General features: G+C 41.3%; 1 protein-coding gene and 2 long non-coding RNA genes across 4 annotated transcripts; 1 reads left to right on the top strand and 2 right to left on the bottom strand.

The window, feature by feature from the left end:
* Positions 1 to 58787: 58787 nt before the first annotated feature.
* LOC132397831 (uncharacterized) lies at positions 58788 to 69419 on the top strand. The gene is made up of 3 exons (XR_009513463.1): positions 58788 to 58883; positions 62701 to 62809; positions 69072 to 69419. It is a non-coding gene; the product is annotated as an uncharacterized LOC132397831 (long non-coding RNA).
* Positions 69420 to 79344: 9925 nt separating this feature from the next.
* On the bottom strand, positions 79345 to 96637 carry LOC132398639 (interferon gamma-like). Of its 2 annotated transcripts, XM_059978345.1 has the most exons (5): positions 95331 to 96637; positions 90824 to 90925; positions 81251 to 81322; positions 80967 to 81158; positions 79345 to 79923 (listed from the first exon to the last, which is right to left on the bottom strand). In XM_059978345.1, exons 2-5 carry the CDS (start codon positions 90866 to 90868, stop codon positions 79804 to 79806), a joined length of 429 nt encoding a protein of 142 aa, XP_059834328.1. In that variant the 5' UTR covers positions 90869 to 90925; positions 95331 to 96637; the 3' UTR covers positions 79345 to 79803. The 2 variants fall into 2 exon arrangements, with proteins under 2 accessions (XP_059834328.1, XP_059834326.1); XM_059978343.1 differs by lacking the exons at positions 90824 to 90925; positions 95331 to 96637 and adding an exon at positions 81462 to 85055.
* Positions 96638 to 97568: 931 nt separating this feature from the next.
* LOC132398640 (uncharacterized) lies at positions 97569 to 116905 on the bottom strand. Its single transcript, XR_009513731.1, has 4 exons — positions 116734 to 116905; positions 112202 to 112299; positions 104330 to 104460; positions 97569 to 97812 (listed from the first exon to the last, which is right to left on the bottom strand). It is a non-coding gene; the product is annotated as an uncharacterized LOC132398640 (long non-coding RNA).
* Positions 116906 to 144179: the final 27274 nt, after the last annotated feature.

The following is a 144179-nucleotide window of genomic DNA, read 5'->3' as shown; positions in this document are numbered from 1 at the left end:
CCTGTGCTTTTTTTAAAATCATTCCCTTTCCAGTTTGTTGTGCGAGGGCAGAGTTTTTGGGGGTTGATGTTCTGTTGTGCTCTGTTAGCTTTTTGTGCAGGGGAGGTATTGTTTTTGGGGGGGGGGTGGTCAATGTTCCTGTTCTATTTTGGGTTAGGGAGGGGTTTGATGATCGGGATGCTTTGCTCTTTGTGCAGGGTGAGGTTCTTCTCTGAACAACTTTCATCTTCCTTTCTTTAATGGCTATCTGGAGAAGACAAATTTCAGAGTCGCATACGGATACATGCTCTGATAATAAATGAACCTTTCAACTTTGACATTTGAAAACATTCTTTCTTCTGGCATCTCCTAAGTAGATGGTGGTCGAAAATGAAGCGTATTCTGTATGAAGGTCAGTGACTGGTGGTAAGTTTGCAGATGACATGAAGGTTGGTGGTGTTGCTGCTAGTGCAGAAGGACATTGCATGTTACAATGGGATATTATTAGGGTGCAGAGCTGGGTCAAGAGGCAGCTGATGAAGTTCTATACACTTTGGAAGGTAAACTTGAAGGCAGAATACAGGGTTAATGGTAAGATTCTTAGATGTATAGAGGAATAGAGAGAAGTTTACGGCGATAGATTCCTGACTGTGCAAGGTCATAGGCTGGTAAAGAAGACAGATTGTGTGTTGGCCTTCATTAGCTGTGGGATTGAGTTCAAGAGCTGTCAAGTAATGTTGCAGATCTATTAAGCTCTGGTTAGACCTTACTTGGAGTATAGCGTTCAGTCCTGGTTGTCTCATTATAGGAGAGATATGGAAGTTTTTAAAGAAAGGCAGAAAAGATTTACCAGGATGCAGCCTGGATTAGAAATCATGTCTTACGAGGACAGGTTGAGTGACCTTCATATCATATTTCATCACTTTGGAGCAAAAGATAGAGGCAGGAAATATGTTCCAGATGCTGGGAGAGTCCAGTACCAGAGGGCATGGTTTGAGAATAAGGGGTAGGTCATTTAGGACAGAGTTAAGGAAAAACTTCTTCTCCCAGAGAGTTGTGGGGGTGTGGAATGCACTGCCTCAGAAGGCAGTGGAGGCCAATTCTCTGGATGCTTTCAAGAAGGAGCTAGATAGGTATCTTATGGATAGGGGAATCAAGGGATATGGGAACAAGGCAGGAACCGGGTATTGATAGTAGATGATCAGCCATGATCTCAGAATGGCGGTGCAGGCTTGAAGGGCCGAATGGTCTACTTTTGCACCTATTGTCTATTGTCTATAAGAGGATGAGAGGTGACTTGATAGAGGTATATAAAATGATGAGGATTAGCTAGAGTGGATAGCCAATAACTCTTTCCAAGGGCTAAAATGGCTTATTCAAGAGGGCAGAATTTTAAGTTGATTGAAGGAAAATATAGGAGAGATATGTCTGAGGTAGGTTTCCTACACAGAGAGTGTTGAACAGTCTGCCGCGGTGGTGTAAAGACAGATATTTTAGGGACATTTAAGAGACGTATGGAGAGCTATGCAGGGGGAAAAGGTTAAACTGATCTTGGAGTAGATTAAGAGGTAAGCACAACATTGTGGGCTAAAGGGCTTGTACTATGCTGTACTGTTTTATGTTCTACATTCTATGTTTTTTAAAATACAATTTGGCATCAGTTAGACAGCCTCATTATGGTCTACTATCTCTGCAGAACAAAGTCCTTGAGTGATCATTTGTGCCAAGTTTAGAGAGGTGGAAAATATGCCCAAATGGTGCCACTACAACAATGTTACCAAGACAAAGGAACTGATTATTGACAGAAGGAATCCAGAGGTCCATGAGCCGGTTCTTATCAGAGGATCAGAGGTGGAAAGTGTCAGCAACTTTAAATTCCTCAGCGTTAACATTTCAGAAAACCTGTCCTGGGCCCAACATGTAAGTGGAATTATGAAGAAAGCTTGGCAGCACCTCTTCTTCCTCAGAGGTTTGCAAAGATTCGGCATGACATTTAAAACTTGAACAAACTTTTATAGATGTGTAGTGGACCGTATATTGACTAGCTGCATCACAGCCTGGTATGAAAACACCAATGCCCTTGAATAGAAAATTCTACAAGAAGTAGTGAATTCTGGCCAGCCCATCACAGGTAAAGCCCTCCCCACCATTGAGCATATCTACATGGAGCGCTCTTGCAGGAAAGCAGCATCCATCATCAGGGACCCCCAACACACTGATGCTCTCTTCTCACTGATGCCATCAGGAAAAAGGTACAGCAGCCTCAGGACTCACACCACCAGGTTCAGGAACAGTTACAAACCCTCAACCATCAGGCTCTTGAACCAGAAGGGATAACTTCACTTGCCCCATCATTGAAATGTTCCCACAACAAATGGACGACTTTCAATGACTCTTCATCTGATGTTTCAACAGGTACTTTTAATGTCAGAGAAATGTATACAATATACATCCTGAAATTTTCTTTCTTCACATTTTCTCAATATTTATTTATTTTGTATTTGCACAGCTTGACATCTTTTGCTCAATTGAATACCCAGGTTTGTGTGGTCTTTCATTGATTCTGTCATGGTTATTATTCTATAGATTAATAATGCCCACAAGAAGATGGTGACTTTGATAATAAATTTACTTTGAACTTTAAACATTCATGGAAATGCATGCTCAAAGATGTGGTCACAGATAAGGACCAAGAGAGGGCCAAACAGCCTCTCAAGTCAACTTTAGAGTATATTTAATCGAAACGCAATTTTTCATCAAGTCTCTCCCCCTTTTTTGATTCCAGCTTTGATATGACACAGTAATCATTTGAAATTCTTACTTGTAGCCCCATAAAATAGCACAGCTCATGTCAGAACCGGGCATCAAACCACAATTATTCACCTGCTTCCATTCTGATATCAGAAAGTTTCCGTCAACATCCTCGGAAACAATCACTCACAAATCCCATGGGTCAGTACAAGAGGAGATGTCTAATCTGATTACTAAATCCACCCAAATTTTGACCTTATGGGCAAATTTTCACATCCTATTTATCTTTATCTTTGGTCACTAGTACTAATCGCATGAAGAGCATCACACTCCAGTTAGACTGCACTCCTGATACTTGGATCTTGAGTTCTGGAATTCCCCTTCCCTTCACTTATCTTTCTGTAGGAAGCCTGGAATAAGATAATGTCACTCTTAACATCAACTTCTTTTGGAAATGTGTGAATTGAACTCATTTGTTGCTACACGCTAACTTACAAAATTTATCCTTTTTAAAACTGATAATAAGAATTGGTCTCTACTTCCAGTCCAAGGGGGCATGGGATTGAGGAGACCACCAGCAGAGTTTGCTACCACAAGCAGGGCCAGCATAATCCAGCCCTCAGCCTTTCACAAATCAACAAAAAAAAACTTGTTGTCATGTCAAACTGGAATATATAAACATCAAACATTTGGGTATCTTGCTGGCAGCATCCACTTACTAAACTTATTTGAAAAAATATATCTAAAATTTTTCACCCAGGTTAGCCATTTTATGTTTGGATTATTCATCTAGTCATTCTAAGCTCTACCTCATTTATTTTGCACATAGAACAACACAACACAGTTCATTCCCTTCATGTTCCATGCACCGGCCTCTCTGTGTAAGAACCTACTTCTGACATCCCCCAGCTCTTTCCTCCAAACACTTTAAAGTTATGCCCCCTTGTATTAGCCATCGCGGCCTTTGGAAAATGTATCTGGCTGTCCCGTCTATCTATGACTCTCGTTCAAGCTGACCTCATAAGACATGCTTTCTATCCAGCAGCAGCAGCACAGATTTATCAGATGATAAATCTCATCTGATCCTTCTCTAAAGCTTCCATATCCTTCCTATAATGAGGCAACCAGAACTGAACACAATATTCCAAGTGTGGTCTAGCTGGAGTTTTATAGAGCAGCAACATTACCTCGCAGCTTTCGAACTCAAGTCCCTGATTGATGAAGGCTATACACCTTCTTAACTGACCTATAAACTTGCACTGCAATTTTGATAACATGGAACCCAAGATTTCTCTGTTCATAGCATCTGAAAACTTACCAACTCACCCTTCCATTTCCTCATTCAAGTCATTTATAAACATCACAAAGAGCAGGGGTGCCAGACCCCTGCAGAATACTGCTAGTCACTGATCTCGAGACAAAATACGCTCCATTTACTACTCCCCTCTACCTTCCTGAATCCACACAAGCTAATTCTGAATCCATGCAGCCTGGATCCCTGAGTTTTTGAATAGCCTGCCTCACTAATATCCATATACACAACATTCACTGCTCTGCCTTCATCAATACATTTTGTCACTTCCTCAAAGAGTTATGAGGTATGACCTGACCCTTACAAAGCCATGTTGAATCTCCCTAATCAGATTACGCTACTCCAAATACTTATAAATCCCGTCCCTAAGAAGCTTCTCCAATAGTTTGTCCATCACTGAAGTAAAACTCACTGGTCTATTATTCCCAAGGTTATACCTATTACAAGGAAATGACATTTGCCTCCCTCCAATTTTCTAGTGCTACTCCTGTGGCCAGTGAGAATGCAAAGATTATCACTAAAGTTGCAGCAATCTCCTCCTTCTCTTCCTGTAGAAACCAGGGGTATATCCTGTCAGAACTTGGCAGCTTAACCATCCTAAAGTTTTCCAGAAGTTCCAGCATGTCCTCTTTCTTAATGTCAGCAGGTTCTTGCATAGCGCCTTGTTCTATGCTGTCCTCGCAAATGTCAAGGCCCCTCTCACTTGTGAATACTGAAGCAATGTATTAATTAAGGAGTCCCCCATCTTCACCAACTCAAGGTACATGTTTCCCTCTTTTATTCCTGATTGGTCCTACCTTCATCCTCTTGTTCTTCATGTACATGCAGAATGACTTGGAATTTTCCTTAATCCTACTCACCAAGGTCTTCTCATGGCCCCTTCTAGCTCTCCTAAGTCCATTTTTAAAAGCTTCTTCCTGGCTACTTTGTAACTCTCAAGAGCCCCGTCTAAACCTTGTTTTTAATCTTTAAATAAGCTTCCTCTTGACAAGATGTTGTTGTCAGCCATGGTTCCTTCACCCGACTATCTTTTCCCTGCCTCAGTGGGACAACCCCATGTAAGTGTTCCCTAAACAACCTCCACATTTCCTTTGTGCATCCTCTGAATACATCCATTTCTAATTTATGCCAAATACCATCATGTTTTGCTCTCCCCATTTAAATGAATTCCTATACCGTCTGCTCCTGTTCCTGTCCAAGGTCAGGGAGTTATGGTCATTCTCGCTGAAAAGCTCGTCCACCAAGAGATGTCACCTGATCAAGTTCATTGCTGGTACCAGTTGCAGTGTGACCTCTCCTCTAGTCAGCCTGTCTACTTACTATGTCAGGAATCCCTCCAAGACACATTTAACAAGTTTGCACTGCTTTGCACTTAGGAGATGCTGATCAGTATCAGTGAAGTTAATGTCACCCATGATAGCAGCCCCTGTTACTTTTGCATCTTTTCAAAATCTGCTCTGGATCTGCACCTCCGTGTCTCTGTTATAAATGGGAGAGATCTATAGAATACTCCCAAAAAAGTGATTGTTCCCTTTCTGACTTCCACCCATACTGACGCAGTAAACAATCCCTCTGTGATGTCTTTCCTTTCTGCTGTGATCCTGTCCCTGATTATCAATGCCATTCCTGACTCTTTTTCCTCCCTCCCTGTGCCTTTTGAAACATCCAAACCATTCCTGCCCTTGTGACGGCCAAGTCTCTACAATATTGACAATGTCATAGTTCCATGTACTGATCCATGTTCTAGTATTACTGTCCTTGTTCCTGATTAAGATAATCACATTTTAACCCATCCAACAGATTGGAATTATGTTTTTTTTTCCTCTGCCTATCTTTTGTCACAGTCTCTCTACAGGGTGTATTTACTAAATTAAAATTTATTAAATATTTGCGGTAAAACAACAGTTGTAAACAATTTCCCCTTAAACACATAGGTACACGAGGTTTTGCAGCAGCTTTTCGATATATATTTGTATGTTCTCTCTGAAAAACAGTAAGTCATCATTTCCATGCAAAGCTGACAGCTACAGGCAATAAAATATTCCTTCATAAAACACAGTAACACAGACAATTCTAAGTGTACCTTTGCAAAACTCTCTGTTGAAACTGAATTTGATAATTGGGTGCACTTGTGGAGAACTGGAAATGATCACCAACCCTGCTTTTGTATGCATCATTTTTTTTCTCTAATAAGTTATGGAAAATACATATACAAAACAATGGTAAGTAAAGGCAGTAATCTCAGGATTGCTACCTGTGCCGTGCAACAGTGAGGATAGGAATAGAACAAGATGGCAGATAAATGCTGAAGCAGGGGACGGTGACTCGGATTTCTGAATAATTGGGATTGAATTGAATTGAATTGAATTTCGGTTTATTGTTATTTAGAAACCACAAATGCAATGCAGTTAAAAAATGAGACAATGTTCCTCCAGAATGATATCACAAAAGCACATGACAAAACAGACTACACCAGAAAATCCACATAAAGTTTGGCAATCCCCAATCCAGAGTCCGGACAGGCTGCTGCTTTCTGGGGCAGGTGTGACCTGTACCAAATGGATGGGTTGCACTTTAATCCAAGGGGGAACCATTATTTTTGCGGTCAGGTTGACTAGAGCTGTTGGGAGTGGCTTAAATTAATATGGCAGGAGAATGGGGACCAGTATCATAGAGGTGAGGATGAACCAGCAGGTTTACAAGTAGATGATGGATGTAACATAAATGCAAGAAAGGACGAGGCAACGAGTGGGTACAAGTGCATGACAGAGCAAAGAGTTAAACAGTGCCACAGAAGCAAAGTTCAAAAGGACAAAGAACACAGGACTAAAGGTGCTGTATTTAAATGTGCATAGCGTTCGGAATAAGGTGGGTGAACTCATGGCACAATTACAGATTGGTCGATATGACATTATGGGCATCACTAAGTCGTAGCTGAAAGAAGGTCATAGTTGGGAGCTTAATATCAAAGGATATATTTTGTGCCGAAAGGACAGGCATGACAGTGTAGGTGGTGGTGTAGTTCTGTTGGTAAGAAATTGAATTACATCTTCAGAAAGAGGTGACATAGGATCAGAGAATGTTGAACCTTTGTGAGTGGAGTTAGGAAACTGCAAGGGTATATCAGCCTCCAAATAGTAGCCAAGGTATGGGGTTGAGATTGCAAACGGAGCCAAAAAAGGCATGTAATAAAGGTAGCATGACACAGTTATAAAGGGGGACTTTAATAAGCCAGGGGATTGGGTAAATCAGGTCGATATCAGATCATAAGAGAGGGAGTTTGTTGAATGCCTATGAGGTGGCTTTTTCAAGCAGCTTGTGCTTGAAAGGTCATCTTAGATTAGGTGTTGTGTAATAACCCAGACCTTATCAGGGAGCTTAACGTAAAGCAACCCTAAGAAAGCAGTGATCATAATATGATTGAATTCATACTGCAATTTGAGAGGGAGAAGCACAAGTCACATGTATCAGTGGAATAAAGGTAATTACAGAGGCGTGAGAGAGGAGCTTGCCCAGGTGGATTGGAGGAGGATACTGGCACGGATGACGGCAGAGTAGAAATGGCTGAAGTTTCTGGGAATAGTTCACAAGGTGCAGGGTAGATATGACCCACAGAGGAAGTTGTTCTCAAATGACAGGGGTAGGTAAATGTGGCTGACAAGGACTGCATAAAAGCCAAGGAAAAGGCATATAAGGCAACAAAAGTGAGTGGGAAGTTGGATGATTGGGAAGCCTTTAAAATCCAACAAAAGGTAACAAAAAAGCTATAAAAAGGGAAAAGATGGAATAAAAGGGCAAACTAGCCAATAATATAAAACATAAAACAATGTAATATAATCAGATATAAAGAGTAAAAGGGAGATGAGAGTTGATATTGGACAACTGTAAAAGTGATGCTGGTGAGGTAGTAATGGGGGACAAAGCAATGACAGATGAACTTAATAAGTACTGTGATTCAGTCTTCACTGTGAAAGGCACCAGCTGTGTGCCAGAAGTCCGTGAGTGTCAGGGAGCAGGAGTGAGTGCCATTGCTATTACAAAGGAAAAAGTGTCAGGCAAACTGAAAAGTCTTAAGGTGGATAAGTCACCTGGACCAGATGGACTACATCCCAGAGACCCCAGAGAGATTGCTGAAGAGATAACAGATGCATTGGTCAAGATCTTTCAAGAAACTCTTGATTCTGGCATGGTCCTGGAGGACTAGAAGATTGAAAATGCCACTCCACTCTTTAAGAAAGAAGGAAGGTAAAAGAAAGGAAATTATAGGCCAGTTAGCCTAAACTCAGTGGTTGGGAAAGTGCTTGAGTCGATTATTAAGGTTGAGGTTTCAGGTTACTTGAAGACTGTTGATAAAATAAGTCAAAGTCAGCATGGTTTCTGTAAAGGGAAATATTTCCTGACAAATCTGTTACAGTTCTTTGAGGAAGTAATAAGCAGGGTGGACAGAGGAGAGGCAGTGGATGTCATTTACTTGGATTTTCAGAAGGCGTTTGATAAGGTGCCACACATGAGACTGCTTAACAAGATACAATCATATAACAATTACAGCACAGAAACAGGCCATCTCGGTCCTTCTAGTCTGTGCTGAACGCTTACTCTCACCTAGTCCCACTGATCTGCACAAGGTCCATAACCCTCCATTCCTTTCCTGTCCATATACCTATCCAATTTTGTTTTAAAATGATAATATCGAACCTGCCTCTACCACTTCTACTGGAAGCTCGTTCCATACAGCGACAACTCTCTGAGTGAAGAAGTTCCACCTCGTTTTACCCCTAAATTTTTGCCCCCTAACTCTCAACTCATGTCCTCTTGTTTGAAACTCCCCTACTCTCAATGGAAAAAGCCTATCCACATCAACTCTATGTATCCCCCTCATAATCTTAAATACCTCTATCAAATCCCCCCTCAACCTTCTACGCTCCTATGACATTACAGGAAAGATACTGGAATAAATAGAGGAATAGCTGACAGACAGGACAAAGTGAGTGGGAATAAAGGGGGCCTTTTCTGGTTGGCTGCCAGTGACTAGTGGTGTTCCTCAGGGGTCAGTATAAGGATCGTTGTTTTTCTCATTGTTTGTCAATGATTTGCATAATGGAATTGATGGCTTTGTGGCAAAGTTTGGATGATATGAAGATAGGTGGAAGAGTAGATAGTGCTGAGGAAGCAGTACGATTGCAGCAGGACCTAGACAAATAGGAAGAATGGGCAAAAAAGTGGCAGATGGAATAGTGTTGGGAAATATAAGATAATACATTTTGCTAAAAGGAACCATTGTGTGGACTATTATCTAAATGCGGAGAAAACTCAAACATCAGAGGTGCAGAGGGACTTGGGAGTCCTTGTACAAGACTTCCAGAAGGTTAATTTACAGGTTGAGTCTGTGGTAAAGAAGGCAAATACAATGTTGGCTTTTATTTCAAGAGGAATAGAATATAAAAGCAAGGATATAATGCCGAGGCTTTATAAGACCACACTTGGAGTATTGTCAACAGTTTTGGGCCCCATATCTCAGAAAGGATGTGTTGTCATTGGAGAGAGTCCAGAGGAGGTTCACAAGGACGATTCCAGGAATGAAGGGGTTAACATATGAAGAGCATTTGGTAGCTTTGGGCCTGTACTCACTGGAATTTATAACAATGCGGGAGGATCTCATTGAAACCTACGGGATGTTGAAAGGACTAGATAGGGTGGATGTGGAGAGGGTGTTTCCCATGGTGTGAGTATCCAGAACTAGAGGGCACAGCCTCAAAATTGACGAGTAGTGAATCTGTGGAATGCTCTGCCACAGACTGCAGTGCATATGTTTCAGGCAGAAGTTTCCTGATCGGTCAGAGCATCAAAGGATATGGCGAGAAAGTGGGTGTATGGGGTTGAGTGCAATCTGAGGTCAGCCATGATGGAATGGCGGAGCAGACTAAATGGACTGAATGGCTTAATTCTGTTCCTATGTCTTATGGTCTAATCTTGAATACCTACAGAAAGTGATGAATAATCAACAAAATATGAATGCTAATCTCACACACAAGAAAGTCTGCAGATGTTGAAAGTCCAAAAAAAAACACACACACACACACACACACACACACAGAGCTGCAGGGACTCAGCAGATCAGGCAGCATCTATGGAAAAGAGTATGCAGTCGACCGCCAGAATAAAAAGGTGAATGGGAGGGGAAAGAGGCCAGCTGGAAGGTGAAAGGTGAAGCCAGGCGGCGGGGGAAGGTCAAAGGCTGGAGACGTATCCAATAGGAGAGGAGAGTGTACAGTAGGAGAAAGGGGAGGAGGTAGGGACCTGGGGGGAGTAATAAGGAGATGAGAAGTAATAAAACATCAGATTGGGGATTAGAGGAATGGGGGGGGGTGGAATTTGTTTATCGGAAGGAGAAATTGATATTCATGCCATCAGGTTGGAGCGTACCCAGACGGAATGTAGGGTGTTGCTCCTCCACCCTGAGGAGGCCTTATCTTGACACAAGAAGAGGACGTGAATCAGCATGTCGGAATGGGATTTTGATTTAAAATGCTTGGCCACTGGGAAGTCCTGCTCGTGGTGGATGGTGCGGAAGTGTTCGACATCCACTCTCTACGGCCATAGGCTGGTTGCTGCACCTTTCCAGCATTATCAGTTTTCAGAATCAGTTGTGTCTTAGTTGTCTTTTATGATTCTGCTTCTCATCAGCAGAACACAAACATGGAGAGAAGCATTCATTTTAGCTAAAACTCAAGATTGCTTACTGTCATTCAGCAGTTCCCAAATGCAAAAGAGATCAAAATGATTTTTAATCTAGCTCTGATGCAGCATAAAAAGAACACAATAAGTATAAAGAACACAATTTTAAAAATCACTAAATACATAAGATAAGCTTATATACATAGTCTGATTGCATGTACATAAAGTGACACCAGGCACAGGAGTGTCTGTACATAAGGTGACTCTGACAGGAAATGATAAAGTAGTGGTGGTGAGGGTGTAATAGGGTCGGTTAATGGGTGGAGGTGTTGATCAGCCTGACAGCTTGGTGGGAGGTAACTTTTTCTGAGTTTGGTAGTCCTGGCATGCATGCTGTATAGGCCCTTCCCTGAGGGTGTCTGACCTACAGTCCATAAGCAGGCTAGGTGGGATCTTACATGATATCGCTGGCCTTTTTCCAGCACCTTTCTCTTGATTAGATGATAGACTGGTGCCGGTGACGCATTGGAAAGTTTTGACTACTCTTTGTAGAACCCTCCCCTACGTTGTCATCTTCCACATGTTCATCTTTCTGCTGAGAAAACTGCGGAGAAATTAAGTGGTAGAAATACAATGCACGTCCCTTTTAGAAATCGCAGTGTGCTGCCTTGAGGCTCTGGGGTGTTACTGCATTTCAATTGATTTCATTTTCTAGTAAATGTTTTCTCAGTCTTTTACTGGAACCCTAGCAGATTCACCAGCAATGGAATGGCTAAGCGGACCTTTCAGAGATGAGGTAGCTGAAAACATAACCAAATGATGAATAAAGACAAAAGTGATAGATTTTCAGTTCTGTCAATTTAATTCATCTGCAAAACATGTTTCCATCTAATAAGTTGCATTAAATCTAACATTTTCCCTTGTGGCTGGATTTATAGCATATTCAAGGAGTTGCTTATTTTTCCAGGCCCTATTTTTATAATGCATTCCTCATTTTTTTTTACTTTATTCAAAATTGTACTTATGTTTACTTTACTTGACTTACATGTGGTATGGGTGGGGAAGGTACTTTCAGCGTTGCTTATCATTCTAATTATGGAAGGTAATGTGATACTTCGCATAGGAGCTAGAAACATTTGTCACTCCACAAATTTATACACAAGGAGGTGGAAACTGAAAGATGTGCAGCTATATATGGCGATAAAAGGTCTTATGACATTAAGACTGCTAATATGGCAAATTTATATTTTAGTGGCTGCAGAACATGTTCGGGTTGTTCATCGGCCCACCCTACTGCAGAAACAGTGAGGAGGTAGGAAAGTTATGTGTTAGTTTTCTTGGGGACCGGCCCACTCATCTGTTGTAACATCAGCAAATAAAATTGTGTAAGATTCCGAATGACAGTATAGCATTTCTCCAGCTTCTTCCTCCAGTATTACCTTTGTCAGTCAGAAAAATTCCGGCGGAAATGTACAAACTCAAATTGTGACTTAATGCAATTTTCTATCCTCAACAGTAGCTGCGGAAACACAAAACACATACTGTAGCCCCACGGATCTCCTATCAACCAGGAAATCAACACTAGTTCAACGGCAAGACTGCATGGTATGCTAGGAGCAGCATCAGACCTATCTAAACATGAGGAACTAATCTGATGAAGCTGCGACTTAAGGACGTATGTACACTGATCTGAGAAAAGAATTGCATCCATTAAAAAGAGCAAAATCATCTCATAGCCAACAGATCAAATGAAAACTCTCCAGTCCTTCCACAATGTGCTGTTAATGCTGGTGAACATTTAAAGAGTTAATCTGAGGGAGAGGCTCCAAGAGCCCCTCATCCTCAATAATGAGGGGGCTCAACTTGAAAGTAATAAGAGCAAGGCTGAAGTATCAGCAGCTATGTTCATCCAGAAATGCTGAATGGATAATTTACCTGATCTTTTTCCTGAGATTCCACCATTATGGAAACCAGTCCTCAGTCAGCTCGATGCAGTCCACTTCATTAGACTTGTCCTGTTCTTTAAAAAGTAGGCAAAATCCAATTAACCAGTTCCTACCCCCAAACAATCTTCCCTCAGTTGTCAGTAAAGTGATGGAAAGTGCATAAATAGTGTTATCAATCAACAATTTACTGTTCAGTAAATTCTACACAAACACCTGGTTTCTGTATTTCCAGGACAACCTGATTCCAAGCACTATAATGTTGCCTATATCGAAGAGTTCAATCTGAAAGGTATGGCAGGGTTGAACCATCGCAAGAGTTCCTCAGGCAGTGCCCTAGGCTCAGCCGCCTTTAGCTGTTCATCAATAGTCTTCCAACCATAAGGTCAGAATTGAAATGATGATTACTGATGATTACACAATGCTCAATTCCATTCACAATTCTTCTAGCAACTGAAGCAGCGCACGCCTGCACGCAGAAAACCATTGACAACTTTCCTGAGTGGTCTACTCAATGGCAAGGAACACCTTTACGAAGAGACAACCTAACCCTCTGCCCCGGCATGGCAGTCGTGACAATTTCTACAATCAACAGCTTGTGGGATATCATTGACACTGGACTTAAGTAGCTTGGCCACATAAATACCATGCCTACACGAACAGATCAGGGATTGTGTGTCTGGGATAAATGTTAATTTTAAATCTCATGTTAATCGATTGCTATGCTCCCAGGGAATTAAGAGACATGAGGCAAAACAAAGTATCTGAAAGTTAGTCCCAGATAATATCATTGAATAAAGCAGGTTTATGACTGTAAATACTTATTCCAGTCCATTAGTGATTAATTTTGTTTGATTTGGTGGACAGATGGTATTGATGAGATCGTTCTGTTGATAATTAATCTTCAATAGTAAACAGAGTTATCTCATCTATACAATCTGTCCACAAAGTTAATCATTTAAATATCATTCCGATGAAACTGTATTGTACCTTGGGACACAAAGTCCTTCTCGAGATGAAAGCTCAAGTCTGGATTCACTACAGCTGACAGTATTCCACTAGCCACAGGAGTGCCCAACCTTTTTTATGTTGAGGACCACTACAATTAACCAATGGGTCCGTGGATCATGCAAGTTGTTTAGAAAGCTAACCATTGGTATTTCAGCCCTGTATCGCAGGAAGTGGAGGACTTTTGTTGAGGCTCTATGCTCCACAAGGAGCGAAAAGGATTAAAGAAGAAGGAAGAAGAAGACGACGAAAAGCAAAAATGTATGAGCTTTTTAAAGCATTTTCTGTATCCGTCCACTGGGTTTTATTTTTATTAGTGATATCAGTAAATAGATTCTTCACTCATACTCAGTTCCTAGTATGTCGTCATTTAGAAAATGCTTCGATCAATATTTCACAAGTCCAAGTATTAACTTCTATTTTTAGCCTACTCACATAACCTGTCCCTGGTCTAATAGGTTGGTTCTATTTCCACAGTATTTCACTTTTGTTAGTGTTCTCTTCAGTGAAACCTTGCTTAATCCTTCCTGGAAATTCATGTAAATAACTTTCTTAGATACTACATATGGAAACACATTAATTTGTTAGATTGGAACATGCACATTATAGTAAGATAGGTGTGCCATAAGTGTACTCAATATACACAGTATTTTCTTATAACATAGAAAGAGGCCAGTTCCATCTACTGAGTTTATGCTGGTTCTCAGAGCAATTCTGTTCACCTGATAATTTTCCCATAACTTTCCCATAACTTTTACTCCTGTCACCACTTCCCAGGTTCTACCTCTCACCTGCAGACGTGAGGCAATTTACAATGACCATGAACTGAAGCACTTGGTGGAAGCCCATGTATAATATATATACTTCATACAGGTACCAAAGGAGATCAGGGTTGAATCCAGTTCGCGGAAGCCGTGCAGGTGCAGCTCTTTGAGTTGTGTTGAGAGAACTGCTTCATGGAGAAGTTAGCTTTATAGGTTGAATGTCATCAGAAAACCATACTTCCAATGTGACATAATGAACCTCACCTAGACCCTTCTGCACATCTTTTCTTCAGTCCGACTAAATCTATTAGGCTGAAGAACACGCAAAAAACAGAAAGAGGGAACAGTTGAAGTACTGATCACTCATCCAAAGCATTGATTATTTTTCTGTCTACAGATGCTGCCTGATTTCTTGAGATATCCCAAGATTTTCTGGTTTGGTTTTAGCAGCTTTTTTTGGATTTTTCTAGGTACCAATGACCCACATTCAGAAGGATTATAAGCTACTGAGATGAAAGACTATTTAATTCTGGAGGTAAGAGATGCAGAGAAAATGATGTTGAGCAGCCTGATCCCAGAATGGCAGCACATTGTTGAGGGTTTCTAGAATTAAATGCTGAAAGCTCAAGTATCAAGAGCCCTTCAGCAGTGAGCAAGGGATAAGATCATTGTAGATAAGAAGCAGAAGCACATGAACATCTCAACGATCTGACATTTGAGGAGTATTATTAGGTCCTATGAATCCCAAAATTTTTAAAAGAGAGTAAAGAATCAGAAGATCCTCGCCAGCCTGGACTGGAAACTCTTTTTTTCTCTAATTTGCATTCTCTGCTGTCCTGAATAAATCGTTTCTAATGCTAATGAGTAACTAGTCCCTGAACTCAGAGGAATGAAATTGACAAAAGTCTGTGTATCCTTATTTGCTTCATGGTTGGAACAGAGGGAGCATATACACTCTGACCATTGTACCAGATACCCCCTGGACCTGATAAAGTGGACATAGTGTATGTTCATGGTCTTCTGCTGCTGTAGCCCAATCACTTCCCCTCTGCAAACCACTGTTGTAACACATGGTTACTTGAGTTGCTGTCGTCTTCCTGTCAGTTTGAACCAGTTTGCCCATTCTCCTTTGACTTCTCTCATTAACATAGCAATTTCACCACAGAATTGCCACACACTGGGTTTTTCTCTTGTTTTGCGACATTTTCGAGAGACAGTTGCTTGTAAATATCCCAGGAGATGAGCAGTTTCTGAGATACTCAAACCACCTCATCTGCCACAACTATTCCACAGTCAAAGTCACTGAGATCACACTTATTCCCCATTTGATTGCTTGGTCTGAACAACTGTATCTCTTGCATATTTTTATGCATTGAGTTGCTACCAGATGATTGGCTGATAAGATATTTGCATTAACGAGGAGGTATACCAGTGTATACCCAATAAATAATATCTAATAATGTGGCCGATGAATGTATATTTTGAACTAACCAATGCAGGGACCATTATGAATTGAATTGAATTGACTTTATTACTTACATCCTTCGCATACATGGAGTAAAAATCTTCATGTTACGTCTTTGTCTAAATGTGCAATGTGCAATTTATAGTAATTTACAATAAATAGAATGCACAACAGGATAGTTGATATAACGTAGAAATACAGTTGTGTCAGCATGATTTAATCGGTCTGGTGGCCTGGTGGAAGAAGCTATCCCAGAGCCTGCTGGTCCTGGCTTTTACACTGCGGTACCACTTCCCAGATGGTAGCAGCTGGAACAGTTTGTGGTTGGGGTGACTCAGGTCCCCAATGATCCTTTGGGCCCTCTTTAAACACCTGTCTTTGTAAATGTCCTGAATGGTGGGAAGTTCACATCTACAGATGCACAGGGCTGTCCACACCACTCTCTGCAGAGACTTACGATTGAGGGAGGTACAGTTCCCATACCAGGCAGTGATGCAGCCAGTCAGGATGCTCTCAATTATGTCCCTGTAGAAAGTTCTTGGGATTTGGGGACCCATACCAAACCTCTTCAACTGTCTGAGGTAAGAGAGGTGCTGTTGTGTCTTTTTCACCACGAAGTTGGTATGTACAGATTACATGAGATCCTCAGTGATGTTTATGCCAAGGAATTTAAAGTTGTTCACCCTGTCAACCCCAGATCCATTGATGTCAATAGGGATTAACCTGTCTCCATTCCTCCTGTAGTCCACAACCAGCTCCTTTGTTTTTGCGACACTGAGGGAGAGGTTGTTTTCTTGACACCACTGTGTCATGGTGATGATTTCTTCTTCGTAAGCTGCCTTATTATTATTTGAGATTAGGCCAATCAGTGTAGATTTGTCAGCCGATTTAATTAGCAGGTAAAAGCTGTGAGTGGTGACACAGTCATGGGTATAGAGAGAGTAAAGGAGGAAGAAATTAAGAAGCACTGGGTGAATTAATTGATTATGCTATATCCCCTTGTCAAAGCTTAAAGCAGTTTAAAAGAATAAAAAGGGAATCACACAATCACCACATAAACTAAATGACAGCACTGAAACTGGAAAAAAACCTAAAGAAATCCGTTTGAACATCAGGGCAAGACTGAGGATTTCAAAAGCTTATTAGTTAATAAATTATTAAGAGTTACGCTATTGTCTGGATCCCAATTCTATCCCATACTCTAATGCAGTTTCTAAGCACAGCAAATGAATTGATGGAGGCATTTCAATAAAAGAGAAAATGGACTAATTAATAACAAACACAAAAAATCTGTTGATGCTGAAACTGAAGCAACACACAGAAAATGCTGAAGGAACTCGGCAGGTCAGGTAGCGTTTATGGAAAAGAGTAAACAGTCAACATTCCAGGCAGAGAGCCTTCATCAGGACTAGGGGTGGGGGGTGGTAAGTCGCCTGAATACAAAGGTGGAGGGAGGGCAATGAGGACTAGCTGAAAGATGATAGGTGAAGCCAGCTGGGTGAGAAAGGTCAAAGGCTGAAGAAGAAAGAATCGGATAGGAGAGGAGAGTGGACCACAGAAGAAAGGGAAGGAGGAGGTGACCCAGGGGAAGTATAAGGCAGGTGAGAAGTAGAAGGTCAGAGTGGGGAATAGAGGAATGGGGGAATTTTATTCACCAGAAGGAGAAATTATTATTTATACCATCAGCTTGGAGGCTATCTGCAATATAAGGTGTTGACAAGAAATGATAGGAATCAAGGAAATGAATATTTGACTTGATCATATTACTGACCGTTCATTCTTTTCATCCCAACATAGAATCATTTGTTTTTTGGTTTTTTTTTAATTTTTTTTTTTAGTTTTTCAAAACATTTTACAAATTAAAAACCCCAAATCCCAATGAGGAACATTAAAACAGTGCAAAATTAAGCATACAATAACAATATGCTACAAAGGAAGAGAATTTAGCAAAAAAAAAAGCACCTAAATTAAAGACAAGTAAGCTTAGTGTCCTCCCCAAGCCCCACAACACAAGAAAAAACAACAGCAACTCCAGACCAACCACAACACAATATAGAGAGTATAAGTCAGGACAGCCAGACTCCCAGACTGTGAATACACTCAGCAACAGAGGGTAATAATGCCTTCTACCAGAAAAAAAAAGGAGCTGAAAGCAAGGGTCCGAAGAGAAAAAAAAACCCTAGTCAAGAGGAAGGTTATGAAAGTACTCGATAAAAGGTCCCCAGACCTTATGGAACTTTAGATCCGAATTGAGAACTGAATAATGAATTTTTTCGAGGTCCAAACAGGCCATGATGTCATTAAGCCATTGAGCATGAGTGGGCAGGGCAGCATCTCTCCATCTGAGGAGGATCAAGCGTCTAGCCAGGAGAGAGGCAAAGGATAATATTCGGCATTTGGTCGGACCCAGACATAAATCTGTTTCGCCCCAAAAACCAAACAGAGCAATTAAGGGGTTTGGTTCTAGGTGCTGATTCAGAATACACGATAACGTAGTGAAGACATCTTTCCAGAATTTCTCCAAGCTAGGACAGAACCAGTACATATGGATGAGAGAGGCCACGCCCCTCTTGCATTTATCACAGAGCAGACTAATGCTAGGGTAGAATCGAGATAGTTTAGATTTAGACATATGGGCTCTATGAACAATCTTAAACTGTAAAAGGCAGTGGCGAGCACAAAGAGAGGTTGAGTTAACCGATTTGAGAACTGAATCCCAGCTCTCCTCAGATAAGGAGATATTTAAATAGAATCATTTCTAAAGATGATAGGTACACTGGCAACCTCATTTATTCAACTTTATTTTTCAGATCCATGCTGAGGTATCTATGATGACAATTGTTGTATCTGACCATATTTATAAATATTCTCAAGTACCAATCCTTTCCATCCAGGGCAAATAATCTTCAATAGACTAAGAGTCGTTGGTGCTCCAGAATAAGGAGAACCTGGGCAAGGATAACCAACATACAATTACAGGTGAGGGTTGGACGTTATTTGAGGGTGGATGCTAAAATCTGATCGGCATGGCTGGGAAGTATGTGGGATAGTTTCGGTTTACATTTGTAGACTCAAGGATAATGTAGATCAAAATGCAAATCCAAGTGTATCCCCGTGGTGGATGGAAATTTATTATTCCATTCTTTGATGTTTATAAGCACAATGACAGTTAAACAGATGAACCTTTGGATTCCACAAAAATGAAAAGTTATATAAATGAGGTGGGAAGTGCTATTAAAACTATAGATCTGATCATCTGAAGTCTTAAGCAACACATACAAAATGCTGGAGGAACTCAGCAGGTCAGTCAGCATCTATGGAAAAGAGTAAGCAATTGACATTTTGGGCCAAGACCCTTTAGCAAGCCCTAAAGTCCTGATGAAGGGTCTTGGGCCGAAATGTTAACATAGAAACATAGAAAACCTACAGCACAGTACAGACTGTTCGACCCACAAAGCTGTGCTGAACATGACCCTACCTTAGAAATTACTAGGCTTACCCATAGCCCTCTATTTTTCTAAGCTCCATGTACCTATCCAAAAGTTATAGGACCCTATCGTATCTGCCTCCGCCACCATTGCCAGCAGCCCATTCCATGCACTCACCACTCTCTGCGTAAAACATTTAACCCTACCATCTCCTCTGTACCTACTTCCAAGCACCTTAAAACTGTGCCCTCTCGTGCTAGCCATTTCAGCCCTGGGAAAAAAGCCTCTGACTATCCACACAATCATCATCATCTTATGCACATCTTAACAGTTTACTCTTTTCCAAAGATGCTGCATGACCTGCTGAGTTCCTCCAGTGTTTTGTGCATGTTGATTTGGATTTCCAGAATCTTCAGGCTTTTTCACGTTTGCAACTGAAGTCTTTATTAATTGTGGAGTAGGACTTCTATGGGCCAAATAGTCTACCGCTGACCAATTTCTTACATTCGTATCTCCCTATAACTTTGCTTCCTTGATAAGTTTGCATTCATTCAAATATCTTATGCATGCATATGTGAATAGAAGCTTTTAGTGTTCTCATTGCAATTTGCAACTTAAATCTGTATTGCATAAAGTGATAAGGTGGACATTCATGCAATAATCTGCTTGTACTGCTTATTTCTGCAAAAAGCATTGGATTAAATGAGCACCCTGCCACCCAGGAAGCACTTGCTAGTTTTTGACATTAATTTCAACTCAAATAGACTTCTAGCAAAGCATTTTATTTCAACTTGAATGATATTTGCAAAGTGTATTCCAGTCTGTTGTTTGTAGCTTGTTAAATCTTGGCACATGGCATTAAAACATAAGTATCAGACTGCAAAATATTGTTTCCTTCCTTTCTTTTACCATGCAAGAAATCATGTATTTTTTGCAAACTGCATTGATACTTAAAATAAATCATTCGTTTGGAGGTGGAAAGCAATGAATTACTTGGCACTTGCTATTTCCTAAGCACAGTTGCAGAAAGCAAGCATCAGCCAAACTGATTGACAAGCTCAGGAATGCATCCTCAGAGAATGGTATTATTGCCTTAATAATTGTTTGGGAAGCTGGAAAGAGACTATCACCCACCATCTCCCACCCCCTCTTTCCCAATAATTCAATTCAATTAACACACTCCAGAGTTTTGCCACAAATAGGGGTATAACCATCAATAGAGGAAATGTTAGTGCAGTACTGGAAGGGGAGGGGGGGGGGGTACAGAATTGGTAGTAAAGGTGGAGGATGGGTTTATTTCATCCCTAGACAGAAAACGTCGACAGCTTATTATGCTGCCTGACATGCCGAGTTCCTCCAGCGTTGCTAAGGTTTTTACTCCGTGTTAGAGAGTGCAACAAATCATCACTAGAGGGCATGTCTCTACATCGCTGGAAGACTTGTAAACTACATCATGGCAGGGTAGGTTGCTTCATTACTTGAGGCCATAAAAAGCATTTAAATACTATTCTAACACTAGATGCATGGTTTATACCATTATTAGAGGGAAACTTACTCATCAAAAGAGGTGACATAACTTCATCTCTTGAGGGATTGTCGTCCATTATTAGAGGCAGAATTACTCCATGACAAGAGGTGATGTTATTCCATTGGTAGATAGGTGCTTATCACAGAAGGATACTTCATCGCTAGAGCTGTTCCTACTGAGGCAGATTTACACTGTCATTGGAGACACGTACTCCATCCTTAGAGATTGCATCACTGCAGACAATGCCACTATTTCACTAGAAGCAGTTTCATTGCCTTAACAGAGAAGATACATTATCCATTGCTGCTTATCATGAGAGACCCTTTTACTGCGTTACTGGAGGCAATGTTTCTCCACCCATTGAGGGAGTTACTCCACCATGAGAGGCAGCGATACTCTACACACTGGGGAAGACATTGGGAGGTAGATTTTGGAATGGTGCAAAAATAACTGGGTTATTTTAAAGCAACACTCACAGTAGTAGTCGAATCACAAAGAAGAGAAAATCTACAGATGTTCGAAATCCAAGAACGTCTGCAGATTATCTCTTCTCAGTGTTGCTTTCATGAGGGACCTCAACATCCCTAAGGATGGCACCTCCTTTGTGCAAAAGTTTTCAATAGGGTGGAATTTGTTAAGGATGTCACAGAAAGATTCCTGGTACAGTACATGGAGAGGTTATATTGGATTTGGTGCTACACAGTGAGCCAGTTCAGGTGTCAGTTCTCAGTGGGAGAGCATTTCAGAAACAGTGACCACAACTCTCTATCATCCTGGAGAAGGATAGGAGCAGACAATATTGGAAAGTATTTAATTGGGGAGGGGCAATTATAATGCTATTGGGCAAGAATTGGAGAGTATAAGTTGGGAATAGATGTACCCAGGGAAATGCACAACAGAAATGTGGCATTTGTTGGGGGTTCTCAAAATTCAAAGGTTCTAAGTAAATTTATTATCAAACTACATATTACAACCCTGAGATTCATTTTCTTGTGGGCATTCACAGTAAATACAAATAAACAAATAAGAACAAGCAAAATAATAATAATAAATAAATAAGCATTAAATAGAGAACATAAGAGGAAGAGATCTTGGAAGTAAGTCCATAGGTTGTGGGAACAGTTCAGTGTTAGGGTGAGTGAAGTTGAATGAAGTTATCCTTGTGGTTCAAGACCCTGATGGTTGAAGAGTAATAACTGTTCCTAAACCTGGTGGTGTGGGTCCTGTATCTCTTCCTGATGGCAGCAGCAAGAAGAGAACGTGGCCTGAATGCTGAATGGTTAGGAGTCTCTCATGATGCTGGACAGATCCTCTGGAATGATAACACTGAGGAATTTGAAGTTGCTAACCTTCTCCTCTGGTTCCCCAATGAGAACTGGCTCATGGACCTCTGGCTTCTTCCTTCTGAAGTCAATAATCAGCTCCTTTGCCTTGCTGACTTCGAGTTAGATGTTGTTGTGGCACCACTCAGCCAAATTTTCAGTCTCCAGTATGCTGATTCATCTCTACCTTTGATTTGGCCGATGACAATTGTGTCACCAGCAAATTCAAATAAGGCATTGCAGATGTATTTAGCCTCACAGTTATAAGTATAAAGTGAGTAGAACAGGGGGCTGAGCACGCAGTTTTGTGGTACATCCGTGCTGATGGAGATTGTGGAGGAGATGTTGAACTAATAGGGTCTGCAGGTGGGGAAATTGAGGATCTATTTGTACAAGGATCAAGTGTATTGTGGCTAAGGTCTTGGATCTTATTGATTAGTTTTGAGAGGATGGTATAATTGAATGCCAAACTGTAGTCAATGAAGAGCATCATGGTGTATGAATCTTTGCTGTCCAGGTGTTTCGGGGGGTGGGGTGAAGAGCCAATGAAATTGCATCTGCTGTTGAACTGTTGCAATGGTAGGCAAATTGGAGTGGATCCAAGTTGCTCCTCAGGCAGAAGTTGATGTGTTTCATCAGCAATGTCTCAAAACACTTCCTCACTGTGGATGTAAATGCTACCAGAGAATAGTCATTGAGGCAAGTTATCATGTTCTTCTTAGGCACCGATATAACTGAAGCTTGCTTATACCAGGTGGGTACCTCAATTTCCCAAAGTGAGAGGTTAAAATTATCAGTGAACACTCTAGCCAGTTGATCAGCACAGTTCTTCAGTACTCAGCCAGGTACTCCAACTGGGCCAGATACTTTCCATGGGTTTACCCTACTGACAGATTAGTTTGTCCTATTGAGACTGGGAAAAGATGTTATGGTGAAGTAGCCATGGTTGAGAAGAGATGTGATACATCTAGTCAAGAGAAAGCTTACTTAAGGACTAGGAAGCAGGAACCAAACAGTAATCTTCTGAGTTACAAGGTAGCCAAGAAGGACCTGAAGAATGGACTTAAGAGAGCTAGAAGGGAACATGAGGAGACCTCAGCAAGTAGGATTAAGGAAAACCCAAAGCCGTTCTACACATATGTGAAGAATAAAAGAATGGCCAGATTGAGGGTTGGACCATTCAGGGATAGAAGACGAAACATGTGCCTAGAGTCAGTATTCACCAGTGAGAGAGTTGTTAATGTTTATGAGTACAGCAGAAAACAGGCTGATATGCATGAACATGCTGATGGTAAGAAAGAGGATGTGTTAGAGCTTTTGAAAAACATTAAGATAAATGTCCCCAAGGCCAGATGAGATTGTATCCCAGGTTACAACAAGAAGTGAGAAAAAAGATTACTGTACCTTTGGTGATGATCTTTATATCCTTCTTGGCCACAGGAGTAGTACTAGATGATTGGAGGATGGCAAATGTTACTCCTTTGTTCAAGAAAGGTAGTAGGGATAACCCTGGGGATTATAGACAAGTGAGTCTTACTACAGTGGTGGGATTTTCAAGTATTTGGAGGAGCAGTCTGTATAAGGATAGTCAACATGGCATGATGAGGGACAGGATGCAGCCTGGACTAAAGGACATACCTTTTGAAGATAGATTGAGTGAGCTAGGACTTCTCTCTTTGGAGCGAAGAATTAGAGGTAACCTGATAGAGGTGTAAAAATATGATAAAGTCCAAAGTACATTTATTATTAAAATATGTATGCAGAACACAACCTTGAGATTTGTCTTCTTGCAGGCAAAGCAAAGAAACACCATAGAACTAACTTTGATCGGGTGGATGACAAGAGAAAATTTCCCTGAATGTAAATGACTAGTACAGGGGAGCATGACATTAAGGTTTTGGAGGAAAGTATAGAGAAGATGTCAGAGGTTTTTTTTTACACAGATTGGTGGGTGTGTGGACGCACTACTAGAGGTAATGATAGAGGCAGGTACATGAGGGGCATTTAACAAACTCTTAGATAAGCTCTTGAATGATAGAAAAGTGGAGGGTTCTGTAGGAGGTAAGGGTTAGGTTAACCGTAGAGCATGTTAAAAGTTCAGCATGCCATCATGGGCTGCTGTAATGTTCTGTGTTCTATGTCGTAGAGATGTTGTTAGTCTACTACTGACAGTGATACCTGACCAATCAATGTAACCTTATTCCGTTACCAAAGGTTTTGTTACCCCTGCACTGGATGAAGTACTAGTTTATCAGTATAGCTTTTATAGCACCATGAAAGCATAGTGGCTTAGCACAACTCTATTACAGCTCGAGGAGTCAAAGTTCAGAGTTCAATTATGGCATCCTCTACAAGAAAGTTTGTACATTCTTCCCTTGTGCCTGTGGGATTCCTCTGGGTGCTCCGGTTTCCTGCCACAGTCTAAAGATGTACTGGTTCGCAGGTTAGTTGGTCATTTTAAGTTGTCCTGTGATGAGGCTAGGGTTAAATAGGTGGGTTGCTGGGCAGGGTGGCTCCATGGACAGAAAGGGCCTGTTCCGTGCTGTATCACTAAATTACATAAATAAATAAATACTCTTCTGGTATTGTTAATCACTGGAGGGAACTATTGTACCATCAATAGAGGAGGTGTTACTCAACTGCTGATGATGTGATTAGTTCACCTCTAGAGACAGTATTACTTCACCCAATGGGTATTATTCCATTTTTAAATGAGTTGTTTACTTTATCACTTGTAGAAATCCTGTTCTACTTCTAGAGGTGTTATAGAGTGTAAAGTAGAGCAGAGAGCAAAATAAATCAGAAAGAATAAATACATACAGATTCTAGATTATTAACACAATCAGGCGTAAAAATAAAACACCCAAAAGTTTCCTACCGGTATATGAGCAGTAAAAGGGCTGGAAGAGGAATGGCCAGGCTGATCAGAGACCAAAAGGAAAATCTTCCCATGGAGCCAACAGGCATGGAACAGAAACAAAATGTTTATGCAAGTCATCACCAAGAAAGACCCAAGCTTCCTCAAAGAAATATATCATTGGGATTCTAGATCACATTAACTTTAATTTTGTTACCTGATCAGATCATTCTTGACCTGCTTCTTAGAATCATAGTGTAATAATCGGTTCCTTAAGGTTGTCATAGTCTGGGGAAATAATGGAGATAAGCTCCCACTTCTTATTAAATGCTCCTAATGGTGTGCTTCTCAAAAAGCCTCTGACAACTAAGTCCAGCTCCTGGCCTTCACATGTAGCTTGGCTACCAAGCCTGATGGAGCCATTTCTACTGACAGGAGAAGCAGCAAAGATGGGTTACTAGTGTATTAAAACCAATCAGTTCGGGCAGATGGGGTTCATCAGCTCTAGAAGAAGGAAAACCTTGATCACAAACCTCCACTGCCTTGTGGATATAAACTCATGGGGGAGGCTTCAGAGATAAACTCTGAGGAAAAGTCTGGAGCTGGAGTTCCTAGGGCAGTCCAACACTGAGTTCAGTGCTGACTGGCAACTCCTGCAATGCCACTGGTCCCAAATTGTATCAGTCTCTGCTGTACCTTTGGATTCATCAGCTGTGTGGAGAGGGGAAGTCTGGTGAAGGAGCAAAAGCTTGCTCTCCATATCATACTTCCCTGGTTTGCATATCATGTAGACAGCTAGGACACAATATTCATGGTCGACCTCAACCAACAGACAGCCTCATAGTGTAAAACTGCATGGAAATATGCCCTTTGCCCCAACTCATCCATGTCAGCCGAGGTGCCCATCTAAGCTGGTCTCATTAACCCGTGTTCGACCTCTATCCCTCTAAACCTTTCCGATCCATATAGACATCCAAATGTCTTTCAAGTGTTATTGTGGTAAACAGTGGAATAAACTTAGCAAGTGTCATCTGTTTGTCCTGTAGGTCTAAGACTGTCAATGTAGTGATATACCTTCTGGCTGAATGGCAGCTGAGAGGCTGGGTTTATTTTGAGAATCAGGCATCTCTGCTGTTTGGATGTTACTGCCAAAAGTAAAAACTTTACACTGAGTTTTATGCAGAGGTTGCTGAAATATAAAAATTATTTCTCATTCTTATTGGTATATATAAAAAATATGATTAAAAAAAACTTAAATTGACCAGTTGGTAACTGTTACTTAGTATGGACCTACGTGCCAGATTCTTGATGTTTGGAGTTGAAGTGCGAGGCTATGGAATACTCTGTTACTCACATCAGACACATCATGTCCAGATGTCATAAAGAAAAAAAATTGTTAAACTTTTCCAAAGCAACTTGATGTGATTAAAATAATTTTATAGCAATAAAAAATAGCACGGACCTCAAGTATTTTGGAAAAAAAATCTCAAAAAGCACTGCAAAATCTCATGAAGCTGGAAAGCAGCTGCACCTTTCCGGATTGAGATGGTACTGCCAAAGGCATCCAGCAGCTTACTGGTAGATTGAAAGGCAAGAGACCTGACTATAAACGTTGCTTGTAGTATCTTTTCTGAAGCAAATTATGATGAATTATTGCCACAGACAGCGGCTCAATGTCTTTGAGCCCCAGGTCGCAGATGGAGTTCAATTGCTGCCGGAGATAGAGAGAGTGATTTGGAGAAGAGTCGATGCGAAAGAGTTGCGATGCCCATCCACCTAACCCGGGTGCAAGGTTAGATTGCTCCAAGCACCGAGCCGATTTGGTGAGATCGAGAACGGCTTCGGGCCGGGTGACCCAAGCATATTGTGGCACTGGGGTCCAGGTCTTAGAACAAGGAACTACCCACACCTTAGACTATTTAAACGCTGGCACAGATAGTCTGGAAGCCGAAGTGTCAGCAAAGGAGACAGAAGTCAGGCTGATCTCGCTCACTCGCCCACAAATGTTGATTCTTTTCTCCATGGCACAGAGGTAGTGGACTGGTGTGGCTGCTTTGTATTTGCATTTTTGCCCTGCTGGTGAGATGAAGTGGAACCAAGGCTTGGGCCTATGCCTGCTGCACCAGGAGTGGATCTGGGACTCAGTTTGCTTCTATTGTTTGCATGATGTTTTTCCTCTCTCTCTGCTCAGTGGTATTTGATCTTTTTTTTAATTTGGACTTTTCGGGTTTCTTTCTTTGTAGCTGCCTGTAAGCAGACAAATCTCAAGGTTGGATAATTTATACTGTACATTCTTTGAAAATAAATGCACTTTGAATTTGTATGGAATCAAAACCATGCTAATGAGCGGCTGAGGTATTCAAGGGATTTGGCATAAATATGCGTATTGCACCATCAGACAGGATGAATGCAAATTCAAAAATAGATTTCAAAGAAGAACCTGAATAATTGTACTGGACAACAAAGATTTTGTTTCCTGAATACTCTTAGGTGTATCTAATGGATTTTGGGCTGCAGATTATGAAAATCCCCATGAAATTTCAATATCGCGCACTTTTTTTTGATTGCCTATATTTGTTATTTCAATTCTTAATTCAAGTCAGAATAACTGATTAAGGAAATAATTTTCATTGGTCCACAAATCAAACAGGTCATCAATGACAGGCAATTTAAAGAGCTTCTCGTGGGACTGAAGAAAATCACATGGAACGCGTTCAAGGCTGTTGTTGAAAATTTTCTTGGCAACTACAGAACACTAAACTACATGCAGCTGGTTGACAGCATGCTTCAAGTATACAAAACCATGAAGTGCAATATGTCAATAAAGATTCATTTTCTGTATTCCAATTTAGACTTTTTCCCTGCAAATCTTGGCACTGTCAGTGACGAGCATGGTGAAAGGTTTCACCAGTACATTGCATTCATGGAGAAACAGTATCATTTGCTGGAATCCATCATTGCTGGCTGATTATTGTTGGACACTTAAGCAAGAAGCCTCAGACACTGAGTACAAACAAAAATCATCAACAAAGTTTTTTTTAGCATAGTTGAACTATTGCAGTGTCAGCACCATTATGCAACTAAATCAATTATATTCAATAAAAGTTAATTCCAAATTCTTATGTGATACAAGTAGTCTGAAAATTGTACTTCAAGTGGTCTAACACACATGCAAAAAAAAAAATTCTGAAGTAGCAACATATTTTTGAAATGGGTTGTATGAAGGAGAAAAATTTGCGGAGGTATGGGAAAAAGCAAGGGATTGCAACTAATCAACTTGCACTTTCAAAGAGTTTTAATAGATGCTACATGTGCATTTTCCTACCATAGTAACTGTGATCTCCTGACCTTTATCAATCTGCATTGCCCATCAAGGCAATTCATGCAAGAAGTTATTTACATATTTCTTTAATTGAACTTTTTCCACTTGTGGGAAATCAATTTTATGCCACAAACATTACCTTTAAGCAGAAAGACCTTATTAATTAAAACTTGTAAAGAATGTAATCACATGATAGGCATGAGCTCATGCAATGTACTGCTTTTACTTCCTTCTTGCTAATTAGATACTTGCTGCCTGTTATGCCACCAGCATTTAGAGCAGCAATGAAGTGCCTCCATCTCTGGTGGGCTTCCTTCATCAGTCGCTTCCTCTCGGTTTTCACTGCCTTCAGTCGTGTAGATCCTGGGTGGAGACTCAGAAATGCCAGTGTATTCAGATGTAGAAGGAATTGTTATTGCTGTTTCCGTAGCAATTTTGTTTTTACCAATCAGGGGTGTTAGCTGTGAGCTGAACCCCTAAACCTAGAGTACTGGTGGACCACTATAAGTCTGGCCTCTACCCTTTGACCTGTTTGGCATGGGTGACTCTACCAAGAGCCAAAGCATAATACCCTGCTTCCATTCAACACAGCTCTCCAGGTCATTGTTGCACGCAAGCCTCCAAACCCCACGACAAGGTTGTGGTCCTCTTGGCAGTTGCTAACTAGATATTCAATGTTAAGTAGAAATTATGGAACATTAGAATTGAAGGGAAATAGTTTAAATACAGTATTTTGGCTGATAGCATGATAGCATTTTGGCTGCATCCAAAAAGCTGAACAAACATAAATAAATAGCTCTGCACACTTTAACATCCCTCTGGGGTATCTCTCTATCGAAATTTTCTTCAGAAAAAAAGTTAAATCATTGCACAAACAATCTACATTTTCTAATACAGATGCTCACTGATGTTAGGAAAATCTGTCTCTTGCTGCAATTGAAGGCTTCTGTGAAGTTGGGCAAATGTGTGGTATTAAGAAACTATACATTTCCTGTGATATACACAAACCCAGGTCATTGTATTGACAGCACTGGCCTGGAGCCTATATGCACAGTGAACTTATCAGTGGTTGTCTAGTACTCACGTCTAATTTTCTTTCAGATCAAACTATATCTAGAGATTATCTAGATATTTGGCGTTGATTCTGAAGAATTTGTACAGAGCAAAAATTCAGTGAATGTAACAGTGAGATGCTGTGGTGCATTTTAGCTTCTGTTTACTTGCTTCCTGTCTGTTTTGTGTCTGCAGCCATAAACTTCTCATCAGAATCTGTGGTCAGCTTGAGCAGTGTTATTGACTTTGTTTACCGTAAGCTTTTTTTGCTTAGCTGCTAGCATTTCCAGTAAGCTACGTGTGGGTATAATGCTTTTCTAGGTAGTCCAACACCTACAGAAGAATACAAGGTAACCCTTACAGAGATACCACTATCTGAAGATTCAAGCTAATTCAAAAATAAAGTTGATATAGTGGCTATATGAGATTGTAGGTTTCGACATCCCTCAATCAGACCTCAAATCAAGTTCTTTGAAGTATTTTTCAGTGGCATTAATTGAAAATGCAGTGCATGGTTAACCAATGAAAATTGTGCATTTCATTATGTTTAGTTAAAAACACCACCATTTGAACAGAAACTGTCCAAATTAGATTTCAATCAAAGTCTGAGCCACAAGTCATTCAGAAAATCAAAAGAACAGTGATAAAATTACGATTGTTAACAATGTTTTTATCTGGTGTCTCAGTGGGTGATAGTTCTCAAAGCAAAGTATTGTTTAAATACGGATTTCCTAAACAGTTAATAATTTAGATCTTTTCAAGTTTACTTCTTTGCATAGAAAACATTTGGATCAGCAGCTCTGACCTGTTGCTCGTTTGGATCATTGTAAACCTTACAAATAATATGTAATCTCTTCCTTGTTCTGCTTCCTCCTCTATATTGACTTCCTGCTTCATTTTCTCTTGCTAGAAGTATTGGGGGGGGGGGGTGTATCTCATTGAAAACTATCAAATATTGAAAGCAACACATACAAAATGCTGGTGGAATGCAGCAGGCCAGGCAGCATCTATAGGCAGAAGCACTGTCAACGCTTCCTATAGTGGAGGAGTCTAGGACTAGAAGGCACCAGTTCACAATACAAGGATAACCCTTTAGAACAGAGATAAAGAATTTCTATAGCCAGAAGGTGATGAACCTGCAGAACAGATGGCTGTGAAGGCTATATCTTTGGGCATATTTAAAGCAGAAGTTGATAACTTCTTGATTAGTAAGGGATAATAAAACAGCCATGATGAAATGGCAGAGTAGACTCTGCTCCTATGTCTTATGGTCTTCATCTATTCAACATGCAAATCATGACAAGGATTGGGGCCTCATAGAAAGACAATCTTTTCCTAATAAAGCCAGGTTCCATGCTAGAAGCAAGAGGTGGAAGTGCCTTGAGCTATAGCTGAAGGTAGGTCTGAACTCAATCTGATCTGGCAAAATATGAACTAAGGAGGGAGTGAATGGGTTTCAAAATGTTCCAACTAGATGATTCCTGTGGAAGGTGGAGAGGGGAAGGAAATGAACATCAGGAGGCTCAACAGATATACTTCCTCAAATTAGTGCCACCAGTAAGTTGCAATGTTCAATGCCAAGTGACATGCTCTATGGACCTGAATGTATCAACATAAAAATTCAAGAATCCCACATGCGTATCCAAGCAAACTGAATGCATCTCCAAATGCCATAATTCCATCACTTGCCTTTGGTGGTTTTAAGAGTAGATTAGAAGGTTAGCTCAACATCACGGGCCGAAGGACATGCACTGTACTGTAGTGTTCTATGTTCTACCTTATTAGCTCTTAACCACACCTTAACTCTTAACCTGCTCTCCATCCCTACTAAGATCAAACAATTAGGAATCACTTCATTCCCAGAATTTGGAGATTCATTTCATCTGTACACATCCAGCATGCCTGAAAACACAGTCCAAACAAAATATGAATAAATATCCAGGGAACATCCAAGAACAAGACAATTTGAACTTCCTCCAAGGTCATGCGATAACTAGCTAATTAAAAGTTATCTGTACATTCTCCATGAGACCATTGTCTGTATGATAATTTTTCAACAACAGTATCTGTCCATCCAAATGAGTTCATGTTCCCCCCCCCCCCCACCCCCACCGGTGCCTCTGGAATGTTCTGGGCCAAATGCTAACAAGACAAATCCTACTGGCTAATTCAAAAAGCCTAACTTATCAGACAACTGAATTACTTGACAGAATAACGTAATTAAAGGAACACATTGCATTTGGAGAAAATCTGCAGAAAATAAAAACCAAACTTAACTGTATTAATAAAATAAAGCCTGGTTTTAAACCATGGTATTGCATTCTCTTCCTACACCCTCTCCCCCACCAAAATAGATATGTTCTCTTGACTTTGTAAGCCTTTGGAATTGCGATAATCTCTTTGGTACTTGGTAATTCCCATTTCTTAGATCCATTACACTGCTTCCACTTAAACAGGCCAAAACATTCTCGATCTGTTGAACTGTATATTGGTCTGGAATCGTATGTATGTTCAGAGTTCTATGATCTACACTCATTAGTATTTTCCCTATTCCTTTCCCTCACAACATGAGAGGTGATACATAGGGACTCTTTGACTCAGTGATAATTCCAGCATCCTTGAGTTTCAGCAGGTGCTGCCTAACATCTTCAACCTCCACTGGTGCTAAGAGGCATGACTTCTTTCAGAAAGGTGTGCCTTCTGTCACTTTGATGGTGTGGTGAGTACACTTGGAGGAACCAACATCAAACTCATCTGCAGAGTATTCCACACAGTTCCTCTTTCATTCTCATCATCCTGCAGAGAAAAAACTTGCACATTATCAAAGGCATCTCAGAATACAAGGTGAACAATCAGGGGTTCTCAGAAATTTTTCTCCCCTTCCCTCTTCACATGCTCCCATGAGCCTTCCTCACAATAGAAGTGTTTGATTGCATAAGAATGGAAGCTTTACCTTTTATGACCAGAGCTGGGCAAACCAAAACTGGTGTATCATTAGTCACAGTCACTCCAAAGTCTGCTTCCAAAAACTCCAGCTTCAATGACAAGTCACCATCATAAGGGTAATCATCAGCACTAAGCCCCCAAATCTCAGGGGCACAGACAAAATTCAATGGTAAATGTGTCAAAAACCAGTTGTTTTATGATTTTCAGAGTAAAGTAACTTGAGAACCTGTGTCAAGTATGGCTCTATCATAAGTGCTTTCAATCTATATGGATATATCAGAACATGGCCATGCTAAGACTTCAAGAAGAGTGTTTTGCTCTTCAGCATTTCCATTGCTATGCTGATTGGAATATATGTACTCCAGGACATTGAGCTGTTCCATTACTGGGGTCCCATCTGCTTGTAGTTCCAGTCTTCTTTTTCCTGATTAACTGCTGGTTTACTTTCCAAAGATTTTCCTGCCCCTCACAATCTTGCTTGTAATGTTCATTTCCACATTTGTAACAGAAAATCACAGGCCTATCCTTAATCAAAATCCTTGGCTGCATTTATATCACAGTACCTTAATTATGACACAGTTTATCACACTGGTGTAGCAGTGGGTTTACCAAAAATAAACAGACTACCTGATCATTATACAGCCATAGTACAGCATTAAACTATATAAGCATCCATCCCAGATGAACCCCCAAAAATGTGTAACCCTCTCACTGTAGGCTGTGAGTCTAACCTAGCAGCAACGTAACTCTATAATGCGTGGGAAATAATAATGAGAAGGCTACTTCCAATAAATAAGCACATCCAGGGTAAACACAAACATAAAAGTTTGAATGTTTCTTTAAGGGAAAGCAGGATTTTTACTGACCTCTCATGCAAACATACTGTTCACCAGAAAGCAGTAATTTAGCTCACACCGGTAAAAACTTAGAATAAAATTGTATTGAATAATTATTTTAAACTATAACAAACAAAATAAAAAGGGCTCATTACACATAAATTAGCCTGAAGTGTGCAGATAATTGTTGGAGCTCATTCTTGCATAGTCAATCAAGGTTTGCTTCACTCCATTTACTCACAGCACCAAACTATTCTGTCTGAAAACACAGTCCAGGGAAAAAAAGATAAATAAATATCCAAGGAACGTCCAAGGACAAGGTGTCTCTAACTTTCATCCAATGAGCTAATTAAAAGTTACCTGTACATTCTCCTTGAGATCATTGTCTACATGAGGATTTTCCAACAACAGTATCTGTCCTTCCAAATGAGTTCATCTTCACATTCCCATTTTCCATCTGCAGCTCTCTCCAGAACATGACTACCTCAGTCCCTCTAGAATGTTCCGGGCCATGTTATTAGCCATTTGTTAACAAGACAAATCCTATTGGCTGATTCAACAAGCCTAACTTCTCAATCAACTTAGTATCAGAATCAGGTTTATTATCACTGCATGTGTCATGGAATTTGTTAACTTAACAGCAGCAGTTCAATGCAATACATCATATAGAAGAAAAATAAATAAAATAATAATAATAAATAAATAAGCAAATCAATTACAGTATACGTATATTGAATAGATTAAAATCGTGCAAAAAGCAGAAATAGTATATATTAAAAAAGTCAGGTAGTGTGCATAGGTTCAATATCCATTTAGGAATTGGATGGGAGAGGGAAAGAAGCTATTCCTGAATCACTGAGTGTGTGCCTTCAGGCTTCTGTACCTCCTACCTAATGAAAACAGTGAGCAAAGGGCATGCCCTGAGTGCTGGAGGTCCTTAATAATGGACGCTGTCTTTCTGAGACATCGCTCCTTGAAAATATCTGGGTACCTTGTAGGCTAGTACCCAAGATGGAGCTGACTAAATTTACAACCCTCTGCAGCTTCTTCCAGTCCTGTGCAGTAACCCCTCCATACCAGACAGTGTTGCAGCCTGTCAGAATACTCTCCACAGTACATCTATTGAAGCTTTTGAGTATATTTCTTGACATACCAAATCTCTTTAAACTCCTAATTAAGTATAGTTGCTGTCTTGCCTTCTTTATTACTACATCAATATGTTGGGACTAGGTTTGATCCTCAGAAGTTTTGACACCCATGATCTTGAAGCTGCTCACTCTCTCCATGAGGATTGGTATGTGTTCCTTCATCTTACCCTTCCTGAAGTCCACAATCCGCTCTTTCGTCTTACTGACGTCGAGTGCCAGGTTGTTGCTCTGATACCACTCCACTCGCTGGCATATCTCACTCCTGTACACCCTCTTGTCGCCACCTGAGATTCTACCAAAATTGGTTGTATCATCAGAAAATTTATAGATGGTATTTGAGCTATGCCTAGCCACACAGTCAAGAGTAACACACACCCTTGAGATGCACCAGTGTTGGTCGTCAGTGAGGAGGAGATGTTATTACCATTCTGCACAGATTGTGTTCTTCCGGTTAGGAAGTGGAGGAGCCAGTTGCAGAGGGAGGTATGGAGGCCCAGGTTTTGTAGCTTATTAATCAGGACTGTAGGAATGATGGTGTTAAATGCTGAGCTATAGTCAGTGAACAACATCCTGACATAGGTGTTTGTGTTGTCCAGGTGGTCTAAGGCTATGTGAAGAGCCACTGAGATTATATCTGCCATTGACCTATTGTGGTAGTAGGCAAATTGCAATGGGTCCAGCTTCTTGCTGAGACAAGAGTTCAGTCTAGTCATGACCAACCTCTCAAAGCATTTCATCTCTGTAGATGTGAGTGCTACCAGGTGATAGTCATTAAGGCAGCTCAAATTATTCTTCTTTGGCAGTGCTGAGATTGTTGCCTTTTTGAAGCAAGTGGGAACTTATGCCCGTAGCAGTGAGAGGTTGAAAATGGCCTTGAATACTCTCACTAGATGGTTGGAACAAGTGTTCAGAGCCTTACCAGGTACTCCATCGGGACCTTCCACCTTGTGAGGGTTCACCTTCTTTAAGGGCAGCCTAATATCGTCCTCTGTGACAGAGATCACGGAGTCATCAGGTGCAGCAGTGATCTTCACAGCTATTGTTATATTCTCCCTTTCAAAGTGGGCATAGAAAGCATTGAGTTCATCTGGTAGTGAAACATTGCTGCCATTCATGCTATTGGGTTTCGCTTTGTAGGAAGTAACGTCTTGCAAACTGTCCCAGAGTTGTCACACATCTGATGACACCTCCAACCTAATTCGAAATTGCCCTTTAAATAGCCCTCTGCAAATCATGCCTGGTTTTCTGGTTTAGGCCTGGGTTGCCAGACTTGAATGCCACAGATCCAGCCTTCAGCAGATGACGTTCCTCCTGGTTCATTCACGGCTTTTGGTTTGGGAATGTACAGTAAAACTACACAGGTTTTAATGAAGTTGATAACAACTGCAGCATACTCATCCAGATTCAAAGATGAATCACTGAATACAGTCCAGTCCACCGATTCAAAGCAGTCCTGTAGGTGCTCCTGTGCTTCCCTTGTCCATACCTTCTTGGTCCTCACTACTGGTGCTGCAGTCTTCAGCCTCTGCCTATACTCAGGGAGTAGAAGTACAGCCAGGTGATCAGACTTCCCAAAGAGAGGGAGTGAAATAGCATGACAGGCATTCTTGATGGTGGTGTAACAATTGTCCAGTGTGTTGTTACTTGATTGTATAATGTAATTAAAGGAGCACATTGCACTTTGAAAAAATCTGTAGAAAATAAAATATCAAACAGCATAACTGTACTAATAAAATAAAACATGGTCTTAAACCGGGGTATGACATAGTTTGGAGTCATAAACTGATGGTCAATATATTTGAAAACTCCAAATGATTTTTCCTTATGTTCTATTGAAAACCAATATCTTCTATTACCACTGAGGTTTTGTTTCCTATAAAAATCTCCAAATTCATAACTGAAATATGTATTTTAAAAAATCAACTAGTTTGCAGTTGAGTGTTGTTCTGATTACATTTCTGAGCTGAAGATAGGGATTTTGATACACTCAGGTGTTGCATGAAGATTATGATTATTCTGAGCAGGGTACACACTGGCATGGTAATAATTGAAAATGAGGAGGCGAAGATAAACAGTTTTTAATCAGAATTTTCCATTGACCCATTTTTATCCTGAGTTTCTACTGCCATTACATCCACTGACCCACATATTTAGACTGCATGTCAACTTTGACATAATTAACTATATTATTTTAACTGGTAGAAGATATTTTCCATTTGAAAGAGGAATTCTGCAAAAGTTTGTTACATATAGGTTTGGCCACTTACAGACACTATTTAATGAAAATAAGTTATCATATACCATATATTTATTTATTTTATTGAGATTCCGTGTGGAAAAGGCCTTACAGGTCTGTTGAGCTGCACCGCCCAGGAATCCACCAATTTAATCCTTGCCTAGTCCAGGGGCAATCTACAATGACCAATTAACCTACCAACCGATACACAGTAACAAGGAAATCTACAACGCATTATAAGCCCCTCGGCCCACAATGTTGTGCCAACCATGAAACCTACTCTAGAAACTGCCTAGAATTCCTCTACCACATAGCCCTCTATTTTTCTAAGCTCCATGCACCTATCTAAGTGGCTCTTAAAAGACCCTATTGTATCCGCATCTACTACCGTCACTGGCAGTGCTTTCCACGCACCCACCACTCTCGGTGTGAAAAACTTACCTCTGACATCCCCTTGTACCTGCTTCCGAGCACCTAAAAACCATGCCCCCTTGTGTCAGCCATTTCAGCCCTGGGAAAAAGCCTCTGGCTATCCACACGATCAATGCCTCTCATCATCTTATACACTTATACATCTTATCTTTGGACTGTGAGAGGAAATTGGAGCACCTGGAGGAAACCCACACGGTCACGGGCAGAAGGTACAAACTCTTCCAGGCAGCAAGAGGAATTGAACCCAGGTCACTGGTACTCTAAAGCGTTGTGCTAACCACAACGCTAGTGTGCTGCCCAGTATATCACCATGTTTGCAGGAGATTGTGACTCCCATCGAAGTGCATCTCTCCCTCTTTCTCCCATCATAAGTCACCGGTAGGAATGCAATGCAATTACAGATCACAAGGTAAATATCTCAATGAGTAGAAAACCTGAAAAGAAAGCCATTTACAAGCAACCAATTAGGGGAAAAACATTAATAAAAATCAAAATCACCAAGAATTAAAAACTGTTTATCTGTGGCATTGAATCTCTTCAGTTTAGTGAGCAGAAATAATCAACCCAAAGGTGTTTTTCATTGCATTGGATACATTCTGCCTCTGAAATTTGTTCCATTGATTCACATGTCTATTATTTGTGGTTACCAAGAGCCATTCAGAAGTGAAGTACTGAATCGCCTCAGAGTGACAGAGGCTATCTACTGAGTAACATTTTCCATAAGTGGGAACATAAGCATCATCTTCATTTGAATAAGGAAGGCTGACAGCCTTAAAGTAACTTGGAGGTAGACAAGAACCAAGACATTTCCGCACAGCTTAAACCCTGGCGCTCTTCAATATAGGTCTTAGAGAGACTCAAAATGTTACATAGGTGATCTTCTTAAACTTATATTGGAAGTAAGTAGAAGGATCTGAATCCTCTTTGCTAAATTTAGCCAAACACACTTAATTCAGAGTACATTCCAGAATATGTTTATTTTATGAGGCCGTTCTATTCATGCAGCAGACAAGAAAAAAGGATGAGAATAGACTCTTGAACAGTTCTTTTTCAGTAATTTTTCAATTATTCACATTTGTCTGAATGGCTGGCAAGCTGAAGCAGAAGCTGCCAAAAATGATCTATTATTAATTTATTAGAAAGCAACAACCGGAATTATAACTTTTGTAACACCTGCAAAAGTAATGTAGATTACATTCATATATACTCTTGAGCATCACAAGGTAAATTTAGTTAATTGGTGTAATATTATCACATGTATAGTGAAAACATTGTCTTGTATATTATACAGATCAATTCATTACAGCAATACATTCAGGTAGTTAGTACAGGTAAAACAATAGCAGACTCTTAGAGTGCGAAGGTGCAGTACACGTAGACGGTATGGTGCAAGATCACGAGTTAGATTGCGAGGTCAAGGGTCCATATTATTGTACCAGACGAAGATTCAATAGTCTTTTACACACAGTGGCCATTTTATTGGGTACACTTGTACCTTGCCCAGGCCAGCGGCCTGGAAACTTTCCAAGGTGCAAATCCATGGTCTATCGAGACTAACGGAGGCCTACACCAGTCTTTGCATTGTAAGTCACTGACACAAGGGCCATGTATTCTGACTGTCATGCTTAATTCGGAGTGGCTACAACTCCCACTGAACCTTTAGCAATAATAAACAGCTCCCTCTATTGAAGTCTCTATTCAATAACAAAGTTTTAATGCACTTCTTCCTCAGAATGATGACTCAGAGTTTTCTGAGAAAAGACAATGAATCAAGGGCAGAGTAAACCCCACCTATCTGCAGTGAAGAAGTGCACTTAAAGGAATTATGGGCTGATTGTAAAACCCCTTCATCAACCACAAGACGCTGAACTGATAACTCATGGATTCACTTTCAAGGACTTTACAACTCATGTTCTCAGTATTATTAATTAATTAATTTGTTTGCTTTTATTTGTCTTCTTTTGCTCATTCGTTTGTTTGTTTATGTATCATTTTCATTAATACTGTTGCATTTCTTTATCTTCTTGTAAATCAACCCAAGTCAAGTTTATTGTCATTTATATCATGTATAACGGAGAAACGAGACAACATTTCTCTGGACCAAGGTGTAAAGCACAGTAATAAACGTAACACATGCAACGCACAATAATTTAGGAAAGTAAGGATAAAACCTACAGATGAATTACACTTAAATAAACAAAGCAAAGTGCATAAATCGAATACTGTAAGGTTCAGAACAGGTTAACCAGTGATATTTTGAATATGATGCAGCAGGGAGTTCAGAAGCCTGATGGCCTGACGGAAGAAACTGTTTCCCATCCTGACCGTTCTTGTCTTTATACATCAGTCTCCTGCCTGATGGTAGAAAGTCAAAGAGAATGCTGGATGGGATGGGTGGGATCCTTGGTAATACTAAGGGCCCTGCGTGTGCAGCGCTCCTGATAAACATCCCTGATGGATGGTAGGGAGACCCCTATGTTCCTCTCAGCCATTCTCACAGTCTTTTGTAGGGACTTCTGGTCCAATGCTCAACTGATCCCATACCAGATGGAAATGCAGCTTGTCAGGATGCTCTCAAAAGTGCTCCTGTAAAGCTCAGTTAAAATGGGGGTGGGGAGCAGCCTCACTTGCCTCAATTCCTTACGAAATGCCTTCTTGTACAGGGAGGTGATGTTGAGGGACCAGGTGAGATCATCTGTGATGTGAACTCCCAGGAATTTGGTGCACAGAAATCTCTCTGTGGAGGAGCCGTGTATTTGCAGATGGGGGTGGTTCATCTGCACGTTCCTGAAGTCCACAATGATTTCCTTGGTCTTCTCCACGTTCACCTCACACCAATCCACCAGCCGCTCCACTTCCTCTCTATACTTCAACTCTTCATTGCTGTGTCATCCACAAGTAATGCCCCGAGACAGGTTCCACTGCTAACGTAATGGTTTTTCTGCACCAGCAGTGTTTGAGTTATGGCTAGAGATAACAGGGTCTTTGGAATGTCCACCATCCAATGAAGGGAGTACCTTTTCTCGTGTTGTGTGCCTGAGAACGAGGTGATCTGGGTCTTCTGTTCGGCAGAAGATGAAGAAAGGAGAGGATGTAGACACCAGAAAGGAGTGGACTTAGAGTGGGGCCAGGAGTCGATGAGGCCCGGGGAAATTGATGGAGGACCAACAGAAGGGAAACCCTGAGCTCCAACGTCCTCATTAGACTGTATCATTAAAATGGGACCTTTTCTTTTCGTTTTACTCTACTAACTCTTTAGTCAAATTAAGAGTTATAAATCTAAATCATCAAATTGCATCTGGTGCACTGTCTGTTATTTCATGGTACTGATTTGTAATAGGGTGACACATCATGCAGCATCCACAAAAACAGGAGGTTTTGCACCTCGATCTCATACGTCTGGTAGGGTCAGAGACTGTCTTCCCTAGACTTATGCAGCTGACAGAACCGGAGGGTTACACACCAACTTGATGACACAAGTTGAGCTGAATCCTGTGGCACAGTCATGCCTCACAGTGTGAACAGCAACAGGCTGAGCACACAGCCCTGGGGAGCACCAGTGCTTGGCGTAATAGGATGGGAGACATTGCTACCCACACGGACTGACTGTGGTCTTTCTGCTAAGAAGTCCAGGATCCTGTTATGGAGGGTGGTCTTGAGGATAGTTTCCCCACCAGTTTCTGGGGCATAATGAATCTCAAGGTAGAAATCTTGGGCACATGTAGAATAAATCTGTAAAGCGAAGATGCTTTCAAATAATGAAAGGAAAAGTTTTAAATACAAAAGCTTTTCTATAAAAAGCAGTAAACAATAAAGAACTGAATCAAGCAACCACACAAAATGCTGGAGGAACTCAGCAGCCCAGGCAGCTTCTATGGAAAAGAGCACAGTCAATATTTTTGGACCAAGACCCTTCATCGGTACTAGAAAAAAAGATGATTCAGAGTAAGAAAGTGGGGGGAGGGGAGGAAGAAAGACAAGGTGACAGAAGAAACTGGGAAGGGGGGAGGGGTGAAGTAAAGAGCTGGGAAGTTAATTGGTGAAAGAGATACAGGGCTGCAGAAGGGGGAATCTGATAGAAGATTGTGTACAATTCTGGTCACCGAATTATAGGAAAGATGTCAACAAAGTAGAGAGAGTACAGAGGAGATTTACTAGAATGTTACCTGGGTTTCAGCACCTAAGTTCCAGAGAAAGGTTGAACAAGTTAGGTCTTTATCCTTTGGAGTTGACGTGGATAAGCTTTTTCCATTGAGAGTAGGGGAGATTCAAGAAAGAGGACACGAGTTAAGAGTTAGGGGGCAGAAGTTTAGGGGTAACATGAGGGGGAACTTCTTTACTCAGAGAGTGGTAGCTGTGTGGAACAAGCTTCCAGTAGAAGTGGTAGAGGCAGGTTCGATATTGTCATTTAAAAAAAAACAATTGGATCGGTATATGGACGGGAAAGGAATGGAGGGTTATGGACTGAGTGCAGGTCGGTGGGACTAGGTAAGATAAAGCTTTCAGCACAGACTAAAAGGGCCAAGATGGCCTGTTTCTGTGCTGTAATTGTTATATGGTTATATGGTTAAGACAGAAAGCCATGGGAGAAAGAACTAAATCAAATCAATATTTGGTGTGACCAATCTTTGCCTTTAAAACTGCATCAATTCTCTTAGCTACACTGTCCTGCAGTTTTATTAGATGCTGGGTTGTTCCAAGCATCTTGGAGAACTTGCCAAAGTTCCTCTCCACATGTTGGCTGGCTCACTTGCTTCTGTCTCCAGGTAATCCCAGACAGACATAATGATGTTGAGATCAATATTCTATGGAGGCCATACCATCCAAAATCTTATAAAAATATAGGGTGCCTAAGAATCTCACGCAGTATTGTACACAGCAACATATATGTACTTTGATAATAAATTTACTTTGAAGTTTGAACTTTTGAACTTTGAACAAGAAAGCTAAAAGAAGGATAGAAGATGCTGGTGTTACGTACCCCATAACTGGGTCACTTACCAGCAAAAATAGAGAGGTCCGTTGAAGTCTGATGGTACTATTTTTATTGATAAAAATACACAAAAATAATATCAATGCAAACATACAGATAATATATGTCATCAATACTAAATCTAAAAGCGCAGGTATAATAATAATCGATAAGGAATAGCTCTATCGTTGTCTAGGGGATAATGTATTGTCCGATGGAAATATAAAAGTCACTTTAGTTCATTCAAGCTGCAGCGTTTTGGTTGGAGAGAAAGATGGGTTAAAACTTGCCCATTCCTTTTATAATGTCAATCCTTTGAGAGTCGTTGGGAGTTTATTTCCCTGTTGTTAGCTAAAGACCATTCTTCCACGGTAAAGGCTCACCGATTCCGGGGCAAATGGAAGCGGACGCACGTGGACTTCCCACCGGCTTTTGCTATTACGGGATCGCTAGCGTTTCTTCTGGTGCGTCTGAGGGGCTGTTCCCACAGACCCTCTTTTATCCTGACTCACAGGGTCTCAGATGTCAATCAGGTTGGGATGATGCATTCCCTCCACCAACCTCCCCCTCGGTTCATTGCCTGGGGGCTTCGATGAATCGTACAGGATTCAATACACAATTCCGTCTCCAAGAGACAATAGTCGGTATCAATGGCTCCACCTTTCGGTGGCCAGGACACATTCCAACTCTTTGTGGATTCTGCATGTCTTTCTCTCATTTCCTGGGTCTCCTGAACTGACTCAATAGTGATCTTGCGATTCTCAAAAAGGAGGGGGCTACCCCGCACCCTTCGGCCCCTCAGAGGTGTGGCACATTCGTAACACTGGCAATAGTCAGCTGGTGGGATAACATTTGTGCAGAGAAAATAAGCTGACCCATTTCATGTCAAGAAGGTGTCATCAGTTTTTATTTCAAATTTTCAGTCTTTTTTTCACTTTTCATACACTAAAAGAGATTATTCTCCTTCACAGGCAAGCAAATGAGAGTCTGGAACAGTACAGTGGCACATCAAGGAAGGTTGCCCCGTCAGTGTTGGTGACCTGTGCTAGACCTGACTATGGAGATTGTATGTTCCCCATGAGTCTCTTTAATTATTCTGGTTTCCTACCATACGCCAAAGACAATTGTTTCATTGGATCAATCAGCCACTGTAAATTGTCCCAGTGTTTATGTGAATCCTCCAAAGGACTATAACCTTGTCATAGGTTTTGGAGGCTCAATGACCTGGAGAGCTATGTTGGCTGGTGTCAGAGCCTTGTGCTTTGACCCTTGGTAGGGTCACCCATGGCAAGCATGTCAAAGGTAGAGGCCAGACTGAGTGGTCCACTGGTCCTCCACATTTGGGGGTTCAGCTCAGGGCTATCAACCCTGACTGGTAAAACAAAATTGTTACAGAAACAGCAATGAAGAATCCCAATGAAGACATCTTCAAGGAACAGTGTCTCAGGAAGGCAGTGTCCATCATTAAGGATTCCCACCACCCAGGATGTGCCCACTTCACAATGTTAGCATTGGGAAGGAAATACAGAAGCCTGAAGGCACAGACTCAATGATTCAGGAACAGCTTCTTCCCTCTGCCATCCGATTCATAAATGGACATTGAACCCATGAACACCACCTCACTACTTTTTTATTTGTGTTTATTGCATTACTTATTTTAGCTTAACTATTTAATAGACAAAATATACTTAAAGTAACTCAGTTTTTCTCTATATTTAATTATTATGTATTGTATTGTACTGCTACCATATTTCACAAAATTAAACCAGATTCTGATTCTGATGTGTTCCATGAGATCTTCTTTCACTCGCCTGTATCCAGTTTATGTAGACGTAACTGACCCAATCTTTTCATATCATCCTATCATCCCAGGAATCAGTCAAGTAAGCTTTCTTTACACTCCCTCTATGACAAGGAATCACTTCTCACATAAAGAGACTAAAACTGGGGGTGAGGAGGGGGAGACTACTCAGTAATCTGCAAGTTGTATATACATATTCAGTCTTTGCCACCTCACAGCCTCTCCCTCTCCCTCTATCTCCCTATCTCTATCTTTCTCAGTTCAACTGCTCTTTTTCCACTCCAATTCAATTCTGTTAGCATTCTTCAATACAATCTCCCATTTAAAAAAAAAATCACTCATTGTTTTCCTGGTCCCAGTATTTAACTTGCTAATTTGCCCCTTCCATCACACCATCCTATCTCATTCCTTCCCCAGCACCACCGATATTATACCTCGCCTAAGTTCATGCTGGCACTTTCCCTTCCCAGTACTTATCAGGAAATCTTCTGATGGTTTAGTAGGTATTTCTTTTTCATTACCCATGTCACAACAGGTCCTGAAACACCTCACACCCAAACTGCATGTCAAAAGTGGGGCAATATTTCATTAGGCAACCCTGACGTTACTCAACCTGACAGCAAGAAGAGATCATAAAATAGAAACATGAAAGCATTTATCCAATTGTCTTTCACGTAACACCCTCACATTGTTTCCATTCTAGGTTATTTGAATCAGTAATAACTAAAGTATGTGACTCACTTCTACATTAATATAATAATTGTTTCTTATCTTCACACCTATTTTTCACAAACATGTGGTTAAGGGCACTAAGGGCCCTCCTAATATAGCAGCTCGTTTTCAAAAAACTGAGCAAGTAGGTGAATGGGTCATTGCATTTTCCTGCATCAGAAGATAACTTTGTGGGAAATGTGATGCTGTTGTGTAACTGCATTAAGAGAAAATGTTCCAGTTCTCAAACAAAGCTCCAGGCTAGGAATTCATGTTTGGCTATAGCTTAAGAGAATGGCTAATGTGATATGAGAAGTTATCTGAAGTATGGTGAAGTCATCATTTGTATAATTGTCATTTGAAGGAATTGGAACTAATCTTTTATTCTGAATAGGTAAATGCCTGGGTGTTCACTTTTACAGTACTAGAGTGGATTCTAGTGGATCTACATTGCCTCAGTCATGGTCAGGGTCCTTAACGATGGAAGCCACCTCTTAAACATGTCCTCGGTGTTGGGGAGGGTTGTGCCTGTGATGGAGCTGGCTGAGTCTACAACCCTTTGCAGTCTCTTGTGATCCTATGTATTGGAGACTGTTCTGCAGTCAATTAAAATGTGCGCCCCACTGTACACTCTTACAAATTTGTAGGATTCTTTGGTGACGTACCAAATCTCCTCAAACTCCTAATGGAGTAGAGTCATTAGAATGCCTTTTTTCATCTCCTCCCACACCTCCATTCAGGACCCCAAAATAGCTCTTCCAGGTGAGGCAACACTTTGCCTGTGAATCTGCTGAGGTTGTCTATTGTACCAGGTGCTCCCAATGCGGCCTTCTCTACGCTGGTGTGACCCGTCGTAAACTGGGTCATGGCTTCATCAAGCACCTTTGCTCAATTTGGCAAAAGCAAAACTTCCCAGTGGCCAAACATTTTAATTCTGATTCCCATTCCCTTTCCGACACATCGGTCCATAGTCTCCTCTTGTGCCAAGATGAGGCCACCCTCAGGGTGGAGGAGCAACCTTATATTCCATCTGGGTAGCCTCCACCACTCTGATGGCATGAATATTGATTTCTCCTTCTGGTAAAAAAAAATTCTTTCCCACTTCCCCTCTTCTTCTATTCCCCACCCTGGCCTCTTACCTCTTCTCACCTGCTGAACACCTCCAAACAGGTGCCCATCTTTCTTCTCTTTCTCCTATAGCCCACTCTCCTCTCCTATCAGATTCCTTCCTCTCCAGACCCTTACCTTTCCTACTCACTTTGCTTCACTTTTCACCTCCCCCACCCACCTTTTTATTTTGGTATCTTCCCCCTTTATTTTCAGTCCCGATGAAGGGTCTTGGGCCCATACATCAACATTTTATTCATTTCCTTAGATGCTGCCCGACCTGCTGAGTTCCTCCAGCATTTTGTGTTTGCTGCCTTCTTCATGATTGCATTGGTGTGTTGGGTCCAGAACAGATCTTCTGTGATGCTGACATCCAGGAACTTGAAGATGTTTACCCTTTCCATCATCAACCCGTCAATGAAGGCTGGCATGTGTTCTCCTGACTTTACCTTCCTGAAGTCGACATTGATCATGCTGATGTTGAGGGTGAGGCTGGTGTTGCAACACCACTCAGCTTTCCCATCTATTTCACTCTTGTAAACCTCCTCATCACCATCTGACAACACTGGTGTCATTGGCAAATTTATAAATAAGATCTGAGCTGTGCTTAGTAACACATTCGTGAGTGTAGAGAGAGTAGGTCAGTGGCGAAGCATGCATCATTGAGGTGTGCCTGTGTTGATAGTCAGTGAGGAGGAGATGTTATTACTAATCTGCACTGACTGTGGTCTCCTAATAAAAAGATACAGATGCAGCAAGGATCCACCAAGGTTTAGAAGCCTGATTATTGGTACTGAGGGAATGATTGTGTTGAACTCTGAGCTGTATTTGATAAACAATGGCCTGTCATGTATCTTGCAGTTGTCTAGATGCTTCAAAGCCAAGTGGAGAGCCAGTGAGATTGTAGTGGTTGTAGAATAGGTGAAATGCAATAGGTCCAGGTCTTTGCTCAGGCAGGAGTTAACTCTAGCCCTAATCAACCTCTCAGACACTTCATTATGGAGATATGAAGTGATAATCCTTAAGGCAGCTCACCTGCTCTTCTTGGGGACTGGAATGATTGCTGCCCTTTTGACTGCAGCAGTGACAGGTTGAACACTCCAGCTCATTGGTTGGCCCAAGTTTCAATGTCTTACCAGGCCCGATGCCTTGCGAGGGTTCATCCCCTTGAACATCGGCCTCTGAGAGAGGCAGAGAGATCACAAGCTGCCTGATGCTGCAGGGGATCACACAGGCTTGGTGTTATTCTTCCCTTCAAAGTATACAAATGTAACGCTCACGCGATCGGCTGGTGTATGTCTAGGGGAAAATCCATCCACCCGCCAAACCATGTCTCCCGTATATATGGATGCTGTGAAATGCACACTGGTACAAACTCGCACACACAAAATCAACCCGCACACCATGTATGTTTACAGAATACACTTTATAAATCTTACTAGAACTAGGTAATTAATAGCGGTGCAATATACATGAAAGAAAAGAAAGAAAAGGTGCCAAAACTTATTAGAGTTCAGTCAATTCGTGCACAACCGTTGGAGCTCAACTATCGAAGTCTTCAGTCCACTATTCGATCTTCTCCGACCTCCTTGACCCGCCGCCTGGGACCAACCTTGGTGGTCAACCAGAGCGCATCCAGCATGTCCTCCTTCCTCGCGATCTCCCCTCCAACTCCCCAAAAGCCTGCACAACACTAGCTTACGGACCCACAAGAAAGAATAACATCTATCCCAATTGGTTAACAAATGAATACAATTCTCGTTACCAGTAATTACAACCCAAACAAGCTGTGAGAGAATGCACTCTCTCACCAGTTACCATAGCAAAGAAGTATTCTTACTTTTAACAGCCATTTTGATTAACATACGCAGTGACATAAAGAAGAAACCCCTTACACATAAAATGTGTAGGGCTGAGGTTGAAGAATCACTGCCATTTTTGCCGTTAGATTTCATCTTAGAGGAATTAATTGCATGCAAACCCAAACATAACAGATTAAGTCTTCAGTATAACCTACAGACTCACATTTAAGAACGTTACAACTCACACTTTCAGTATTACTTGTTTACTTATTTATTTTTTATTTGCACAATTTCTCTTCTTTTGCACATTGGTCATTTGTCAGTTTTTTATATATAGTTCTTCATTATTTCTATTATATTTCTTGATTTTTCTTTAAATGCCTGCAAGTGAATGAATCATAAGACCATAAAACATAGGAGCAGATTAGGCCATCTGGCCCATCGAGTCTGCTCCGCTATTCAATTATGGCTGATACTTTTTTTTATCTCCTCCTCAACCCCATTTTCAGGCCTTCTCTCTGTAACCTCTGATGCCATGTCCAATCAAGAACCTATCAATTTCTGCCTTAAATGCACCCAATGACTGCACAGCTGCACGTGGCAACAAATTCCACAAATTCACCAGCCTATGGCTAAAGAAATTTCTCTGCATCCCTGTTTTGAAAGGGTGCCCCTCTATCCTAAGGCTGTACCCTCTTATCCTAAACTCTCCCACCGTGGGAAACATCCTTTCCACATCTACTCTGTCAACATTCAAAATGTTTCAATGAGATCCCCCCTCATCCTTCTGAATTCCAACAAGTACAGACCTGAAGTCATCAAATGTTCCTTGTATGATAACCCTTTCATTCCTGGATTCTCAGGGTTGTGTATGGTGACATATATGTATTTTGATAATAAATTAACTTTGAACTTGAACTTTAAACAGAGAGTGCAGAACTCCCGGTTCACCCAGGATCTCATTTTTGGGAAGCCTCAGTATGTTCTCAAAGGCACACGGATGTCCACACTATCTTGACGAAGCCTGTGACAGCTGTGGCATATTCATTCAAATCTGATTATGAATCCCTGAATATGGTCTCGCCCATCAAAGAAGGTAGTAGTCCTCCATCTCCCTTGACTATCCGTTCTATGACACCTTGTGATCATATGAGAGTCTTTATCTGCAATATACAAAAGCTCACACCACAGAAATGCATGTTTGAGGACTGCTCGGTCAGATTCACAAATTCTAATGCCTCCCAGTTGATGCTGAACCTGAATGGAAGAGACAATAGTACAGTTTCTTAGAGTTCAACATCTCCTCTGCTCGTCCTTCGTAACTTAGCCACTCTTCTATAATAATGTTAGAAATGCAAATACCAGCACATCCCTTCGCACTTCACAAAAATGAAAAGTGAATGTTAATATTGAATGAAAATTATTGCTCAACAGAAGAGATTCTTCAGAGAGAAGTCAAAACAGATTTGAATGAAGTTGGAGAGAGCAGAGGTGCAAGAGGTCATTACATGCAACTACAGTCCCAATTCTCCATCCACCATATCCTTGCAGATTGGTTCTCTTCTATTACAAAGTCTGCTTGACCACAATGCATACATTAAAGGTCATACAACATCAATATCCTCAACTAGTTCAAGCTCAAATTCAATTTCAAGTTTATTGCCAATCAACCATACATATGTATACTGACAAATTAAACAACATTCATCCAGAACACAGTGCTGCTCCCTACCATGCTAGCTTAAAATGCAAAAGAAACCTGCCTACTCCTAAAACCCTTAGTGGGAGTATTTATTTTACACTTTGTGGTTAGAAGGCGTTTCTCCTACCATTATCAAGGGTTTCAATGTACCAACCAATATATCAGGAAACCCAACTTCTCCAATCTTGAGCCTTTCTACTTTGTTTTCTAGTCTGAATCACTTCCTCTGGCCATAACCTTTAAGAGGTACAAAGCAGCTTGAAGCAGTTTATAGACACGAGGTTGTCTGCAGATGCTGGAAATCTAAATCAACACACATAAAATGCAGGAGGAACTGAGCAGGTCAGGCATCATGGAAATGGACAAACAGTCGATTGCTTATTCTTTTCCATAGAGGCTACCTGCTGAGTTCCTCTAGCATTTTGTGTGTGTTGCTTTGAACAGTGCATCTGGCTTTAGCTGATGTTTCCAGGCTAGTGAGCCACATAATATTCACCAGATTCTTCTAGCTCATTGCACACAAAACTTCTAATAACGTGTAGCCAGCTTTATAATCATCGATTAGAAATTAATTATGCAATGTAATCCCAGTTTATGTTTTCAGAGACTATCCAATGCAGCTCCAAGAATCTAGGCAAACAGGCATGGCTGTAAAGTTTGTTTGAATTTTGGTGGAACATCTAAGAACGAATGCCCTGGGTCCTGACCCAGGAATAATGGTAGTCACCTTTATTTAACAGTAAATCAGATAGGCACATGTGTGATGGAAAATGTTAGGGTATGTAGGAGGGATCCTCCAAGAGGACCATGACCTTGTCATGTAGTGTTTGGAGGCTTGCATGCCTCAAAGACCCAGAGAGCCGTGCTAGCTGGAGTCTAGGCCTTGTGCTTTGACTCTCGGTAGGATCGTCCATGCCAAACAGGTCAAAGGGTAGAGGCCAGACTAAGAGTGGTCCACTGGTCCTCCAGGTTCAGAAGTTCAGCTCAGGGCTAACAACCCTGACTGCTCAAAAAAAATAGTTATGGAAACAGCAATGAAGGATATCTGTGTGCAATGGTATGGACAAAGATGGATGAAAGAACTTCATTACTGCCTTTAACCCTAGCAGCACAACAGGCAGTAAGTAAGTGCGCATGTAGGTGGGATGGCTTCAATTGATCGTAGCATAGGTTAAAAGGTCAACACAACATCGTAACCCAAAGGGTCTGTACTGTTCTGTAATGTTCTATGATAAAGACATCCAAATTCCATACATACACAGGGATCCTAACAAACTGCTTTGGCATATAATTTTACATACAGGCACAGACTTTCTGGGTTATGTTGTTTCTGCCTCATCCATCATTCTAATTGACTGAAGAGTCAGGTTGTTGATTTTCAAGTTTATAAAAAAACCAGATTCCCTTGGATAGTGGTGTGCTATTCTGGACTATCAGGAGTTCCCTTGTAAAGTTTATGGGTAGCCAAAGCTTCACTTACTATAAGTCCAAAAAGTTTTGGCCATGGTGTTGCAATTGGAAGTGGGGGTAGCTGAAATTATTCAATCTCTGCAGAACTTTGAGAGTTCCACGTGAAGATCAGTTATAATCTTGCAGAATCTCAGGGCAGGCAAAAGGAGCTGCACCCGTTTCATTCCTTACATCCTTCTAAATAATGGTCTCAAAATTAACATCCACAAGTAGTGAATGGTACACACAGCTTGGCACATAAACAGCACTCACCACAGCGGATAGCAAATTAAAACTGCTGCACCTTGGAAAGAAGTTCGAAGTTCTAAGTAAATTTATTATCAAAGTACATATATGTCACCATGTACTACTCTGAGATACATTTTCTTGCAGACACTAACAGTAGAACAAAGAAATATCATGGAATCAATAAAAAACATGCAAAGACAAACATATTTTCTAAGCTACAGTAAATATCAGTGGCAAATATTCTAAATAATGAAAGCAGGTATTTGAGCATTATTAATTGAGCATTAAAGGAAGATTAGAGAATTTTTAGTGTTTGCTGGACTGAAGAAAAAGATGACATGTTTGAAATGGAAATGCAACCCAATTTAAAGCCCAGCATACCATAGCATCAAATCTCAACACCACAGCATTTAAACAAATAGCCAAGATTGATGAAGGTTGAGCTGGACTAAGTTTCATATATTATCAGTGATATTCAAAGCAGTTAATAAAATAAGCAATAACCGCCTATTAAATACATAGGAGAGGGAGAGAAATTGTTTATTGTGTGAGAATCATTACTGAAGTCCATCTCTGAATAATTCTTCATATCAAGAAGAAGTTTATTTCTTTTCTATAAAGGTTACACCTATTGATTGAGATACAGCGTGGAATACGCCCTCTGGCCCTTTGAACCATGCTGCCCGGCAACCCTCAATTTAATCCTAGACTAATCACATGACAATTTACACTGACCAATTAACCTACCAACCACAGTCCTTGGACTGTGGGAAGAAACTGGAACACCTGGAGGAAATCCACACGGTCATGGGGAGAACATACAAACTCCTTACAGATAGGAGCGAGAATTGAACCTGAGTCTCTCGTATTGTGTTAACCATTACGCTACTGTGCCGACCCAAAAGGACCATCGTGGATTCAAACCCACGACTTCGTAGAGACTGAAGACTTAACCCATCATCTTAGACTGCTCGACCACAGTATCTGGAAATATAGTGTATAAGAAGATATTCTGGGCTAATTTTTTAAAGAATTTTGCTTCCAGTGCAGAGATTCATGAGTAGGATGTGTTATTCAACTGTTTCTGACAAGATTTATATGATTTTCCTTCTATTATTTTAGAAAATGTGTAACCATAAGGAGCATGAATATGAATCTCCAAAATGCAATATGTGTGTGAAGCTTCTCTTGTAATGCAATTTTAAGAATTATTCATGTCCCTAACACACTTTTTATCACAGGGTTTCACCAAGTATGTTTCGAACATTTGTAAACTAGAGGTGAATCGGTGAGCCCATTCAATTACGCACTGTCCTGACTCTTCAAAAACAAATAGTTCCCATGGCATGGATTTTTAAGAGAAAGCAAGTGTGTTTCAAATTCCTGATACTCTGGTACTGCAGCTTGTTTCCTGCCCTGATCATTCTAACAAATGCAAGTTACAGCCAGTCAGCTGAAGGCTTGGATAGGAAAGTAAAAATCAGTGATTTACTATATTCATTTTAAAGAAGACAACATGTAAATTTGCAACATAGTTCACCATTCACAGAGGTTGCTAAGTGATCACAAATATATTAAATAAATAATATAAAGGAATGCAAAAATAGAAAAATTACAATTTATTATAAATGATCATCATTACATGTGGGAGGGGAGGGGAGCTGCAGGGTGACTTGAGGGTTCTCACATTTAACTGTCATTCATTCTTTGGGGCACTTCTCTGTTTTTGTGGATGTTTGTGAAGAAAAAGCATTTTAGGATGTATATTGTATACATTTCTCTGACATTAACTTGGACCTTCGAACCTTTGATGATGAAGCTAGGTGTCTTGTTCGGTCACATCCTTTATATTAACTGATTCAAGCTAAATAGGAGGTATTATATTTTGTTAATCACAAGTACAGATAGCAATATTAGTGGAAGAATTTGGTTCCAGACACAAACTTTTGAGGACTGATTCATCTTTCCTTTTGTTCTTTAGGTCTATGGTAGATTTAAAGTTGTATGAAAATAAACTGACACATATGAAGATTAACATCCTGTGTAAGGCAACTTGTTGGTTATTTCAAGAAGGAGATTTTGAAGAATGTAGAGCTGAAAGATGATCTCTTTCACCTTGGCATATGATGCGGCCTTCATCTGAAAATTTAAATCCAAGTACAGCAAATTAGTAATTATCACCACTGAAGTAATTCAGATCTACTAACTCTGACTTCCGAGAACAAAAGTAAATAGAAGTCTTCAGATTCTGTACCTCATTTCAGAAATGTGTTGATAATATCTGCATAACTAATAAAGTAATTTCAGTTACCTGGTCCAAATTATTTGTATATAAATCTGTGCCACAAAAATGGTGATTTATTAAGTAGGTCATGAACAAGAAGTGTGGAAAGCTGCTCCCTGACTGAAAGGAATGTAAATTCCTCAGGGCGCAGAGGGAAAGTTGTAAAGGTGAGCCAATTCCCAGTACTTTCCCAGTATCTGTTACAAACAATTTCAGTATATGTTTGATATCAAGCAAATTATTTTAAAAAGTAAGTTAGTTCTGAAAGTATTAACTAAGTTAACAACTGGATCCTTACACAAGATTTTGTTAGAAAAATATTGCTAACATTGCCACTTTTTGGGGTCTGTTCTCACCCCACCTTCCTGTTGCCTTAGCAGCAAAAGATTTCCTCTTCTCCTTATCTACCACCAATATTCCCTCTAAGGTGTGTTCCTGTGCACACGCACACTCCAATTGCTACTGGCACACAAAGGAACTTAAACTGCGCACGAAAGGTAGTCACTCTACCTCATTGGCATGATAAGTATATTTCACGATTGTACGCAATCACATTTCCTTTTCCAGTTTCTGATACGGGCAGTATTGACAATGTAGAGTTTGCAACGATTTGTCTGCAAATTTTAGAACTGGCTTACTTATACTGGTTTTATTGAACAAATTATTGATTCACCATGTCAAATTCCTAAGTGCACACATGTTGTTGTCAGTGGGCAAAATAAATTGCACAGCACAAGATCTTTTCACACACTGGCAATTACAAACTAGAGGGGACATTACCTGCCACCCCATAAGCCTTTGCATCTAACACATTGTCCTTCTCCCATTGTAAATTGGAGTCTGCTTCATCGAGTCCCTTTGCTCCATCTACCAAAAGTGGAACTGGCCAGACATTTTAATTCTGATTCCCATTCCCATTCTAACATGTCAGTTCATGACCTCCTCTGGTGCCAAGATGAGGCCCCCTCAGGGTGGAGGAGCAGTATCTTGCATTCTGTCTGTGTAGCCTCCAACCTGATGGCATGAATATTGATTTCTCCATCTGCTATATAAAAAAATCCCTCCCCCACCCCTCTTCTTCCATTCCTCATTCTGGCCTTTTACCTCTTCTCATCTGCCTGTCACCACCCCCTGGGACCCCCACTCCTCCTCCTGCCCTCTCACCTATGGTCCACTCTACCTTCCTATCAGACTCTTTCCTTCCCTGGCCTTTATGTTTCCTACCCACCTGACTTCACTTATCACCTTCCAGCTAGTCTCCTTCCCCTCCATCCACCTTTATATTCTGGTTTCTTCCCCTGTATTTTCCAGTCCCGAAGAAGGGTCTCAGCCCAAAACATTAAGAGTTTGTTTATCTCCGTAGATACTGTCTGACCTGCTGAGTTTTTTCCAGCATTTTGTCTGTGACACTTTTTAAATGATGTGTAGTTAAATGTTTAACTATAATATTCAGTGACCTCTGAATACGTGTTTGTGGTCTTCTGCTGCTGCAGCCCATCCACTTCAAGTGTGTTGTGACTTCAGAGAAGCTCGTCTGTACACCCTTGTTGTAACGTGTGGCTAGACGGGTTACTGTCGTCTTTGTAGCAGCTTGAACCAGTATGGGCATTCTCCTCTGACCTCTTTTAATAACAAGGCATTTTCACCGATGGAACTGCCGCTCACTGGATTTTTTTTTGTTCTTTGTACCATTCTCTGTAAACTCTAGAGCTTGTTGTGCGTGAAAAGCCCAGGAGCTCAGGAGATTCTGAGATGAGATACTCACACCACCCCAGCTGGCAACAACTGTCATTCCACGTCAAAGTCAATTAAATCACATTTCTTCCCCATTCTGATGTTCAGACTGAGCGACAACTGAATCTCTTGACCATGTCTGCATGTTTTTATGCATTAAGTTGCTGCCACATGTTTGGCTGATTAGATATTTACATTAATAAGCAGGTGTGCAGCTATACCTAATAAACTGGGCACTGAATGTAATTATTGCAGAGTAATAACGCTTGTCCTGAAATTTAATTATTTATGTACCATTCCCTCAGGATAACTACTCGAAAATCCCATAGATTTTGAAACAATAAGATGTGCATTTTAAAAGTTATTTTGGATTACATTTAAATTATGTGAATATCTCTTTGCACACATCAGTATTTTGCTCTCGGCAGAAAGTTTTAATAGTTTCTTCTGATTTCCTGTTTGAGAATTCTGTCTGGTTAACTGCTCCCAGGTTATAGGAGGAAAAATAAAACACAAGAAAGAAGATTGCTGGGGCTCTGACATAGAGTGTGTAACCTCACTAACGACAAGTGAGTTCCCAGAAGAGTGAGGAGGAGCCAGTGCTGTTCTTTTGTTGTTAAGGGAGAGTACCAGGAAATTATATGATGGCAAGCCTCACATCAGTGGTAGGAAAGCTCAGGAGGCTTAGGGATAGAATTCACATTGCACACATTTGGAAAAGTATGGTGTGATTGGAGATAGTAAGAGGGATTTGCGCAGGGCAGGTCATGTCTTCCGGTTTTTTTCTGAGGAGTTCATGAAGGTGTTTGATAAAGGTAGAGCAGTGAATTTTAGTAAGGCATTCAGCCTTATGGTAGGTTCATCCAGAATATTAAGGTGCACGAGGTCCAAGGTGACAGGGTAGATAGGATTCAGAATAGGATTGCCCATAGCAGACATAGGGCAGTGATGGAAGGCAAAGATTGGTGGAGCTGTGGACGGTGAAGAAGGTTGTCAAAGGATACAGCAAGATGCAGATATGGATGTAAAACAGCTAGATGGAGTTTACTGTGGGCAAGTGTAGCACTGCGGGAGATCAAATGTAAGGGGAAAGTATACAGTTAATGGCAGGGCTCCTAAAAACATTGACGTAGAGAGAGATTTAGGGGTCCAAGTTCATAGCTCCCTGAAAGTGGCCACACAAGTAAGATAAAACGGTAAAGGAGGTATATAACATGCTTGCATTCAGTAATTGCAGCAATGAGCACAAGGCTCAGAAAGTGATGTTGAGTCTACATAAAACTTCAGCTGAACTGCACTTGGATTATTGTCTGCACTCTGGTTGCCCCATTACAGCAAAGACGTGGAGGCTTTGGAAAGGGTGCAAAAGGGCATTACCTGGATGCTGCTTGGTTTAAAGGATATGAGCTATAAGAGGAGCTGGGACAAAGTTGGGTTGTTTTTGTCTGGATCATGGGAAACAAAGGAGACACCTGATAGAGGTTTATAAAATTATGGGTTGATGGTCAGAGTTTTTCTGCCAGGGTAGAGGACGTGCATTTGAGGCAAGAGGTACAAAATTTAAGGCAGATATGCAGGATAAGTTTCCTTCATACATGAAGTGGTGGGTGCCTGGATCTGACTGCCACATATAACAGTAGAAGCAAACATGATATGTGCATTTAAGAGGCTTTTGGATAAACACATGAATATGCAGAGAATGGAGGGATATGGATCGTGTACAAGCAAAAGAGATTTAGTTTAATTCGGCATCATGTCTGGCACAGACATGGTGGACCAAAGGACCTGTTCTTCTGCATGGTTTTCCATGTTCCACAACATGAACATGGCCTGAAACGTTGACTGTTCATTCTTCTCCATAGATGCTGCCTGACCTCCTGAGTTCTTCCAGCACTTTGTGTCCTTTGCTTATTGCTAGTTATAAACTTTTGAGCAACACACACACTAAGTGCTGGAAGAACTCAGGAGGTCAGGCAGCATCTATGGAGAAGAATAAACAGTCGGCGTTTCAGGCCAAGGTTCTTCATCAGGACTGGAAGGTAAGGGCGGAGAGAGCTTTAATGTTACCCTGGAGGTCCAGTATCTGCAAAATCTCTTTGTGTTTAAGATTAGATTTTTTTTTTTATTTTATCTAAACTCTCATTTGAAACGTGCTAGTTAATTAGGGGTAGTGAATGGCATAGACCGAGATTCAGCACACTGTTAGAAAATGCAAAACTACCTTACAAATGGAAGGCCTAGGAAGTGAGAGAATCGCAATCCTGAAGGTAGCTACAAGTGTCAAACCAGAATGACAGAGACTACCAATGACTATGTGAGTATGGCACTGCCATCAATCTTTGTATTGGCTACAGGATGATTTTCATATATTGTTCCACTTTGAAAGTGGCATTCTCTGACATTTTGCAGCCATGAGCAATATGAAAATGCAGCAAACTCATTAAAGCAAGCTGCCGAACCTGTGCATGTTTCAAAGTTAATCAGCTGTTTTAGGTTGATATTGAATGTGAGAAATTCAGCTTTTAAAATGGCAGGGTTGGGAGTCAGCATAAAAGTCATACAGCAGGCAAGCAGGCCTTTTGATCCAACTCATCCATGTCGGTCAAATTGTCTACTTCAGCTAGTCCCTATTCATAATCATAAAATAGTACAGCAGAGAAACAGGCCCTTTGGCTCACCTAGTCTGTGCCAAACCATTTAATCTGCCTACTCCCATTGAACTGCACTCGGACCATAGGTCTCCATACCTCTATCATTCATGTAACTGTCCAAACTTCACTTCACTTAAACATTGAAATCAAGCTTGCAAGCACCACTTGTGCTGGCAGCTCATTCCACACTCTCATGACCCTTTGAGTGAAGAAGTTTCCCTCATGGTCCCCTTAAACCTTTTACCTTTCACCCTTAACCCATGACCTCTGGTTGTAATCCCAACCCAAACTCAGTGGAAAAAGCCTGCTTGCATTTATCCTACCTATATCCCTCATAATTTTGTTTACCTCAATCAAATTTCCTCTCAATCTTCTAAGTTAAACAGTTTTGCATTATAGTTGACATTATTCATCAATCCAGGAATTCTGTGGTTGCACATTTGAATGCACTTTGTGCTTCAGCCTTTCAGCAATTGTAAAGGAACTGAGAATAAACAAAACAAATCATTCAGAATTTGATAGGCTGGAGATCAGAATAATTCAAAATTAACTTATGTAGCTGTAAAAGAGAGTTTACCATGTGTAATTCTGTTTTTAGTTTCTCCAAAGCTTTTGTTGCAATGTGATCCCTGGCTGATTTACACTGCCTCTGGAATTGAATAGACAATTCTTTTTAAAACTATGTATTTAATTTTTCATCATCATATCATAAACTTATCATAAATCTCTGTCCAAATTTCCATTATGGTAAACCTACCAACAGAGACATAGATATAAAATATATATTTCAAATATAAATATACAGTATACTCACGTACACACATACTTCATGTTTGAAAGCAAAAGACTGGCCACAAAAGTGCAGAAAGACAAGTAACAGGTTATTTGATAATAACGTTAATAGTTGCATGGAGTTAATTGTTGACAGTTCTCTTCTAACTGTCCAAACATAATATTGGCGATGTATTGTGAAACAACAGTACAGAAATGACTGTTGCTTATATTAGAACTCAATACTAAAAGCTGCATATAACATTTTTTTCTCTAGTGGACTAATACCTGGCTTTGCCTTTGATAAACTCCCTGCAAAAATGTATGGTACATTTGCTCTATTAAAGAGGCTATAAAACAGTAATTGATCCTGTATTAAACAAGGGACATATAAGGTTATCAGTCGGAATCTCTGGGCTGAACAGGTCATGATAAGCAATGGTTAAGAATCAGATATTCTTGATATGGTATAATACCATTTAACCATTTCACCATTATATTTGTCAGACCATTCTAAGCGATTCTCATTCTTATTTTCAAATAATTCCACAGCTCATCTTTGGAATCTTCTCCAGAGCTGCAACCCTCCAGGATAGTTTAAAGATAGCCTTCTGCAAGTGCTCAAGATTATCCATTCCACTGGTGGTGAGTATGTTCTCAACAGTCTAAGCCCCCCTGGCTCTGGAAATCCCTCTTTTAACTTCTCCATTTCACTACTTCATACCCTAAAGCAAGCACTTCGCCATACACAGCACTATCTGAATGCAAACAAACAATTTCTGAGAGTGCGACACTTCCAGGGCCCTTGGTTTGGAATTTATAACTGTGTGCCTAATATACATTTAGCCTAGTATTGCCACCAGTCACTGATCCCAGAGTGCTTTTGTCCAGTTGTGCAGTATGAAATAGCAAGATGCTTAGCTAGAAATGGTTAGACGTTGAAGGAGAAAACAAACTTACGCATTTCATCTTTGAGTTTATATTTTGGATGTAATCTTTGATTTTCTTCAGATCGTTTCTGACATCTTCAGGCACTGCTGGGATTTGCCCATATCTTTTTAGGAAAAGTCCATAGAACCTTAGCGCCTTCTTCAGAACACTGCATTTGCCGATGCTCTGTGAGGTGACAGCATGTTAGTTATAAACGTACATTTGTAACTAAGAAAATCTAATAGTTGCTAATGACTAATTAAACTTACTGTCATATTCACAAATTCACAGAACTGTGGTAGAATCCGTCCATCAGTCCCAGTAATCTGAAACAAAAATGTTGCATTTGGGAGAGGGAGGGTTATGTTCACCACATCATCACCATCAAAAGCTTAAACTACAACTGAGTTTTCTACATGCAGGGGACTTCCTATGTGTAAAGGCAATGCAAGATAAAGATATAACGGCACAATCTCCTAAAGAAAACTTGTACTTGTAAATTTGAACAGAAATTATAGAACTATCCTGGATGTTAAACGGAATCACCTTCTTAGTGACCCTTCTCACGCACGAACAAAAGTCCCTGAGCAGTTCATCGCGTACGTTTGGTTTGCACACCGATCGAAGGTTTCCCACAACGCCAGCGATGGACGCCAACAGGATCCAGGCGACCGGGGAGATCATTGTGGTATTGCCGGGCAACCCGGCTCACTTTCACCGCTGACGGCGGTCTGGAAACCTGACGCATCCTCTATTTATGCAGTGGGCTCGAGAATCCCCTGAATTCATTGGACATTCAGCATCACGTAGATCCTCGACCCGCGGCGAAGGGCGTGGGATAACTGGTTTAAAATTTCCCAAGTCTGAAAACTTTTTATTTTATTCTGGGGACATGGTGGGGAGAACCCCTTTCCTTAACTAGGTCACCTATATCAGCCTGCGTAGTGATACATCCCTGTTGCTCAAAGGGTGGTTTAGAGCAATGATAATACTCCTTGGTGTGGGTATCAGATAGTCATCTTGTTGCAGATAGAGAAGTGAAAGTTTTGTTTTATATTTAATTTTACATGTCGGGGAATTGTCAATAAGATCTTTATTCTGCGAGTGACTTCAGTGATACACTCAATCCCCATTTTTGCCGTGAATTCGCTCCTACTTTAACAGATAACACTTCGATCTCTCCGCAGCCTGTTATTGATGTGATAACTGATTATGCCGCTGTCTGTACTCAGCAAGTAGAGAAGTTCATTAGAAGAGCTCAAAATCATTCGAACTTTCATTGCTGGAGGGGATGTCCTGAGTCAATCGAAGAGAAATGTAATCACAGACTCCCGTTTTGACGCAAGACAACTACAATTATAAGGCCATCGATCAGTAAAGTCAGATAAAGTAAGGGGCGTTGATGATGAAACTGAGTGTGGTAGATTATGAGGCTTACAGTACATGCCATAGCATTTAAACACTGATTTGTAGCAGGTCAAACCAGGGGTATGACTTAGGTGAAGGGCATTGAGGTGCTAGGTGGAATGGAGGGATCTGAAAATACAGATCCACAATTTCTTGAAAGTTGTGTCACAGGTAGATAGGATCATAAAGAAAGCTTTTGGCACACTGGCCTTCATAAATCAGAGCATTGAATACAGGAGTTGGGATGTTATGTTGAAGTTGTATAAGGCATTGGTGAGGATGAATTTGGAGTATTATGATCAGGATTTCAGTTAGCTTGAAAGAATGCAGAGAAAATTTACCAGGATGTTGCTGGGACTTGAGAACCTGAGTTAAAGGGACAGGTTGAATAGGTTAGGACTTTTTTCCCATGATGTGCAGTAGAATGAGGGGAGATCTTATGGATGTAAACAAACTTACAAGGGGTATAGATAGGGCATGTCTATTTTTCCCCTGAAGTTAGGTGAGACTAGAACTGGAGGTCATAGTTTTACACTGAAAAGGTGAAATATTTAAGGGAAACCTCATGGGGAATTTCTTCACTCAGAGGGTGGAACAAACTGTCAGCAGAAGTGGCGGATTAAAATGCAACATTTAAGTGAAGACTGGATAAGTACATGGATGAGTGAGGCATGGTGGGCTATGGGCTGAGTGCAGTTCATTGGGACTAGGTAAAAAAACAGGTTGGCATGGACTGGATGGGATGAAGGGCCTGTTTCTGTGCTGTAGTCCTCTATGACACTATGACACAATAACTGATTGTAATCAAATAAAGAAAATACTGGCAATACCTATGTTGGGCAGCATCTGTGGAGAGAGAAGCAGTAAATGTTTCAGGTCATAAGTGGAAATAGAAACAATGCAGATGCTGGGAATCTAAAACAAAATAAGAAAAGGCTGGAAATACTCAACAGGCCCGGATGGATCTGTGGAAAGAGAAACAGTGTTAACGCTTTAGGTCACCGTTGAAAAGAAGACCAAAAATAAGGGAGAGTGGGATGTTTCATGGGTTACATCTGGGGTGTCCATGGGGGTTTGCTGTCAAGAAAAGGGTAATGAGTGAACGAGTACAGTTAGAAGATGAGAATACAGAAAAGGAGAATGTGGGTGTTGAGAAAATGAGACCAGCAGATCGAACTGTTCTGATCTAGCAACAGTCCAAGGTATCAAGATACATGAAGTTGTAGAACACAGTATTGAGTCCAGGACAGTACAATGTGCCCAGACAGAAAATGGGATGCTGTTGTTCAAGTTTGCATTTGGCCTCCCTGTGATAGTACAGAAGTAACAGACTGATCGGTCAGAGTGGGAGATCGATGAAGCTTCAGATCATCCCTGTGGACTGAATGCAGTTTGTCCATAAAGTGATTGCTCATTCTGTGTTTGGCTTCTCCAATATACAGAGGAGAACACGGTGAATACCAAATGCAGTACACTGGATTGGAAAATTATACAAGTTTATCACTGCTTCACCTGGAAAGACTGGGTGTGTTCTGGGAAAGAAAGAGGTGAAAGGCAGGTGGTGTTTCACCAGACATTGCAAGGTAAAGTGCCATAAGAAAGGAGATGATTGGTGGGACCAGAAGAATAAACCAGGAAGTCATTGTGAATTACCTCTGTGAACTGCTAAAACGGGGATGAGAGGAGAGGATGTGGTGGGATCTCTTTGAAGATGACAGAAATTGGGAGAATAATCAGTTGAATACAGAAGCTTGTGGGGTGAAAAGTGAAGCCCTTCCTCGATGTTCTGACACTTCCCTCTCCCATTGTTGAAAAGCTCTTGGCCACATGACATCCACTTTCAACACACAAGAAAGTCTGCAGATGCTGGAAATCCAAAGCTGGAACTCTAAAGCAATGCACACACAAAATGCTGGAGGAGCTCAGCAGGTCAGGCAGCATCTATGGAAGTGAATAGAGAGTTGACGTTTCGGGCTGAGACCGTGTGCTGAAAATGGGTCTCTGCCCTAAATATCGACTATCTACTCATTTCCGTAGATGCCGCCTGACCTGCTGAGCTCCTCCACCATTTTATGTGTGTTGCTTTCCATTTCCTACTCTTCTACTTTCATCCCCTCTCCCCCAGGATAGAACGAAGATAAAGCTTCCCTGGTTCTCTGCTTCCACCACACCAGCCTCCAAATGCAACAGATCTGTCTCGGCGCACTGAAACCTTCTGGGCTCTGCGACTTCAGGTAACTTGATCTCTCGAATTGTATATGTCATTTCTAATAATAGCTCAGTTTATTTCCCTTGTCTTACTGAACTTGTCCACCTACGTGGCGTTTTGCAACTCCCACAATCTTTTGTCTACATTCTATTCTTCATGTGCTATTCTTGCTAATCAAAGTGCAACTCTGCTTCCTCTCTTACCTCCACCTCTACCCTTCCTATAGCACCATTACCTGAGGTGACAGTCTTGTTCCTCCCTCACCTGTCTGCTTTCTTTATTAGTTTTTTAATACATTTTCTACATCGCTACAGATAAAAAAACCCCAGATCAAAATGAAGAACATTAATACAGTGCAAAAATAAACATACAATAATAATATAATACAAAAAAAGATAATTGAGAAAGCACCCAAATTGAAGACATGTAAAGTTAGTATCCTCCTCAAGCCCCGTAACAAAAAAAAACTCCAGACCAACCACAACACAATATAGAGAATGTAAATCAGGACAATCAAACCCCCAAAACTGTAAATACACTTAGCAACAGAAGATATTAATGCCTACTACCAAAAAAAAGGAGCTGAAAGCAAGGGACCGAAAAAAATCTTAATTAAGAGGAAGGTTATGAAAGTACTCAATAAAAGGTCCCCAGACCTTATGGAACTTTATATACGAATTAAGAACTGAATAATGAATTTTTTCAATGTCTAAGCAGGACATAATATCATTAAGCCATTGAGCATGCGTGGGCAGGGCAACATCTCTCCATCTAAGGAGGATTAAACGTCAAGCCAGGATAGAAGCAAAAGATAATATTCGACATTTAGTCGAACTCAGACGTAAATCTGTCTCACCCAAAAAACCGAACAAAGCAATTGAAGGGTTAGGTTCTAGGTGGTGAATCAGAATATACGGTAACATTATGAAGACATCTTTCCAAAATTTCTCCAAACTAGTACAAAACCAGTACATATGAATGAGAGAGGCCTCGCCCCTTTTGCATTTATCACAAAGAGGGCTAAAATTAGGGTAAAATCGAGATAGTTTAGATTTAGACATATGGGCTCTATGAACAATCTTAAACTGTAAAAGGCAATGGTGAGCACAAAGAGAGGTTGAATTAACCGATTTGAGAATCAAGTCCCAAGTCTCATCAGATAAGGAGATACTTAAATCATGCTCCCAAGCCATTCTAATTTTATCCACAGGGGCATGTCGTAAGGATGCTAATTTATACCTGTCTGCTTTCTGTCACTTCCTGCTATGCTCCTGCCTGTCCCATCTACTGAATCTGCTCTCTTTAACTTCTGCCTCAATCTTCTGATCTGCCTCACTTCTAGTTCAAAGTATATTTATTAACAATGTACTCATGCAGTAAACAACCCTGAGATTCTTTTTCCCACTGACAGCCATAAAACAAAGAAACACAATGGAAACCATTCAAAGAAAACATCTAACACCCAACGCACAAAGAAACACACAAATGGCAAAAAAGGAGTGAGAAACTGACTGTTAAATATCAAACCACAGTCATTCAAACAGTCTAGGAATGTTCAGTTCCGTTCAGTTCAATATAAGGCTGTGTCATTCATTGACTGCAGGCCGCAGAGCCAGTCAGCCCTGATTGAAATCATACAAAATAGCAATTAAAAAAAGGAGCAACCAGAGATCAGAAACACATCATAACATGAACTAGAGAGTCCAAAGCACAAAGTGTGTCAATTAAACCTTTCCCAAGACTCTGGCACCATCCTCCAGTAGCATCAAGCAAGAGGAAGAGAGAGACTTGTCAAAGGCAGGTGTCTTCTTCCAGGTGTAGCGAGCAAGAATGAGAGAGAGACAGGTCAAACACAGGCACTTCCTCCCTTCCCTCCTCAACTTAACGCCTGCCAGACTAATTTAAACCATCCTAAGTGGTTCTAGCAAATATCCTCACAAGGCTAATTCCTCCAATTCAGGAACAAATTTGTACAGGTCTCCACTGCCCTAGAAGAGATCTCAATGTTCCTGCCCCCTGCACCAGCCGTGCATTCATCTGCCGTAACTTCTTATTTTCACTCTCAGTAGTATGTGGCACTGGGATTCAAAGAATTCTACTCGAGGTTCTGCTTTTAAACCTTCTGCAGAACTCCCTATATTCACTCAGCAGTTCCTCTTCTCCCTTTCTACCACATCATCTGTTTTTACTTATAATGAAATATTCTAAAACAGCTTATGAGATCATTATCACGTGCTTCTTGTAGGAATTTCCTCTGCACAAAATGACTCACAATTGACTTTTTTGTTTAATAATGAGGTGGTGGGATGAAACATTAAAAATACATCATTGGCTGCAATACAAACAAGGAAACCTTTGTGTGAAAAGTGCAGAATAAATGTATTTTTAAGGTAAGATCATTTAATCGATTCTGAATTTCACTCTATTCTCATGCTTTGGACACCGTGATGTACCAGGGGAGGACAATTACATAGTTTCCAGAGTCAGCCGCACTACTTGGATTAGATACTACAGAACTGGTCAGCCAAGAAGGACACATATAAATGACTAAAAAGGAGCAGATACGGGGATGCAGAAGTTTGCACCGACACAGCACTGGTTTAAGTCCAAGCACTCATTCAACAGGTTCAACGTTCTTGCATCCTGTGTGGATGAAAGCCAAAGCTGCTGGAAGGATGAGTCACAACACCTTCAAACATCATTGGTTCTGGCCGTATCATATGACATAATCAATCATGGTTTTTCCATGACCATAATTGCTCTTGGCAAATTTTTCTGTAGAAGTGGTTTGCCATTGCCTTCTGTGCAGTGTATTTACAAGACATGTGACCCCAGCCGTTATCAATACTCATCAGAGATTGCCTGCCTGGTGTCAGTGGTCACATAACCAGGACGTGATAAGCACCAGCTGCTCATACTACTTTCCATCATTTGCTCCCTCGGCTTCATGTGACCCTGATCAGGGGTGCTGAGCAGGTTCTACGCCTTGCCCAAGGGCGACCTGTGAGCTGGCAGAGGGAGGGAGTGTCTCACACCTCCTCTGGCAGAGATATATCCCCACCCTGCCACCAACGTTATACATAAGGCTATTTGAAATATTTCAAGATAATTAACTTTTAGAAGAAATAGACAAAATGAAAGAGGTGGCAAGATGGACTTAGTAATAATAAAAATGGGATAAATGTTTGTATTGCAGCCAATGAGGTTTTTTTGTTGTCATAGAAAAGTGAGCAGTCTCATCCCCCCCCCCCACCTCATTGTAAAACAAAAAAAAAATTAGTGGGATTCCACTGAGATAGTAGACTCTAGCCTAAACCTAGAGGGTATATTATTAGCGTAAAGGGGTAAAAAAAAGTTTAAAGGGTATCTGAAGAGGAACTTGTTTCATGTAGATGGTGGTTGGAATCTAGAATGCACTGCCCAAGGATGTAGCAAAGGAGCTGCATCGGGAGATCAAGAGATCATGGTATGATAAACCTTTCTATAAACATTTGAAAGAATTTGATTCAACCTGCAAACAGATTTGTATCTTTAAACAAGACAAATTACCAAGATATGATGGATTGGTATTAGTAATGGTTTATTGTTGTCATCTGTACCACGATACAGTGAAAAGCTTTTCTTGCATATAGTTTATATATATATCAAATCATTACACAGTGCATTGAGTCAGAATAAGGTAAAACAATACCAATTCAGAATAAAGTGTAAGAGCTATTGAAAAGGTGCAGTGCAGGTAAATAATAAAGTGCAAGTTCATAACAAGATAGATTGTGAGGACGTCCATCTTATTAAAAAAAAGGGTCTATTCAGGAGTCTGATAACAATGGAATAGGAGTCATCCTTGGGCTTGGTGACATGTTCTTTCAGGATTTTGTATCTTCTGCCCAGTTGGAGAGGGATGAAGAGAGAATGCCCAGTGTTGATGTTCAATTAGAAAAATACGTTAAAAATATGACAGAAAGGACCTCCAGTGAGGCACGAGGCAAGATAGCAGCACAGCACTGAGCGCTGACCTTTAACCCTCCTTTTTTACATTCTTTAGGGCTCATAGACAGTCTTGATACGTCTGAGTTGGAGAAAGATCTAACTAAAGATGTGACCTCTCACATTCAACCCTTTACTTTGTAACATCTGTGAGTGGCACTTAGCAATGTCAGACACTGAATATTAACCGCCCCCCCCCTCTAGTACCAACAAATTAGAAAGGCAAAGCGGTTCTCATAGACAATCATAGCAAAGAGACAAGAAAAAAACTTGGTCAAACCATTAACCTATATAATTAAAACCATTCCCGTCTCAAATATAGTATAACACATAATCAGGACCCCAATAGCTCTCTTGCTGTTGCCTTAATAGACCGTCACTTTGGGATATTCTTGGACCAGTATAGTTAGAAACATTAAATTATGCTACTGGAAATGGTGCTTTCTATAGAGATCTAAACACAGCCCTGATCACAGTTACACCTAAGCCCAGTAAGGACTCCTTGGATTGTGCCAATTACTGTCCAATCTCCTTGATAAACACCGACTTCAAGATACGTTCCAAAGTCTTAGCCAGTAGACTCAAGACAGTAGTTGGGAAAATAATTAGCCCAGATCAAACGGGCTTTATCAGGGGATGTCTCGCATCTGATAATATTCACCGGCTCTTACACATACCGAGTGCAACACGTAAAATCCCTCCTGCCTGTGGCTTGCTGTTTCTAGATGCTGAAAAGGAATTTGATCGCCCTGAATGATCATATCTTTGGAGAGTTCTAAAGAATTTAAGTTTGGCAATAAATTTATTAATATGACTCAAACATTGTATGCTAATCACTCAGCCCGGGTATGTGTGGGGGAGGTTTCTTAGAGTTATTTGACATAGGATGGGGCATACGACAAGGACACCCTCTATCTCCTTTAATTTTTACTATATCTATTGAACCACTTGTACATTTAATTAGAAACTCTCCTCAGATCTCCCCTATTACAATAGGCACAACATTGCATTCGATATTACTTTAGGCAGATGACATATTCGTTTATATGGCAAATATTCAACAAACTCTCCCCTATGTTTTAAAAACACTGGAGCAATTTGGATTTCTTTCAGGATACAAAGTTAATTTGTCAAAATCAGCACTGATGCTGATTAATACAGATAAAAGTAAGGTGTCTCCCTCCCCAGACTAATGTTACAAATGAGGTCCTCTACTTGGGTATTAAAGTTAATACTTCCCTATTGTCTGTGACTAAAACAAATTACTCTTTACTTTTGAAAAAATGGAAGAAGATATTAATAGATGGAGACACCTGCCAGTGTCAGTCCCAGCCCATATATTAGTCATTAAAATGAACATCTCACCCCACATTCATTTTATCAACTCAATGATCTCACAGGATGTCGGCAAAAACTGGACTCTTTACTACGCTGCTATGTTTGGAACAGTAAACGACCCAATATAAAGTGGTCAGCTCTACAATTCAAAAAGTCGAATGGGAGATTGGCATGTCCAAATTCTAAGCTGTGTCACTCGGCATTTGTATTAAAAAGTCTTATCTATTGGATGGAGGAGGATAAAGTTTCGTCATGGAAAAATATAGAACAAGAGCTAATAGCACCAATAGGGTTGAAGGACTTTCTCCTTGTAGGTATGTCTTACAAAAAATGTGATTTGTATTACGGTCCAATTTTAACCCATATGCTACAAGTGTTTAGAGTAGCAGAAAAATTCCTAAAATTTAAAAGTGTATGGTGCAAATCATCTCCATCATGGAACAATAATCGGTTTCTATCTGGGGGTGGGAACCATTCACTAACAGAACTTGGGAGGATAAAGGTATTACTACTCTTCAAGATATCAATGGGGCAAGTACTATCCTTAGCTTTCAAGAACTGCTATCTCGATATAATATTGATAAACACTCTCTTTTCTTCTACTTTAGAGTAAGATCAGCTTGCAATGCCTACAGGGTTCCTTGGGGGTCAGATTTAAAGAACCATCCCATTTTAAGTTGGATACAGAGTGTTCCAAGACAGATAGTGTCATACATCTATGATAAATTAAATTCGCAGAAATATATGCCCACATCAGGAATGAAAGCCTGGGATAGGGTCATATCTGAATTGGGACAAGACTTAAACTGGGATGCGATTTGGGATCATGCTGCCAATGCTTCGTAAAACCTAAATCATCGGTATATACACTTGAAATCTTGTCATACAGCATATCTAACACCGAGAATTAGACATCAAATGGGACTGGTTCCTGACCCATATTGCTCGTTTTCCCCCCACAGAACCGTTGGCTCTTTTATACATGTTGTATGAGAACGTCCAGGGGGTTTGGTTTGTGGGGGAAGGTTATCAGCACTCTTACAGAACTAATGGGGGTACAATTACCAATGGACCCCGCTGTACATCTTCTAAATGATGACTCCCACCTTTCCCTTATGGAAAAAATGCGCAAAATCTGGCTGGCAGGCCTGACTACAGCTAAGAAGATTGTAGTCCAGCGTTGGAAACCTCCCCATGATATTTCAAGTACTAACTGGCTTCGGAGCTTTTTGGACATTTCTTACCTGGAATTATCATCAGCAAGAGTACATGATGCACGACCAAACACAATCTTAATGTGGACAAATTTGATATCTACCTTAAAAGATCTTCTGTTAAGATAGGAATGCTCTGTCTGTGTATTCTGTACCATTCAGTTGGGGCATGGAGAGTGGGGTGGGGATGAGAATGAGGGATGGAGAGGGATGGTGATAGGGTTGGGAGGTGGCTGGATTAAACAGTCAAAATGTAATCGACAACATTACATTACAGTTGTATTGAATGTAATTTGTTGGTGTTGCAATAAAAATTAGTGATAAAAAAATACGACAGTAAACGTGATGTCTATTATTTAAGAATTAGTGCAGAGATTTAATTAGCATTAATATACAGTATTTGAGTTATTAATGGGACTGAAACCCAATAAATTGTCAAGACTAGATGAGTTTGAGGAGATTTGCAATATCACCAAAGACTCTTGCAAATTTTTTTGGATGTATGGTGGAGATAATTTTGACTGCTTGCTTCACAGCTTGGTATGGAGTCCTCAATGCACTGGATTAAAAAAAAACTGCAAAGGGTTGCAGACCCAGCCAGCTCCATCACGGACACAACTCTCCACACTGCCGAAGACATCTTCAAAAGGCGGTGTCTTAAGAAGTCAGCATCCATCACCAAGTACACTTACCAGCCATGACATTCTTCCTTCTCATTACTACCATCAGGAAGAGGGTACAGGAACCTGGTCACCCTCACACTGAGAATTAGGAACAGTGCCTTTCCCTTGTTTGACCTGCCAAAGCTCTGTGATCTTTTTCTTGCAACTGTCTCTCCCCTCATGCCTCAAAGGCAGATTATCAGATTACCCATGTCCTAAACATGCTGGGATGATAGGCCAGAACATCCTAAACATTCTCCTTCATGTTTGTAACAATTGCTATTGCAGTGACACAGTTAATAACCAGGCAATGAAGATTAATCTTTGCAATTAATCCCAATTCAGTTATAGGATTATTATTTTAATATTTAAGTCCTTGTTTCTTACAAGCAGCTAAAAATTGACTAAATTAACCTTGGCCACTATGCTTACAAATGCAGACTGTCACCTTTAAAATCATTGTTGTGCCAGGAGCATGCTTGATATATAAGTGAAAAGAGCATGGTAGTGCATTGACAGTGGAGGTGAACTTCATTGCCAAATTATCTTTGACCACTTCCTGTATCTTAGAAATGAAGAGTTGGTTTCCTGAGATACAAGAGGTGATCACAGCTTTTCAGAGTTTGACCATGAACTTTTATTGTCAGAGTGCAATGTGGTGAAGGTGGAGTGAGTTGACAGACTTTGTTTCATGGAGGCTGAGTGTAAAGCGCATCCTCTTCTGTGCTTCCGTGGGTCCATCAAGGAGATTGAACACTGAATTATTCTGCCCATGATGATGTGCTGACCCACGTATATCTACTCCATGACAAATCTAACCTTTCCCTCCCTCACAGCTCATAAGCTTCCTTCTTCTTACATCCACATAGAGACTAAGAGAAGAGTCTTTTAAATGTCCCTATTGCTCCAGCCTCTATCACCACCCTGGGCAGTGAATTCCAGACACCCACCACTCTCCAGCTAAAAAAAATACCTCCATCTGACATCCTCCACTCACCTTAAACAGATGTTCTCTGCAACACACACAAAATGCTGGAGGAACTCAGCAGATCAGGCAGCATCTTTGGAAATTTATAGATAGTGGTCATTTTGGGCCAAGACCCTTCTTCAGGACTGAGAAGGAAGGGGGAAGAAACCAGGATAAAAAACTAGGGGGTCGAGGAAGGAGCTTAGTTGAAAGGTGATAGGTGAAGCCAGGTGGGTGGGAAAGGTCAAAGGTTGGAGAAGAAAGAATCGTATAGAAAAGGAGATTGGACCATAGCAGTAAGGGAAGAGGGCGGGGACCCAGGGGGAAGTAATAGGCAGGTGAGAAGAGATAAAAGGTCAGAGTGGGTAATAGAGGAGGGCGGGGGTGGGTGAGTTGGTTATCGGGAGGAGAAACTGATAGTCATGCCATCAGACTGGAGGCTCCCCAGACATAATATAAGAATACCCTCTCCAGACAGGGCAGCCTCACAAAAATTAGAATTAAAATGTTCAGCCACCAGGAAGTCTCGCCTGTGGTGGACAGTGCAGAGGTGTTTGGCAAAGCTGCCCCCCAGTTTATGACGCGTCTCACCAATGTAGAGGAGGTCGGATTGGGAGTACCGGGACAATAGATGACCCTAGCCGATTCATACGTGAAGTGTTGCCTCACCGGGAAGGACTACCTGGGGCCCTGAATGGAGGTGAGGGAGCAGGTGTATGAGCAGGTGCTGCTTGCAGGGATAAGAGCCGGGAGGGTGATTAGTGGAGAGGGACAAATGGACAAGGGAATCACAAAGGGAAGTGGAGAGTGGGGGAATGGGGGGAGGTAAAGTTATGTCAAGTTAAGTGGCCAATACAAAATGTATTCTGGTATTGGCCACTGCAGCCCAGGGAAATAAATGCTGGCTGACATTCTATCTAAGCCTCTGATAATCATATACACATCTATCAAGTTGCCTCTCAGTCTGCATAGAGAAAATCTCTAGCTTGCTCAATCTTTGCTCAGAAAACATTTTCTCTAATCTAGGCAGGATTCTGATAAATCTCCTCAACATCCTATCTAAAACTAGCACATCCTTCCTATAATGGGGTGACTGGAGCTGATACAATACTCTAAGTGTAGTTTCACCAGAGTTTTATATACCTTTCAGCTTTTGAATAATTCCCTGACAAATGAAGGCCAGGGCACCATATGCCATCTTAAACACTTTATCAATTGTGCAGCAACTGAGAGGTCTATGGACATGGACCCCAAGATCCCTCTGTTCCACCACACTGCTAGGAATCCTTGTAACTTTCCAAAGTGTATCTCTTAATAATTTTCCAGACTGAATTACATCTGTCACTTCTTGGCCCAAATCTGCATCCTGTCGATGTCCATTGCAACTTACAACAAACTTCTACAGTATCCACCACACCACCAAACTTCATGTCATCTGTACTTACTAACCCTCCCCTCCACTTTTTCATCCAAATCGTCTATAAATTTCACAAAGAGCAGAGGCTCCAGAACTGAGTCCTGAGGAACATAACTAGTCATGAACCTCCAGGCAAGAATATGTTCATCTGCCACCATCTGTCCGAATACACATAGCCACGTCTCTATAGGTCCCACGCCACATGATCTTCTGAATCGCCTACTAGGAGAAACCTTGTTAGACCTCTTATACGTGCACCACATCCACTGCTCTACCTTCATCAGTTTGTTTTGTCACCTCCTCAAAAAAACGCCATTAGACTTATGAGAGTGGATGGGGGTAGCAAACCAATATCTGAGAGAATGAAGTGCTTTGATAGGGAAGGAAACTCCCAATGTCCTGTCTCATTATCGTCCTCCTGTTGCTCACATGAACTTTCCCAGTAAAAGCCCCTCACAAAGTCATTCGGACCATCCCTAATAAGATTATGTGTCTCTTATACTCTATTATATTATACTATCTAGGAAAGATGTCAACAAAATAGAGAGAGTACAGAGGAGATTTACTAGAATGTTACCTGGGTTTCAGCACCTAAATTGAATAAGTTAGGTCTTTATTCTTTGGAGCATAGAAGGCTGAGATGGGACTTGATAGAGGTATTTAAAATTATGAGGGGGATAGAGTTGACGTGGATAGGCTGTTTCCATTGAGAGTAGGGGAGGTTCAAACAAGAGGACATGAGTTGAGAGTTAGGGGGCAAAAGCTTGGGGTAACACGAGGGGGCACTTCTTTACTCAGAGAGTGGTAGCTGTGTGGAACGAGCTGCTAGTAGAAGGGGTAGAGGCAGGTTCAATACTGTCATTTAAAAAAACTTGGATAGGTATATGAACAGGAAAGGAATGGAGGGTTATGGGCTGAGTGCAGGTCGGTGGGACTAGGTGAGAGTAAGCGTTCGGCACGGACTAGAAGGGCCGAGATGGCCTGTTTCTGTGCTGTAATTGTTATATGGTTATATACTCATAAATCATGTCCTTAAAAATCTTCTCCAATAATTTGCCCCTTACTGAACTTGTGCAGGTGATTACTATAGCATTATGTTCATTACAAGATTCCAAAGGGTCTCTGTTAACAGCAATGTACTACAAAGAATGTGATTATAATTAGTAAAGCAAATGCAACTCCGTTTGATAGAACCTATGCTGCACGTGAAGATTCCTTGGTTATTGAGCAGCTATTTTGCAAATAGATCTAAAAATATTGTGTAGGTTTTAATGCAAAGGTTCACTTGACAATGGTGATGCTTTCATTGTGTTTAAAAATAGGATCAAATTTGTATACTTCAAAAAAATCCACAGGCATATATAAAGCTGACTTTCGGTTTGACTGTGCAGAAGTTAGCAGAATCGCCTTTATCAAGGTGTTAATTAAAATTATATGTCGGTCAGCTGACACATAGTAGGAAATGTGTAGAAGTGTCCAGCTGCAATTCCGATCAAAACTGATGGTGAGACACTAATATTTAATTGAAGCATGCACAAACAGACCTGAAGTACCTGGAACAATAACGCTTTCTCGGTAAAGAAAATCACACAACACACACCCCTGGTCCACATTCTAATACTGTGCAATTATAAGTTAACTGCTTCTGCTATTACTGATGCAAACTGAGCAAAATTTTGCCAACATGTTCACTCAAACTTTTGGTTGCAGTAGTCTTCCCATCCCAATACCTTCCGTTTTAAGTCCATGTCAATTGTGAATTTCCTGGATATAACCTAGTTTCCTCAACACTTAGAGTGAAAAATAATGATACAACTTAAGGTGCTACCTGCCTGATCTGCAGATTTTACCTGTGAGCTTGTGTGCAGGGGCAGACTACAACTTTAGGGGCATGGTTGAGGGTGGCAAGCCAATGTCTGAGAAAGTGAAGTGCTTTGATAAGAGTTGCAGCTCCCATTGTCCTCTCTCACTGCTCACATGCATTTCCTAGTAAAGGTGAGCTTCTAAGGACTATGTTGCAGATCAATGGGACACCGAGTGGCCAGGGCTGAGGTGTCGTGCATTGTACCTAAGATGACATCCCAAGTCTCAATATGTTGGGACAGCCTGCATGAACTTATCCATAGGATTGCCCCTATTGATTTTGCATGCATTTGGCCTCTCTTCCAGTGGATGCTAAAATCATTGCAACAGGTTGCAACACGCAGAAAATGCCAGAGGAACTCAGCAGTTCGGGCAGCATCTATGGGGTAGGGGATAAACAGTCAATGTTTCAGGCTGAGACCTTTCATCAGGACTGGAATAGAAGGGGGAAGATGCCAGAATAAGGTGAGGGGACGGTAAGGAGTACAAGCAGGCAGGTACTAGTGAAACTAAGTGAGGGAGCAGATGGGTTGGTGGGATAGGGGTGATAAATTAAGAAGCTGGGAGGTAATAGGTGGAAGAGATAAAGGGCTGAAGATGAAGGAATCTGATAGAAGAGGACAGTGGACTATGGAAATAAGGAAGGGGGATGCACCAGAGGGCAGTGGTGAACATTTGAGGAGAATAAGAAGGGTAAGAGTGGAACCAGAATGGGGATTGAAATAAGAGAGAAGGAGGAGGCAGGGAAAATTACCAGAAGTTACAGAAATCAATGTTCATGCCATGAGGTTGGAGGCTACCAGACAGAATATGAGGTGTTGCTCCTCCAACATGAGCGTGGCCTCATTGTGGCAGGAGAGGAGGCCTTGGATGATACGTTGGGACAGGAATGGAAAGCTGAATTGGAATGGGTGGTCACCTGAAATTCCTGCCTTTTGTGGCATTTGAGGGTGTTCAATGAAATGGTCCCCAATCTGCACTGGATCTCATCGACGTAGAGGAGGCTGCACTGGGAGCACCAGATATATAGATGGCCCAAAAAGACTTAATGATGGAGCAAAAAAACACTTACTTAGTTGTTCTTGCAGAAATATACTGTTCATCACCAGCCCTTGATATGTAGCATCTGTTTCTAGAAAAGTTTCAGTCGTTCTTTACCTTATAAAGTGACATTTCCACTGATGTCCACAGCTCTTGATCTCTTATGTAAGTCATCAGTCCCACCAAATATAAGTATTAGGTATGAGGCAAGAATCCCTGACATCCATACATCATGTGACAACTCTGCAGAGATTTAAGACATGAATTAAAAGTTGTCAAGTTAAGAAATCTTAAGATTATCATGAAGTAAATTATCACTTACTCACTGCTGGCATTGTCTACATGATTGTCTACATGTCTACTTGTGTTATCTGCAATATGGTTGAGCGTATCCAAGTACCACGTAACCCTTGATCTATCTGCCTCCAATATCCTTGCATTCTGACATCACTGAAGCAACATCTGGATGAGCAATTGGATCACCAAAGATTGGCAGACTAAGGACAAAGTGTTGTTAACAAGATTAGTATTCACAGATACATGATGGTTGCCATAGATATTGCAGACCAGAGTGTGTATCACTGCTGTGTGACTCCGTGCCGAAGAAGGAATCTGACGGGAGAGGGCAGTCAGCCATGGGAGGAAGGGAGGAGGAGCAGCACCAAAGACAGCTGATGAGCATTTGAGGAGAAGAGAAGGAATAAGAGCCAGAAAGGGGAATGGGAAAAGAGACAAGTAGGAGGTGGGGAAAATTACCAGAAGTTAGAGAAGTCAATGTTCACGCTATTAGGTTGGAGGCAGGTGTTATGTGCAAGGTGGACAGAGGGCTGTTTCTGATTCTCTGCCTCTATGTAGGATTGGGTTTTTTTCTTTTTGTGTAAGAAGGGAAAGCAGAAACTTGTGTGTTCAAGCAATGGCATATCTTGACTGGATGTATGGAGAACTTTGTTGGAGGTGACAATGGGAAAGAAACATAGCATTTCTTAAAGATGAGAATAACTATTGTAAAGTGGAGATATAAATGAGCAAGTGTATAGACAAAGAACTAGTGTTTGGAGTGATGCACTGAAATAGACTTTGAAGTGCAGATTAAGGGACCTGGAGCACCATGCACATCAGGATAGAGGTGAATGTGCCAATGTATTCACCTTTCCTAATCTGAGGAAGTCATTAAATAGCTTTCAGCTCTGAATCAAGGAGATCCTCTGCTCACTTCCAATGTAACATTCAGCCATGTTTTCTTTGTTGTCACCAACAGACATTTTCCTTCTGTTAACTGTTCTTAATTCCTCCAGCACAAGTTCAAATGAGGACCCATTTAATCCAGTGCCAAACTGACCTCATTTACACTCTGTCTGAGAAGCCACCAAATATCCTATTTGCAGTTATCCTTAAAACAATAATATAGATTTGTCAACATGCCCACTTACTGACTTTGGTTAAGAAAGCTGAAAAAACGTTAATATGAATGTTAAGATGTCACTGATCAAGCATACTACATAATTTTTTGAGTTTCTAGCAAACAATCCCTCCTTTCCTGGTTTGTCAGAACATTAAAGTTTACTCACAAGATCTAAGCTAGAAATATAAATTTTAAAAAGTATATGTTAAATTCAAAATAATGTAAAAGTGAAATAAAATAAGGAAAGAAAGAGAAATTTAGGAGATAAAGTAAGAGAAAATGTTAAAATATATATAAATCGAACTGATTAATGGAGTAACACTCAAAGAGCAATATTCAATTTTCAGACACAAATGCGAAATTATATTTTTTATGGAAGTCTTTTTTCTCTTGCAGAATGAAGCTAAGTAGTGGCCTAAATAAAGTTTTTAAGATTACAAAAGACTTTGATAGATGTATGTGAAATATGGGTAAGTGAAAAACTATAAGTCAAAAGTATCAAATAATCATCAATAAATTAGAAAAGGAAATAATTGAAAACTTCCCCAACTCGAGAGCACTCAGAACCTGATATCCTTTATTAATGGGGAATGTTCAGGTAAAAACATGAAATTAAATAATAAGATGGGAAAAGTAGATGGTAATAGCGGTTTGCACTAAAGAACAAGGATGAAAGGGGGTTTAAGCAAAGCATAATATTGATTGCCTGGTTGATATTATACAGCAAATTTTTAGCATTTTTCAGTGAAAGGGTTTAATCAGAAAAGCTACTGTTGGGATTCTAATATAACAGGAAATGCTGGAATACACAATCTGTCAGGCAGTATCTGTAGAGAAAAGAACTAAAGTTAGCATTTAGAGCCTATGTACTTTCATCAGAAAGAGGAAAATTGAAAACATGGGAAATGCTTGAAATATATTTTAGTCTCATGGTTATTTTGGACAATTTTACATTATAAAATTGGAAACGGAATAATCAGGAATGTTAAAGGAGTTTGCATTGAAATTTGTCCCCTGTAAGTAGCACCTGAATGCGTTACATCATAGCATCAGAGAAATGCGAGCTGTCTCCACAACTAAGTTCACTGTGTCCAATGGATTGACTTTCAGAGGAGATGTACAATACACTGAGGCTCCTTTGTTCCAGGCAGCACTACACAATAGGGATGAATTTCTAGGCGGATATGCTAAAGGTGTCAGGGAACATGATTTGAAACATGACTCATGCCTCCTATAAGTATGATTATTAAGGCAAGTTGGCATTTTATCCTGATCTTCATATCTAGTACCTGCCCATTTATTACACAGCCACAACTTACTGAGATTTCTGGAAAATTTGAGCACAACTATACCGAAAAATTAATATCAGGAATTGCCATATTCTGAGTCTAAACTTTGTTCAGCACCAAAGAGGAAATTTCAGGTCATTAGTCCTCCATCTGTATTGTGAACACACATCTCAGATGTTGATTGATGATCATCTGGCAGGATTTGGAAATTATTCCGTGAATCGTTTACTTACTGAGAAGATCAAGGTTCATTGTTGAACATTGCTTCAATCTCCAATAGGTTCAACACTTTTGAACAGATGAACTATAGAAAATTAGACTGATTCACCACCTCAGCCATCACATTGGTGAAAAAAGACATCAATTTCCAGCTTCCATTTCCAGTTTGGCTTCAGCAGCATCCGCGATTCCAATAACATTGAGGTAAATGTCCCTGAAGTCATTTGTATTATTCCAGATTGAATGCAGTCCAGTTATTATTGTAGAAGATCACACCTCCCCTTGAATTAGTTTATTCAGTGTCTTTATCCCTCATTCATCTGTTGCTCAAATCTTCTGTTAATTTATCATGCACTCTTTCGTCAAGCACCTCCGCTCCATCCGTCACAAACGTGACTTCCCTGTTGCCAAGCGTTTTAATTCCAATTCCCATTCCAATTCCAATATGTCGGTCCATGGCCTCCTCTTGTGCCAAGATGAGGTCTCCCTCAGGCTGCAGGAGCAACACCTTATATTCCATCTGGGTAGTCTCCAGCCTGATGGCATGAATATCGATTTCTCCTTCCAGTAAACAAATTTCTACCCCCCCCCCTCTAATCCCCACTCTGACCTATTAGCTCTCCTCACATGCCTATTACTTCACCCTGGGTCCCCTCTGCCTTCCCTTTCACCTGTGGTACTTACTCCTTTCCTATCAGATTCCTTCTTCTCAAGCCCACCCATGTGCTCCACTTATCACCTTCCAGCTAACCTCCTTGCTCTCTCACCACCTTTTTATTCTAGCATCTTCCCCATTCTTTCTCAGTCCTGATGAAGAGTGTCAGCCCAAAACACTGACAGTTTATTAATTTCCATAGACGTTGCCTGATCTGCTGAGTCCCTCCAGAATTTTGTGTGTGTTGCTTTTTATTAAAAGCAGTTCCAATTAGCAAGGCCAAGCAATGTTTTGGCTGGCAAACTAGCTTGATGGTCAGATTTACACTTATTTAGAAGAGATTGGTTGAAAGCATTTGCTTCTTGTACAGATACAAACTCAGAAATAAAGTTAATTTATGTATTTTATTCTGTTCATTAATCATACAATTCAGAGACCAATCTGACAAAAGTAGATTTCAAATGTTCTTTTTAAAAAAAAGATTTAATTTTGCTAATTGTGTTTTTTCAAAGATGAAACTTTTATATTTAGGTTTTAGTACAAACTAAAATTAGCAGTCTCTCTTTGATGGAAAAAAATCAATATTTCTTCTGTGTGTCCCTGAAATTTTTCAAGATCATACCAGGTAGTTGTGAATTCTACCTGAACTCTAACTTGCCAAAATTTATATCATGAGAATCATGCAGTTAAGGATGTTTAATCAAAAGTACAAATAGATTTAGATAAGTGACTGCCAAATTGAAGTAGTACTCAAATTAATAAAAGTTTCACCTTCAATAGAAATTATATTTACATAATTAATAAATAGTCAAAGTCCACTAATGCAAAAGAGCAGCGATTATAATAATATTATTGTAAACTTGTCAATACAGTAAATATAAATAATTAAATTAAAAATAAATATAACTAAATTTGAGTTATTACAAACATGCCGGGCATGACACAACAACCGCAGTAAATTATCTTCAAGGCTTTGGTCTCCTGAACATATTCCTCTTGCGCCTTCTTTTTCCCATCTCCTGCATTTTTGATAGAAATATCTCAAGTTCAAGAATTGCTTTACGCTGTATCAACTGATCGTCCCACTGTCAAAGAGAGGGAGAAACATTAACTTGCATCCATGGGCAAAAGGAGAAATCACAAAATCACCAGAAAGTGGGAGCTAGAGTAGGCCACACTGCCCAAGGCTGCCCTTCCGTTCAACGTGATTATGGCTGATGTATACTGGCCTCAATTCGGCTTCTGTACCTGTTCCCCATAATCATCAAAAGCAAATACTTCTCTACTGTCATATTAAATATATCTAATGATCTGGACTGCATCACTCCATGAGGCAGAGAATTTCAGAGATTCACTACTATCTGCAAATTCAACATCCACTCACCACAGTTTTAAAACGACCAGCCCCTTATATTGTAGTTATGTCCCATATTTCATGACTCTCCTGCTACTGAAAACATTTCAACATCTGCCCTGTCAATCCCCTTTAGATTCTTGAAAGTTTGAATAAGGTCACCTCCCATTCTTCTTAACCCAAAGGAATATTGTCCCAATCTGTCTAGGGGCCCTTAATAGGACAACCCTCCCATTCCAGGAATTAGTTGGTGGATCTACAATGTCACAGTATCCTTTTGTAGGTCAGGAAACCAAACAGTGTTGTATTCTGTTTGTGACTTCTCCAACACTCTGTACAAATGAAACACAACCTCCCTATTCTTAAACTCCAAACCTTTCACAATAAAAGCCAAAATGACTTTTGGCTTCTTAACCACGTGTTGGATCTGCCTCCTAACTTTTTGTGATTTGTACACTAGAACACCTAGATAGCTGTGGACTTCACTTATTTGCAGCTAGTATTTGCCTTTTGATTCCTCTTCCCCAGGTGCATGACCTCTCATTTCATTACACTAAGATCCACTGGCAGATTTTCACCCAATCACTCAATCTCTTCAAATTGCATTGCAGCATTACAATGTCCTCACCACAACATCTACTTTCATATCATCTGCAACTTCGGAAACTTTACATTTTATTCCCCCATCAGGTTATTAATGTAAATAGGAAACAATTGCAGCTCCTCACCAATTACATCACAGAGTATTGTGAAATCAATAAAATTGGTACTTACTTTAATATTCTCTAATTCCTTGAGGTCATTGAGAAGAGAAAAGTACTTGTCAGATTGCAGCCACTCTTGCAAGCCATTTGCAACAGTGTTGATGGCTAGCTTGGTGTTATTATTCTGATGAGGCTTCATATTTTCAAAGAAGTTTATATACCATCTCACAATGGCATTCAGCATAATGCCTGATTCAGTAGCCTGAAATACAAATTAAAGCAATTAAAGAATGCAATAATTAAAAATAATTGTATTCAAGTACAAAGAAGAAGCAACTTTGAGTTTAATCTCACCTTCGATTTATGTTTCTGAAATATGTTAAATAACTTCGCTCCTCCATCAGCAACCTCATGATGATTTATGTTCTGGAAATAATTTGAATCAAATCATTAAACTAAACATTGCTCTGCTCAGCATTTACACTCCTGTATCACTGCTGAGTTTGATATGAGTAACTTATTTTAAAACAAATCAAATGTATTAAATATCAAAGTTGATACTTACAAAGGCACCCTTTAGAGTATCTACTGACTCTGTCAACGATTGCAGTGGGGCACCCCATACAGAATCTGAAAGCAGACAGCCTGCCAGCCCAATAATGAAATATCTCAGAAGTATCATGATTCAAAATCAACAAGTCGATAAAGGACCAATAAGTATCTGCGTGTTTTCTCAGATCTGGCTCAAGGAAGACTGATGCCCAGCAATGTTCTGCTTACATTTATACCTGCCACTTGTATATTTTTAGCTTTGCAAAAATACCCAATTCACACATGCTTTGCAATTCATTGAAGTTCTGATGGTGTTAGATAGGATGGGACAAACGCAGTAGTCCTGAGGTTTGGTTTGTGAGGTTTCAGTTCATAATTTCCTCCAGACAAAGCAAGGTTGACATATCGCCCAATTAGATTACGTAGATCCTAAGATCTCTACTCTATAGAATTTTCAGAGATCCTTCGAAAGAATGTTGCTTCACATCAATTTCTGGTGTGGGAAAATCTCTGTGGTTGGGTGGGCCACCAGTGTCAAAAGGAATTGTCCTTTCTGCCAGTAAGGGTAAGTTTACTGAGTAATTATTTCTTTTATATGGTAAAACGTGAGGTTGCTTAGGATATGATAAAGGACATCATCAAAGGTTTGAAACTCATCAGATAATCAGTCTCCTCGGCATTTGAAATCCACAAATAGCCTAATGCTTATTCTATGGGAATAAATCTATACATACAGAACTCAGCTGTTGCATGATCTTGATTGTCATCGTTACTGCTGATATATATGATAATTTCTCCTGAATTTCAGGTATCAAAGTAAATTACTAAATTTTCTCAGGTCTGCCTTCATGGATTGAGAAGCGCGAACTTCTACAGAGCCAGCTCATCAACCTAATGTAGTATAAATTTGAAATCAAGCTTTGAACTTATTGTCAGAGAATGTAATGGCTTTCAGGCATTTTCTATGATGATAACATCATGTTATATTTAATAATAAAACAACGGTAGGACCTGTGATAGTCCATGTTAATTCAATTCTAGCTTGCATCAGCATTTAATGTGAGTCAAGGAAGTCAGCTTGAAACTGGAGGTTTTCACACTTTGTCAGACTCATCTCTTTGGTTATACAACTGAGGCAATCATCTCGTTTGGAAGTGCAAACAAATCAGCAACCTTTCACCAAGCAAGGCCCAGCACAGCAGAATGAAAGGATGTGTGTGTGCTTTTTTTTCCATTCCTTTCCGCACTAGAGAATGTCAGACCGCAAGCCAACATTTCCTTGCACTCCTGGCAATTCACTAGATTACACTGGAAACCTAACCACAAAGAGGAGAAATTAGCTTGAAGCTGTGGTTGCAGTCGGAACCAATTACACGGGGAAACGAAGGGATTCCTCGCTTTCCGAGTTCAAGGGGCTCAAAACCACGCAGAGGGAAATGTTACTCCCTCAGGACCGTGCAAGCTTTGCTTTCAATCTAGTTCTATAATGCCTGATAAAATGCATGCAGGACTGGCAGACCCCTGCCACAAGTATGCCAGGGGGTGGTTGACAGGATCTGGCTGAATAGTTAGGGAGGCTTTGTGCTCTTTCTTCTCTTTGCGTGTGATCTCAGCACAGGAACGCGAGCTGGCCCTGCCCCCGGTGCTGTGCAAGGGACAAGAATGGGACCTTCAACTTGTCATCACAGAAGCAGCTGGAAAAGGGATGTACTGGATTACCGTGACACTGAGATGAAAATCGCATTGCAGCTGCTGGCTACAGTCACATTCCGTAAACAGTGTCCACCTCAGAATGGGTAGACCCAAGACTAGATCAAAATTAGACCTCAGGGTTCATTTACGTACGGGCTGTAGATGGATACTGCATGCTCACAGGTAGTCTATGATGCCTGCTTCAGTAGTCTTCATGAGTCTGAGGTGAGCCTCTGTGGAATAATATTCATACGCACCAAAGTTGCTTGACGTTTGCAGTGAATTCAGGTGGGACGATGTTCAGCTCCTGAATCCATTCTGCAAAACTATTCTGCATGTTCAAGTACCACTATTACATTGGACATCAATGCCAAAGCAGCTCTTTACTGGAAAGTTGAGGCCTTCTACAAAATAGTTAACAGAGACTACCCTTGTCTGTTTTTGCTACTGTAAGCTCTAAGGCTCCCATTAATTTTCCGGAAAGTTCTTATTCGTCGTGCTGCTGCTCCTTATCAACACCAGGAGTCACAGCAGCTTCCATTTCTGTGCTGGGATCACAAACAGCATGTAACGTTAACATATATCTATCCCGTTCCCCCTCCCCTTTAATATTTTAGGCTTATGTGCTCTGAAACCATTCCACTCCAACTAGACTCCAATCTAATCTTGCATCTCAGCCCAACATCACACCCCACAATTGTCCCAACCTCCATCAGCACTCTTTTTTTGCATATGAGTCCTTACCAGCCAATTCTACTTTCAATTTTTTCCACCAGTCAGTTTCATAATTCAAAGTTAAAGGTTTGATTGTTTGAGCATAGGTGTGGACTTACAACCTAATTCACTTACAGCAATCTTTGGGATTACTCCAAAGGAAGCAGGAGCTCAACATGTGATAGCCTTTTCAACTTTATCGGCTGGGAGATTTTATCCTAATCCACCTACTGTTTTTTCCTGGCTCTCCTCCATTATGCCTTGTTTAAGCTTGGAGAGAATTAGAAGTCGGACATTTGATACATCTTTCAAATTTGAGCAAACCTGGGTGACCTTTTATTCAATATTTTCATATGATCTAATTTCTTTTTTTCTTTTCAATTTTTTTTAGGTAATTTTTTTTTCTTTTTTCTTTTCTCCCTCTGCGAAGTTTCAGATTTGACCAGAAGGATGTTTTCTTCTTTTTTTGTAATTTTATCCTCAAACCGCCCAGTCCGTTTTTTTCTGTTTGAGGTTAGCTTAGTGGGGTTTTTCTTCTTATAAATAGAAAATTTCCAATCATTTTTTTTTATGAATTGTCAAGAGGAGGTGTGGTTCTCTGTTTATAATATATTAGTCTAATATTATATTATACATGATTTTGACAGTGTATATATATCCTTTTCTTTGTATGTTTATTGTATTATATATTTGATATCACTTCTCTGGTTTGTATCTATTCATATATTTTTAAATCAATAAAAAGAGATTGAAAATGAAAAAATAAAGAAATTAATGTTATTTATATTCTTACATAAATATAGAATCTAATGGAGAACAGCAAACTCACCAATGTTCTGCTAATGCAGTAAAACCTCTCTGCCCTCATATTTAATTCTCCTCACAATAACCAGTAACATTGTTAAATAAACGCACAAAATGCTGGAGAAACTCAGCAGGTCAGGCAGCATCTATGGAGATGAATATACATCTATGGAGTCGATATATAGTCGATTGGCTAGTTCTATACATGCCAGCATTTTGTGAATCCCACACAACTACCACCCAGGCCCTTCTGTACCTCATTCACTCATTATTTAGATAACACACTTCTTTTTTCCTACCAAAGTGCACAATTTCACAAATTCTCAAGTCATGTGTATCGCCAAACGCTTCTCCAGACCAAGGTGCACAACTAGGTACATATTAAACACACACACACACACACACACACACACACACACACACACACACACACACACACACACACACACACACACACACCATGTAAAGTAATAGTACCACAAATAAACTAACATAAAAAGGTGCATTTATGACAGAAGTTAAAAAAATAAACAGTATAACACTACCGGTGGTTCACACACAATGAGACCTGGGTGGTGGTGGTGTGTTCATTAGTTTCACAGCCTGGGGAAAGAAGCTTTTTCCCATCCTAACTTGTCTAATGCCCGGAGAAATAGGTGAATTAATAGCAGGGATTATTTCTTATTATTCCATTTACTAGATCTTTATCATCTCTCCTAAGCTAACTAGCTTCCTTTAAATCTTCATGTATCCTCATTGCAACTTCCCTTCTTTTTGTCATGTTATTAGTCAACTTCCCAAACATATCTTCAATTCCTACAATCAAGAAGTAAATTGTAAGGAGCTATGACTTTAGTAATCCCTGCTGTTACCACCAGTTACCTCTTGCTAATCATAAAGACCCATTTATGTCCATTCTGTTTCCAGTTAATTAACCGGTTTTCTTCCGCATTGATATTTGTTATCTTTTACAAAAAAAGCTTCTCTTTTTTTTTGCTATAACCTTTGATGCAGCACTTCACCAATGTATTCTGGGAATCTATTTATTGTGTCCCCTTTCTCCACAGCAAATTCTGCTTCTTCAAAGAATTCCAATAAACCGGACATACGTGAGTTCCCATTAACAAACCTACTGCTTGATGATCTTGAATTTTACTAAGTGCCTTCCAACATGTCATAAGTAATAGCTTTTAGCATTTCCTTGCGTAGAAGATGTTAAACCAAGTGGCCCACAATTTCCTACTTTCTGTCTTCACCCCTTTTAGAATTATAAAGAAAGTTACACCTGCTATTTTCTAATCGGATGGAATCCTAAATCTAGGAACCTTTGGAATATTATCACCAATGTACCAGTTACCTCCCAGACAACTTATTTTAAAACCTCAGGATGAAATCCATTAGGTCTATAGACTTGTCAGCTTCAACAGTTTACCAAGTATTGCTTGCCTGGTTATCCTAATTCTCCTTATTTCCTCACACATTTTCCATTTCCTATTTACACCTATATCTGATGCAAGCACCTGACTCTACTTCCTAAGGAGTCTGTAGATATTTGGCATGACATCTAAAACTTTGACAAACTTCTATAGATGTGTGGTGGAGAGTATGTTGACTGCATCATGGACTGATACGGAGACACAAATGACCTTGAACAGAAAATCCTACAAAAGGTCATGGATTCAGCCCAGTTCATCACAGGTAAAGCTCTCTCAACTATTGAGCACATCTACATGAAACATTGTTGTAGAAAAGCAGCATGCATCATCACCATCCAGGCCGTGCTCTCTTCTCACTGCTGCTATCAGGGAGAAGGTACAAGAATCTCTGGATTCACACCTCCAGGTTCAAGAGTAGTTACTACCCCTCTACAACCAGGCTCGTAATTAAAAGGGGATAACTACACTCTTTTACCCCATCATTGAGATAGACAATATGGTAACATATATGTACTTTGAGAATAAAATATACTTATAACTTTGAATTTTGACTTGCTCTGTGCTTATTTGCCATTAACAATTCCCTGGATGAGAAAGGGTGGACTAATAGTATCAGCTCTGGAATAACAAGCTGGATTGCGTGCGTGCGTACGTATGTTTATCTGTGGACTGCCAAGAGTGGCAATTTACAGGACATATCACTCAGGGACTTGGGCTATGATCTGTATATTTATTTATTTGCATGACTGTACGGTTACTTCCGATGTCATATGTGCCTTGTGCCGTGTATGTTTGCAGCTTGACCCCAGAGGAAAGCCATTTCGTCCATCTGTATTCATGTATAGTTGAATGATAATTAAACTTGAACTTGGCTTTACCTGAGCAGTCTGCAAGGAAATACAATGTAAACAATATTTCTGATTATTCATCTTGCTGAAATCCAAAACGTTGGTTATGTTGCAGAGCGCTGACAGGAAGATAACCACATCAGATGTAAACTTCTAACAAGGCAATCAGATCAATGGTTTTACAGTGAATAATTCACAAAGGCACAATGTTATCATCTGGATCTATTCAAACTTGTTTTTCTGAGGTACAAACCTGTCCTATTCATTGTGAGACAAGCTCTGGAAATTGAGATTCATAGCTAGAAAATATCACGTCGCTGCCTTACACAAACAGAGCACAAATGCAGTTTCCTGCAAGAAGGAGATACACTGCAGTGAGGAAAGGGGGAAGCAATTGAGCTGCAAAGTGGCAGTTTAACCAAGTGCAGCCAATATTCATAATAATTAAATGTCACATTTCTACCACATGTATACAATACGGGTGCAGTGGTTAGTGCGACACTGTTACATCTTTGGGCGTAGGAGTTCGGAGTTTGTTCCTAGTGTCCTCTGTACATCCTCCCTGTGGAATGCATCGGTTTTCTCCGGATGCTCAGGTTTCCTCCGACAGTCTAAAGATGTATCAGTTAGTAGGTTGATTGGTCATTGTAAATTGCCCCGTGTTTAGTCTAGGGTTAAATCGGGGGTTGCTGGCGGCATATGTCAAAGGGCCAGAAGGGCCTATTCTGCACTAGATCTCTAAATAATCACAAAAAAAGCACAACAATGGGGCAAAGGATGTTGGGAGCGGCTAGGGTGGAGTGTCACGGGAAGGGTGTGGGACAGATGGCAGAGAAGGAGTTCCGGGGCAGGGGTGGCACAGGTGCAGACCACCCAGTTATGAGACAGTAGGCAAGGTCAGCTGATTCCAAACTATTAGTTTACTGATCATTACAGAATGTCTCCCTGGTGCCTCCCACTCCCTCCCCTCTTCCTACCCCCTTCCCACTCTCAGTCCACGATATCAGAATCAAGTTTATCATCAGTCGCATATGTCATTCTCTTTCTGTGGCAACAGGACAGCGTAATACATAAAATTACTATAGTACTGGGCTAAAGTCTCAGGCACCCTAGCTATGTATATGTGCCTAAGACTTTTGTACAGTACTGTATATATTATGTTTTCCAAAATTAAATACTACTCCTAATATATCGAGCACTGACAGGGAAGACTGATATGAACCTCTGTAATATAGTAAGAATTAAATAAAAACAAAAGATCATTTCAAAGTGAGGGAAACTTAAATCAGCAATGTTGGAAGACACCTCCTTAAATAACGCTTTCAAACATGCAAGTTCAGAATTTTGTTGGCATCACATATTTTAGAAGTGTGAAAGCTGTTATAAAAAAGTGTCTGCATTAAAAGTGCAAAGGTCAATGCCCGTGCAAAGCTGATGCATAGACATTAAGAAGCTGCACCTGAAATGAGCATTAAGCTCTTCGTAGTTGCAATTGGAGGAGTTAATGCTCGGTTCACACCTCCTTCTTGAGCTTTGCTTCCTTGACTACCACAACCAGGCCTGCCATATTCAGGATAGTCATTCGCCAGAATCAGGAACAGCCAAAAGAATGGTTGTTTTAAGATCCTTAACAATCTGGCAGACAATTAAATTACCTCTGGTCCCAATTATCTCTACGATCTCCACTTTCTTTCCCCATAACCTATACCTTCCAATCTATATCCACTAAGGAGAAGGATGTGAAAGATAATGAGATAAATGTGGTACATAATAATGTGCTGGGGCATTTTGAGATAAAGGGTTCTTTAACAGTGGATAACATTAATGTGGCTAAGTCCCCTGGGTCTGATGGGATATACACCAGATTATTGAGAGGGGCAAGTGATGAAATTGCTGGGGTCTTGATCAAGATCTCTATCTCTACTCTAGTCCAAGGTGAAATCCCAGAGGATTGATGAGTAGTTAATATTGTTCCTTTGTTTGAGAAGGGAAATATGGATACTCCTGGAATTTAATAATCCCTGTGTCTAACATTGGTAGTAGAGAAGCTATAAGAACATAAGAAATAGGAGCAAGAGTAGGCCATCTGGCCCATCGAGCCTGCCCCGCCATTTAATAAGATCATGGCTAATCTGTCCGTAAACTCAGCTCCATCTACCTGCCTTTTCCCCATAACTCTTAATACCCGTACAATTGAAGAGGACATTTAGGGAGAAGAACTTATGAACATTTGAAAAATCTAGGCTTAATTAGGAACAGGCAGCATGGCTTTGTGCAGGGCAGATCACAGCTTACTAATTTGATTGAGTTTTTCAAGGAGATGATGAAGGTGGAGTGATGGTAAGGTTCATCCAGAAAATTAATATGATCTTAATCTTATATGAAGATTAATATGCGTGGGACTTGGCTGTTTGGACTCAGAGTTGACTTCTCCACAGAAGCTCGAGGATAACGGTCAATAGATGGAAATACCTGACGTGGTTTTGCAGGGTTCTGTCCCGAAACCTCTGCCACTTTTCATATATGTAAATGACCTGGATGAAAACATGATTGATGGGTTAGTAACTTTGCTGATAAAACCAGGATTAGTGGTGTTGTGAAAAGTACTGAAGGCTGCCAAGGGATACATCAGCATTAAGATCACTTGCAGCCGTGGGCAGATGGAGTTTAATCCAGATAAGTGTGAGGAGTTGCACTTTGAGAGAGCAAATGTAAAGGGAAAGTATGCAGTGAATGGCAGGACCCTTAACTGCATTGATGTACAGAGGGATCATGGGATCTAAATCTATAACTCCCTGAAAGTGGCTACGCTTGTTGATAGAGTGGTGAAGAAAACATATGACGTGCTTGTCTTTGTTAGGACTAGTTTCAAGAGTCAAAAATTTATGATGCAGCTTTATAAACTTCTGTTTAGGCTACATCTGGAGTATTGCAGTCAACTCTGGTCTCCCCATTAAAGGAAGGATGTGGAGGCAGAGGACGGGGTGCAAAAGAAATTGAGCAGGATGTTGCCTGGATCAGACCGCATGAGCAGTAAGGAGAGCAACGCACTCAGAAAGCTGGAGGAGTTCAGCAGGTCAGGCAGCATCTATGGAAGTGAACAAACAATTAACACTTCAGACCAAGACCCTTCATCAGGACTGGAATGAAAGGGGCAAAATGCCAAAATAAAAAGGCGGAGAAGGATGACTAGTGAGAAGGTGATAGGTGAAGCCAGGTGGGTGGGAAAGGTAAAGGGCTGGAGAAGAAGGAATCTGAAAGGGGAGGGGAGTGGTCCATGGGAGAAAAGGAAGAAAGAAGGTTACAGGGGGAGGTAATGGGCAGGTGATGAGAAGAGGTAAGAGGCCAGATTGGGGAATAGAAGGATAGAAGGATAGGATTATTTTTAACCAGGAGGTATAGATGTTGCTTAATGATCAATGCCCTAAAGAGAGTTTGGACAAACTAGGATTGTTTTCTCGGGAGTGGCAGAGGCTTAGGGGAGACCTGACAGAACTTTTAATTTGAAGCCCTACACAAAGCTGAACTCTTCTTCCCTGCCCTTGTCCCTCTTTATTTACCCCAAACTGTGGACCTCTCTCCTAACTCCAGAAGGGGCGGCACAGTGGTACAATGGTTAGCACAACACTTTATAATACCAGTGACCCAGGCAGCTGAGCTAGAAGAGAGGATGCTGTGGTCAGCATGAACCAGTTGGGCTGAATGGTCTGTTTGCATGCTGAGTTACTCTATAATAAAATAGGAATGGATAGGGTAGATAGTCAGAGTCCTGTTGCCATGGTAGGGGTATCAGAAACTGAGGCTGAGGCTGTGGGCCTTCTCCAGCAGCTCCAAGCTCCATGTCTGAGGACTCACTTTCATTCTAAGTGCTATTTGCTCACCTTCATTGTTTGCTGGGTTTGTTTCTTTTTTCTCTCGCTCTGCATATTGGGTGTTCGTCAGTCTCTTCTTCAATGGGTCCTTTTGGGTTTCTTGTTTTGTGGCTGCCCGGAACAAGACCAATCTCAAAGGTGCACAACGATAACATACTTTGATAATAAATGTACTTTGAACTTTGAAAGAAGGGAGGTGTAGGTTTAAGACGAGAAAGGAGATTAAAAGGGGTTTTGAGTGCAAACATTTTCTTTACAGGGGGAGTAATTGATATGTGGTGCTCACTGCCAGGGAGGTCAGATACAAACACAAGTTAACAGAAAGTTAACACAACTAATATGGGCAAATGGGACTAACGCAGATGGCAAAATATCAGTGTAGATGTGGTAAATTGAAGGATGGAATCTGTGCTGTAAAATCTATGGCTTTATAGTTTGTTATCTATTTGCTACTTGGTGGATAACGTCCCCTTACTAGAGCCGAGGAACGTCAGCTTGGTTACTCTAAAAAAAAAACCCACCTCAAAGAGAGAACTTGCTTTCCACAAGTTGTGGGCTTAGTGGAATGAAATGAGTAACATAAAAGATCGGCATATTATGATGCTGAGTCATGAAATACCTAACTGCAGCTTTGCACCGTGACACACGTAATGTCTATACTTAATGCTTGGACTGTGCACTATGAACTACTTTCCCAGTTAGGCAGATGATGACACCACAAATACTCTTCTAATTCATGATCAATATGTTTTAAAATAATTCATCTCATGATTTTAATTATCTTAAAGCAGTTGCATTTACTAAAGATCAAAAATGATGCTAAAGAACGTCACCAATCTGTTTTCTTGATATAAATATTTGGCAAATTTTTTTTAACTCTGAGATTTAAGATGAAGTGATTCACCTATCACAATTCAAAAAATTGTATAATGAATTTTGAAACTGATTTAACACCTTTTTGTTAATAAGAATTGTTTCTGGAATACATCACTCATCTGATAACTGCATTTCGGAACTGAATACCCCTTAATTTCCGACAGGCAATGGTACATCCCCAATATACTCTGACAGCTGACTAATTTAGCATGATGCGCATACATTTCCAATATCTCATATTCATTAAATCATGCATTAAACTTGCATATGAATTCACAAGATTTCATAAAATAGGCACATTAGGCAATTGAAATTCATTTTGAGTAACCACATTTGAGATGTTACGTTATCACTAATCCCACTAATGAACTTCTTCCATATCTGCGAGGAATGTAACTTGTAACTTTATCTTGTGTGTTGCAGTTCTTCACCCGGACAATTATTTCCTACCTACATCTGAAGTGAGTTTCAATGTGAAATTTAAAATTACTTGAAGATTTTGTAATCTGACATAATGAACCAGAATTAAACTTAAATATGTTGCACAGATAAGGCACCGCTCACAATTGTTTAATCATCAAAACGATTCACAAATTTAAGTGCATGTAGGTGCACAGCTGCACATGAAAAATTAAAATCTGTTGTCCAGGAAGAGGCGCTTTTTACACGATAAAGGTATCACAAGAACTGACACGCAATTAAAACCCAATTAATGCCATTAGGTTTCTGTACTTCTGTTTGATATAGATAGAGACTCAACTATCCCAAATGATCAAGCCATAGCATGTACTTCACTATTTTTATTTAACAACAGTGGTTTTCTCAAGTAATGTTAAGTCTCAGTTTGGAAAAAATTAGAAGTAGAACTTTAGACCCCCGATTCGACTTTGAGAGAAGATGGAGCTCTTTTGCCAAATATTATCATTTAATTTGAATTATTTTATATGGTTTCCTTCCAAATTTATTTTTTATAAATATGAATTGGCGGTTGATGATTTTTTTAAATATATATATATATCTATAGAGGATGGTTAAGACGTATTGCTCCAGGGGTTGACTCCTAATGTTTTTTTTTCTTTTTTTGTAGTTAGTGGGTCTTTTTTCTCTTAGTTAGATGGGGTACTTTTTTTCCTTCTTTCCCTTACATTTAGTTTTTTTTCATTATTATATATTACGATCAGTTTTTATTTTCTTCAGCTTTATTAATTGTATATATATTAAATTGTTGAAGTTTTGTATCATCTTATAGCTGTAGAAGATTATGTACCAATAAAAAGATTCTAAAAAATGAAAATTTTTTATTTAACAACTGTTTTGATTTAGTAAATCCCAAAAGTAACTAATACAATCTAGCAAAGCCAGAAGATTGAGAGGAGTTTGAATCAAACTAGCTATTATGAGGAGAGTATGGACCAACTTGGACTGTTTTCTCTGGATCGCAGAGGCTAAATGAAGACCTGATAGAAACCTATACAATTATGAGAGGCATCGATGACAGTAGACAGCCTTTTTCTCAGGGTCAAAATGTCTAAATCTAGAGAGCATGTATTTAAGGTGAGAGAGGGTAAGCTCAAATGAGAGTAGTGAGGCACATTTTTTTTTTTGCAGAGAGAGCCCAGTACTTGGATTATGCTGCCAGGGATGGTAGTGGGGTGGGGGGGGGGGGGGGTGGCAAATATGATAGAGACATTTCCAAAGCTCTTAGATAGGCTGATAGATAGAATAGATAGAAAGTGCAGAGAATGGAGGGACATGGACATTGTGCAAGCAGAAGAGATTAGTTAGGCATTTACTGTAATTATTAGTTTAGCTAACTTGGCTCAACATTATGGCCGAATGGCTGCACTGTTCAGAGTTCTATCGCAATAAGACCCAATGCAAGCTTAAGGAACAGCACCTCACCTCGGCACTCTGCAGACATCTGGACTTCAAATTGAATTCTAGAGTTTCAGTCAAAATGAATTCTCAGTCTGAAACAGTTGTCCATCTATGATAAGGGCTCAGCTGCTTTACTTTTTCATCCCTCATTTTCCCAGCAGTCCAGGACAGCAGATGCCAGAGGCGGTGTAGTGAGGTGCCCGCTCTCAGTTGGGGCCTCCCTGGACCCTCCCATCAATGCTGCCCTCCAGTGTTTTATCTGTGGAATGGCAGGCTGGATTGTAATAACTGCGCACTGCTGAGAACTGCACCATCAATTGGCGGGACATGTTGCTCAGGGACTTGGGCTACAGGTGTCTGTTTTTTTGGTGTGACTATGATTTTTTTGCATGACTATGCTCACTATTTTGATTTATGTAATGTTTATGTTTTGCACCTTGGCCCCACGGGAACGCTGTTTTGCTCGGCTGTGTTCACGTATGGTTGAATGAATCATGGGGTAGACTCGATGGGCCAAGTGGCCTAATTCTGCTCCAGTATCTTATAATTTAACTTGAATTTGATTCTAAAAATTTATTTTTTCTCTCTTCTTTGCCTCCCTCTGGAAAGTGAGGACATTCTCAACCAGACCTACCAGGCATGGCTTTCAAACTCGGCTTTTTTTGCAGTCCTTTTGTTAACGAAGTATAGATTATTCTGTCTATGTTCTTACTCTCAAGTTGCTCCCATTTACTCATTGACCAGATAACCTTATCTACAGTTTATTACCATAGTTCTGCTAACTGCACCCTACCAGAGTCACCAGCCCTCTCCCTCTCCCTCCCTTCCTGCAGTTTTACAAGTTTCTGTGGTCCCCTTTTCAGTTCTGACAATGAGTCTTTGACCTGAAACATTCACCCTTTTCACTTCCCTCTTTCCTGGGCCTGAAAAGAGTTCCCAACATTTCTGCTTTATTTTATGACAAAGAAGAGCTTGAAAGCTGCCTATTCCATTGTGAGAATTCGTAGTGAACTTTCTGCGCAGGTGTATGAATAAATTCAGCCGGGCCAAAAATCCAGCTGAGGGTAGAGAACAGCCTACCTATTGGTGCACAGTTGTGGTGCGAGCTCAGCTGAAATTTACATGTAATATCTTCCTGAACTAGCATTTGGTAAAGATCATGCTTTGCATACGTAGAAGCTGGTCGTTGTTTCCTGTGGAGTTGAAACCTGAGTTAACAGGCTTTTCCGTTTTGCAGATGGTGGTTGCTTGTCTACTTATTCTTTCCCTCCAGAAAATTTGTGTAAGACCCCATGACTAGATCCATAGCAGGCAATGAAAGTATGTAATATTCAATTAAATGCATCAAAATGTTTTTGAATAAATTCATAAACTGGTAGAAATTTACAAAAAAAATCCTTTCACTAAAATAAAAATTACAGCTGTAAAATGAGGCACTGAGGTCTGATTTTTGGAATAGAAGTTCTCCAAACTAGGGATGAGAAGTAATTTTCCCAAAATTTGCTTGGGGTATGTGTTAAACCTTTGAGGCTTGATTCTTCTCTCAGTGAGTCCCTTAACACTTATTTCAAGACCCATCAAGGAAATGGGCAATCATGGGCAGAATCAGCATTAGACCTGTACCATCTGTGGTTTCTGTGCATAGCTGTGATCATGTAGACATTCACTGCCAAAGTATACAGTTCATCTATATGTTTTTAGTTTATATAGAATAACACATTTCCAAAATTTTATTAAAGTGGGAAAAATTGCTGCTACTCACATTTTAATCCTCTAATATGCCCCTTTTCACTTCCTCACAGAACTGAGGCACCGCAGGCGAGTTCCCAGGCTTCAGCAACCATTCCTCAGCACCTCATTCAATACTGTTAATCTCAGTACTTTGTTTCTTCTGGAAGTATTTATACTAAGTCTGTATGTTCTGGGCTTCCGTCCACCTGAAGGAGTCTGTTGTCTTTAGCACAAGTAATCTCCCAGATGTAAAAGTGGCCAGAGGACCTAGGGTAACAAAGGAACTGAAGGAAATTCACATTAGGCAGAAAATGTTGTTGGGTAGACTGATGGGACTGAAGGCTGATAAATCCCCAGGGCCTGATGGTCTGCATCCCAGGGTACTTAAGGAGATGGCTCTAGAAATCATGGATGCATTGGTAATCATTTTCCAATGTTCTATAGATTCAGGATCAGTTCCTGAGGACTGGAGGGTAGCTAATGTTATCCCACTTTTTAAGAAAGGGGGGAGAGAGAAAACAGGGAATTATAGACCAGTTAGCCTGACATCAGTGGTGGGGAAGATGCTGGAGTCAATTATAAAAGATGAAATAGCGGCACATTTGAACAGCAGTAACAGGATCAGAGTCAGCATGGATTTGCAAAGGGGAAATCATGGTTGACTAATCTTCTGGAATTTTTTGAGGATGTAACTATGAAAATGGACAAGGGAGAGCCAGTGGATGTAGTGTACCTGGCCTTTCAGAAAGCCTTTGATAAGGTCCCACATAGGTGATTAGTGGGAAAAATTAGAGTTTATGGTATTGGGGATAGGGTACTGACATGGATAGAAAATTGGTTGGCAGACAGGAACCAAAGAGTAGGGATTAATGGGTCCCTTTCAGAATGGCAGGCAGTGACTAGTGGGGTACCGCAAGACTCGGTGCTGGGACTGCAGCTATTTACAATATACATTAATGATTTAGATGAAGGGATTAAAAGTAACATAAGCAAATTTGCAATGACACAAAGCTGGGTGGCAGTGTGAAATATGAGGAGGATGTTAGGAGAATTCAGGGTGACTTGGACAGGTTGGGTGAGTGGGCAGATGCATGGCAGATGCAGTTTAATGTGGATAAATGTGAGGTTATCCACTTTGGTGGCAAGAACAGGAAGGCAGATTACTATCTGAATGGTGTCAAGTTAGGAAAAGGGGAAGTACAACAAGATCTAGGTGTCCTTGTTCATCAGTCACTGAAAGTAAGCATGTAGGTACAGGAAGCAGTGAAGAAATCTAATGGCACGTTGGCCTTCATAACAAAGGGAGTTGAGCATTGGAGCAAAGAGGTCCTTCTGAAGTTGTACAGGGCCCAGGTGAGACCACACCTGGAGTATTGTGTGCAGTTTTGGTCTCCAAATTTGAGGAAGGACACTCTTGCTATTGAGGGAGTGCAGTGTAGATTCACGAAGTTAATTCCTGGGATGGCGGGACTGTCATATGTTGAAAGATTGGAGCGACTGGGCTTGTATACATTGGAATTTAGAAGGATGAGAGGGGATCTGATTGAAACATACAAGATTATTAAGAGATTGGACACGCCTGAGGCAGGAAACATGTTCCTGATTTTGGGGCAGTCCAGAACCAGAGGCCACAGTTTAAGAATAAGGGGTAGGCCATTTTGAACAGAGTTGAGGAAAAACTTTTTCACCCAGAGAATTGTGGATCTGTGAAATGCTCTGCCTCAGAAGGCAGTGGAGGCCAATTTTCTTGATACTTTCAAGAAAGAGTTAGATAGAGTTCTTAAAGATAGCGGAGTCAAGGGATATGGGGAGAAGGCAGGAACGAGGTACTGATTGTGGATGATCAGCTATGATCACAGAGAATAGCGGTGCTGGCTCAAAGGGCTGAATGGCCTACTCCTGCACCTATTGTCTATTGTCTGTAATATTTTGTTATCTGAAATTTCACACCATTCCAGAAAACAATTTACTAAAGCAGCCATCTGTCAGCATAAAAACCAACAATAAAACACAATATCATACATCAGGTCTTACTATGAAACTGTGTTTAAAACACAAAAATCCATAGATGTTTTAGACTGTTTGATTAAAACATTACAATTTATAAGTACTGCATTTGCCAACCCCCTTCTGCTCTCATCTGTATTCATCTTCCCCTTGTTCACACCCTTCCCTCCCATCCTTCCCCTTCCCCTTCCCTCTCTCCTCTCTGCCTCCCCTTTTCTCCCCCACATCTTCACCTGGGCCCTCTCCTTCTCTCCATCCTAAACACCCCTCCTTTCACTTGCCTTCTCCTCATCCCTTTCACCCACAGGGGTCTTTGTGTCCCACACGATTGAACATAATTAAGTTACAAATCGATGTTGTTTTCCTGAAATCCCTGAAGTTACATGGATCAGTCTGCAATTACTCCCGGACCTCAAAATTAACACAGACTATCGAGGCTGCTGGAATGGAGAAGGGGATCTGACATCTCTCTCGCTGAGAAAAACGCATCCACTGCTGTTGCGACCCTGTTTGGTAAAGATTGAGAGTTCAAAAGTTCAGAGGTCAAAGTAAATTTATTATAAAAGTACATATATGTGACCACATACAACCGTGAGATGCATAACTTCCAAGAAACCCAATGGAAGGCCACACCCAACAGGACAGAAAAAGCAATCAATGTGCAAAGTACAACAAACTGTGCACTTAAAGAGAAAAAACTAATAAGTAAGCCATAAATATTGAGAACATATTAAGAGCCTGATGGTTGAGGGTAATAACTGTTCCTGAAACTGGTGGTGTGGGACCTGAGACTCCTGTACCTTCTTCCTGATGGCAGCAGTGAGGAGGGAGCAGGGCCTGGGTGGTGGGGGTCCCTGAAGAGGGACCTTGCTTTCCTCCATCACTGCTCCATGTAAACATGCTCAGTGGCAGGGAGGGCTTTACCTGTGATGGACTAGACTGCATCCATTACTTCGGTAAGCTTTTCTGCTTTAGTATTGGTGCTGGTGTGTCCAAACCAGGCCATGATGCAACCAGTCAACATACTCTTCCACACACTTCTATATAAGTCTGTCAGTTTTAGATGGCAGCCCAAATAAGAAACTTGTTAGAAAATAGAGGCGCTGTTGGGCTTTCTTCCTCACTGCACTTACTTGCTGGGCCCAGGACAGGTCCCCTGAAATGATAATACTGAGGAATTTAAAGTTGCTGACCCTCTCCTCCTCCTCTGATGTCCCAATGAGGACTGTCTCATGGATCTCAGTTTTCCTCCTCCTGAAGCTCTTTTTTTGTAGTTTGGGGACTGCTTACAGTTGATTACTTGAACCTTTAAAATACATGATTTTATTTCAGTGACTGAAAACATTAACAACAATCCTTCAAGTTGGGATAAAGACCCCACTCAGAAAAAAATTCTCGCTACACTTCATACTTCAGTAAGAATCAACGTTATTGATAACTGTATTATATTAAACGGGTGGTAGGGTGGAGGTACATCTCTGCCAAATGAGGTGCAAGGTGCTCCTTCCCTCTGCTGGCCTGCAGGTCACCCTTGGGCAAGGTGTAACACATGCTTAGCCCCCTGATCAGTGTCACATTTAGCCATGGGAGCAGGTGGTGGATGGTCGTATGAGCAGCTGGTGCACATCGCAAGTCCTGGTTATGCGACCACTGACACCAGGCAGGCGACCTCTGAAGACTATTGATAATGGCTGGTGCTGCCTATCTTGTAAAGTCACTGCCCAAAAGAAGGCAATGGCAAACAACATCTATAGAAAAGTTGCCAAGAGCAAACACGGTCCTGGAAAGACCACAATCATCCACGCCATGCGACATGGCACATAACAAACGTCAGATAATATAAATGGGATAATGAGAGAGGATCCATTATCCTCGTCTTTGAAGATTGTCATATTTCTATGAGCAGTTCTGCAAAATGCCCCAAACCATATTTTCAATTGCTTACTTTAATATTTAACATTCATGTGCACCGAATGGTAGAATCTCATCAAAATTAAATCAGATTTTAAGTAAAATGTCTGTCATGAATTTTGCAATTATGCCTCCAGAGTTTGTGTGCACGTGGTGAACAACACAGAGGGGCACCCAGACATGAGCATTCTATAAAGACAAAGCAAGGGCAGGAATGGTTTTCGTGGGAATTATATGTATAGAGCCATTTCTAATATCAATTATGTCTCAAGTCTCAGTCACAATGACATTAAGCAGTGGGGTGTCCTCCTGCAAGTCACGTGCTTTTCCAAAATACACCACCTTCTTGATCCTCGTTTTTAGAAACATAGAAAATAGGTGCAGGAGTAGGCCATTCGGCCCTTCGAGCCTGCACCACCATTCAGTATGATCATGGTTGATCATCCAACCCTGTACCTGCTTTCTCTCCAAACCCCCTGATCCCTTTAGCCACAAGGGCCATATCTAACTTCCTCTTAAATATAGCCAATGAACCGGCCTCAACTGTTTCCTGTGGCAGAGAATTCCACAGATTCACCACTGTGTGAAGAAGTTTTTCCTCATCTCGGTCCTAAAAGGCTTCCCCTTTATCCTTAAACTGTGACCCCTTGTTCTGGACTTCCCCAACATCGGAAGCAATCTTCCTGCATCTAGCCTGTCCAATCCCTTTAGAATTTTAAGATCCCCCCTCAATCTTCTAAATTCCAGTGAGTATAAGCCTAGTCGATCCAGTCTTTCTTCATATGAAAGTCCTGCCATCCCAGGAATCAATCTGGTGAACCTTCTCTGTACTCCCTCTATGGCAAGAATGTCTTTCCTCTGATTAGGGGACCAAAACTGCACACAATATTCTAGATGTGGTCTCACCAAGGCCTTGTGCAACTGCAGTAGAACCTCCCTGTCCTGTATTCAAATCCTTTTGCTATGAATGCCAACATACCATTTGCCTTTTTCACTGCCTGCTGTACCTGCATGCCCACCTTCAATAACTGGTGTACAATGACACCCAGGTCTTGTTGCACCTCCCCTTTTCCTAATCGGCCACCGTTCAGATAATAATCTGTTTTCCTGTTCTTGCAACCAAAGTGGATAACCTCACATTTATCCACATTAAGTTGCATCTGCCATGAATTTGCCCACTCACCTAACCTATCCAAGTCACCCTGCATCCTCTTAACATCCTCCTCACAGCTAATACCGCCGCCCAGCTTCGTGTCATCCGCAAACTTGGAGATGCTGCATTTAATTCCCTCATCTAAATCATTAATATATATTGTAAACAACTGGGGTCCCAGCACTGAGCCTTGCGGTACCCCACTAGTCACTGCCTGCTATTCTGAAAAGGTCCGTTTACTCCCACTCTTTGCTTCCTGTCTGCCAACCAATTCTCTATCCACATCAATACGATACCCCCAATACCGTGTGCTTTAAGTTTGCACACTAATCTCCTGTGTGGGACCTTGTCAAAAGCCTTTTGAAAATCTAAATATACCACATCCACTGGCTCTCTCCTATCCATTCTACTAGTTACATCTTCAAAAAATTCTATAAGATTCGTCAGACATGATTTTCCTTTCACAAATCCATGCTGACTTTGTCCGATGATTTCACCTCTTACCAAATGTGCTGTTATCACATCTTTGACAACCGACTCTAGCATTTTCCCCACCACCAATGTCAATATAACTGGTCTATAATTCCCCAGTTTCTCTCTCCCTCCTTTTTTAAAAAGTGGGGTTACATTAGCCACCCTCCAATCCTCAGGAACTAATCCAGAATCTAAGGAGTTTTGAAAAATTATCACTAATGCATCCACTATTTCTTGGGCTACTTCCTTAAGCACTCTGGGATGCAGACCATCTGGCCCTGGGGATTTATCTGCCTTTAATCCCTTTAATTTACCTAACACCACTTCCCTACTAACATGCATTTTCCTGAGTTCCTCCATCTCACTAGACCCTCGGTCCCTTACTATTTCCTGAAGATTATTTATGTCCTCCTTAGTGAAGACTGAACCAAAGTAGTTATTCAATTGGTCTGCCATGTCTTTGTTCCCTATGATCAATTCACCTGTTTCTGACTGTAAAGGACCTACATTTTTCTTGACCAATCTTTTTCTTTTCACGTATCTATAAAAGCTTTTACAGTCAGTTTTTATTTTCCCTGCCAGCTTTCTCTCATAACCTTTTTTCTCTTTCCTAATTAAGCCCTTTGTCCTCCTCTGCTGGTCTCTGAATTTCTCCCAGTCCTCAGATGTGCCACTTTTTTTTTGATATATTATATGTTTCTTCTTTGGACTTGATACTACCCCTAATTTCCCTTGTCAGCCATGGGTGCATTACCCTCCCTGGTTTATTCTTTTGTCAAACTGGAATGAACAATTGTTGTAGTTCATCCATGCAATCTTTAAATGCTTGCCATTGCATATCCACCGTCAACCCTTTAAGTATCATTTACTAGTCTATCTTAGCTAATTCACGTCTCATACCTTCAGTTACCCTTCTTTAAGTTCAGAACCTTTGTTTCTGAATTAACTATATCATTCTCCATCTTAATGAAGAACTCCACCATATTATGGTCACTCTTACCCAAGGGGCCTCGCACGACAAGATTATTAACTAACCCTTCCTCATTGCTCAATACCCAATCTAGAATGGTCTGCTCTCTAGTTGTTCCTCGACAAGTTGGTTCAGAAAACCATCCCACATACATTCCAAGAAATCCTCTTCCTCAGCACCCTTACCAATTTGGTTCACCCAATCTATATGTAGATTGAAGTCACCCATTATAACTACTGTTCCTTTATTGCACGCATTTCTAATTTCCTGTTTAATGCCATCCCCAACCTCACTACTACTGTTAAGTGGCCTGTACACAACTCCCACCAGCGTTTTCTGCCCCTTAGTGTAATGCAGCTCTACCCATATCAATTCCACATCCTCCAGGCTAATGTCCTTCCTTTCTATTGCGTTAATCTCCTCTCTAACCAGCAATGCTACCCCACCTCCTTTTCTTTCCTGTCTATCCCTCCTGAATATTGTATATCCCTAGATGTTGAGCTCCCATCCTTGGTCACCCTGGAGCCATGTCTTTGTGATCCCAACTATATCATATTCATTAATAACTATCTGCACATTCAATTCATCCACCTTGTTACGAATGCTCCTTGACACATTTTCAGGCTTGTTTTTACAACACTCTTAGCCCTTATACGATTATGTTGAAAAGTGGCTCTTTTTGCTTTTTGCCCTGGATTTGCCTGCCTGCCACTTTTACTTTTCACCTTACTACTTTTTGCTTCTACCCTCATTTTACAACCCTCTGTCTCTCTGCACTTGTTCCCATCCCCCTGCCACATTAATTTAAAGCCTCCTGAACAGCAGTAGCAAACGCTCCCCCTAGGACATTGGTTCCAATCCAGCCCAGGTGCAGACCGTCCTGTTTATACCGGTCCCACCTCCCCCAGAACTGGTTTCAATGCCCCAGAAATTTGAATCCCTCCCCCTTGCACCATTTTTCAAGCCACATATTCATCTGAAATATCCTCCTATTTCTACTCTGACTAGCACATGGCACTGGTAGTAATCCAGAGATTATTACCTTTGTGGTCCTACTTTTTAGTTTATCTCCTAACTCCCTAAATTCACCTTGTAGGACCTCATCCCGTTTTTTACCTATATCATTGGTACCTATGTGCACCACAACCACTGGCTGTTCACCCTCCCACTCCAGAATGTCCTGCAGCCACTCAGAGACATCCTTGACTCTTGCACCAGGGAGGCAACATACCATCCTGGAGTCTCGTTTGTAGCCGCAGAAACACCTTTCTATTCCCCTTACAATTGAATCCCCTATCACTATAGTTCTCCCACTCCTTTTCCTTCCATCCTGTGCCGCAGAGCCACCCATGGTGCAATGAACTCGGCTGCTGCTGCCTTCCCCTGATGAGACATCTCCCCCAACAGTATCCAAAACAGTATAGCTGTTTAGGAGGGAGATGTCCTCAGGGGACTCCTGCACTACCTGCCTACTGCTACGCTGTCTAGTGGCCACCCCTTCCCTTTCTGCCTGTGTAGCCTTTACCTGTGGTGTGGCCAACTCACTGAATGTGCTATTCATGAGTTTCTCAGCATTGCGGATGCTCCAGTATGAATCCAATCACAGCTCCATGCGCTCAATGCGGTCTGCCAGAAGTTGCAGTTGGACACACTTCCTGCACACATAGTCGTCGGGGACACTGGAAGTATCCCTGATTTCCCACATGCTGCAGGCTGAACAAAGCACTGGGCCGATCTCAGCTGCCATGAGCTACCCAATATTTACCTCAACTTTTGAAACTTTTTCCTTTGAAAGGAACTTACCCGGCCTTACCTCACTTGGAGTGAAGCTCGTCCTCAGCCTCTTCTCGTCAAAGCCTCAGATCTCCACTCCTTCACTGGCCGCTCCGCTTGAGGTAACCCTCTACTTATTTGTTTGAGCTTTTCAAACTGCTTGGTCACCTGACCTCAATTGCCCAATCAGCTGGTTTCTGCTGAGTCTGAGCTATTCAAATCTTGATTGACTTGATTGCACAGTCCAACTGCCAAAACTGCCAGAATCTCTCGAGTCAAAGCCTCAAATCTCCACTCCTTCACTGGCCCACTCACTCACTGGCCGCTTTCCAATATTTTCAATATTCTTTTCCACATGAAAAAATATTTAAACTTCCTAGTTCAATGCTGGATGGAGTGTTTGATTAAGATTCTGTATATTTATTATCAAACTATGTATTCAGTATAGACCCCTGAGATTCTTCCTCCTCACAAACGGTCACGCAACAAGGAAACACCATGGAACCCGTTCAGAGTAAATATCAAACCCCCAACGCGCAAAAAAAGAACAAATTGTGAAAATGGCGAAAAGACAAGCAACAAACACACAGAATATGAAACATCAACATCACAGATTTTGAAACAGTCTTGGAATATTCAACCTAATTTTGTTCAATTCCGTTTAACTTAGCACTGTGTTGTTTGTTGACTGCAGGTCACAGAGCTAGTCAGCTCCGATCAAAAATCACTCAACAGGACTAACCAGAAACACACATAACGTGAACGGCAGAGTCCAACCACAACCGTGTAGATTAAACCCAAGGCTCTGGCACCGTCCTTTGGCAGCATCGAGCGAGGAAAGAGAGAGCCTGATCAAACATGTGTACTTCCTTCCTGGAGCAGAGAGAGAGAGGGAGAGAGAGGGAGAGAGAGAGAGAGAGAGGGAGGGAGAGAGGGAGAGAGAGAGAGGGGGAGAGAGGGAGAGAGGGAGAGAGGGAGAGAGAGAGAGAGAGAGAGAGAGAGAGAGAGAGAGAGAGAGAGAGAGAGAGAGAGAGAGAGAGGGGGAGAGAGAGAGAGAGAGGGAGGGGGGGAGAGAGAGAGAGGGAGAGAGAGGGAGAGAGAGAGAGAAACTGGACATTAGGTTTCTGTAGCTCCCCATAGTTTGAGAGTTCCAAAGATGGTGACAGTGATTTCAAACAAAACTGTACCGTCCAGATACTGATGCAAGTAGGGCATTTTAAAATTAACAAGATTGTTATTCTGGACAAAAATAAATGAAATCAAAAATTAATATTGAATTTCAAGGCAACATTTCCAGAATAACTATATTGCAGATGTATGTGAATTTTGTTTCAGCTTATTCATCCAAGATATATTTTTTCTGATTTTCAAATTCTGATTAAGCCTCCAATTATGAGATCATTACTAAAAACTATATTGTCAGATCTTCATCAAAAAAATTCAAAACAATTCCTAGAAGTAAATTTTGCATGAGGTGTAAGTTTGAGGCCTCTGTTGGTCAGAGTTGACAATGGATGTTGCGTCCTAGCTGTCTAGATATACAAGCCAGGGCAGTACGATATGGAGAGCAAGCTGTTGCTCATGTAGCAAGCTCCCCTTCTCCACGTATCTGATGAAACAGCAGAGACCAACCGATACAGTTTGGTACCAGCAGCATCGCAGGAGTTGCCAGTCAGCATTGAACTCAACATAGAACTGCCTTAGGGACTCCAGCTCCGGATTTTTCCCTTGGTGTTCACTCCTAAAGCCTCCCCCATGAGTGGGTACAGCCACAAGGCAGCGGAGGTTTGAGGCCAGAGATTTCCTTCTCCTAGGTGAGCTGCCAACCATGGCAGACAAGCCCCGTCTGCCCGAAGTGACTGGTTTCAAGGCACCAGTAGCCCGTCTTTGCCCCTTCTCCTGTCAGTAGAAGTGATTCCACCAGGTTTGGTAACTAAGCCGCACATGAAGGCCAGCAGTTGAACTTGGTGGTCAGAGGCTATTTGAGGCAGACACCATTGAGAGCACTTAATAGGTTGTGGGAGCTTGTCCCCATTACCACTTCTGGCTTTTAATGTTGCACGATGACCACATTAATAAATATTATACACTTAAAACAAACCAAAAATAATTATGAAACAATATTTCTGAAAAGTAAGTACAGTTAGTGAAGCATGAATGTTTAGCTCCCAATCACTTAAACAACTATTTCTCTATTTTTGATAGAGTGGTTATCACTGAAGAAGCCCTTCGGCCCAAAACGTCAACTGTATTCTTTTCCATAGATGCTGCCTTCCCTGCTGAGTTCCTCCAGCATTTTGAGTGTATTGCTTGGATTTCCAGCATCTGTAGATTTTCTCTTGCTTGTGATTATCGCTGAACTCTAGTTTTGTCTTTTGCGGGTTGTAATGCACTCAGCATTTTGCGCCTTTGCTGTTTCTTGCTGATTATTTTGGATATTTCGATGCCGCCGCTAAATGCTTGCACTCAGCTGGCCAATGAAAGCTCATTGTGGTTCTTTGGTTGGATTCTCTTGCCTAGATTGTTAAGGAGCTGCAAAAATGTAGCCACATTGCATTTGATCTTGCAATGACGTTGCACAGCAGAGTCGATAAGAGGCTGGCATACAAGTGCATCCTCCTGCAGGGAGCATTTCATGTAGTGATAGGCTTTTATACTAGTGCCACCTGGAGTCTCAGTGTAGATTAAGCCATTGTTACCACGCACACAGCCCATGAACTGAACCCTGCGGGGAGCCATCTCCAAGTTCAGTATCTGAAGATAATCTGGATGCTTGCTACAGTTTCAAGCACATTTCTTATTTTCCTTTACAAGTCAATTATGGGTGGATAGGAAGTTGAGGATGTATTGAATGCACTTTGCTGTCGCTCGTGGGGAAGAGCAGAATCCAATAACACCAGGGAACTCTGGCCTTTATCAAATCAAATCACGCTTAGTCGTTTATCTAGCCGAGAAGGATCTGGGAAAAAGGCCGCGTACATTAAAAGTCCCCAAGTTGTTTCTTCGGCTGGGGCAGTGTGAAGAGACAGACTTGGTTTCAATGTTGAGTACCAGCTGTTGATCAATCTCCTTATTCAGACGTGAATTTGAAAGCCCAGTTCCTTCAGCATATAGTCTGATGGCCCCTATCAATGCTCATTCTGCTGGCTTTTGGGCCACTTTCACAAAGGAGGTTAGATCTGTGGGACATCTGATAGGCATTACTCCACTAAACTCATTTCCTTCTTACAGGTCAGACGTACACTGAATGAACTTCCATTTGTTCCCAGTGGGGTTGCTCCCTTACTGCCCATTTCCCATCACAACCAGACAGGAAATGAGGTTGGTGAGGAATTAAAAGTGGACCTTCTCATTTCCTGACGAGATCTGTCCAAGTTCATTTTCCAATCACAGTCATGTGGACTGTACACACCGCTTGCGCAGCAAAAAGAGCCAAAGGAAAGCACAACATGCGTTTCTTCCACCTCAGATGACTGAAGAAGTTTGGCGTGAGCTTCCAGATCCTCGAGGCTTTTTACAGGGTCACTATTGCGAGCATCCTGCCTAGCTGTGTCACCTCCTGATGCGGGAACTGCACCAAGCTTGATTGCTGGGCACTGCAGATGCATGGACAGATGCATGGGCACTGCAGAGAGTGGTATGGACAGCCCCCACATCTGTGGATGTGAACTTCCCTTCGATGAGGACGTTCACAGCAGCATGTGCTTAAAGAAGACCTGGACACCAGATCCAGATCATCGGGGACACCAGTCACCCCAACCATAAACTCTTTCAGCTGTTTCCGTCTGGCAAACGGTACCGCAGCATTAAACCCAGGACCAACAGGCCACGGGACAGCTTCTTTCTACAAGCCATTACACTTATTAATTCACATGTCTGTACATTGCAACGGAGTTATAACGCAAAGATTTTTGCTCCCTCATGTTGTGGGATGGATGTAAGATTTAAATAAATTCAAATTCAGATTTAGTGGGATCCAACTTGTATCTGACCACTAGCTCCATAGGCCTTATCAAAACTCACTGTACCATTTTAACCTCAGGCCTGTGTGAACCAATTTTCCAGCAGTGGTCAAGGCCAGAAGAGACCCAGCACACTGAGCATTTTCTTAAGCAAAAATGAAACTGATGGAGGGAATTAGCAGATCAAGCAGCATCTGTTGACATGGCTGACTTCTTAGGTCACAATTCTGCATTAGGGTGGAAAATGTGGAAGAAAGATAGCCAATATAAAGAGGCTCAAAGTTCCAGTTTGAGGTAAATTTATTATCAAAGTACATATATCTCACCTTTTACAACTCTGAGATTCATTTTCTTGTATACATACTCAATAAGTCCAATAGCCATAATAGAATGAATGAAAGACTGCACCAACATGGGGGACAACCAAAGAGCAAAAGACAACAAACTGTGCAAGTACAAAAAAAAGAAAAAATAGTAAGAAATAAAGAAGCAATAAGTTTCAAGAACATGGGATGAAGAGTTCATGAGGGTGAGTTCACCTCATGTGAGAGAGGTGATTCAGACAGGGGCTGCAGGTAGAACCAGGAGGGATGAAGGAAAGATGTATCTCCTAGATCTGTGGGCCACAAGGAGCAGAAGATCTCCTTCATTCCCCACAAAGTTTATCTTATTACACTCTTTCCAGGATCCTGCCTTCCCTCCAGCACTGTCTGAGGTTCACCTCTCAACACACTCACTTTATTTGACTTCCTAGTGATAGCTCCTATTGCCAATTTCAACTACCAAAGAGCTGTGCATACTAACTTCTCAGAACTTTTCAAATGGAAGTCAGTAAGAAAATCCTAATGAGGCCCAGGTGGACAATCTTGAGGAACATTTGGTTGTTCCCAGAGCTCGTCAAGTCAAGTCAACTTTTATTGTCATTTCAATCATAACTGCTGGTACAGTGCATAGTAAAAATGAGACAACGTTTTTCAGGACCATGGTGTTACATGAGGAAGGGAGGGGGGAAGTGGGAGATGGACTTTCCTCAGCCTTTGCAAAAAATAGAGACGCTGCTGGGCTTTCTTTGCGATGGAGCTGGTGTTGAGGGACCAGGTGAGATTCTCCGTCAGGTGAACACCAAGAAATTTGGTGCTCTTTACGATCTCTACTGAGGAGCCGTTGATGTTCAATGGGGAGTGGTTGCTCTGTGCCCTCCTGAAGTCAACAACCATCTCTTTTGTTTTGTTCACATTAAGAGAGAGGTTGTTGGCTCTGCACCAGTACATTAGCTGCTGCACCTCCTCTCTGTAAGCTGACTCGTCGTTCTTGCTGATGAGACCCACCACGGTTGTGTCATCGACGAACTTGATGATGTGGTTTGAGCTGTGTGTTGCAGCACAGTCGTGGGTCAGCAGAGTGAACAGCAGTGGATTGAGCACACAGCCCTGGGGGGCCCCCGTGCTCAGTGTGATGGTGTTGGAGATGCTGCTTCTGATCCAGACTGACTGAGGTCTCCCAGTCAGGAAGTCTAGGATCCAGTTGCAGAGGGAGGTGTTCAGGCCCAATAGGCTCAGCTTTCCAATCAGTTTCTGAGGGATGATTGTGTTGAATGCTGAACTGAAGTCTATGAACAGCATTTGAACGTATGTGTCTTTTTTGTCCAGGTGGGTTCGGGCCAGGTGGAGGGTGGTGGCAATGGTGTCATCTGTTGAGCGGTTGGGACGGTACGCAAACTGCAGGGTGTCCAGTGCAATCTTATGTGGGAATTAAAATCAAACCCAGGGCGTGCTGGACTGGACACATTTCCTAACCCTTTATCTCAGAGTTAGAACATAGAATAGCACAGGACAAGAACAGTCCTTTTGGCCTTAGTTCTGAAATTCAATGCTAAAGTATTTTTGGTACACTCTTGCAAAAAATAAAAATACAGTTGTGGATGTTTAACATTAAGTTGCATTGGCTGTTACACATATAAGCCTGATCTTTTCTCCCAAAATGTGCTTATCTACATTGGGAATCTGGATTCCCTGATATACAGAATACCATCAGCCATAAGTATCCTGGCTAAATAACATATTTTCCTCATCTGACCTGTGTCCGTCTTACTGAATTGGTCTACAGCAGGGGTTTCCAACCTGTTCCCACAGACCCCTTGCTCAATGGTATTGGTCTGTAACATAAAAAAGGTTGGGAACCCCTGGTAAAGTTTTATTTGTTTCTTTGTAATGTTAATATGGGAGTTCATTCCAAGTCACTTGTAGAGCATATTTACTTTAATTCATTTGCAAACTCCAACTAAACAAAATTCCTGCATCATTTATGTGCATCACAATGCACATTATATTATCATTTTGTTTGCATAATTAATTTACAGGTTGATCTGCAATTATGTTTTTATGAGCAAATTCAAAACCTGTCCTGCAATCATATCTTGAGCTTTGACTTCATATCTAATGATACTGTTACTTTCTTTCTTTCTTTCTCCCATTTTTTTCTCTCACCTTCTTTATGTTTATCAACTACTTGGTCATTGATATCTCTAGCTTTCTATTGATTACCCTTTCTCTTCACCTTTCCCACTAAGTTTCTGCTTCCCTCATTATAAACTGGTTAGCAAGCCTACCGTCGAAATTTTGGGCCAAGACCCTTCAGCAGGACTGGTGAAAAAAAGATGAAAGTTCCTGTTGAAGGGTCTTGGCCCGAAATATCAACTGTACTCATTTCTATAGAGGCTGCCTGGCCTGCTGAGCTCCTCCAGCATTTTGTGTGTGTTGTGGTCATACCTCACAGGATGCCTTGGTTTGAACTTTCCAACCCCATGATGATCCGGGTGCTCCGATTATATTCCAAAGCACTGGGAGAAGAAATCAGTGTTGGGAACCGTGTGCATGAGGTGGGTTGTGGCAAGGAATGGGTCAAATCAGGTTGTGTCACAGCTGGCAGCTTTGATGAAACTGCTAAATGCCAATCATTCACTTCAATTTCTCTCAGATTCAGCACAGAGCAAAATGCTCTGGAGGTCAGGTTCAGGTGCATCTGAGCTCCTGTTCCAACACTGGAGTCACGGTGGGTGGAAAACAAAAACCCCATAGGGAGAAAAAGTAAGTTCAGACACATAAATGATTTTAGAGTCATTGAATCCCGCAGGACCCTCAACACAATGAGTCAATACTCACCAGCAAGCACTTATTTACACAAATCCCTAACTCCACCCAGATTCCTCACACACTTATACACCGATGGAAATTTGCAACAGCCAATGAATGGACTGACCAACTTTGGGATGTGTTAGAAATCAGGATGCCCAAGAGAAACCTTCATGGTGAAAGGCAGAACTTGCAATTACACACTAACGTAAGGCCATAATCAAACCCAGGTCAATACTATGCAACTGCAGAAGTAGACACGACTATTACTGCAATTAATCTTTAAGCCTTTAAGCTCCACTAATTTCATATTAAACCTGCCACCTATCATTCTGATATGAAGACTCGTTACCATAGACTTCTCTAGTCCATCCCATCCTGCAAAATAAAATCAATAGTTTTTGTTGATAAATTTTTATGTTAACTTTTAACTTTTAGAAAATTATGTTATTTTGTAAATAACGCTATTCTTTGCATTTCATTTGGCTTTGTATCTGTACTTGGCACAATGACAATAAAGTTAAATCTAATTTATTTATAAATAAATAATAGTCCCTAAAACAGTTCTACTTTGAGTTCAATGCTGACTGGCAACTCCTGTGACGCTGCTGGTACCAAACTGTATCGGTCTCTGCCGTTCCTTTGGATGCATGGAGAGGGGGAGCTTGCTATATGGGCAACAGCTTGCTTTGAACATCGTACTGCCCAAACATGCAGACCTAGACATCGAGGATGCAATAGTCATGGTCAACTCTCAATCAATAACTAAATTTATTTGAAGGTTATATTTTAATTTGTTTTAATCATTTGAATGATTTGAATCTACCTTAAGCTTAAATGGTGAAAAAATCCTTGACAGAGGCACATTGCTGAAGGCTGTCATGTGTTCCAGGAACTTTGCCTCAGCTACTTACCACTCAATGCCTCACAGACGTCCTTCAAGTGCAGAATGCAAAGCTACTCAGCTTTCTGCTGAGAATAGGTAAATAATGATAGTCAGCTACCTTATGTAGTGAGCCAGGTCCAGCACAATCCAGCCAAATTCAGCTCATAAACCCTGTTGAAAAGATGGCTGGAAGTGCCCAGCAGATCAGGGAGGAAATCAGTTTTGAATTCAGGATCTTGCTTAAGAATGTAGCAGTAAGAATTCGAACATATTTTAAGCTGCGGAAGTGGTGAGGCATGGAAAGAAACGGGAGTACTAGTAAAAGGGTGCAGACAAAGTTTAAGGTTGCGCCATTGCGGACAGAACAAAACCAAATAGAGACAGACCGAAACTTGGCATGAAATCAGCTGAATGCACTTGGAGCAAAATGCACTTCTGCAAACATAAAACCATCAGAAATACTTTCAAATCTGCAAAATGTGAGAAAGCACTACATTATATGGGTTACCACAGTTTAGATTGCATGGATATTTACATCTGACTTCAGTAGTAATTCATGACATTTATAATCTAATGGTGAGCTGCTTGCACAAAATCTATGGACGATTTCAGGAGTGCAGTTTAAGACTTCTTACCTGCACTGGTTACTTCTGGAAGATGTCTGGACAATATTCTCCACTTTATTTTTTTTCGTCTTTTCTTTCTTAATCCGGGATTGTAAATGAACTATTAGCTATTGCAAAATAAAAGATACTATAAATGATCAGTGGCAAAATCATCAATCAGAATCAGAAAAAGAATCAGAAGCAGGTTTATTATAAGCGGCAGGTGTCACAAAATTTGTTAACTTAGCAGCAGCAGTGCAATGCAATACATGATAACTAGAAGGAAAAAAAAATAAAATGACTATATATAGTGGTTATCATTATATATATAATGATTAGATTAAAAACAGTACAGAAAAGAAATAATATTAAAAAAGTGAGGTAGCGTTCATGGGTTCAATGTCCATTTAGGAATCGGATGGCAAAGGGGAAGAAGCTGTTCCTGAATCGCTGAGTGTGTGCCTTCAGGCTTCTGTACCTCCTTCCTGATGATAACAATGAGAAAAGAGCATGTCCTGTTTGATGGGGGTCCTTAATAATGGACGCTGCCTTTCTGAGGTACCACTCCTTGAAGAGGTCTTGGAGACTATGGAGGTTAGTACCCAAGATGGAGCTAACTAATTTTATAACTTTCTGTAGCTCCTTTCGGTCCTGTGCCGTAGCCTGCCCACCAAACCGAACAGTGATGCAGCCTGGCGGAATGCTCTCCACAGTGCATGTATAGAAGTTTTCAAGTGTTTAGATGACAAACGAAATCTCTTCAAACTCCTAAGTAAATATTGCTGCTGTCTTGCCATCTTTATAGCTGCGTTGATAATTGAGACCAGGTTGGATCCTCAGAGATCTTGACACCCAGGAATTTGAAATTGCTCACACTCTCCACTTCTGATCTCTATGAGGATTGGTTCAAGTTCCCCAGTCTTACCCTTCCTGAAGTCCACAATTAGCTCTTCTTTCTTGCAGACGTTGCACACAAGGTTGCTTCACTCAACTAACTGGTAAATCTCACTCCTATACTTACTTACTGCCCGCTATGCTGCTGGCATTTAGGGCAGCAGTGAAGGTCCTCCATCTCTGACGGTGTTCAGGGCTTCCTTCATCATGTCAGTAGTTTCCTCTCGATTTTCGCTACTGTCAGTCATACAAGTCCTGGGTGGAGACTCAGGAATACTTTCTCACATTGATGGAGAAAGATTCTTCATTGCCGCTTCCATAATAATTTTATTTTACCAGTCAGGGTTGTTATCCCTGAGCTGAACCCCCGAACCTGGAGGGCAGCTGGGTCTCTTTTGGTCTGCCCTCTACCCTTTGACCTGGGTGATCCTAACAAGAGCCCTAACTCCAGCCAGCATAGCTCTCTGGGTCATTGAGGCATGTAAGCCTCCAAACCACAGTGAGGCTGCGTTCTTCTTGGAGGTCCTAACATTTTAACTGGCATCTACAAGGTATTATGATGAGTATTGCTATTTTAAACATACGGATATTGATTTTTTTGTATTCATGCTGTTGTTCAGAGTTTTCACATACCCTTTTTTTATCCTGCCAGTTCACTTTGTCAATATTTTATTATTATATGAAGAGAAATTATTCTAGCAACACATAAGGAAATGATTGTCCCTGAAAAGGAATGTAAGATTACAATGATCTTTGATGTATTTCTGTATATCTATTAAAACTAACAATATTAACTAAAAGCAGGCGTCAATGAATTATGAAATTCAATGATGAGGCATTAGATATTAATGGATTGCAGTCTAAAGACCAAAAAAAGCTGGAAAAATTAGTGGATAGTGGTTGACTCTCTTACTGGAGGCCTGTGATGAGTGGTGTGCTGCAAGGATCAGTGCTGGGTCCTTTGTTGTTTGTCATCCATGTCCAGTGATCTGGTTGATAACGCGGTCAACTAGATCAGAAAATTTGCAGATGACACCAAGATTAGGGATGTTATGGACAGTGAGGAGGGCTGTCGTGGCTTGCACACAGATCAGCATCAGCTGGAAGAATGAGCTGAGAAATGGCAGATGGAATTCAATGCACACAAGTACGTGGTGTTGCACTTCAGTAGGACCAACCAGGGTAGGTCTTACACAATGAACAGCAGAGCACTAAGTAGTGTGGTAGAGCAAAGAGATCCTGGGATACAGGTTCACAACTTGTTGAACATGGCGTCACATGGTGGTAAAGAAAGCTTTTGGCACTTTGGCCTTTATAAATCAGCATACTGAGAACAGGAGATGAGATGTTGAAGTTGTAAAAGATGTTGATGAGGCCTAATTTGGAGTATTGGTCACATACCTACAGGAAAGATGTAAACAAGGTTGAAAGAGTACAGAGAAAATTTACAAGGATGTTGTCGGGTCTGGAGGGCCTGAGTTATAAGGGAAGATTGAGGAGATTGGGACTGTATTCCTCAGAACATAGAAGACTGAAAGGATATTTGATAGAGGGATACAAAATTTTGAGGGTTATAGAGAGGGTTAATGCAAGCAAGCTTTTTCCACTGAGGTTGGGTGGGACTACGACCAGAGGTCATGTGTTAAGGGTGAAAGGTGAAAAGTTTAAGGGGAACATGAGGAGAAACGTCTTCACTCAGAGAAGCATGTGTGGAATGAGCTGCCAGCACAAGTGGTTTAATGCAAGCTCAATTTCAAAATTTAAGAGAACGGTGGATAGGTACATGGATGGTAGGGGTATGGAGGTTTATGGTCCTTGTGCAGGTTAATGGGAATAGGCAATTTAAATGGTTTCAGCATGGACTAGATGGGACAAAGGCCTATTTCTGTGCTATCTCTATGAGCCTATGACTCCAGAACAATCATATGGTCATGGAAAGACCAGGACCACCTTTGTCATATGGCAAAGCAGAAACTGATCAAACAAATCTATTTTCACCTGTTCGACTTAAACACAGCTGAAATGTTAATAGTAATCAAGAACAAAGTGAATTTACCTCTGCTTATCACTGAGCTCTAAGTTAGTGGCAAAGCTTCCTCTTATTGGTCAGTCTATGCTTATTTTCTGTTAATGTATTCAATATTCCCCTTTGCTGTCTTCAACCTTACCCTGGCTGTTGCTGTTTGCAGTTTGTGTTAATTAACTACCTGGATTACCACTAATCTTCTTTAACATTGTGTTTCTGCAGTCCGAGGTACCTACCCGCTTCAAGCAGATTTCAATTATTCTGGTGCCCAAGAAGAACATGGTAACCTGCCTCAATGGCTGTTGCCCAGTCCACTGCGCTGAAGTGCTTTGATAGGTTAGTGTTGGAACATATCAACTCTTGCCTGAGTAGTTACTTGGATCTACTCCAATTTGCTTACCGTCACAACAGGCCAACAGCAGATGCCCTCAAACCTAATCAATAAGCTCCAAGACCTAGGCTTCAATACCTCTTTGTGCAACCGGATCCTCAATTTCCTCACTTGCAGACCTCAGTTGGTTCAGATTGGCAACAACATCTCCTCCACCAACACCACCAGCACAGGTACACCACAAGGTGGTGTGCTTTGCCATCTGCTCTACTCGCTTTACACTTATGACTGTGAGGCTAAGCACAGCTCCAAGGCTATACTTAAGTTTGCTGATGTTATTGGCCAAAGCAATGGTGGTGACAAATCAACATATAGGAGGTAGACTGAAAATCTGGCTTAAATATTTCTCTCAACATCAGCAAAGCCAAAGAACTGATTATTGACTTCAAGAGGAGGAAATCAAAAGTCCATGAGGCAGTCCACATCAAGGGGATCAGAGGTGAAAGTGCCAGCAACTTTAAATTCCTCGGTGTAATCATTTTAGAGGATTTGTCCTGGATCTTGCATGTAAGAGCCATTACAGAAGCCTCTACCATCTCAGATGTTTATGAGGATTCTGCATATCATCTAAAACGTTAACAAACTTCAATAGATGCACAGTGGAGAGTGTACTGACTGGTGGCATCATGGTCTGGTATGGCAATGCCAATTCCCTTGAATGGAAAAGCCTGCAAAAAGTAGTGGATACAGACCAGTCCAACTAGGAGGTGCAGTTGAAGTAAACACCATTGAGCACACTTACGGGGAACACTGACACAGAAAAAAAGCATCCATCATGAAGGACCCAACACTGTCCAGGACATGCGCTCTCCTCGCTGCTGCCACAGGAAGGTGGTACAGAAGCCTCAGGAACCATACCACCAGGTTCAGAAAGGGTTATTACCCCTCAACCATCAAACTCCTGAACCAGCGTGGACAACTTCACTTACCCCAAAACTAGACTGATTCTACAATCTATCAACTCATTTTCAAGAACTCTGCAACTCATGTTCTTATTTATTTTTATTATTATCATTTCTTTTTTGTATTTGCACAATTTGTTGTCTTTTGCACACTGGTTGTTTGTCAGTAAGTGTGTGCAGTTTTCAATCAATTCTATTACATTCCTATGAATTTACTGTGAATGCCGACAAGAAAATGAATCTCAGGGCAGTGTATGGTGAGACATATATATATAAATTTTGATAATAAATTTACTTTGAACTTAGAGATGGCAGAATAATGAGCTTTGGAAAGACTGCGTAAAAATACCTAGGCAGTCCACTAGGAGGTGCAGTTGATTAATAAAGTCCTCAAAACTTCATCAGTTGCCACATTCTGAACTGCAGTCATCTGACAGAACGCTGAGCAAGGCATACAAAATGCTGGAGGAACTCAGCTGGCCAGGCAGCATGTATGGAAAAAGTACAGTCAACGTTTCAGCCAAGACACTTCGACAGGATCCCAAGAAGGGTTTATAGAGGGGGTTTGACATGCAGAGGCGATTCAGCAGTAAACAATAATTTTAATAATAGACCACAAAATAATAAGCCACAAGGGGCCACTAAACTAGAGGGAACAGAAACTGAACACGGCAGGCAACAAGGTAAACATCAGGAAAGAACAGTGGGAGCAAGGAGCAACTGCTTTGAGACTGGCTGGTTCGATAAGTGAACAAGGACTCATCAGCTGATGAGAACGGGGGTTAAATAAGCGGTAGGTGATGAGACTGAAATGAGCAGTAGATGAACCCTGTTAGCTGGGTGGAGACTCGGAGGTGCCTGCATGTGCAGGCAGGAGGACCAGGCCTGACTGGACCAGGATGCTTCCCCTCTCCCCCAACTATGGCCAGCCCCCAATTGCCCTAATGATCCAGAGGGGTCCAGTGGAACTCATCATTGAGTGATGGGTCCAAGAGGTAACTGGACAGCACCCAAGACCTCTCCACCGGGCCAGACCATTCCCAGTCAATCAGGTATTGCACACTCCATCAGCCGATAAACCACGGCTCTGGGCCATCTTCCAACATCCTAGGCTTTGGGGGTGCCAGCTCGGGTGGTTTGAGTGCTCCATAGACAACAGAACTGAGAACAAACGCGTGGAAGGTAGGTGTGATCCTGAGGGATGGTGGCAGCTGGAATCGGAAACTGACTGGACTGGTGCAGTGGGTGATCTTGTACGGACCAAAGAACTAGGCCGAGATGTTGTGAGAATCAGTGTGGAGGGCTAGATCTCAGGCGGACAGCCAGACATGTTACCCGGGCCAGAGTAGTCTTCGGCCTAGTGGCTGTAGGCGCCGTTGGCATCGAGGATGGCCTTCCATTTCCTTGCGACAGGCGCATCCACCTCTACCACAATAGGTCAGGAGGGGTTTGGATGGCAGAGATTGGAAATAGTGAAGAATCTCTAGAGCTCTTTGAAACAGTGGTCTGCAGCAGCAAACTCGGAGGTAGGTGACCTGGTGAGGGAAGTGAGACGAGCAATGATTTTGGTTGTAGTTTCTGATTAAACTGGTACTTTTCTAACTTGCAGTACAGTTAGTTTTGAGGAGATGCTAAAGGACCGGACAAATGGGACAGAAGAGGTCTTGGGAGTTCTTGGAGAAATAAGGATGTCGACGAGGTAGACGGACACATACCTATAAAGGATCTCTTTGATAAAGGCTTGGAAAACAGCCGGGTTGTTGAAGGGATCATTACGTACTCGTGGTAGCTCGGGGCTGTTATGAACACTGTCTTCCACTCATCCCCCTGGTGAATGCAGATCCAGCTGGATACACTCCATAGATCCAGTTTGGTAAAGATCTGAGCCCCATGGAGTGTTTCAAATGAGCTATTCATTAAAGAGAGAGGGTAGCAGTTCTTAATGCTGAACTTGTTGAGTCCCCACTAGTCAAAGCAGGTATGAAGAACTAAACACCCTCCCAAGTCTTTCCTTCTGACAAAGGAGTAACCAGCACCGGCTGGGCACTGGGATGGATGAAGAAACTGTGATGTAGCATTTCAGCAGTTTATATAGTTCTTCATGGCCTGGGTCTCAGGAGAAGATAGGAAGAACGAGTGGCTTTGGGGAGGGGTGGCATCCAGGATGAGGTCTGCAAGGCAGCAGAGTGCTGGCTTCCCTTTTACTGAAGGCAATGGCTAAGTCGTGATATTCCTGTGGGAATTTGGTGAGGTCGAGGGGTTCCTCCGTCCTCACGGGTTTACAGGGTGAAGTCAACTGAGGTTGTAGGCTGGTGAGTCCCCAACTCAGCAGTGCTCTTGACGATCAGGTGAAATGAGGATCGTGAATGGAGGCAGGGGTAACACGAGATGAGAGGATTGCTGGGTCAGATGATCAGAAAGAATTAGATGAACTTACAATGCTCCCCAATCTTCATGTGCACAGGCTGTGTGCGTGCTCTAACTGTCCCAGACCCTAAGGGATATCCATGGCTGTGATGGTGAAGCAGTGAGAGATAGGTTTGGTAGGGAATCCAAGCTGCACGCACAGAGACTAATCCAGAAAGTTAACTTCTGTGTCAAAATCCAACAGAACCTCCTGAAGGGCCAACAGAGAGATTGAAACGGGTGATGGTACTGAAACGAGGGGCACGGGAGAGCTTGCCAAATAGGAAGCCCCTCGTCTCCACCCAGTGGTGTCGTTTCCTGGATGCAGTGGGCATTTGATGCATTGGTGGTCAGCTGCTACACAATTTGCGAACAAGTTGCTTCTCCAACAACACTCGCGTTCTTTGAGGAGCTAAGGAAACTTCCCCTAATTGCTTGGGTTCTGGAGACGTTGGCGATGATCTGGAGGGTTGCTCCATTTGGAGAGAGCTAGAGTGATGAGATTGGGGAGACAGCTCATCCTTCCAATGCTCCGAGAGGCCAGGATGGTAATGGAACAACATTCCAGATGCACACTGCCACATCCAGCACAAAGCATGAGACCGGACATAAGCGAAGTATCTGTGCTCCTGTGTCCCTTCAACTTCTTGATGGTCAAAAACCTGGTGCAGCTCAGTGCTGAAATCCTCATATGCATTGCAAATGGTGACTTTATTGTCCTAGATAGCTCGCCCAGTCAAGAAAGAGATCAGGGAAGTGATCTTAGCCCGGTCTGTAGAATACTGTAGAGGACGGGAGCTCAAAGTGTGAGATGCACTAGGACAGGAAGTTGCAGCATCGGGTTGGAGATCTGTCAAAGCATTCAGGCACGGGAATCCGGGGCTCAAAGGGGGGAGGTTGACCGGCGTAGAGTTACTGCAGCGACAGGGAGAGTCGGATGAAGTTGCAGACGTATAGTCGATGGTTTCCTGCTGCTTCTGGATCGTGTGCTTGTGTCGGCAGATGGCTTCCTTGAGGTGAGCATACTCTGCTGGGTCGACTGTTGGATGAGTCATCCTGTCAGGAAATGAAGAGGAGGCTTTAAGTTCAAGTTTAATTGTCATTGAAACATACGTGAGTGCCCATGAATACAGGCAGACTGAACGATGTTACTCTGAGGCCAAGATGTAAAACAGTCACACAGCACATATAAGATATCAGTAAAATACATACACTCCAGAAAATATACTCCAAGTCCCTGAGTCCACGGGTATTGCAGCAGTCAAACACAATACAGCTTGTCTTCTGCCGAGCAAACACTGGGAGGGCAGCACCAACCCCGGCTTGGACACAGCACCACTCTGCCTCCAGTGGAGTACGCTGACTCCGGCACCTCTCTCCTGGGCAGCTGGAAACAAGCAGCACCACGGCCTGAGGCTCAGTCCTCTCCCGCCGTCAGTCAGACTTGCAGCGTTGCACATTAACAACGTCCAACAGGGTCGTGTGACTGAGACAATCACTCGCTGTTAGACTGCACACCGCCTTCATGTACTGTCTCATCAGATTCCTCTCTGATGGAGGGTCTGCACCAGGGCCAGCTCCTTCAGTCTCTCTGCCATCGTGGAACACACTGATGGGGTAGTCTTGCAATAATCTCCAGTAGGGCCTTGCAGTCATCAAAAATACATTTATAAAAGACAATAACACCTCTGGTTAACCCCATAGTAGCCATGGAGATCAAACATGCTGCTATCTTACTGGCTGGAGTCAAAAGCAGACCAGCAAAGGCAGTGTAGCAGTAAACGATAACTTTAATCATAGACCACAAAGTAACAAGCCACGAGGGGGGTTCATAAAACAGGAGAGAACAGAAGTAAACGCAACAGGCAACAAGGTAAAGGTTAGGCAGGGAGAATGAGAGCAGGAACAACTGGTTGAGTCCAGATGGTTCAATGCGTGAGCACGGACTGTGGATGAGAACAGGCATTAAATAAGCCACAGGTGATGAGTCTGGGACAAGCGGCAGGTCAACTCTGTTAGCTGAATGGAGACACGTGTCCCTGCATGTGTAGACTGAGTGGTGTCAGTGGCCTGATATCACCACGTAACACTGAGATTTTAATCTTTAGAATTCTCCACCTCAAGAGGATGTGAATTCGGAGTTAAGTATATATAGGGTTCACGTGCATAGAATCTAAACTGCAGAGAGGTGAGGGGTTCTGGGGAAGTGAAGCTGAAGTCAACAATCAGCTTACTGAATGACAGAGTGACCTTGAGGTGCCTCTTCCTGCAACACACACACAATGCTGGAGGAACTTGGCAGGCCAGGCAACATCTACGGAAAAGAGTAAACAGTCGACGCTTCAGGTGGAAACTCTCCAGCAGAACTGTAGAAGAAAAGATGAGGAGTCAGAGTTAAAGGGTGGGAGGAAGGGAAGGAGGAACACAAGGTGATAGGTGAAACGGATGAGGAGGAGTGAAGTAGAGAGCTGGGAAATTGATTGAGGAAGAGGTTCAGGGCTGGAGGTGGGGGAGTCTGATAGAAGAGGACAGAAGGCCATGGAAGAAAGAAAATGGTGAGGAACACCAGAGGCGATGGGCAGGCAAAGAGATAAGGTGAGAGAGGGAAAAGGGGATGGGGAATGGTGAAGGAGAGCAGGGAAGGGGGAAGAGGGGGCATTACTGGTTCAACAAATCGATGTTCATGCCATCAGGTTGAAGGCTACCCAGATGGAATATAAGGTGTTGTTCCTATTGTTCCTCCAACCTAAATGTGGCCTCATCACGACAGTGGATGATGCCATGGATAGACATATCGAAATGGGAATGGGAAGTAGAATTTAAATGGGTGGACACTGTTTTTTCTGGTGGACAGGGCATAAGTGCTTGGTGATGCAGTCTCCCAATCTATATCAGGTCTCACCGAAATGCAGGATGCAGACCAGGAGCACCAATACAGTAGATGACACCAACAGGCTCACAGCTGAAAGGTCACCTCACCTGGAAGAATAGCATCTTTCTTTTTGTTCATATTACCGTACTTGAAATTTTGAGGACAGCTGAACATTATTTTTAACTGATTATAAAGAAAATTAACAAAGATAAGAACTATGGGTACAAATAAGAAGACAGGTCAGAACGTTTTTAAAAAGCTTATGGACAATATAGAAAGTCATAGAATTCTAATAATTTTTCAGAACATTACTTCAAAATGTTTACTTTGCATAGTCAACGGAATGTTTATTTGAGGTGTTAATGTTGCAGAGCAAAGAATCTACAATCAAAAATTCAGGTCAAATAATTCATTAAGATTTTTCAAAATCCAGTCAACATTGTTATTAAACTTTTAAAGAAAAAAGAGGAACTGAAGGAGGTCACTAAAGAGGCAATGCCAGGGATATTAAGTAGCTCAAGGTGAACCAATACAGAGGCAGCAAAATTGAGGATGGGTAACTGAGGTTAGAAAGGGTATGTTCGGCTTCCTATAAAATAATTTGAGCAGAGGAACGAAATGACCAACGATAGTTTTATAAGGCTTTAATGGAACTCCAAACGGATTTTTGTGCCCCCCCCCCCCTCCTTGTCTGAAGACGGATTTTCTCGCCATGGAGGAAACATAAGAAACGTTTCTCAGACTGATTGCTGAAACACTACTGTATGTAGACAAACTCAGCTGGTTAGGCTTTTAATGACTGACTATCGAAAAACGAGAGGGGATCTCATGGAAACATGTAAGCTTGTAACGGTATTAAATTAGACGCAGGGAAGATGTTCCTGATTGCTGGAGAGTACAAAATGGGGTCCCTGACATTTAGTCAGGATATGTAATTTGGAACAACGATTAGGGAATATTTCCTCACCTGAAGGATGATGAACCCATGGAATTCTCTATCACACATGGCAGTAAAGCCAAGTCAGTAATTAAATTCAAGACAAAGACTGATGGATATATTTAATGACAAATAGATCAAAGGAATATGATATCAAGGTGGATGAACAGCCATGATAATGCTTGTAACTTGAAGAAAGTCACCAGGGAGAGACTGAAGCTAGTGGACACAGAAGTGCTTTATTCCATAAGATATAGGAGCAGAACTACGCCATTTGGCCCATTGAGTCTGCTCCACCATCTGATCATGGCTTATCCATTTTGCCCCTCCTCCACCCCATTCCCCGGCCTTCTCCCTGTAACCTTTGGTGGTATGTCCAGTCACGAACCTATCAAGCTCTTTCTTAAGTATACCCAACGACCTGGCCTCCACAGCTGCCTGTGGTAATAAATTCCACAAATTCAACAAAAACGAGTGGTGGGTAGGAATCAACTTGAGACCTTTTTGGGGGAAGAGGCCTGTTTGACCCAATATTACATGACATTTTATATGCAGATCAAAGGACAATTCTATAGTTAGTGTATTTACAATAGTTCCTTTGAATTACATATAATTTTCACACCTCCTTCTTCACACCCACACTGAAAGTTAATCAGCATTGTCTGATGTTTCAATTAACTGAAGACCACAGCTTTAGAACTGCATTTTAAATTTAATCTACAATCCGTATTCATGCCTAAAGATTTGTTGTTGAGGTTAGTGTTTACTATATACCCTAATTCCAGAATACACCCAAACAATGTTGAGTGATGAAAAAGGCCTCAGTGGCCAAATGGTTGAGTCCTCCCAGTTGAGAGTCATAGACAGGGGTGCTAGAGCAGACAAACAAGCCTTTTCTAGCTTGCATCACTGACACCCCACCCCGCCACATTCTATTTACTACCACCAGGCCCTACCATTTATCTGCACATCAGGGACAAATTGCAATAGACAATCAGTCTAGTGGTGTATGTTTAGAATATGGGAGGAAAAATGGAACGCCGGGGGAGAAAGGATGGTGACACACCGCGGTCAGGTCTGTACCCGGATCTCTGAAGCTGTGAAACAGCAGTTCTGCTGTCTGCATCGCTGTGTTTACCCTTTTGCCCATGATTAGACTGTGAAACCACCATTGTACCAGAAGTGCAAATGAATTCCCAGTGGGCGGCTCCAACCCACAGGACAGCGAGAGGAAGCTAGTATTGAGGTATATGTTTAGCCCATAGATTGTGCATCCACGCTCAACAGTAATTTAACTCTTATTTTTAATGAACCTCTATGATTCTCTGACATTTTTTCACTGTGGTTTGGTAATGTTATTGTACTCCAGCCAAGAACAGCAAGAGGTGACTTCTCCTTTCCACCTCTGCAAACGCGGACTCCACAGCGGAAGACGGTTTGACTTTCCAGCTTTACTGCTGACATAATGGTGTAAATCGTCCCTTTGCAAATGTTCCCAGATTATCCCAACTCCACCCACTCTGACCTGGCTCGATCTACCCGTCAATCCTCACCACTTCAGCGCCAGCAAGTCGCAGACAGGCCCCAGTCTGCACCCCGCCCCACTATCTCCCCACTCTGCCCAGTCCTGATAGACAATAGACAATAGGCGCAGAAGTAGACCATTCGGCCCTTCGAGTCTGCACCGCCATTCTGAGATCATGGCTGATCATTCACTATCAATACCCGGTTCCTGCCTTGTCCCCATATCCCTTGATTCCCCTATCCATCAGATATCTATCCAGCTCCTTCTTGAAAGCATCCAGAGAATTGGCCTCCACTGCCTTCCGAGGCAGTGCATTCCACACCCCCAGATCGATTGCAGGGCTTCCATCCCAAAGTTTAACCGCTCCTCCCGTTGAATTACTCCAGCAGAATGCTGCTGTGGATTCCAGCATCTGCAGCTTCTGGGGGGCCTTAAAAAAAATGTCTGTCAGATGTTTCATTGATTACAGAACAATAATCTGCTGGAAGAACTCAAACGGTATCTGTGGGAAGAAAGGGGTTGTCGACGTGCATCAGGACCAAAAAGCAGGATCGGTATCTGCTTTCTCTTGTGTCTCGTTTAACATCACATGTTCGTTTGCGATGTCGTAAGTAACTGCGTGCTCTCCCGCTCTCTCCCTCTCTCATAGTATCTAATGATTACAATTACAGTTGCTTCGCCAAAAAAAGTCTATAGTTAGTTCAGTTGTGACCTGTTTCTTTGCACTGTTTTCGATTCTTAATTTTAGAGTTAATTAGTCCGTGACCCGTCCCAACGACAGAAAGGCCTCTGAACGAAAAAGTAGGCTTACTCTCTGCGGAGGACGCTTCTAATGTCATTGCCCATGGAGCAATCAAACTGATGCGTGAATCTGTTGTAAAGACGGTATTTATCACCAATGCCTGATTTCTCTCTGCTTTCACGGATAAAGACTCAGATTATCGAGGTTTTGCTGCACACTATCTAGCACACATGAACAGTGAATACCTTGCAGACCTAGTAGAACACAAATGTGTTCTTTCCGATCAGCGATATTTATCTCTTCCTGTGTGAGATAAGAGCCTGCGCTGAATTAAAACAAGAAACCCCATTTGGAAGATTACGGTGGATTTCAATGACTGAAAGAGCCGGAATCGGTCCAGTTCAGGTGAACGTGGGAAATGGGAACCGGAGCAGCGGACCGTGAAACCCGGGACCTGTCCGCCATGTAAACACTTGTGGGGTTCTCGGTTGGGTCTGATATAATGATAAAGTTCACTCTTCGCGAATTGGATCGCTAGATAAACAGATTATCATTGAGGATCGATGTTTATTTAGGCGGCCTTTTGTAAATCCCCCGGGTTATAATCCCGTTCCCGCTAGGGGAAGTGGATGTTTTGGAAACACAAGAAACCGCAGGTGCTGGAATCTAGACGCGAGCGATGCTTTGCAAATGGGAGAGGACAGGGTTTGGGAACAAGCTCAGTGGGTCAGATGGCCTTGTTTTATAGCTGGCCTGACTCAACTTTAATGACCATTTTTAAATCAAGTGTCTTTTGAGAAGGCGCCTAACAGAATGGAATCATGAAATGGCTGAATCCGGCTCGGCGCCCGTCGGACGGGTCTCTGGCCGGTGTGGAATCTGGCTGTGACCGCCGCCCTTTCTTTTTGAGTCTCTCTTTCAAAGTGAGAAGCGCAAAAAGCGAAATGAAAATTATCCAGTCGATAGTTTGGCTCCATCGAAGCGTACTTCAACACACACCTTTCTAAGTACCCCGAGATCGCGGGCTATTTAAAAAAAAACTTAAGTTACCAACTCGTCCAGTTATTTGGCGTTTAACTTCCGATTTGTTTTTTTTAAAGCCGCCTTTGGGGGCAGTGACGTGTCTCACCTTCAAACTTACTGGAAATGGCCACTTGCTTTATGCTTCCAAGAACTGTAACTTTTGATCTTGGGGTTTTCACGGCCTGCCTCGCAGCCGAGTTTAGCCAGAATGTGAACCCGGAACTTCTCGGGCGTCAATAAGTCAAACGGCTCAGAGAGAGTCTTATCCCTTGACCAGTTAACCACAGGTGCATCGCGGTGGTGCAGAACTTAAACTTCGTCGCCAGCCATCACCAACCGACAAACCATAAAATTTCTGCTTGCACTACAGTGAACTCAGTTCAACGATCCCCCGTAGTAAAAGTGTCTGCCAAGTTACGTTTTGGTCAGTAAAGGTCCATTTTTAACAGTTGAAATACTATTATACTAACCTACCTTACAACAATCATTCAACTTAACAAAATAATGAAAGACCAGGCCCTAGACATTACCCACAGTTTAATATACAGCACGGAATATATATATAGATACACATACACAACTATCTAGTTAAAACAAGCCACAAAATGGTACAAGCATCTACCTTCACTGAATGTTTTACCTATGTTTTCCCCATAGGTATTTTCCGGTGTCAACAAAAGTGTTCAGACACTGTTTATTGTCTGGCCAACAGCTCAATTAATTAATTTCTGAGACTTCCTTTGCAAAGTTTTGATGAAAGAAAACCTATTCAGTAGAAATGGGATCTGCAGTTACACTGTTAAAAATAATGCTCATAATGGAAGATATTTTTATTTGTTGATTACATTTTCTTGCATTGCTTGCATCACTTTTAAATATGCCTTTAGTCAACTTGCTGTACATTAAAACCGCAGTGATTCTCAGACATTTCTGTTTTATGCTCCGTGCTACTTGTTATCCCTCTCTAGGTCATGTCTCAATCATTCTACTTCAAGCCTGAAAAGCAGGCTTACCCACTGTTTTTATCATACCTTATGCTGGGGATAATTCAGTCGGAACCATCCTCGGAGATTAGATTCCATCCTTGTTTCTTCTTGAACAAACAGGATATTGTACTCAAGATATGGCCTGATCTAAATACTATACAATTTGAGTAGGACTTCCTTTGACCTGTATTCCGTTATTTGCTTTGCTGGTTCCTGCTTTGTAGTGGTGAGAAGGTTGAGTCTGAAAACCCTAAATCACCTAAATTTGTTGCCAAGTAATATTTTTCTTTACAAATCATGATCATTTTAATTTGTCATTTTTTTCTACTCATACCTCTTTTTTTTTACTTTCCAAGCAGCCCCTTAAGGTTTAATTGCCTCTCCTCATTACAATATGTATAATTTGTAATGATTTATGCGTGGCGCGTGGCCAAGTGGTTAGGGTGTTCGACTGGCGAGCTGAAGGTCATGAGTTCGAGCCCAGCCGAGGCAGCGTGTTGTTCCTTGAGCGAGGCACTTAACCACATAATGCTCCAGTCTACCCACCTGGAAAATGGGTACCAGCAAATGTTGGGGGTCGTCCTATCCGGGGGGGTGGGGGAGAGTCTCGTACTCTCAGTCGTTTTGCGCCACAGAAACCGGCATAAGCACCAGCCTGATGAGCCACAAAGGCTCGGGGCAGAACTTTGACTGATAATGATTTATGGGGTTTTTAATTAATCATTAACAAAATTTTATAGATGCACAGTGGAAAGTATCCAGACCCTAAACCACTAACTATTTTTAGAGAAAGCTAATCCTTATGTCACTTTGGATTCTTCGTACAGTTTTCTACGTGACTTCTGATCATTGTTCCCAGAACTTCCCCCACATTGATTGAAGCCCATGTCTGCTGAATGTAAAGATGTATTGATTTCAACATTCAGGTTCTTGATAGCATTCCTGGATTTATTGAAACTCATGATTGGGTCCTGTACAATTATCCCCCCCTTCCCTTGGCAACCTAGCATACATGCTGTCTGTGCTGAGTTATTTATCCAGTTTATGTACTGCTATCCTTTCCAGTACATGTTCAAATTTTAGCCATCCAGAACTGGTTGCATCATGCCTACAATTTTCAGTATTATTATTTTTTATTATCACAGTTTGTCTTCTTTTGCATATTCATTATTCGTCTTTGTTAGTGTGTAGTTAAGCAGAATCAGGTTTATTATCACCGGCATGTGACGTGAAATTTGTTAACTTAGCAGCAGCAGTTCAATGCAATACATAATCTAGCAGAGAGAGAGAAAAAAATAATAAATAAACAAGTAAATCAATTACGTATATTGAATAGATTTTAAAAATGTGCAAAAATTGAAATACTGTGTATTAAAAAAGTGAGGTAGTGTCCAAAGCTTCAATGTCCATTTAGGAATCGGATGGAAGAGGGGAAGAAACTGTTCCTGAATCACTGAGTGTGTGCCTTCAGGCTTCTGTATCTCCTACCTGATGGTAACAGTGAGAAAAGGGCATGCCCTGGGTGCTGGAGGTCCCTAATAATGGACGGTGCCTTTCTGAGACACCGCTCCCTCAAGATGTCCTGGGTACTTTGTAGGCTAGTGCCCAAGATGGAGCTAACTAGATTTACAACCTTCTGCAGCTTCTTTCGGTCTTGTGCAGTAGCCCCTCCATACCAGACAGTGATGTAGCCTGTTAGAATGCTCTCTATGGAACAACTTTAGAAGTTTTTGAGTATATTTGTTGACATGCCGAATCTCTTCAAACTCCTAATAAAGTATAGCTGCTGTCTTGCCTTCTTTATGACTACATCAATATGTTGCAACCAGGTTAGATCCCCAGAGATCTTTTGACATCCAGGATCTTGAAACTGCTCACTCTCTCCACTTCTGATCTCCTTATGAGGATTGGTATGTGTTCCTTCATCTTACCCTTCCTGAAGTCCACAATCAGCTCTTTCATCTTACTGACGTTGAGCGCCAGGTTGTTGCTGCAACACCACTTCACTAGTTAGCACATCTCACTCCTGTTAGCACATCTAGCTAGTTAGACAAATTCTAACAAGGTTAGCGCCGACATCAGATGTACTCAACTCTGGCACGATTTACAAGACATTACTTCCTACAAAGCAAACCTCAATAGCATGAATGGCAGCGATGCTTCACTACCAGATGAACTCAACGCCTTCTATGCCCGCTTTGAAAGGGAGAATATAACTAAAGCTGTGAAGACCCCTGCTTCACCTGATGACCCTTAGATCTCTGTCTCAGAGGCGATATTAGGCTGCCCTTAAAGAAGGTGAACCCTTGCAAGGTGGAAGGTCCCGATGGAGTACCTGGTAAGGCTCTGAAAACTTGTGCCAACCAACTGGTGGGAGTATTCAAGGACATTTTCAACCACTCCCTGATAAAGACGGAAGTTCCCACCTGCTTCAAAAAGTCAACAATTATAGCAGTGCCTAAGAAGAATAATGTGAGCTGCCTTAATGACTATCACCTGGTAGCACTCACATCTACAGTGATGAAAGCTCACTCGCATTGATTCTGCTGTATATCTTTGTTTTCCTGTGAATGCCTGCTAGAAATTGAATCCCAAGTGGGTTTATCATGACATTTACAAACATTGATAATAAATATGCTTTGAAATTTGAACTTTGGTATGGAAACACCAATGCCCAGGAAAAGGATACCAAAAGTGTTGGATACAGCCCAGTCCATCACTGGTAAAGTCCTCCCCACCACTGAGTGCATTTACATGGAGCACTGTCGCAAATAACCAGTATCTATCATCAAAGAACCCCACCATCTTAAGCAACACCCTCTTCTAGCTCTTCTAACGTGATACAGCACGTTAGGTCCCACACCACAAGGTTTGGAAATCATTATCAGCCTACATCTTACTAGGCTTCTGAACTGGTGTGGATATCTTCAATCAGCATTACTCTGAACTGTTTCTATGACCTACATTTTCAAGGTGTTTACAACTTATGTTCTCAGTTTTACTTTTTTATTTGCACAGTTTGTCTTTTGCACTTTAGTTGCTTGTCAGCTTTTGTTTCGTTTTTTGTGCATTCTATATTTTACTTCCTTTTCTCCTGTAAATGCCTGCAAGAGAATATGTTACCAAGTAGCACATGGTAACATACATGCACTGTGATAATAAACTTACTTTGAACTTTAGAAAGCTGGAGTCGCCATAAATTGAAGAAGGTTACACAACAGTCACGGTGAGCACTAGCAACAACTGAACACAGCTGCAGAAGAATGGCAAACTCTCATTCAAAGATAGAAACAAGAGTCTGTATGTAGGAATTCCAACAAACATTGGTAGTACAACTGAGTGACACCACGCAACAAATCATTCTCAACACAAGGACCCCGCAGTAAATGTTAATAGGGAATCCGCTTTAAATAATCACAGAATGCAGAAAACCCAAGCCTGTTACAATTAATGACAAGATTAAACAGAAAGCACAAGGGCATAATGACTCTAGTTAAGGTAACAAGTAGGAAATACAGGTGCTCAAGAAACCTAGAAGCCTAACATTCTAAGGATCTCAGCAGAGGTATTCAGGAAAGGGCCTTGAAGTGTGTTGTAGAACAGAGAGACCTAGGGGTTCAGTTACATAGTTCCCTGAAGGTGGTGGTACAGTTAGACTGTTGCTGAAGAAGGTGTTTGGCAAGCCTGCTATCATTTGTCAGGGCTTTGTGTACAAGAGTTGAGATGCCATGTTAAGACTATTCAAAAGGTTGATGAGGCTTCAGCTGGAGTATCGCATGCAGTTCCAATCACCTAACCAGAGGAAGAATGTCCTTACACTGGAAATGGCGCAGAAAGGACTCACAAGGATGTTAGCGGATTTTCCCAGAAACGCAGGAGGTTGAGGGGTGATGTTATGGAGGTATACAAAATCACGAGGAGCGTAGATAAGATGAACATTGCAGTCTTTTTCCCAGGGTAGTGGAGTCAATATTTAGAAGACATAGGCTTTAGGTGAGAGGGAAAATATTTAAAAGGAACCTGAAAGGGAAGTTTTTCCCAGATTGTGATAATATGGAAGGAGCTAGCAGAGGAAGTGGCAGGAGTGAATACATTTAAAGACATTTGGTTAGGTAGGTTTAGAACAGGGGTTCCCAACTTTTTTATGCCATGGACCCCTGCCATTGAGGGGCCCGTGGGCCCCTGGTTGTGAGAGATATAGGCCAAATGCAGACATAATTCCAGCTTAGGTAGGGAAGCTGGTTAGCATAGGAAATTTGGGCTGAAGGGCCAATCTCCATGACCCTCTAGCTGATCAAAAGGTGAAATTAAAGTTAAGTATGAAATTTAAAAATTAAAAGATGCTGACCAGAGCATTTAACCAGAGCAGTTCAGTAGATCCAACAAAAAAAATCATAGAAGGAAATTAATTTACATTTAAATGGTTTACCTAAATGTCTTGGTTGGACAATGGATGTAGAAAATCAGTGTAAACATTTCAGGTCAATGTTTGGATAAGTAGAAACATTAACTGTGTTTTTCCTTCTCCACAGAAACTGCCTGATCTACTGAGTATCTCCATCATTTTCTGTTTTTATTTAATATATCAATGAATACCAGTTACAAAAGTGACAATAATTTGTGGTGGAACCCCTCATACATTTGTGTTTATTGTGACAGGATTGGGCTGATTTACAGTAGAAGAGAGAGAAACTTAAGGTATTTTCATGTTTCAGTATTTCAAGTGACTTTGAGGTAGGGATGATTTTCCTCAGGCTGGGGTGTCAATAACCAGGGTCTTGGTCTCAAAGCAGGCAGGAATCAACCACTTATTAAGAAATGTCTCCACACAGCTCACCATGTCTCGCTAATCATTGCACACATCTATATTCATTTACGTTCAATAGGTCCATAATTTCAATTCAAGTCTTATCTAGATGCTCCTCAAAGGCTGTGAGACTATCTAACTCCAGCAACTGCTCGAGCAGTGCATTCCAGATTCCAACCTCTTTCAGGGTGAAATTAGATCCCCAGTAAACCTCCTACCTCTCACCTTCAACCTATAACCTCTTGCTTTAGACACACCCACCAGGCATAAAAATTATTACTGTTTACCCTTACTACTTGTGCAACCACCTTTTCAAAGATTATAGACTTGTACCCCAAGGCTCTTTCTATTTATTGTGCATATCCTATCCTTATATGAGGTTGTGGAAAGAGATACTGAAGTAAAAGATTAGCTGTTATCTTCTTGAATGCTAAGGCAGACACACAGGAAGCAAATTAGCCTTCTCTTGCTCCAGTTCTTTTTATTCTTCAGCTCTCCATGTTTCCTGGAATTGGCTCCCAAAATGTGCATATCTCACTAAGAAGTGATACCTGTTTGTGTAGTGATGCATTATGAAGGTTACAGATATGCGAAGTGCTTCATTAATGAGTTCAACCACTTTTTGTTGCTGAGCGGGTTTCTTGGTTTATTTATTATTACTGTGACAGATATTGTGGAACAGTGAAAAATGTTGTATGCCATCCAATCACATCAGTGCATTGAGGCAGTACGGGGGTAATACCAACAGAATGCAGAATAAAGTGTCGCAGGTGGACAATAAGGTACACAGTTGCTCCGGGCTCTGTGTCTGCGAGCTTTGCTATAAATTGCAATCAGCTGAGGCGGAGACTATTGGCCTGCTCCGGCTGCTTTGGGCTTCGTGTTTATGGACCCACTTTCATCCTGAAAGAGGTTGCTTGCTTGATTTGTGTTATCTTCTCTCTCTCATCACATTGGGTGTTGGCCTTTTTTTAAACTGGTTTTTTTTGGGTTTCTTGTTTTGTGGAGGTTGTATAATTGATATTTACTTTGATAATAAATGTACTTTGAACAAGGCCATAACGTGGTAGATTGTGAGTCCAATGGTCCATCTTATCATACTAGGGACTATACAGTAGGCTTATAACAGCTGACTTTGAACCTGGTGATATATGCTTCCAGGCATTTATGTTTACTGCCTAATAGGAGAGGTGAGAAGAGAGAATGTTGGGGCAGATGAGGTGTTTGATTGTTTTGGGTGCTTTACCAGGTGCAAGAAGTGTAGACAGAATCTATGGAGGGGAGTCTCATTTCTATAGTGTGCTGAGCTACGTCAACAATTCTCTGTAGTTTCTTGTTGTCTCGGGCAGAGCATTTGCCGTGATGCATCCAGATAACAGTCTTTCTGCAGTGCATTTGATAAAGAATTGGTGAGTGGCAAATAGGACACGCCAAATCTCTTTAGCCCTCTGAGGAAGTAGAGACTCTGCCGCACTCTCTCGGCCCTGACGTCTATGTGGTTGCAAGAGGACAGATTATTGGTGATGCTCACTCCTAGGAACTTGAAGCTGGCAATCCTCCTGACCTCAGCAGCACTGACGTAGACAAGAGCATGTGCATCACTTCACTTCCTGAAGTTAGTGTCTAGGTCTTTTGTTTTGCTGATGCTGAGGGAAAGGCTGTTGTCATGACATCACGTCACCAGGCTCTCTGTTTCCTTTCTAAAGTCCGACTCATCATTATTTGAGATCCGGCCCACTTTACTGTAGCATCATCTGCAAACCCGTAGATGGAATTAGTGCAGAATTTGGCCACAGTCATGAAGTCCAGGGAATAAAATAAGATTGTTGAAGATTCATTAAAATGAAACTGGTTTCACAATCCTTGTTCAGGAGTATGGCAGCCACATAGGCACATTAACAAGAGCAGTTTTTCTGCAGTACTTGAAATATAGAATATGGCCTGAGATGAGCAGGCAAATACAATGGATTGAAAGAGTCTGCTGAACTCTATTATTGCATGAACAATAAATGAAAACCTTGGAGCTATATTACAAGAATGGAGAATTCATTAACATATCACTGAAAATAAAATCTGACTAAGCACAGAGTGAGTGAGAACATCAGTGATAAATGAGATCACGAGTCTTGGTTAAAGACTTGTAAAGTGCATTTAGCTCGTACTGTGGAGCAAAGGACTTACTCAAAGCAGGATGGCAGAATGAGGATGTCGTCGGGGATGCATACAAATCATACAAATCAGATTGCAAGAAAGAAACCAGAAACAAAGTGACACAACAATCTTCTGATGTTCGGCAATCAACTGCAACAATGAAAAAAGATCCATTATGAATTATTGCAAGACAGCAGTAATGCTAAAAACCAAAGCAGAGTAAATGGCCGGTATTGCTCTTAACATTACTGAAGTCAGAAGCCAACTTGAGAAAGTGGTGAATTTCTCTTCATCCTGCCATAGACTGTGGTACCATATCTGAACATTCTTTGATAGCATCAACTCATTAATTTTATGTATGCTGGAAGTCCTTTTGAATGCGACATTATGCGCTTTAAACTCTTTGGCCGCTTCATTAGGTACACCCGTACGCCTGCTCATTAATGCAAATATCTAATCAGCTAATCATGTGGCAGCAACTCAATGCATAAAAGCATGCAGAGATGGTCAAGAGGTTCAGTGTTGTTTATAAGTATCAAAATAGGGAAGAATTGTAATCCAAGTGACTTTGACTGTGGAATGATTGTTGGTGCCAGATGGGGTGGTTTGAGTATCTCAGAAACTGCTGATCTCCTGGAATTTTCATGCACAATAGTCTCTAGAGCAGGGGTTCCCAAGCTTTTTATATGCCATGGACTAATACTGTTAAGCAAGGGGTCTGTGGGCCAGGTTGGGAACCCCTGCTCTGGAGTTTACAAACATCCAGTGAGTGGCAGGTCTGTGGGCGAAAATGCCTTGTTAGTGAGAGAGGTCAGAGGAGAACGGCCAGACTGGTTCAAGCTGACAGGAAGACAACAGTAACTCAAGTGTCACAACAGTGGTGTGCAGAAGAACACCTCTGAGAGGAGACATTATTGAAATATAAAGATGTTTTGATAGGCTTGACAAGCAAAATACATGGATGATATTTACCCTGACAGAGTTTCTTAGAATCTGAAATTGCAGACTTAAAAATAGGTTAGGTTTTAGGATTGAGATGAGATTAAATGTTTTCATACCAGATAGTGGTGAGTTTTTCAGAGGTTCAAGAGTATTAGAGGCTTTACCACTGAAAATGTTGTTTTTCATTGATTCTATTGTATATCTTTGTTTTACTGTGAATGCCTGGAAGAAAATGACTCAGGGTAGTATATGGTGACACATACTTACTTTGATAATAAATTCATATTATAAATATATTCCCATGGAAGCATAGTGGTTAGCATGGATTTATTACAGCTCAGGGCGTTGTGGTTTGTAGTTCAATTCTGATGTCCTCTGTAAGAAGTTTGTATGTTCCTCCAGCTACTTTGATTTCCTGTTACATTCCCAAGACCTACCAGATAGTAGGTTAATTGGACATTGTAAATTGTCCTGTGATTAGGCTAGGGTTAATAGGTGGGTTGCTTGGCTTCAGCCTCAATACAAGGGCCTGTTCTGTGCTATATCTTGAAATAAAACAATAAGTAAGTAGAATTCATTGAATTTAAGGAAATTGGGCAAGTGTCCCGGAGTTTGGAGTTCAATTCCAGTGTCCTCTGTAAGGAATCTCTGTGTATCCTTCTTGTCGAATCTCTGGCTTTTATCCGGGTCCTTGGGTTTCCTTGTGGTTAGGTTAGGGTTAATCGGGGTGGCGAGGCTCCATACTGTATCGCTAAAAAGTAAAATAAACTTTGAACTTTGAGTATATTCAAGATAGCAATTGATAGATTTTAGGGTATGCTGGAAATCCATGTAGAAAAATCAGCTGTGATAAAAGGTCCTGGAATGGTAGGGAAGTCATGAGGGCTCTGATGGCCTTTATTTCAATGTTCCTAACTCCTCCATGACAAATGAAAGAGGTGAAAAACAAAATGAAAAAGGGTCCCAGGTGTGGGCAAGCTCATCAGTTAGTTACCATTGTTCACAAAGAAATTCAATTCTTATAGTAAACTTCTCCCTGATTAAATATAGATTTTCAAACCATGTCTGTAATCACTTCAAGAGAATATACATTATCAGGAGCTGGGCACTCTGCTGTGAGTAGCTGATCATTTAAGTTGAACAATCTATTTTCGTCCTTTGCCTCTCTACTTTTGGCCAAAAGAAAAATTTACATATTAAAGCCTGTCAAACATACCTTACTCGCCGACTATTTTAATTTTTCTTCAAAGGAGATACAGATAAGTGATCAGGTAAAACCTACTAAAGAGTGGTATCAGTGGAGCAAATAATTTATCAAGTAGACTCTAATGGGCCTTAACAAGCTTGTAAGCAGGAACAAGTAACAATTCATCTTAAGCACAATTTAACACTTTTTCACACTTAAAAAAAACAGACTTCTACGAGTTTTAGAGTCATTTATTGCTACAAATTCCGTTTACCCTGTTCTCACCGATCAAAAAAGTATTGCCTTATCTACCTACTGATGTATGTATTTAGAGCCAATATATTCCCGTTGAATTACGAAGCTGCAAAGTTCACCTATAAAACTGGAAGTATGGTGAATCTTCTATGAATACTGAATAACAAACCAAAGTTACTTATCATGCAGTTAACACTTTTCTAGAACTGGGTTTTTCTGGTTAGATTTTAATGGCAAAAACCGCAGCAGTTGGCACATTAAGTTCGCACTTTCATTTCAATGCAGTTGAGAATGCATGAGCATGATTTTTTTTTCTAGCTATGTAGGTCCAAAGTGCTAAGGAACTGTCTCCCAGCCCAAATCAGGAAGGGACCTTCACGTATCCATCTTGGAAAAATCAGTGTCATGTACTTCTAAGGGAGGTACTGGACTGTCCATATCCCCAACAAAGATCAATATTTATTCACCATGGGGAAACCAAGTCTGACACGCAGTCGCACCAGCAGATACTTATCTATTAACCACCAAGTACCTTAATTAGTTAACAGTTAATTAGTTAACAAACAAGATAGCATCAATGACCAATGCAGACAGTTCTCGAAACTACTTCTTCTTTTAAACATGCTTCTACTACCAAACTGCGTGCAATTGGAGACTGTAGTGTACATTTTGATTATGTACTTTTGGCCAACTGAGTGATCTGGTGCTTTTGCTGTCTCCGGAGGAGTTCGGTGAGGTTGAGAGCAAAGTGTGCGGCCTACAGGCGGAGCACGAACACGATCAGCTCTATTATTCCTCACTGAGTAAAGCACAGAGCAAGTTTGAAAAGGATGAAGACAAGGGTAGAAGGTGAGCAGGTATTCAGCTCCATCACTTTGCATTTGACCAACCACCCTCTTCCTCTCGCTCACTGCTGCTGGAGGAAGGTATAGGAGCCTACCTCACGCTACAAGGTTGAATCGGCATGGCTCATGGCTGTGGATTCATTTTTATAAGACTATAAGACATAAAAGCAGAATTAAACCATCTTGCCCATCAAGTCCGCTCCGCCTTTCCATCATGGCTGATTTATTCTCTCTCTCTCTTTGAAGCCCTTACTAATCAAGAACCTTCACTGTAAATGTACACAATGACTTGGTCTCCACAGCCATCGGTGGCAATGATTTATACAGATTCACCACCCTGTGGCTAAATAAATTCTTTCTCATCTCTGTTCTAAAGGAATGTCTTTCTATTCTAAAGCTGTGCCTGCTGGTCCTAGACTCACCCACTTTTGGAAACATCCTCTCCACTTCCACTCTATCTAGGCCTTTCAATATTCCATAGGTTTCAATGAGATCCCCCATCACTCTTCTAAACTCCAGTGAGCACAGGCCCAGAGCGGTCAAAAGCGCTGCATAAATGGTTTGACTACTACAAGGTCACAAAAGGAATCTTCATCATTTATGGAAGACTACATTTTAAACAGAGGTGCCTGAAAAAGTAGTTAAGTAGAGGGTCACAAGTAGACAGGGTCATAAAGAAAACTTTTCGCACAATGGCCTTCATAAGTCAAAGTATTGAGTACAGGAGATGAGATGCTATGCCAAAGTTGTATAAGACTTTGGTGAGGCCTGATTTGAGGTATTGTGCACAGGTTTGGTCACCTACTTACAGGAAATATGTAAATAAGTGCAGAGAAATTTTACAAAGATATTACCAGTTCTTGAGGACCTGAGTTACAGGGAATAGGTCAGGATTTTATTCCCTAGAATGCAGGAGAATGAGGGGAAATTTAACAGAGGTGTACAAAACTTTTCAGAGGGCTCCGTGGTCCATGTTACATGTGTCTCTAGATTTGCGTTACTCTCCTTCTGCTATTTTGCACAATTTGATCAGGGCACTTCAGCGCAGACTGACTGCGGCCTGCAATCAATGAACAATACAGCGCTAAACTGAACTGAACTGAACCATTTTGAGGTTTGATGTCTGTGTGTTGTTTGCTTGCCTTTTGCTGCCTGTGCGATTTGTTCTTTTTTCCACTCATTGGGTTTTTGACATTTTCTTTGAACGGGTTCCATGGTTTTATTTGCTTCGTGACTGCCTGCAGGAGGATAAATCTTGGGTTTGTATACTGTCACATACCTTGATAATAAATTTACTTTGAATCTTCAATGCATTCAGTAGAGACCTTTTCTACAATTTTTTAAGATCTACATAACTGTTCCCTCATAGTTATGTTATCAGAAACCACCACCCAGAAAACAGCTTTGCAACTAAAAATGATTATAAATAACCCAAGAATGATCCAACTCCAGAAGCAACTCACATGTTTGTTTTACAAGTTATTTACTTTCAAAGTATTGGAGAGTCCTACTATAAATTTCTGAAAGTCCTTGATTTCTTTGGTTAAAAAAAAACCACAATTGCCACTGGCATCAGAGCAAGAGATGTCAATTCGGAACAGAATGAGCCATTCTGGCCTTTCGAGGCACCCTGCCCAGCGTTCCCCAATTTAATCCTAGCCTAATCATAGGACAACTTACAATGATCAATTGGTACGTCTTTGGACGATGCAAGGAAACCAGAGTAGTCAGAGGAAACCCACAGGGAGAATGTAGAAACTCCTTACAGTCAGCGGCAGGAATTGAACCTGGGTCACTGGTACTGCAAGCCGTTATGCTAACCACTACACCATGTCAACTTAGTGTTACTTTGTGCAATATATCAGGATCTTAACCAGTCACTACCAAAATATATATTTTTAATAGTGACATGTTAGATAGTTACTCTACATGTCCACAGGCTTTGGAAAGTGTGAAGTGGAAGATTGCCTCAAAAAAGTTCCATATGAAAAGAGACACAAAAGACTGCAGTTGCTGGAATCTGGAGCTACACAGAAAAGTTGGAGGATTGAAAGTTTGAGGGGGCTAGGGCTTTTCTCTTTTGAGTGAAGGAGAAAGGGAAGTGACCTGATAGAGGTGTAGAAGATGATAAAAGCCATTGATAGGTGGACAGCCAGTGCCTTTTGCCCAAGGTGAAAGTGACAAATATGAGCAGGTGTAATTTTAAGGTGATTGGAAGAAAGTATAAAGGGGATGTCAGAGGTAGATATTTTACAATGAAAGTAGTAGGTGTGTGGAATGTGTTGCCATGATAGTGATGGTTTAGGCAGATACATTAGGGACATTTAAAAGACTGTTAGATAATAACAGAAGAAATAGGAGCAGGAGTAGGCCATCCGGCCCATCCACCCTGCCCCGCCATTCAATAAGATCATGGCTGATCTGTCTGTAAACTCAGCTCCATCCACCTGCCTTTTCTCCATAACCCATAATTCCCTTACTATGTAAAAACTTATCTAACTGTTTCTTAAATATATTTAGCGAAGAAGCCTCAGTTCTCTGCCCTGGGCAGAGAATTCCAAAGATTCAAAACTCTCTGGGAGAAACAGTTTCTCCTTATCTCCATCCTAAATCTTCTCCCCTGAACCTTGAGGCAATGTCCCCTCGTTCTAGTCTCACCTACCAATGAAAACAACTTTCCTACTGCTATCTTATCTATCCCTTTCAAAATGTTGTATGTTTCTATAAGATCCCCACTCATTCTTCTGAACTCCAGAGAGTATAGAACATAGAACATAGAACAGTACAGCACATTACAGGCCCTTCAGCCCACAATGTTGTGCCAACCCCCAAACCCTGCCTCCCATATAACCCCCCATCTTAAATTCCTCCATATACCTGTCTAGTAGTCTCTTAAACTTCACTAGTGTATCTGCCTCCACCATTGACTCAGGCAGTGCATTCCATGCACCAACCACTCTCTGAGTGAAAAACCTTCCTCTAATATCCCCCTTGAACTTCCCTCCCCTTACCTTAAAGCCATGTCCTCTAGTATTGAGCAGTGGTTCCCTGGGGAAGAGGCGCTGGCTGTCCACTCTGTCTATTCCTCTTAATATCTTGTACACCTCTATCATGTCTCCTCTCATCCTCCTTCTCTCCGAAGAGTAAAGCCCTAGCTCCCTTAATCTCTGATCATAATGCATACTCTCTAAACCAGGCAATATCCTAGTAAATCTCCTCTGTACCCTTTCCAATGCTTCCACATCCTTCCTATAGTGAGGCGACCAGAACTGGACACAGTACTCCAAGTGTGGCCTAACTAGAGTTTTATAGAGCTGCATCATTACATCGCGTCTCTTAATCTCTATCCCTCGACTTATGAGAGCTAATACCCCCATAAGCTTTCTTAACTACCCTATCTACCTGTGGGGCAACTTTCAGGGATCTGTGGACATGTACCCCCAGATCCCTCTGCTTCTCCACACTACCAAGTATCCTGCCATTTACTTTGTACTCTGCCTTGGAGTTTGTCCTTCCAAATTGTACCACCTCACACTTCTCTGGATTGAACTCCATCTGTCACTTCTCAGCCCACTTCTGCATCCTATCAATGTCTCTCTGCAATCTTCGACAATCCTCTACACTATCTACAACACCACCAACCTTTGTGTCATCTGCAAACTTGCCAACCCACCCTTCTACCCCCACATCCAGGTCGTTAATAAAAGTCACGAAAAGTAGAGGTCCCAGAACAGATCCTTGTGGGACACCACTAGTCACAACCCTCCAATCTGAATGTACTCCCTCCACCACGACCCTCTGCCTTCTGCAGGCAAGCCAATTCTGAATCCACCTGGCCAAACTTCCCTGGATCCCATGCCTTCTGACTTTCTGAATAAGCCTACTGTGTAGAACCTTGTATAGTCCCAGGCAACTCAACCTCTCCTCATAGGTTAACCCCTTCATCCCTGGAATCAACCTGGTGAACCTCCTCTGCACTGCCTCTGAAGCCAGTACATCCTTCCTCGAGATAGGCAGATGGATGAAAGAAAAACCAAGGGTTCAGCGATAGGGAGTGTTAGATTGATCTTGGGATAGTTTAAAGGGTCGGCACAACATGGTAGGCCAAAATGCCTGTACTGTTCTATGTTCTTTGGAGGAACATAATGGGTCTGGCACCTGGAACAACTTACAAAAAACCTGGAGGAAGTCCATTTCCCTTCATGGCTACTGCCTGACCAACTGAAGTCCTTCAGGATTCTGTGTGTTTTTCAGATTGAATTGCTCAACCAATTTATCAATATCGTTCATATTGGTCACAAAATAGCTGGAAGAAACAACAGAAATGCTACTCATGGCTTAATTTGTGGGTTTAATCTATATCGGTGGTTGTCCGTCATATCCGATGATGACAGGAAACCTGTGCGGGAAAACCTTTGGGGTGGAAGGGCCATTGCACTGGGGCAGTTCCACTCTCTCGACCTCAGAAGCCTGGGTCCAGTGGGACGAACAAGCATCACACACAGGGGGGTTTTCTCGGTTGCAGTGGATAACCATGACATCTTCTGTGCCTTGTCATGCCCTTCACTCTCCACAGAGCATTGCAAGTACCACCTTCCGAGCTGTTCGATCTCGTCCACCCAGTCCACTGGGGGTGACTTTACGTGCCAGGACAGCTCCACCCCTATCTCACCGGGGTATGACCCTCACTTGTCAAAGTGGCGTACCAGGGTGTGGTTCTGTTGCATGCTCAAAGCCACTTGGAGCCACAGGTGAGAGCTGAGTGTCCGACGAATCAAAGGTGAGTGAGCTGCCCCAGAGTGGACAGGTCAACCCCCTTCACCAGAGGTGCTACCCCTCCCTGGACACCCCACTCACCCATATATCCAGTCTAAAAGTGCAATCAGGCTCAGCAGAGATTGTATTTCCTACGTCAACTCAGGAAGTACAACCTACCTCAGGAGCTGCTGATTCAATTCTATTTAGGAATAATCCAGTCTGTTCTCTGTTCATCCATCACTGTCTGGTTCGGGTCAGCTACCAAACAAGACAAGAATAGACCCCAAAGAACCGTCAGGGCTGCGGAAATGATTATTGGTGTGAAGCTGACCTCGATCCAGGACTTACATGCATCTAGAGTCAGGAAGCGAGCAAGCAGCATTATTGTAGACCCATCACACCCTGGACATCACCTGTTCCAACTCCTTCCTTCTGGTAGGTGCTTTAGATCACTGTAGGCCAGGACAAATAGGTACAAGAACAGTTTCTTTCCGTATGCCATCAGTCTTATGAACACTTGAATTTTAGTCTATCATAAATCAAGTCCACCTGTACATTCAATGACGGGGACCTCATTGTATATAGTTTATGATTATTTGCACTATTGTTTTTGTTTGCTATTAATTCTGTACAGAGGGAGCTCAGGGAAACCAGCATCAAATTCCCTGTATGTGTCCTCATACTTGGCGATAGTAAAGGATTTTGATTCTGATATATTGATCCTGAGAGCAGGATTGCAAAGGAAGCAGAAGGAACACAGTCAAGGCCATTATTAATCTAAACACCTCAATTTCTTACAGCAATACAAGTGGAAGATACTGTGATAGGTTATTTTAGTATCAAATTTAGTTTCACAATCACCGTGACAATGAAATATGGAATGGAGTGAGGGTAATTGTCAGGCTGGTATGAACGCATTTTCTGCATTGCAAGCATCCACTGATATGTGTCTTAAATTTTAAAAGTAAGTGCAGTAATTTTATCTCAAGAACAGCTAAACATATCAGTGAATCAATACTAGAATGGAAAATAAATGTCCAAACCATATTATGATCTAGGGCATCCATCATTATTGAAAATGTTATGTCATGTCTTAAGCCTCTTAAAGAAATATGCAGCTGAATTAGTTATTCCATTTATATATTCAATTAAGACATTATAAGTGTATTAAATTAGTTATATTGCAGGAAATATAGAAAGTTGATATTTTCTGAAGCGACCTCACCAGTTGATGTGGACAATGACAACTGCATTTTTTAAACAAAAATAATTAGAGACATGCAAGACTTTCCAACATTTGTGCTGAGGATTTTTGTTTATTCTCTATCTACCATAAATTCCATCATATTACGGCATTACGGTATTATGGAATCTTAATTCCAAGGAAACTCATCTCTAAACTCCTAAACCTGGGAGCCAACTCCTCCCTTTGCAACTGGAACCTTGGCTTCCTAACCAGCAGAACTGCAATCAGTAAGGTTAGTCAGCACCACCTCTGCCATGATTATGTGAGGTGATGCATTTGCTCCTCTTTACATCAATGGTGCTGAGGTTGAGGGGGTTGAGATCTTCAGGTTCCTAGGAGTGAACATCACCAGTAGCCTGTCCTCGTCCAACCACATTGAAGCCTTGACTAAGAAAGCTTACCAGGCCTTCTCCTTCCTCAGGAGGCTAAAGAAATCTTGCAAGGGTCATTTAACCCCAAATACTTTTTAATGAGGCACCATAGTTTCCTGTCAGGATACATCATGGCTTGGTATAGCAACTGCACTACACATGACCACAAGAAACTGCAGAGAGTAGTTGACACAGTTCAGCACATCAGGGAACCAGCCTCTCCTCCATGGAATCAGTTTACATTTCTTGATGATATGGTAAACCAGCCGGTATAACCAAAGATCCCAGCCACTCCAGTCATTCTCTCTTTCCTTGCCTCCCGTCAGGCAGAAAATACAAAAGCCTGAGAGTATGGACCATCAAGCTCAAGGATAACTTCCACCCTGCTTCCATAAGACAACTGAATGTTTCCCTGGTATAATCATATCCCAGAAAGGATGTGTGTCATTGCAGAGTCTAGAGGAGATTCGTGAAGATGATTTTGGGAATGAAGGGGTTAACATATGAGGAGTGTTTGGCAGCTTTGGGCTAGACTCACTGGAATTTAGAAGAATGCTGGGGATCTCATTGAAACCTACCTAATGTTGAAAGGACTAGATAGGGTAGATGTGGAGAGAATGTTTCCTGTGGTAGGGGTTTCCAGAACTGGAGGGCACAGCCTCAAAACTGGGGCAACCTTTCAGAACAGAGGTAGGGAGCAAGATTTTTTTGCCAGAGAGTAGTGAATCTGTGGAATTCTCTGC

Source organism: Hypanus sabinus, chromosome 8 (genome assembly GCF_030144855.1).
Source record: "Hypanus sabinus isolate sHypSab1 chromosome 8, sHypSab1.hap1, whole genome shotgun sequence".
Classification (NCBI taxonomy): domain Eukaryota; kingdom Metazoa; phylum Chordata; class Chondrichthyes; order Myliobatiformes; family Dasyatidae; genus Hypanus; species Hypanus sabinus.
Note: the sequence above shows the minus strand (reverse complement) of the source record. Positions and strands in the feature narration are given on the sequence as shown.

Bases quoted from the DNA above. Each gene is read 5' to 3' on its own strand.
- LOC132398639 (XM_059978343.1), bottom strand. From the start codon at position 81,578: ATGATACTTCTGAGATATTTCATTATTGGGCTGGCAGGCTGTCTGCTT. The intron at 81,323-81,461 runs GTAAGTATCAAC...AATTATTTCCAG, and splicing joins ATACTCTAAAGGGTGCCTTT to AACATAAATCATCATGAGGT. The intron at 79,924-80,966 runs GTAAGTACCAAT...TCTCTTTGACAG, and splicing joins AGGAATTAGAGAATATTAAA to TGGGACGATCAGTTGATACA.